The sequence below is a fragment of the Bufo gargarizans genome, chromosome 11, assembly GCF_014858855.1.
Source record: "Bufo gargarizans isolate SCDJY-AF-19 chromosome 11, ASM1485885v1, whole genome shotgun sequence".
Classification (NCBI taxonomy): domain Eukaryota; kingdom Metazoa; phylum Chordata; class Amphibia; order Anura; family Bufonidae; genus Bufo; species Bufo gargarizans.
Window position 1 is genome coordinate 3,500,899 of NC_058090.1, and position 129,043 is coordinate 3,629,941.

Genomic DNA, 129,043 nt, shown 5'->3' on the forward strand with positions numbered 1-129,043 from the left:
GAACATCTTTAACCTGCCACCTACTTGAGGCCTGGCGTCATTGGCCAGGTTTAGAAGTGGATTCAGGGTTGAATAGAAACCCCTTCCCTCTTCCTCTGGAGGATTGCCATTTTCCAGTACTGTCCTTTCTTTTCTGGTCTGTTCCTCCTTTGATTTCGAAAGGATCGACGCTGCTGATAAAATCTTGATTCCGAAGGAAATTGTCTGATGCTTTATCTAAAATGTCCTCCAGGACTGACCCGAACAGCTTATCTCCCTCACACGGAATAGAGCATAGCCGACTCTTAAAAACTGGCATCATCGGACCAAGATCTGAGCCATATAGGTCTTCTCGTAGAATTAGAGAGGGCTAAGGATCTGGCAGAGAGTCTCACCAGGTCTGCGGACGCATCTGACAAGAAATTACACGCCTCTCTTAAGATAGGTATTGAAGCCAGGCTCTCTTCCCTTGGAGTCCCTGCCTCCAAGTGTTCTTCAAGCTGTGATAACCAGACTGACAGGGATCTTGAAGTACAGGTAGCGGCTATGCTGGGCCTAAGCATGGCTGTGTTTGTTTCCCATGCGCGTTTTAACAGACCCTCGCATTTTTTATCCATGGGATCTTTTAAGAGGCCCATGTCTTCAAAAGGGAGAGAAGTCTTCTTAGATATCCGGGCTACAGGCGCATCAATCTTAGGTGTTTTTTCCTACAAAACTGAGTCCTCCTCAGTATATGGATATTTCCTCTTAAAGGAGGTGGGAATTACATTATTTTTCTCCGGATCTTTCCATTCCTTTTTAATCAACATTTTAATGTTACTATGTACGGGAAAGACCTTTCTTTTATTTTCTCCCAGCCCCTGGAACATTCTGTCCTGAATGCACTGAGGCTCCTTAGTCTCTTCTATTTTCATTGTAGCCCTAATGGTCTTTAATAGTCTTTCTGTATCTTCTGGGCTACAAAGGGGCCTCCCTGACTCATTATCCGAGGATTCAGATTCTCCCAGAGATAATACCTCTCCCTCTTCAGAGTCAGGCTCCAACTGAAGGTCCGACATCTGAGATCTTTGTGAGGTAGAGGGCTGAAGAGAACGCGGAGGCAGCCTTGTATCAATCGCTGATTGGACCTCTTCCTTAATCATGCCTCTGATTGAGTCAAGAAAAGAGGGTGCTTCCTCTGAAACTATTTTTGTCTGTGCATTTTGGACATAATGTTTTCTTTGATTTAGAGGGTAGGGTCTTTTTACATATTGCACATTTCTTCTTAGCTAATGAATCCTCAGATCTTCTGGTTCTGGTGTCCTTGCCCTGCAAGGTAATATTTAAATTTTTAGGGCTCTGACTACAGTGACTCTCCTATTTAACACCAGCACCAGCACCAGTGAGGGATATTATAAAGTGTTTCCCACCCCCTTTCTTAGCAGGGTCAGTATCAGACAGGAAGGAGGCTTACCGGGCTTTGGGCAGCAGGATCCACAGGCTTGCGGGACTCAGGAGCTTCCAGGGGAGCGGACATGTTCACCGGACAGCGCTGCTGGACCCGAACTCCCTGCTCCCGGTCTCATAATCCGCCAGTTCTCTGATGTCACCCGCTACCGAAAGTGACGACGAGAACTGGCAACAGCACTTCCGGCCTGTGCGCATGCGCGCGATCCCTCGTTCCCGCAATAAGCAGGGGAACGGAAGCCCGGGGCTGCCTTCAGAGAAGGACTTATGCCAAAAGAACCGGGGACAGAAATCTGCCAAACCCCCGACCTCTGCACGGCCCTCCCGAATGGGGCAACCCTATCCAGGCGTTCGTCCAAGAACCCCTGATTTAGCAGGAGCGGCTTCCACGCGATTCCCGAGGACAGGAAACAACAAACTGAAGCAGGTAAGGGGAGGGGGCTTTTAAAGATTGAGCTTCAACGTTATTTCCTGTCCTGGGGAGGCAGGGACACCCTCCTGGAGTGCAGTTGTGGAGGCGCCGATTTTAGAGGAAAAATTGTTAGGAAACCTTATTTCCTGTATATTTACTTGTACTGTATATAAAGTGCAAGTGCTGCCAAAAATTACAAGGAAGAGGCACTCCTATACAACCTTTATATCACATAAAGAAGGGCCTCATTCACATTGTAGTACAATTGTTCAGATAGTGGGACTCCTACACTCATATTGCCTATGCACTAAGGGAAAGGGCTTCCAAAAATTACAAGGAACCGGCAATACAATACACCCTTTATTACACATAAAGGAGGGCATCATACACACCCTTGAAAAATTATGATTGCTGGCCTGCTGGTTACCCTCAAAAACATTAGGAGCAAGGGCCTGCTGGTAAAACCCTAAAACATTAAGGACGAGGACCTGCTGCTGATCTGACCATCTAAAACATTAGGGGTGAGGGTCTGCTGCTGAGCTGACCATCTAAAACATTAGGGGTGAGGGCCTGCTGCCGAGCTGAGCATCTAAAAAATTTTGTGGGCGAGGGCCTGCTGCTGAGATGACCATCTAAAACATTAATGGCGAGGGCCTGCTGCCGAGCTGACCATCAAAAAAATTTTGTGGGCGAGGGCCTGCTGCCAAGCTGACCATCTAAAAAATGTTGTGGGCGAGAGCCTGCCGCTGAGCTGACCATCTAAAATATTTTGTGGGCGAGGGCCTGCTGCCGAGCTGACCATCTAAAAATTTACGGGTGAGTGTCTGCAGCTGAGCTGACCCTCGAAATAATTTTGTGGGTGAGGGCCTGCTGCCGAGCTGACCATCTAAAACATTATGAGCGAGAGCCTGCTGCCGAGCTGACCATCTAAAAAAAATTGTGGGCCAGGGCCTGCTGCCGAGCTGACCATCTAAAAATTTAGGGGTCAGTGTCTGCTGCTGAGCTGACCCTCTAAAACATTATGGTTGAGGGCCTGCTGGTGACCCTCAAAAACATTATGGGTGAGGGCCTGCTGGTGACTCTCAAAAACATTATGGGTGAGGGCCCGATGCTAAGCTGACCCTCTAAAACATTAGGAGCGAGGGCAGCCTAATAAGCATGTTGATATGATGGAGGAGGAGGAAGAGAAAAGGGAGATTGAACCATATACCTTTTTAGCGGTGGAAGGGGTGCATGGGAATACAGTGTATTCAATACACCATAAAAGCCACATTTACAGGGAGTGCAGAATTATTAGGCAAGTTGTATTTTTGAGGATTAATTTTATTATTGAACAACAACCATGTTCTCAATGAACCCAAAAAACTCATTCATATCAAAGCTGAATATTTTTGGAAGTAGTTTTTAGTTTGTTTTTGTTTTAGCTATTTTAGGGGGATATCTGTGTGTGCAGGTGACTATTACTGTGCATAATTATTAGGCAACTTAACAAATATATACCCATTTCAATTATTTATTTTTTACCAGTGAAACCAATATAACATCTCAACATTCACAAATATACATTTCTGACATTCAAAAACAAAACAAAAACAAATCAGTGACCAATATAGCCACCTTTCTTTGCAAGGACACTCAAAAGCCTGCCATACATGGATTCTGTCAGTGTTTTGATCTGTTCACCATCAACATTGCGTGCAGCAGCAACCACAGCCTCCCAGACACTGTTCAGAGAGGTGTACTGTTTTCCCTCCTTGTAAATCTCACATTTGATGATGGACCACAGGTTCTCAATGGGGTTCAGATCAGGTGAACAAGGAGGCCATGTCATTAGATTTTCTTCTTTTATACCCTTTCTTGCCAGCCACGCTGTGGAGTACTTGGACGCGTGTGATGGAGCATTGTCCTGCATGAAAATCATGTTTTTCTTGAAGGATGCAGACTTCTTCCTGTACCACTGCTTGAAGAAGGTGTCTTCCAGAAACTGGCAGTAGGACTGGGAGTTGAGCTTGACTCCATCCTCAACCCGAAAAGGCCCCACAAGCTCATCTTTGATGATACCAGCCCAAACCAGTACTCCACCTCCACCTTGCTGGCGTCTGAGTCGGACTGGAGCTCTCTGCCCTTTACCAATCCAGCCACGGGCCCATCCATCTGGCCCATCAAGACTCACTCTCATTTCATCAGTCCATAAAACCTTAGAAAAATCAGTCTTGAGATATTTCTTGGCCCAGTCTTGACGTTTCAGCTTGTGTGTCTTGTTCAGTGGTGCTCATCTTTCAGCCTTTCTTACCTTGGCCATGTCTCTGAGTATTGCACACCTTGTGCTTTTGGGCACTCCAGTGATGTTGCAGCTCTGAAATATGGCCAAACTGGTGGCAAGTGGCATCTTGGCAGCTGCACGCTTGACTTTTCTCAGTTCATGGGCAGTTATTTTGCGCCTTGGTTTTTTTACACGCTTCTTGCGACCCTGTTGACTATTTTGAATGAAACGCTTGATTGTTCGATGATCACGCTTCAGAAGCTTTGCAATTTTAAGAGTGCTGCATCCCTCTGCAAGTTATCTCACTATTTTTGACGTTTCTGAGCCTGTCAAGTCCTTCTTTTGACCCATTTTGCCAAAGGAAAGGAAGTTGCCTAATAATTATGCACACCTGATATAGGGTGTTGATGTCATTAGACCACACCCCTTCTCATTACAGAGATGCACATCACCTAATATGCTTAATTGGTAGTAGGCTTTCGAGCCTATACAGCTTGGAGTAAGACAACATGCATAAAGAGGATGATGTGGTCAAAATACTCATTTGCCTAATAATTCTGCACTCCCTGTATAATAAACAAGAATACAATAAAAAATAAAAGATCATTAGTATCAAATGTCCCATAATACCTGAACTATAATTATATATTAAATAATGTATCCTGTACCATGAATGGCATAATGAAAAAAAAAACAAAATAGGCAATTTGCGGTTTTTTGGTCACTTCACCTCCCCAAAAAATAGAATAAAAAGTGATCAAAAAGGAATACACACTCTCAAATGGTATACAAAAAAACCTACACATCACTGCACAAAAAAAGAGCCCTAAGGCCCCTTTCAAACAAACGATACAGATTGTGTCCAGATCTGTTCAGGAAAAAGCTGATGGTTTTGCACGAAGTACAGTCAGTTTTGTCTGCAATTGCATTCAGTGGTTCCGTTTTTTTTCACACGGATGTAATCAGTTGTGATGAGTTTTTCAGGTGCGTAAAAAACAAACAAAAAAAAACTGAAGAATAACAATCTACATCTCCTAGCAACCATCATATATTTTTCAGAATCGACTGAATGTGATGGATAGTGCAATACTTCAGAATTTGGGGCCCCAATTGTACTTTTGCCCAGGGCCACATTTTGTCTAAAACTGGCCCTGCTGACACTATCAGTACTGTCAGAGTGTGCAGAGACACAACCAACTGGTAACACCCATCTGGACCTTAACTACAAACAATGTACTTGCACACAGGAGCCTTCTGTTGTGATGTCCAACCTTGTATAGCACTAATATTCGAGAACTATAGCATATAGTGCTGTTATAAAAGGGTATGTGGCAGTGTTACTGGGTTCCTGTATGGTCAAAATTGGCACCATCTTCTCTTGGCGCTGTTGTATGGGTACTTTATGGTATTATTATGTGGTCCTGCATGGCACTGTACCAGAGTAGGATGTGGACACTATAAAGAACCATAATGTGGGTAACATATGGTGCTAGTATATGAATATTCCATCCCTAGGGGTGTCCATATTGTAGCCAGTCACCCACAAAAGCCTCATATACAGTATAAATTCTAATACCACAGAACTGAAAAGAAGCCATTGTGCTGTATAACGTCTTGTCTATGCTACTGTACATTTAAGTACGCTTAGTTAATGGCGCACATCACAACAAGGAATTCAGCAGTGAGTGATCACATATAGGCAAGTGTGCATTCAATCTTTGAAATTCTTAATGAGATTAAAGCACAATAAATAGTGGATTGGGAACTGATGTAAATTTATTCAACTTTTTTTTTTTTTTTGTTACAAAAGCAAAATTTACCGTCCAGCAATAATTTGCAGAAGTGGTAATGAATTCTAATGAATACCTTGCAGCTATTATTGCCTTGGTAATTGAGTATAATTTAGCCAGACACCGAAACAAACAAAACACCAGATCGTACAATCTATTTCATGCCCCGGCCCCGCGGCTACAGCGTGGGCCTGGATCTTTATGACATTTCTGGAAGTGAAATATCCTCTACCGTTCGAGATAAAAATTCACCAACACCTCTAGGTTAAGTGAATGTCACCATGGGTCATCGTACAAGCACGCGGGCTGTCTTATTCAGATGCCACAATGGTTTTAACCTCCAGGGAAGATGAACTCTGCTCTATGATTTAAAGAGACCATTACATTTTGAGTTATGTTATGACATATTGTTTGGGTATCTATGAGCTGAGACCCTCACCATAGCTAAATCAGTAGAGGCCTTTGTGAGGTGGCCCTTCCTTTGGTTGTTACTTTGAATTATATATGTGCCTATTCACTTGAATGGGTTGTCTCATCAGAGGAAGATTCAAATGAATGGCAACCCTAAAAACATGGATGGGCCAGATCCACCACAGCCTTTTTTGAACTTGAGTCTTACCCCAAAATTTTTTATAAAAAAAAATAAAGTTGTCTCTGTCTCACCCATTTTACCTACTTCTATGTTGGAAAAGATGGAACAGGTGCTTCATAAATATGTCACCAGACAACTATCAAGTTTTTTGCTCCAAGGAGTTTGCCTCAGGGAAGCCCATTTATGACTTCTCAGCAGCTTACATGACTAAAACCCTTTCTGAGGTGACAGTAGCCTACCTAAGTGAAACCCATTGTGATGTCACAGCAGCTTTCTAACACAAACCCATATATAATGTCACAGTAGCTTGCCTTACGCTGGGTTCAGACCTGAGCATTCGGGATGTCGCGCACTGTAATGCGCGATTGTACCGGCGTTTGCAATCGCGCATACAGAGACAAGCGAACGCCCATTGTCGCGCGTTCCCAGAAGTCTATGTACGGGAACGTGCGACAAGACGCCCCAAAGAAGCTCATGTACTTCTTGGGGCGTCGGGCGTTTTACAGCGCGATCGTACGCACTGTAAAACGCTCAGGTGAGAACCATTCCCATAGGGAATCATTGGTTCTTGCCTGTTGCGCGTTTTACGGCACGTAGGAACGCGCTGTAAAACGCTCAGGTGTGAACCCAGCCTTAGAGAAACTCACTTATGACCTCTTAGCAGCTTACCTGACTGAAACCCTCTGTGATGTCACAGCAGCTTACCTGACTGAAACCCTCCGTGATGTCACGGCAGCTTACCTGACTGAAACCCTCTGTGATGTCACGGCAGCTTACCTGACTGAAACCCTCTGTGATGTCACAGCAGCTTACCTGACTGAAACCCTCTGTGATGTCACAGCAGCTCACCTGACTGAAACCCTCTGTGATGTCACAGCAGCTCACCTGACTGAAACCCTCTGTGATGTCACAGCAGCTTACCTGACTGAAACCCTCTGTGATGTCACAGCAGCTCACCTGACTGAAACCCTCCGTGATGTCACGGCAGCTTACCTGACTGAAACCCTCTGTGATGTCACAGCAGCTCACCTGACTGAAACCCTCTGTGATGTCACAGCAGCTTACCTGACTGAAACCCTCCGTGATGTCACGGCAGCTTACCTGACTGAAACCCTCTGTGATGTCACAGCAGCTTACCTGACTGAAACCCTCTGTGATGTCACAGCAGCTCACCTGACTGAAACCCTCTGTGATGTCACAGCAGCTCACCTGACTGAAACCCTCTGTGATGTCACAGCAGCTTACCTGACTGAAACCCTCCGTGATGTCACGGCAGCTTACCTGACTGAAACCCTCTGTGATGTCACAGCAGCTTACCTGACTGAAACCCTCTGTGATGTCACAGCAGCTCACCTGACTGAAACCCTCTGTGATGTCACAGCAGCTCACCTGACTGAAACCCTCTGTGATGTCACAGCAGCTTACCTGACTGAAACCCATTGTGATGTCACAGCAGCTTACCTGACTGAAACCCTCCGTGATGTCACGGCAGCTTACCTGACTGAAACCCTCCGTGATGTCACAGCAGCTCACCTGACTGAAACCCATTGTGATGTCACAGCAGCTTACCTGACTGAAACCCTCCGTGATGTCACGGCAGCTTACCTGACTGAAACCCTCTGTGATGTCACAGCAGCTTACCTGACTGAAACCCTCTGTGATGTCACAGCAGCTTACCTGACTGAAACCCTCTGTGATGTCACAGCAGCTTACCTAACTAAAAGCCTCTGTGATGTCACGGAAACCCCCTTATGACCTCTCAGCAGCTCACCTGACTGAAACCCATTGTGATGGCACAGCAGCTTACCTGACTGAAACCCTCTGTGATGTCACAGCAGCTTACCTAACTAAAAGCCTCTGTGATGTCACGGAAACCCCCTTATGACCTCTCAGCAGCTCACCTGACTGAAACCCTCTGTGATGTCACAGCAGCTCACCTGACTGAAACCCTCTGGGATGTCACAGCAGCTTACCTGACTGAAACCCTCTGGGATGTCACAGCAGCTTACCTAACTAAAAGCCTCTGTGATGTCACGGAAACCCCCTTATGACCTCTCAGCAGCTCACCTGACTGAAACCCTCTGTGATGTCACAGCAGCTCACCTGACTGAAACCCTCTGGGATGTCACAGCAGCTTACCTGACTTAAACCCTCCGTGATGTCACAGCAGCTAACCTGACTGAAACCCTCTGTGATGTCACAGCAGCTTACCTGACTGAAACCCTCCGTGATGTCACAGCAGCTTACCTGACTGATACCCTCCGTGATGTCACAGCAGCTTACCTGACTGAAACCCATCTGTGATGTCACAGCAGCTTGTCAGACTGAAGCCCATCTGTGATGTCACAGCAGCTTACCTGACTGAACCCCATTGTGATGTCACATTAGCTTACCTGACTGAAACCCTCCGTGATTTCACAGACACTTACCTGATTGAAACCCATTGTGATGTCACAGCAGCTCACCTGACTGAAACCCTCTGGGATGTCACAGCAGCTTACCTGACTGAAACCCTCCGTGATGTCACAGCAGCTAACCTGACTGAAACCCTCTGTGATGTCACAGCAGCTTACCTGACTGAAACCCTCCGTGATGTCACAGCAGCTTACCTGACTGATACCCTCCGTGATGTCACAGCAGCTTACCTGACTGAAACCCATCTGTGATGTCACAGCAGCTTGCCTGACTGAAACCCATCTGTGATGTCACAGCAGCTTACCTGACTGAAACCCATTGTGATGTCACATTAGCTTACCTGACTGAAACCCTCCGTGATTTCACAGACACTTACCTGATTGAAACCCATTGTGATGTCACAGCAGCTAAGGGTACTTTCACATTAGCGGCAGGGGACTCCGGCAGGCTGTTCCGGCGGGTGAACAGCCTGTCAGATCCGTCCTGCCACTAGTTCAAGTGTGCCCCTGGACTGCCACTCTGTCCCCATTGACTATATTGAGGGCGGAGTTCCAGCAACGGCACGGCAGTGCGCGGCGAGAGGCAGCCGGACTAAAAATACTGCATGCAGTACTTTTAGTCCAGCTGCCTCTCGCCATGCGCGGCCATGCCGCAGCTGGAACTCCACCCCCCGCCCCTTTATAGTCAATGGGGACAGAGCAGCAGTCCGGGGGCACACATGAACTAGCGGCAGGACGGATCCGAAGGGCTGTACACCCGCCAGAACAGCCTGCCGGAGTTCCCTGACGCTAGTGTTAAACTAGCCTTACCTGACTGAAACCCTCTATGAAGTCACAGCAACGTACCTGACTGAAAACCATATGTGATGTCACAATAGCTTGCCTTGGGGAAACCAACTTATCATCAGCAGCTTACCTGATGGAAACACACCTGTGATGTCACATAGTTTATAAGGCCTAAAAAAGACATCTGTCCATCCAGTTCGGCCTGTTATACTGCAAGTTGATCCAGAGGAAGGCAAAAAAAAAAAAAAAAAAAACCTGTGAGGTAGAAGCCAATTTTCCCCACTTAAGGAGGGAAAAATTCCTCCCCGACTCCAATCAGGCAATGAGAATAAGGCCCCCTGCACACGAACGTGTGCACCCCGTGGTCGTGCTGCGGCCCGCAAAACAAGAACACAGTCCGTGGGGCAGCCGCAGCAGATCTCGGACCCATTCACTTGAATGGGTCCACGATCCAGCCGTTCCGCAAAAAGATAGAACATGTCCTATCTTTTTGCGGAACGGAAGTACGGGACAAAAACCCACGGAAGGACTCCGTAGTGCTTCCATTCCGCACCATTCTGCATCTCCGGGTTTACGGACCTATTCAAGTTAATGGGTCCGCATCCGTGATGCGGAATGCCCACGGAACGGCACCCGTGTATTGTGGATCCGCAAATGCGGCCCGCAATACGGCAATGGGGTGCACACGTTTGTGTGCAGGGGGCCTAACACGTTTGTGTGCAGGGGGCCTAACTGACTGAATCAACGACCTCTCTCTAGTAGCTATAGCCTGCAATATTATTACGCTCCAGAAATACGTTCAGGCCCCTCTTGAATTCCTTTATTGTACTCACCATCACCACCTCCTCAGGCAGAGAGTTCCATAGTCTCACTGCTCTTACCGTAAAGAATTCTCTTCTATGTTTGTGTACAAACCTTCTTTCCTCCAGACACAGATGGTGTCCCCTCGTCACAGTCCTGGGGATAAATAGATGATGGGAGAGAACTCTGTACTGACCCCTGATATATTTATACATAGTAATTAGATCTCCTCTCAGTCATCTTTTTTCTAAAGTGAATAACCCTAATTTTGATAATTGTTCAGGGTACTGTAGTTGCCCCATTACAGTTATTACTTTTTAGTTGCCCTCCTCTGGACCCTCTCCAGCTCTGCTATGTCTGCCTTGTTCACAGGAGCCCAGAACTGTACACAGTACTCCATGTGTGGTCTGACTAGTGATTTGTAAAGTGATAGGACTATGTTCTCATCACAGGCATCTAAGCCCCTTTTGATGCAACTCATTATCCTATTGGCCTTGGCAGCAGCTGCCTGACAGCTTAGTTTGCTGTTCACCTTTTCCATGTCAGCGTTACCCAGTGTTTTACCATTTAATAAGTACGGGTGATTTGCATTATTCCTTTCTATGTGCATAACCGTACATTTGTCAGTGTTAAACCTCATCTGCCACTTATCTGCCCAAGCCTCCAGTCTATCCAGATCCCTCTGTAGTAGTATACTGTCCTCTTCAGTGTTAATTACTTTACACAGTTTAGTGTCATCTGCAAAAATTGATATTTTACTGTGCAAGCCTTCTACAAGATCATTAATAAATATGTTGAAGAGAATAGGGCCCAATACTGACCCCCTGAGGTACCCCACTAGTGACAGTGACCCAATCTGAGTGTGTACATTAATAACCACCCTCTGTTTTCTATCACTCAGCCAGTTACTTACCCACATACAGACGTTTTCTCCCAGTCCGAGCATTTGCATTTTATATACTAACCTTTTATGTGGTACAGTGTCAAATGCCTTCGAGAAGTCCATATATATAAACGAGATCCATTGATTTGCCACTGTCCAGTCTAGAACTTACCTCCTCATAGAAACTGATTAAATTAGTTTGACATGACTGATCCCTCATGAAGCAATGCTGATATGGTGTTATTTGCTTGTTTTCATTGAGGTACTCCAAGATAGCATCTGTTAGAAAATCTTCAAACTGCTTTCCCACGACAGATGTTAAACTTACCGGCCTATAGTTTCCAGGCTCTGTTTTTGGACCCTTTTTGAATATTGGCACCACATTCGCTATGCGCCAATCCTGTGGAAACACTCTCTGTCACTATAGAGTCCTTAAATATCAGAAATAAGGGTCTGGCTATGACATTACTTAATTATCTTAGGATACGGGGTGTATGCCATCTGGTCCTGGCGATTTGTCTATTTTAATCTTTTTAAGACGCCACTGTACTTCTTCCCTGAAGTTTCAACTGAAGCCCTTTGTGATGTTGCAGTAGATTACTTAACCGAAATCCTCTGTGATGTCACAGCATCTCATATGACTGAAACCTATTGTGACATCACAGCAGCTTTTTTCTACAAACCCATTTGTGATTGCACAGTAGCTTGCCTTAGGGAAAGCCACTTATGGCCTCTCAGCAGCTTACCTGATTGAAACCCATTGTGATGTCACAGAAGCTTACCTGACTGAAACCCATTGTGATGTCACAGAAGCTTACCTGAAACCCATTGTGATGTCACAGAAGCTTACCTGACTGAAACCCATTGTGATGTCACAGAAGCTTACCTGACTGAAACCCATTTCTGATGTCACAGAAGCTTACCTGACTGAAACCCATTTCTGATGTCACAATAGCTTGCCTTGGGAAAACCCATGCATGATCAGCTTACCTTATGAAAAAACACACGTGTGATGTCACAGCAGCTTACCAAACTTTGTGATGTCGCAGCAGATTGCATAACTGAAACCCTCTGTGATGTCACAGAAGCTTACTCGACAGAAACCCGCAACTCTCTGTAATTTCACAGCAACCTACCTCACTGAGATCCATTTTTGATGTCACACTAGTTTGCCTTAGGGAAACCCACTTACCACCTCTCAGCAGCTTACCTGGTGGAAACACACTTGTGATGTCACAGCTCCCTACCAAATGAAACCTGGAATACCAAACTAGCTTAGCAATGGGTAGATACAAACAGCGGGCAACTGTCACGACAGAGGGTAGGGATAAGTGCAGCCCTAAACCCCACCTCTGTTCCTGCCTACTTGCACGGCCCGTCCTAACCGACGGCATACAACTTGGCGGCAGTCCCTCACTTAGATACGTGCAGGGGCCTAAGAATATAGAGAAATACCGTAACAGAGTCAGGCAAGCCAAAGTCAAAGCCAGGAGGTCACGCAGGGAGAAATGCAATAACTAGGTCAAAACACAATCCGGAGTCAGAAGCCAAGAGGTCACGTCAATTCCAGAAAGGTCACAAGGTCGAGGTCAAAAACACACGCAGAAAGGCACAATACAAAAATGCTGGTGAGGGTAACACCGATCACAGGCAACCTGTGGCCAGAAGGCTGCCTGTTTAAATATAAAAATAAAAAAAATTCCACAGCACATCCAAGTAGTAAAAAGTAGAAAAACGGCTTTATTCACCAGACACGCGACGTTTCGATCCGCTCACTGGGATCTTTGCTTGAGAAAGATCCCAGTGAGCGGATCGAAACGTCGCGTGTCTGGTGAATAAAGCCGTCTTTCTACTTTTTACTACTTGGATGTGCTGTGGAATTTTTTATTTTTATACATTGGAGGTGGATCGCCCCCACAGCCGCTGGCACTCCAACCGTACTCTACAGATAGTTGTGCTGCCCACATCCTTCTGCCTGTTTCAATAGCTATAAGTGATGAGTCACATGACGTGGCCAGCGTCACGTGACTCATGTTACACAATTTAATACCGCTGAGTGCCGACTCACCATTATCAGCGCTCAGCTCCCCTGCAGCTCGTTGTCTAGGGGATGGAGGCCGCCGGCCACGCTGAGGAGGCATGCGCGGCCGTATCCTTCCTGCCCCCTGGTTACTGTAGAGACGAGGACCACTACATGGTCGAGGTCAAAAACAGCCGAAGCGAGTCGCTGGCTCCCTGTTACAGCACCTATGAATGAACAGCATATAGGCCTCTTATTCACAGCTGTTAAATTTACAATAGTGTCATGCTTCCCATATACCACCTAATTCATGGCTTTCTAGAAAACACCAAAATGCTGTACTAATTGCAAAGCCAAAGAAAGCAATGCACTGATATCTGCATGGCAACTAGGGAAAGTGGTTGTCCCCAACTCCTCTAAACAAACACAGACTTGACTTCCAAAGCAAATACAGATCCCAGACCACCAAAATATATATAGGCTACAGACAAGAGCCCCTAAATAACTAGAGATCCCAGACCATACGTCTTAAACAAATGCAGACCCCTATACCCTAATACAGGCTCCAGACTAGGGCTGCAGTAAACGATTATTTTAGACAGACTTCAGACCAGACCCCTAAATAAATGCAGACCCCTAAATAAATACAGACCACAGAGCAGACCCCTAAATAAATACAGACCACAGAGCAGACCCCTAAATAAATACAGACCACAGAGAAGACGCCTAAATAAATATAGACTCCAGACCAGACCCTTAAATAAATACAGACCACAGAGTAGACCCCTAAATAAATATAGACTCCAGACCCCTAAATAAATATAGACCAGACCCCTAAATAAGTACAGACCACAGACCCCTAAGTAAATACAGACTCCAGACCAGACCCCTAAATAAGTACCGACCACAGACCAGACCTTTAAATAAATACAGACCACAGAGCAGACCCCTAAATAAATATAGACTCCAGACCAGACCCCCTAAATAAATATAGGCCAGACTCCTAAATAAGTACAGACCACAGACCCCTAAGTAAATACAGACTCCAGACCAGACCCCTAAATAAGTACCGACCACAGACCAGACCTTTAAATAAATACAGACCACAGAGCAGACCCCTAAATAAATATAGACTCCAGACCAGACCCCTAAATAAGTACAGACCACACCCCTAAATAAGTACAGACCACAGACCCCTAAGTAAATACAGACCACAGACCAGACCCCTAAATAAGTACCGACCACAGACCAGACCTTTAAATAAATACAGACCACAGACCAGGCCCCTAAATAAATACAGACTCCAGACCAGACCCCTAAATAAGTACCGACTACAGAGCAGACCCCATAAATAAGTACCGACTACAGAGCAGACCTCTAAATAAATAGACTCCAGACCTGACCCCTTTAATAAATACAGACTCCAGACCCCTAAATAAATACTGACCACAGAGCAGACCCCTAAATAAGTACAGACCAGACTACAGACCAGACCCCTAAATGAATCCTGAGGTACACATAGGACATGTGAAGTGCCGCTCTCCAGAGCCTGTATGGAGTTATCCTAATGTGTAGAACAACCAGGTGTAATAAACCAAGGAGGTTGTTATCTGCCACCGGGAACATCTATCTGGATTCTAGAAAGATTGTAGCAGTGTGGTCTGAGCCTATGTGATCCCACTACAACTCCCAGCATGTTGTGCCAGCCCGCTGCCGAGCCCTCTGCTAACAGGCGGACAGTTCAGCGCGAGCCGGAACTGAAAGTTTGGTCTCTAGTTTCCACGGGGGACAGAGTGCGGTGCACCCGTAGAGACAACGTGACCGAGAGGACACAGGTGAGGGGGTTCACCGGGGAGAACTGAGGTGAGACTGCAGGAACATGGAGGGGGCAGAGTGTGGAAGAGACTGCTGCCAGGCCGTGTGGAATGACAGACGGTGACAGCGGCAGCTCTGGGCCTTCCATGGCGCTGTGCCCGTCACCCAGGCCTGACTGTTCTAGTCACCTGCAGTACAGTCATAGAGCCTTGTATTGTGTGCAATGTGCACTGATAATCCGCACAAACAGTGTCAGATTCTATCTGTAAAATGTGTTAGTGAGGTTTATACACCTTGTCTTCTTCAGCTGGACATATACAATGATCCGCGCATGACGTGTACACGGCCAAGTGCGCACATATACACTGATCCGTGCATTTCCAAGCACGCACATATACACTGATCCGTACATGACGTGTACACAGCCAAGTGCGCACATATACAATGATCCGTGCATGACGTGTATACGGCCAAGCACGCACATATACAATGATCCGTACATGACGTGTATGCGGCCAAGTGCGCACATATACAATGTTCCGTACATGGCCAAGCACGTACATATACACTGATCCGTGCATGACGTGTACACGGCCAAATGCGCACATATACACTGATCCGTGCATGTCCAAGCACTCACATATACACTGATCCGTGCATGACGTGTACACGGCCAAGTGTGCACATATACACTGATCCGTGCATGACCAAGTGCGCACATATACACTGATCCGTGCATGACCAAGCGCGCACATATACACTGATCCGTGCATGACGTGTACACGGCCAAGTGTGCACATATACACTGATCCGTGCATGACCAAGTGTGCACATATACACTGATCCGTGCATGACCAAGTGTGCACATATACACTGATCCGTGCATGACCAAGCGCGCACATATACACTGATCCGTGCATGACCAAGCGCGCACATATACACTGATCCGTGCATGACCAAGCGCGCACATATACACTGATCCGTGCATGACCAAGCGCGCACATATACACTGATCCGTGCATGACCAAGCGCGCACATATACACTGATCCGTGCATGACCAAGCGCGCACATATACAATGATCCGTACATGGCCAAGCGTGCACATATACAATGATCCGTACATGGCCAAGCGCGCACATATACAATGATCCGTACATGGCCAAGTGCGCACATATACAATGATCCGTACATGGCCAAGCGCGCACATATACAATGATCCGTACATGGCCAAGTGCGCACATATACAATGATCCGTGCATGATGTGTACATGGCCAAGTGCACACATATACAATGATCCGTGCATGACGTGTACACAGCCAAGTGCGCACATATACAATGATCCGTACATGGCCAAGCATGCACATATACACTGATCCGTGCATGACCAAGTGCGCACATATACACTGATCCGTGCATGACCAAGCGCGCACATATACACTGATCCGTGCATGACCTAGCGCGCACATATACACTGATCCGTGCATGACCAAGCGCGCACATATACACTGATCCGTGCATGACCAAGCGCGCACATATACACTGATCCGTGCATGACCAAGCGCGCACATATACACTGATCCGTGCATGACCAAGCGCGCACATATACACTGATCCGTGCATGACCAAGCGCGCACATATACACTGATCCGTGCATGACCAAGCGCGCACATATACACTGATCCGTGCATGACCAAGCGCGCACATATACACTGATCCGTGCATGACCAAGCACGCACATATACACTGATCCGTACATGGCCAAGCACGCACATATACACTGATCCGTACATGGCCAAGTGCGCACATATACAATGATCCGTGCATGACGTGTACATGGCCAAGCACGCACATATACAATGATCCGTGCATGATGTGTACATGGCCAAGTGCGCACATATACAATGATCCGTGCATGACGTGTACACAGCCAAGTGCGCACATATACAATGATCCGTACATGGCCAAGCATGCACATATACACTGATCCATGCATGACGTGTACACGACCAAACACGCACATATGCAATGATCCGTGCATGACGTGTACACGACCAAGCACGCACATATACAATGATCCGTGCATGACGTGTACGCGGTCAAACACGCACATATACAATGATCCGTGCATGACGTGTATACGGCAAAGCACGCACATATGCAATGATCTGTGCATGACGTGTACACGGCAAAGCACGCACATATGCAATGATCTGTGCATGACGTGTACACGGCAAAGCACGCACATATGCAATGATCCGTGCATGACGTGTACACAGCCAAGTGCGCACATATACAATGATCCGTACATGGCCAAGCATGCACATATACACTGATCCATGCATGACGTGTACACGACCAAACACTCACATATGCAATGATCCGTGCATGACGTGTACACGGCAATGCACGCACATATGCAATGATCCGTGCATGACGTGTACACGACCAAGCACGCCCATATACAATGATCCGTGCATGACGTGTACGCGGTCAAACACGCACATATACAATGATCCGTGCATGACGTGTATACGGCAAAGCACGCACATATGCAATGATCCGTGCATGACGTGTACACGGCAAAGCACGCACATATGCAATGATCCGTGCATGACGTGTACGCGGTCAAACACGCATATATACAATGATCCGTGCATGACGTGTATACGGCAAAGCACGCACATATGCAATGATCCGTGCATGACGTGTACGCGGTCAAACACGCATATATACAATGATCCGTGCATGACGTGTACGCGGCTCTGCAGAATCCTGGACGTGGTGAGGAAGTTTTCTGTGCAGATTGTCAAATCCACAGCAGGTCAATTTTTTCTGCGGATTTTCAATTCAGATTTCAACCTTTGCAAATCCACAATTAAGGCTTGCGAATTTTGGTGCAGAAATGCGGCACAAACTTCCTTATAGACTACACTGCCGAGTGCATCTAAGAAAAACATGGCTGCTTTCTTCCAGAGATGGCACCACACGTGGGTTGTGCCTGGTATTGATGTGAAGGGAGCTGAGGTGCGATACCACACACAACCCTTTTTGACAGGTATAGTGCTGGCTTGGGAAGAAGCTGCTTTCTAAGGCTACATGCACACGACCGTTGTGTGTTTTGCGGTCTGCAAAACACGGATGGCATCCATGTGCGTTCCGCAATTTCCAGAACGGCACAGACAGCCTTTAATATAAATGCCTAGTCTTGTCCGCAAAGCGGATTGAAGTGAATGGGTCCGCATCCGAGCCGCCAAAACTGCGGCTTGGATGTAGACCTAAACAACGGCCGTGTGCATGAGGCCTAATCCTAGACCGGGGATCGGGAACCTCTGGCAAAACTACAACTCCCAGCATGCTCCATTCACTTCTGTGGGAGTCCCAAGACCAGCCTAACAAGTTTGCCTGCTTGGAGTTGCAGTTTCTCAACAGCTGAAAGTTGCTGACCCCCATCCTTTTTAACTTTTTTTGGGGCGACCACTGTATGAAGACGGAGGCTCTGCCGCTTCTTGTCCTGTTCTAGGCCTGTCTCCAGAGACACAGAATAAGATCCACTACTGACGTGAATGGGGTGAACAATGATGGCCGCCTCATGCCATCAGACTGAGCTAATCAACGAGCTGCGCTATGGATGCGGCCAAGCACACAACCGCCCCTTTAATCAATGAGCTGTGCTATGGATGAGGCCAAGCACACAACCGCCCCTTTAATCAATGAGCTGTGCTATGGATGAGGCCAAGCACACAACCGCCCCTTTAATCAATGAGCTGCGCTATGGATGCGGCCAAGCACACAACCGCCCCTTTAATCGATGTGCTTCGCTATGGGTACGGCCAAGTGCACAACCCCCCCTTTAACCAATGAGCTGCGCTATGGATACGGCCAAGCACACAACCGCTCCTTTAATCAATGAGCTGCGCTATGGATGAGGCCAAGCACACAACCGCCCCTTTAATCAATGAGCTGCGCTATGGATGCGGCCAAGCACACAACCGCCCCTTTAATCGATGTGCTTCGCTATGAGTACGGCCAAGTGCACAACCGCCCCTTTAACCAATGAGCTGCGCTATGGATGCGGCCAAGCACACGCCCCTTTAATCAATGAGCTGCGCATAGGTCCAAGTTTAATTAGTAGTATTATTAGAGTCCCATGCAGGACGCAAACTGGGTGCTGAAGGGTCGCCTCTGGATCTGTCCCGTCCAGCGTCCCAGTTCAGGTGGGAGAACATGGCCTCACAACCCCTAGAAAAGGAGTTTTCTTGGAGGATGGTCTCTTCCCCTTTGGCTTCTAGTCACACGTGTGTGGCGTTCCTGTTTGCCCTTGCCTCCATCTACTTGTGGACACATCGGCGCCCTGTTGTTGCGGGGAATCCAGAGGCAGGGGGGCTTTGCATTGATTTTGGCTGGCAGGCATCAGCGTGACACGGAGACTGGAGAGATGGCGGTCAGACAGACTTCACCGGAGACTCCATTAATGTCCCCGGGGAACCTTGGTCAGATAATCTGCTCGTATATCCTGATAGCCTGCACCCGCATCAATCTACTCCTTAATGTACACATGGCTCCACAAAGGGTTCTGTCGTCAGTTCTTTAAAAATACCAAAATGAAATGCATTAACACAATGAAATAAAGACAACATTTTCTCCGGGTCTGACCCCCGGGGCCGATCACTAGGACAGGGCGCTTGGCTCATAGAGTTGAGTGGAACAGCAGTACTCGGGTGTGTCTGCCACTCCTTCATACGGGGAACAAGGGCCCCTGTTCTAGTGATCCACAGGGGCCCCAGTGATCTGACGGTTTTCCTCTCTCCTGTGGATAGGGGATAAGTTGTCCTGGGACAACCCCTTCAAGAATTTTGAAGATGCCTTCACACGCTACAGGGTTTGTTACAGAAATGACTTTGACTAGAACTTCTGCAACAAAATGTTCCGAGTGTGAATGCAGCTTTTAAAAATTTTTAATTTTTTTTATAATAATTAATTATTACATTGCAATGAAATGTACAGGCAGCTCTCAGACTGAAATCTAAAGGTGGATTTAGATGAACCAATGATCATCCAGATTATTGGGACGATCATTCCTTCGAACTCTGAATCCCAATAATCTGGCCATCTAAGTGTGCTGCCGATGAAGGATCGGTATGCTCTTTCATTGGGTGCAGGCACCACCGATCAGCGTTTCTGGGCAGCAGATCGTGCGGTCTAAACAGCGATCTGCCGCCGAGAAACAATGATTAGCTCGTACAGTGAAGGAGATCTCTGCACGTAAATGCTTCCTTCCCAACAGCCAGCCACTCCATCGGTCTGTCGCCGTGTAGCTTTAAACTAAAGGTATGCCATATCTCAGGACAGCCTTGAAGGCCTATGTTGGGCTCAGGGTGTTTTTTTTAAGAGGTTGTCCCGAATTAGAAAAACATGGCTTCTTTCTTCTAAAAACAGCTCCATACCTGCTCTCGGGGCCATTAGAGATGAGCAGCAATACCAGACACAACCCATGGACAGATGTCCGTATTTTTCTAATTCTGGACAATTTCTCCAGTTTCTCAGAAGCTGTCTTTCCCAGCCATGGATATAGTGACACATAGGGAGCCTCTCCTTTTTTTGATGCCAGGACTATATGCAGGTGTGAACGCACATCATAAGTGACACGATGTACCTGCTTCAGGGTTGTGATTCTTCTCCCGTTAGGATACACATGGGTATCTGTGGCCTAGTGACAAGCACCACAACCAGTGACTACTGCTGTATTAGAAGAGAGCAGGGATTGACATGATAAACCTATCTTTATACTGATTATGAGATCCTGATGTATGTTGTGCTTCCTTCTATCATTTAGTGAATGTTATTGAAGTCATGGCAAGAGTCGTCCGTATCTTTAAAACTCTCCGAAACCACTGGAAGAAAAGTACAGTGGGCTTCTGTCTGCTGGCGTATGGAAGCAACTGGATGTACGGCAAATATTGGTAAGGGACGGGATGTGGCGGGCTCTCCATTGTGCAGGCTATCACACGAGAAAACAGGAGCGATAATAGCATCCTAGGAGCCGTGGCTTCCTTCTTCCAGAAACAGCGCTGTTTGGTATTGCAGCTCAGCTGGTAGGTCATCTTTTGGGCCTGTCTGCACTTGACTGTGACACTTCTGGTGGCTGGGACCTACCTTAAGCCTGTATGACACTGGCCGATAGTTGCTCAACTTGCAGTGTAATACTGCCGCCGATTGCCCGATGAATGAGCAAGCCATTTGGCAATTCAGATTTTTTTAAGCATGCTTAAAAATCAGCGCTTGCCAGCGGCAGATCGTGCTGTCACCAGCAAACCACTAGACAGTATGGAGACGATGGATGGCATAGCAATCGCTCCTCCCCATGCTGCGGAGTAAATCGCTGGATGTAATAGCAGTGGTCTCCTCCGCTAACGAGCAGGCAATTGCCAGGATGGAACGCTTTCCTTCTGATAATCACTTTCTGATCTAATATAGGCTTTAGTCTGATTTAGCAGCCTAGATATATAGACTATTGTCAGTTACTGCTGTGGCTATGTGTGAACTGGCACTAACTCCTGTCCCTCACTCTATATGGCCAGTGCTAACTGACTTATCTTGCAACTCTTGCGGATTTTGCCAGGATTTATCACTCCATCCATGACCCACTGACTCAGTTGTGACAGACACTCTGTTAAACCGGATGGGCTCTGTTCTCACACCCCCTACCTCTTCCCCAGTCATCACTTCTTCACCAGGTATTCAAGAAGATCTAAGTGCAGGTGGCTCCTAGTGGTCCAGGACTGGCTGAGATGTTCTAGACCAGGCATGCTCAACCTGCGGCCCTCCAGCTGTTGTAAAACTACAACTCCCAGCATGCCCAAACAGCCTACAGCTATCAGTCTACAGCAGGGCATTGTGGGAGTTGTAGTTTTACAACAGCTGGAGGGCCGCTGGTTGAGCATGCCTGTCCTAGACATATGAGCATTGACAGTCATCACCCCAGTCATCACTTCTTCACCAGGTATTCAAGAAGATCTAAGTGCAGGTGAGGTGGCTCCTAGTGGTCCATGACTGGCACATATGTCCTCTCCCACAACTCCAGATCTGATGTCTAAAACTTTGCTCTTAACCTAAAGTTACCCTTCTGGAAGCCAGCATTTGTTTTTTAGTTCAGGCGAGCCAGACCATGGGCTAGTGAAGGAATCAGCTTGTTTTTATCACTGTGACTGCAGAAGTGGTATGGAAACAAGCAGCTACCCCATGGCTTGTGTCTCTTTACTCCCCTTAACTTAATGTAATCAGGTCTGGACATGGTCTAGCAGTTACTTAGCTAAATGGTCTGGTCTTTTTTGTCTACTCAGCTTCTAAGGCCCATATGTAGTTCTTCCAACTGTTGCACATGAAGGTCTTACTTGTAGGCTTCCAGTGCACCCGCAAAATCTGTACCTTTTTTTTTGGTTGTTCTCCTGCTTCTCCTATCCAGCTTTCTCCGTTCCCTCTATCATTTGAGTCTCTCCGGCGGCTCTCTCCTGTCACCTCCTCCATTCCTCAGGTTAAGTTGGTCCTATTTCAGGTAACGTCTTTCCTCATGCCAGTCTTTTTCACTTTAGTAAGAGATGTGATGCCCTCGTCCTATTCCTCTCATCCTAGGGAGTGATTCCCACCCGTTGATCTGAGGTTACGAGGCAATGTTTTATTCTGCTTTTCTAGTTCTTGGACATTGGTTCATTTATGGTTCAACTGCTTGGGCATAAACTGATGAGCTCAGTGTCTGTAGTCTGGGTTTAGCCTGCATATGAGGGCCAGCTTTTATTTTTCCTAGTATCAGGAACTCTAATGGCGGTGGCCTTATAGTGGTTTTATGTGTCTCAAATAAAGACTACCAAGTACAAAAATACTAAGTTTAAGGGCCATGAAGGGTCTGGGTGTTTTTTTTAGGCCTCCATGTTTGTTATCAGTATTCCCCATGCTTTGCTAGGCTGAAAAATGAATTTACACAGCATTTCTGGCCAATGGTTAGTGAAAGCCACTGATGCCACCCAGGTTTTGGCAGCAGTTTTCACAGACCCATAGACTTCAACTTCAAAGGGTGTTTTTTTTCCGCACCCCGGACTAAAGTACTGCATGTCTATGTGGTCAGTGGAAAATGAAAGAGCTGGCATGTGTGAATACCTCATAAGAGATGTGAAGGATTGCTGTTTTAGCTTAGGGTACTTTCACACTAGCGTTTTTCTTTTCCGGCACTGAGTTCCGTCATAGGGTCTCAATACCGGAAAATAACTGATCAGTTTTATCCCCATGCATTCTGAATGGAGAGCAATCCGTACAGGATGCATCAGGATGTCATTAGTTCAGTCACTGAACAGCGTTTTGGATGTTTCGCATGCTGCAGTATTATCTCCGTCCAAAATTCCAAATCAGTTGCTGGAATGCCAGATCCGGCATTAAAAATACCGCAATGCTGGATCCGTAAAAATGTGAAAAAATATATATAACGGATCCGTTTCTCCGGATGATATCATAGGAATAGGAATAAGGAATAAGTTGAGAACATGACTTCCAGGGTTCACGTGGGGAAAGGGAAACCCGGACTGGAACCTATAATTCTAAGGTGCAGCGGCTGATTAAATCATTTCTCTACTACTTGTCTTCTGTGGTATTCAAAGCAAACCGGCAATTACAAAAATGGAGTGCTTCTTAAATGCTAATGTATATACAGTGGTGCTTGAAAGTTTATGGACCCTTCAGAACTCTGCATAAATATGACCTAAAACCACATAAGGCTACTTTCACACTTGCTTTTGGTGCGGATCCGTCATGGATCTGCACAAACGCATCCGTTCACATAATACAACCGTCTGCATCCATTAAGAAAGGATCCTTTGTATTATCTTTAACACGTTTTAAACGGATCCGTCTTGAACACTATTGAAAGTCAATGGGGGACGGATCAGTTTTCTATTGTATCAGAGAAAACGGATCCATCCCCATTGACTTACATTGTGTGTCCGTTTGGCTCAGTTTCGTCAGACAGACACCAAAACGTGCAATCAGCGTTTTGGTGTCCACCTCCAAAGCGGAATGGAGGCGGAACGGAGCCAAACTGATGCATTCTGAGCGGATCCTTATCCATTCAGGAAGCATTAAGGGCAAAACTGATCCGTTTTAGGCCGCTTGTGAGATTCCTAAACGGAAACCAAGACACCAGTATAAAAGTAGTCATAAATATTAGAATTGGTCATTTATTTATTGAGGAAAATTATCCAATATCACGTGTGTAAAGGCAAAAATATGTGAACCTTTAGAATTATCAGATAATTTGAAGGTGGAATTAGTCAGGTATTTTCAATCGATAGGATGACAATCAGGTGTGGGTGGAGGACCTATTTTATTTAAAGAACAGAGATTTATCAAACTCTGATCTTCACAACACAATTGTGGAAATGTATCATGGCACAAACAAAGGAGATTTCTGAGGGTATCAGAAGAATTGTTGTTGATGCTCATCAGGCTGGAAATGGTTACAAAACCATCTCTATAGAGTTTGGACTCCACCAATCCACAGTCAGAAATTGTATACAAATAGAGAAAATTCACGACTAGTATTAACCTCCCCAGGAGAGCTCGACCAACAAAGATCATGCCAAGAGCAAAGTGTGTAATAGCCTGCGAGGGCACAATGGAACCCATAAGCAACTGAAGGCCTTACTTGCATTAGCTAACGTTTGTGAGTAGAGTTGAGTGAAGCAAGCTTTGGATGCTTAATCCGAAGTCGCTTCGTTCACAACTTCGGATTAATGCTGTATGGAGATTCGTCTTAGAATGTATGGGCTCCGATGAGCCGAAGTAAGTTATTCACAAAGCCGCGCGTGACTTTGTTGAATAACTTTGGTAGTTAATTTTCAAAGTCACTTTAAAACTTGAAACCGAACTTGGCTTCGCTTCAGACTAGCTTGCTAAATGAGCAGGTCTAATATTTGAGACTCATTTGTTTGGTTATCTTTATCTACTTTTAGGAATTGTGCAAAAACCCGATAAAGTTTAAGGTGAAATTTATACAGAAATATAAAAAATTCCGAAGGGTACACAAACTTTCAGACGCCTCTCTACACCAAAAATGGCACCTACCTAAAGTACAACACCCTGCAAAAAATAAAGCCTCACATGAAAAATCCTGCAGAAAAAAAGAAACTATTCTATGAATGTAAAGAGGAAAAGTTAAAGGGGTTCTGCAGTCTGTTTAAACTGATGAGATATCCTCTGGATAGATCATCAGCATCTGATCGGCGGGGGTCCGACACCCGGGACCCCCACTGATCAGCTGTTTGAGAAGGCAGCGGCGCTCCAGGAGCTCCGCGGCCTTCTCACTGTTTACCGCGGGCCCAGTGACGTCACGACTAGTATTAACTGGCCTGGGCGCAGCTAAGCTCCGTTCACTTGAGCGCCGCTGCCTTCTCAAACAGCTGATCGTCGGGGATCCCGGGTGTCGGACTCCCGCCGATCAAATGCAGATGATCTATCCAGAGGATAGCTCATCAGTTTAAACAAACTGCAGAACCCCTTTAAATTGTTCTGGTCCTTATTTATTTCTTAATATAGAGATTTCAATGCACGACCAGTAACCTGCTGAATACATTCATGTCTGCTTAAAAATGTCTGTAAATGTAAAAAAAAAATCTTCATTATAGCAAGGGAAAAACTCACATCGAGTGCAGTCAGCATAGAATATATCTTTTCTCGCCCAGTTTCCTTGGGGGACACAGAAGACCTTGGGTATAGCTCATCTCCCTAGGAGGCGTGACACTAAGAAAAAACTGTTAAGCCCCTCCTCCACAGCTATACCCTCAGCCTGGAGAGAGAGGCTGCCAGTTTTAGCTTAGTGTCCAAGGAGGCAAGACACTCCCTGCTACTGCAGGGCTGTTTTCTCCTTGTTTAAATTTTGATTTTTACTTTTTTCTTTTCTTTTTGTTCCAGATCATCAGGGACAACAGAGACGCACTAGACCTCTCTGTTTCTCCCGGGGTTGAGCTGCGCCAGTGCCGGTCATCCGCACTGCTGCCTCCCCCACAGAAGACAAGGTGGATCAGGGCAGCCCAGCTCCCCTACATCCCGCCAGCGCAAGGGTCGCCCGCACGCCAAGTCCCTCTTCCAGCGTCCTGCCACTACGGTGCCAGTAGCTGAAGGGGCGACCCTGCTGGAATGGACCGAGGGTGAAGACGACTATGGTGAGAGAGTGGCTTCTCCAGCCCTACGTCCCCCACCCCGGTCTCCTGCGTGCCTGACCCCCCATACTGGGCCTCTGGACCCTTCGGTCACTGCTGGACCTAGGCTGGCCCCTGGGGTGCTGCGGGGCGACATTCTACTCCTGCTCCCTCTCCTCCCTTCTGGCCCTCATGGGACGTTTTAGCAGCAGAATGCTGAGAATAGGCATTCACTTATCAGCGTCCCTCCTGGGAACGCTGTGCTCGCATCCTCACGGGCACCCAGTCTCAGGGTCCCCCCATCCCCTCACCGATGCGCTGCTCTGGACCGGGGTTTTTTTCCTGACGGCAGTGCTGCTTGGGTTTTTTACTTCCCGGCCTGCTGGGCCGCACCTCCGGCGCTTCTTCCCGGCCTGCTGGGCCGCACCTCCGAGCTGGGCCGCACTCCGGCACTCCTTCCCGGCCCCCGACTGTTCTGGCCTGCGGGGTAGACTCCCGCGGCCGGCATCTGGCTGAGCACGATGCTCCAACGATTCCGGCCGGCCGTCGGCGACTTCCGGTCGGCCGGGCGCCGCAAATTTTGGCCCAGGCTTCGGGCCTACTGGGCCGCATTCCGGCGCTCCACCCGGGCCCCTGACTTCCGGTCCGCGGGGTGGGCTTCCGCGGCCGGTTTGTCCGGGCAGTCCGCTCCGGTTTCCTGTGCGGCCCCGGTCAGCCGGGTGCCGCAGAAAATTTAGGCCCCGGCTTCACGGCCTGCTAGGCCGCAATCTTCCGGCCTCTGTTGAGGGGGCGGGAACTTCTCCGGGCGCGAATCCTTCCCGCCTGGAGGTTCCCCGCCCCCAGGGGATCACGGCGCCACCTCCTCCTCCCTTCCAGGTTGGTTGGCTGTTAACCCTTCGGGTACCGGCGGCTCCCGATGGGCCTATATGGCTGGCGCCCCTCCCCCCTCTACTTCTATGCTGGGCACCTGTATGGTGGCACTTCTTTCTGCCTCAGTGAGGCTATTTTTTATTTAGAAATGCATAAAATGGTTAACTAATGGATATCTTGTGCGCTGCGCAGGACGCTGCAGCCTTATCTCGGTAGCGCCGCCTGTATGCGTGCTCCTTCCATGAGCGGCATTGTGTCGCACTCCCCGGCTGGTGCATGTTTCCCTTCTAAGTGGTTCTTGCCCTCTCCGGGATACAGCGCTGGCCAAGTGCATGCGCTCTCTTTTTTTTTGCTGTAGGCAGAGTTCGTCACCCTCCAGCTATGGTGCCTGCCATGTGCAGACAACCCCTTCCTAGGCGGGATACTGCACTCTCTCGGGTTGCAGGCTTGCCTGGTGCATGACCCCCCGCTTAGGTGGAATACTGCACTCTCACCGAATACGGTGTTGGCCATGTGCACGAGAACTCTGCACTCATTGGATTCGTTGCAGGCCATGTGCACAACCCCCTTCCATAGGCGGAATGCTGCACTCATTGGATTCGTTGCCGGTCTTGTGCATGTCCTCCTTCCATAGGTGGAATCTGCACTCTCACCAGATACGGTGTTAGTCTGGTGCACGACCCCCTTCCATAGGGGAACGCTGCACTTTCACTGGATTCACTGCCGGCCATGTGCGTGATTCCTTTCCATAGGCGAAACGCTGCACTCACTGGATTTGATACCGGCCATGTGCATGACCCCCTTCCGTAGGCGGAATGCTGCACTCACTGGATTCGCTGACGGTCTTGTGCATGACCCCCTTCCATAGGCGGAATGCTGCACTCACTGGATTCGCTGCCGGTCTTGTGCATGACCCCCTTCCATAGGCGGAATGCTGCACTCACTGGATTCGCTGCCGGTCTTGTGCATGACCCCCTTCCATAGGCGGAATGCTGCACTCACTGGATTGCTGCCGGTCTTGTGCATGACCCCCTTCCAGGGGGGGAATGCTGCACTCACTGGATTCGCTGCCGGTCTTGTGCATGACCCCCTTCCTTAGGCGGAATACTGCACTTCATTGGTTATGGTGCTGGGCAGCCGGCCAGGTGCATAACCCCCTTCCATAGGCGGTATGCTGCATTCTCATTGGATTCGCTGCCGGCCTTGGGCATGCCTTCGTCCCTCAAGCGCCATGCATACGCCCTCACTGACTGGGGTCGTTCTCTCGCTGGTAAGTTGCTGGCCGCGTGCATGACCCCCTTCCATGGGGGATGCTTGCAACTCACTAAATCCACTGCCGGCCATATACATGTTCCCCCTTCCGTGGGCGGTGTACGGCACTCTTACTGGATTCGCTGCCGGCCATGGGCATGTCTCCTTTCCTCAGGCAACATACACACACTCTCACTGACTGTATTTGTTCTCTCGCCAGTGTGCTGCTGGCCAGGTGCCTGACCCCCATCCATGGCGGGGTGCTCGCATTCTCCCTGGTTGCAATACTGGCCATGGGCATGGCTCCCCCTTCTGGGCAGCATACTGCACTCTCACCAGATACGTTGCTGGCCTCTAAGATGGGTGGAATGCTTGCACTCCCATTGGATACGGTGCTGGCCTTGTGCGTGACCACCCCTCATTCCATGGGTGGACTTTTTGTGCGCTCACAGGACTCACAACTGTCCTTGTATATGCTGTGCTGGACTTGTACTTGTCCCCATTCATTGGCGGAGTAGTTGTACTCTCACAAAATTCGGTGTTTGGTGGATTATTGCACACTCACTTAATGCTAGGATTACCCTGTGCATGTCCACTTTTCACTAGGTGGACGTCCTGCTGGATGCGGTGTGGCCATGTGCATGGCCCTCTGTCTTACTTCTCTGAAGTAGGTGCTGGTCTTGGGCATCACCCCCTTGTGGGGCGGGCTTTGCACGCTTGCTGCCCGCAATGTTTGCCAAGTACATTGCCCTCTCTTCTGGGCGGACTGCTTGCGTTCCGTCGCATGCCATACTAGTCCTTTGTGTATGTCCCCCCTTCCGGTTGCACTTTGCACTTTGCACTTCCGTGGATTCTGTGGGACTCTGTGGCTGGCCCTCCTTGCTGTTTGACTATTTCGCAGTGGGCGGACGCTCTTGGGCACTCTGTGCGTTGTTGGGCCGTGTATGCCTTCTCCTTCCGTAGGTGGGTTGGCTTTCTCACTGCTTATGGGGCTGCTTGTACGTATGCCTCCATTCTTCCTGCGACTTGACGTTTTTCTCTTGGGATACGGTGATTGCCGCCGGCCTGGCATTCTTCTCTGAAGAGATCTTTCTGTTCACCTGGCCTGGACGGGCTCTATTGCTCTCTACTGCAGCGAGCTGGGTGGTATCCATTCTCTGTTCAGAGGGTATATTTGGTGTTTCCGTTGTGACGGTATCCACCATATTCGTTGGCCCTTCCGCCTGGGGAGTGTTTGTGGTTCCTAGATGTGTACCCATTAGTTAACCTGTGGCATTGCTTCCCAGCGCAAGCGGTCACATGGTCGAGAGTGCTGTCTCCAGCGTCCCTCGCAGTCTACGTTGGCTCTGGCGGGATTACGGTTCCCTCGCCTGTTGCCTTTCCTCCTCTTGGATGCGTTTTGGTTTGAGTCCTTCCTGTTGGCACCCTCCGTGCTTCAGTTTGTTTTGCTACCAGGTTCTAGCCGCTCTTTTCGAGCAGGTCGCCCAACTTCTCTTGGTTGCTCGATTACCCAGGTCTCAGGGACCTCCACTTTCGATTCGTTAGGGTATTCGCCTTCTGTGAATTGGTGAGCCGGACATCTCGGAGTAGCAGAGTTCTGCTTTTGAGCGGTCCTGTGGCTTCCCTGTTGCCCGCTCCTCCTTGCGGTTGGAGGCTGTCATCCGTCTTCTCGGCTATTTTTCTCTCGACGGCTCTGTTTTGGCTTCTCCGGGGTCAGTTTTACTCCGATGTGGCTTCTGCCCCGGCCAGGCTTCAGGGGCTGTTCCTTCACTGCCCTCCCCCCTGGGGAGACCATGGTTGTTCATATGGATGGTCCCGGTGTTCCTTATGACCTCGTACTGTCTCCATGGTTCACACTGGCTGTACTAGCTGTGTGCCTATTACCGGGTTTGCCGCATTCTGTCCTCCCGCTGGGTGCAGATTACTTTTACCATTCTGGGCGATGGTCCTACTTGGACTTTACCTTCTCGGTAACCTGGCGGGCCTACTTTCTTCTGTCAAGATTACCCTTCAGGCCCCCACACCGGGACTGTAGAACACCACCTTCTTGTGGCTACAACGACAAGGACTTTAGCCTGACTTGTCCTGGAGTCTGTTGGATACTGGCCGGGTCCCTTTCGGTTCCTTCCGTTTGTCCATCTGCTCCCCCACTCCGCGTGGATTCGGGACGGCGTTGCTCGGGGGCCGACGGGACCAGTTTTCCCGACCTTTTTGCCCGTGTCACTGATTTGCGCTTACTCGCATTGGGTTTCCTCCCGTCTGCCCAGACGAGTCCAGCGAGCACACTAGTGTTAGCTCCCGGCCGTGCTTCGTCCAGGTTCTGTTGTCTGACTTAGGGTCTTCCCTGGGGTTCTTTAGGAAGCTGGTCATTCACCCAATTCTGCCTTTCTCTTCCCATGATTCGGTCTTCTCCAGTCTGGCCTGGACCTGCGACTGGGACTCTGTTACTTGAAGTGTCTGCGGTTTTTTGTTTGGACGTCTCCGACTCTTGTCGACGCTCGGTCTCTTGTTTCCAGGAGGTCCGCGCCAAGGTTAACGGCTCCTGGGTGCTTTCCTCCGCTTTAACCAAATGGCTATTGCTGTGGTTACTGCTCAAGGGCAGGGTTCTGTTTTTTTGGTGTCACCGTTCATTTCACCAGAGCGGTTGGTGCCTCCGGGGCCGGAGGCCTTGGGCTTCAGCCATGTCATTGTGCAGGGTGGCCACGGTCTTCCTTGCACTCTTTACCAGGTTCTCCTGAGTGCGTACTCTGGCTTCGGCGGCGGCTGCTGCCTTGGGCCGCCTGGTTTTTGCAGGCGGCATTTCCTTGCTGCCTTCGGGTGCTTCGCCTTGGTGCTGTGGTCCCTCCCCTCTTGGACTGCTTTTGAACGTCCCAAGGTCTTCTGTGTCCCCCAAGGAAACTGGGCGAGAAAACGAGATTTTTGTATTACTTACCAGTAAAATCTCTTTCTCGCTCTTTCCTTGGGGGACACAGCACCCACCCATTCTTTGGTTTTCTCTGCACGGTTTCCGAGTTGTTTTACCCGTTGGGTAGTTGGCTTGTTGGTTCCACTTTTGGACTTTGCCTTTTTTCACTACTTGGACACGCAACTGGCAGCCTCTCTCTCCAGGCTGAGGGTATAGCTGTGGAGGAGGGGCTTAACAGTTTTTTCTTAGTGTCACGCCTCCTAGGGAGATGAGCTATACCCAAGGTCTTCTGTGTCCCCCAAGGAAAGAGCGAGAAAGAGATTTTACTGGTAAGTAATACAAAAATCTCGTTATTACAGACATAGAGGAGGGTTCCAGGCAAAAAAAAAAAATTGTGGAAGAAGATTAAGGGGCAGAGGTGTATATGGCAGTGGACACGACCGGATATTCGGTTATTCCCTCTTGTACGTTTCATGCTTGGATGAAGTCAGAAACTGAGGATCATGAGTATTATAAAACGGTTATATTGCCTTTATACACATCACCATAGCCAGTTTGTTGGGACAACTCCACCAATGTCATCGCTTCTTATATGCCCCTTGTACCGGTCACACGTACAGTATAGAGCCACAGTCTTTGTGGAGCAGTGAAATGAAACTTATTAAACTGATGTCCTGACAATGGAAGCAATAAATCCATATCATCACTCATGTATGTCTTTGTTTCTTGCGCAGTGATAACTTGCTGAGGAGGGCCGCCTGCCAAGAAGCACAGGTACGTTCTGCAGACGCGGATACATCTCTCCACAACTTGTTCTGCTCTTTAATATATAGCACCGGTGCTTGTTGCCTTATTGTGACCTTAAGGGTACTTTTACACTAGCGTTAGAGGATCCGGATCCATCTGACAAAGGCATTGAAATACTGGATCCGTCTCTCTGGTGTCATCTGGAAAAACGGATCCGGTATTTTTTTTTTCACATTTTTAAAGGTCTGCACATGCGCAGACCGGAAAACCGGATCAGTTTTTCCGGAACACTTGGTACCGGATCCGTAAGAGTCACTGAACTGAAGACATCCTGATGCATACTGAACATTATGCTCTCCATTCAGAATGCATTAGGACAAAACTGAAGCGTTTTTTTCCGGCATTGAGCACCTAGGATGGAACTAAATACCAGAAAACTTTAACACTAGTGTGAAAGTACCCTAAAGAGGACCTCTCCTGAAATGTCAGTCTTCTTTCCCCATGTAATAATTGTGGAGAATCTATTCATATAACTCTATGTAGGTATGAGCTCTCCCTCTATTTTGCCTACTTGAAATTATTAATGAATAGAAATCCAACTGGGTGTTACCAATTGGGGGTGTCCTTGCACAGTCTACCACTGGCAGCACTGACTAGGTACTATCAGTCTGTGTAGGGTCACAGCCCCATCTGGTAACACCTAGATGGACTTTCTTGTAGAACCTCTAGCAGCAATAACAGAGGAATGGCACCGAATAGAGTTATACATATAGATGCTCCAGCATTGTTATTACATGTGGAAAGAAGTCGTTACTAAAACAGACATTCACAAGTGGTGATAGGTGCTCTATAAAGGGGACCTATCACCTCTCCTGTCTGTTTTAGTAACTACTTTTCAAATTAAGGTACTAAAACCAACATTTCACCTTATCCACCTGCATTCGCAAAAGCCTAGTCAGATATCGTAAGGTGCCCATACAATCCAAACTGGCTACTATCTCTTATGTATGGAGGGCTCCTGACAGTTGATTTAAGGGGGAATGAAGAATCAGGCATTTTAATGCATGATCCTTTTGTTCAACCGGTCCCCAATAATCCAACATACATGTGTGGCGGAGTCTGTCTAGGGGTTAATATAGCCATAAAAGTAATAATCTATTCCAAAAATAAATGATATGGTTGCTAAAGTAATTGTTACAATAATGGTGATTGTGGTTACACTTATGATGTAGCTTTCCTTCAATTTGGAGTAGCATAGTCATAATTTTTTAAGGCGTATTACAACTCGAGATATTTAAAGGGGTTGTCTCATCTAGTTAGAGGCGAGAAAGAACTAAGCCCCAACCAGCAGGTGGCCTGGAAACAAAGGAGTGGGTGGCGTTTCGCTGTTTAAGTAGCTCCCATTGCAGTGTATGAGAGCTATGGAAATGGCGTAGCACAGCAAGCTATGGGGTTTTCACCTTAGGGAAATGATTGCCAACCACCGGGTGGTTGGGGCTTGCTCCCTCCGGCAGCAGGTTTTCCAGATAAAGGTCGAAGGAGTAACTCTATCAGCCATTGCAAGAGAAGTTGATCGTTCCAAGTCTGTGATTTCTAGAATATTGCATCTTTACAACATCACAAACTCATTCAAGTCCCCCTAGAAGGCCGGTCGCCCTCAAAAGACAAATGCAAGAGAGGACAGGATAATGCGCAGAATCTCCATGGGTAATCGTTGGAATTGCTCGCCAGTTCAGCACTGAACAGGGTAAGGATCTGTCTCGTCATACAGGGTCTCGACGTTTAAGAGCATTTGGACTGAAAGCCCACTCTGCAGTGACCAAACCTCTCATTAGCAGAAAGAATCAAAAGGCTAGACTCACCTTTGCTGAGCAGCATGTTGTCTGGACAGAGGAGAAGTGGTCCAGAGTTCATTTTAGTGATAAAAGCAATTTTTATTGATTTGGGTCTGATGGGAAACATTATGTTTGTCGACAAACTGGGGAAAGACTGAACCCAAAGTGTGTAAAGAAGACAGTGAAAGATGGAGGAGGAATGTCATGGTTTGGGGAATTTCTGCAGCAGGAGTTGGACCTCTCATACAGCTACATGTAAATGAAGAACCACCTTCAACAACACCTGCTTTCTTCCTTGCGTTTATCACTCAATCAGCCAGCAATTTTCATGCAGGACAATGTCCCCTGTCACACAGCAAAACGGGTAAAGCTGTTCCTTGAAACTGAAAACATTGAAACAATGAAATGGCCGGCCCAGAGTCCTGATCTAAACCCAATAGAAAACCTCTGGAAAATCCTTTGTTGACAAGAAACCCACACCAGTCACAGAACTGTTGAAGAGACTGGAAGAAGAGTGGACCAAAATCCTACCAGAGCAGTGTGAGAAGACTAGTGATGTCCTGTGGCCGCAGATGTGCTGAAGTCATTCAAAGCAAGGGCCTGCACGCTTCTACTGATTGGTGACTGTTGTAACCTTCAGAAAATGTAGAATCTTTCTCTGTTACAGTCATTGCTGTTATCTAATTATGATCATCTGGTTTTTTGAAAAATAAAAGTTTTATGTTGATATACTTTAGTTATTTCAGAAAACACTGTTCTAATGGCAAAAAAATCCTTCAAATGATGATCAATGTAGATTACATTATTTCTGAAAAATGTTCATAAATTGTTCTCTAATTTTGATCGCCACTTGTAGATCCAGCAGGAAGGAGAAGTATAAATCCTTCCTTTCTATTTCTCACTCCATTCCAACCCTCTTCTAACTTAGTCTCAAAAAAGCCTAAACATATCCCATGTATTCTTAGGATGTGGTTTGACTCCTGAGAGCCCCCTATCATCTGAATAAAGCAGTGGAACTTTTAACCACAGGTACTGAAGCTCAGGCCCTAGCTGGATAAATCTTGAATGTCTGTGAATGCCGTGGCTCCTTTATTCTGTCAGTGATGGGACTGCCAGAGGATAGACCATCATTGTGTTAGTTCTAGAAAACCCCTTTGACCGAACACTCATCATTTTCATGTCCTTTTACATTCTGTAACTTGTTATTCTGTTCTATCCTAGGTATTTGGAAACCAGCTCATTTACCCCAATACAACAGCGAAGAAGGCAACAGTTTTCCTGAATCCAGCAGCATGCAAAGGGTGAGAAGAAACTGGCCAGAAAATATTTGGTGATAACTGATTCAAGGGACGCTGGGACCCGCACCTATATAGGGAACGGAGCCCCGCAAGGTGGTGGCTGGAGGACTCCAGTTTGGCCACCACCATGCACGCTCCCCATAGAAGTGAATGTGAGTGCACCGCGCATGAACGGCCACCGCTCCCATTCACTTCTATGGGCCCGACGGAAATAGCGGAGCCAGCTGGGCTATTTTCAGCGGCCCCATCTAAATGATTAGAGGGCGGCTGTGCATGTGCATTCCCCCCTTTAACACTTTGCGGGCTTCGTTCTCGATCTAGGTGTGGGACCCGCACCTATAAGACGATGGGGGCATATCCTAGTGATATGCCCCCATTGTCTGTGATGATACAACCCCTTTAAAATGGTTATCCCATGAAAAGTATTGCAGTGACTAGAGCCTTTTAAATTAAAGAGTAACTAAACTTTTGTATAAGCTAAAAGCTGACATGCAGGACTTGTAGCTTAGCGAAGCAGGCACAGGCAGGAGCCCGCCCGGCTCAGCTAATCCTGGCATAGCACATGGGTACAGAGTACCCATATGCTATGCCAGGAGTTAGTAAACCTCCGGGGGGCACGGGCAGGAGCAGCAATATGCGCTCCTGCTCGTACTGACTGTGCTGTGGCCTCATTCATAATTCATAAAATGTATTCTCCGTACACCGTTGAGAAGTACGGAGAACTGAGAAGTACCTTTTAAGTGCACAGCGAAATGTGCGCTTTAGGGAGGCAAAGGTGTAATAAAATTACAAAATATATTATTAAACTAGAATTTGCAAAAAAAAGTATTTATTCGATATACATGCAATAAAATTGATAGTTTTTTTAATGTGCATTTCATTGTACTCTCTGGTAGCACCCCTTGCGGTTTCCCCTGTTGCCAAAATTCTTGTCCACCTTCTGCATTAAGTGGTGGAATAAACCTGCTTAGTAGCATCCCTGCTGCATTCCTCCTCTCAGGGCATAGCATTCACTTAGTCAAATGGCCCAAACACCTTTCATTCATTTATTCATTGGTCCCTACTTCCAAACTCATAGGCATGTATAGCTATATCTATCTCTAGACTGGAGAAAAAAACTGGGCATTGCATATCATAATGCTGTTTATTAGCCGTAGCTCTCCTGTGGGACTGGAGCAGAATTAGCCTTTGCCGTCTACATGCATCAGAGAGCCTTAAGCACCCATGTCACTGCCCCCCCCATTCACAGTTTGTTCTTCCTTGGATCAGTTTGGCAGATACCAACCCCTGCATACTGGGAAAACCACATAAGACCTGCCGTTTTGAAGATGCTCTGACCAAGTCGTCTAAGCCTTCACAAGTTGGCCTTAGTCACTTGCCTGTTTTTTATGCCTACATCAACTTCACGGACTGACTGTTGACTTGGTGCCTGATATTATCCGCCCCTTGACAAGTGCCATTGTCATGAAATAATCCATGTACAGTAATTCACTCCACTTGTTGGTGGTGGCTTGATCGGTGTACACATGTGGATCATATAGGCTGCCTTTCTTAGAACAGTGCTGCATTTCCATATGGACTGTAGGTTTAGGCCTGACCTGCATATGCACCGTCTTCTTATTCCAGTGACTACATTTACAGCTCTACACTACAGGGGAGAAACTTATAGACTGCAGCATAATCGCTTCCTTGCTGCTTTTGTAAAGGGCAACCCCACAAAACCAGGTCAAGCATCACCCTGAGTTAAATCCATTGGTCCGTGTAATTAGAAGGCGCAATCACCTTTTAACTAATAGTTCACGTGACTTCTGTCCTGGAAATCATTTTCTTCGGGCAGACTGGCGTGAAGTATCCTGCATTTGACAGCGCTGCATTGATTATTAATTGATCTAAAAAGGTCAGCATTGGTTTTCTTCAGACCTTCATCTTGTGTACAAAGATGTAGAAGTTCAAAAAGAAAAACCTAAAAAGATGTACATGTTGAAGGGCATTTATGTTTCTCCAGTTGTTTGAAGAGGTACAAATGTACTTTGCATTGTTGCTTCCTTTCCTTTTTGTCAGGACATGCTGGGATTTGTAGTTTTACAACAGCTGGAGATCCACTAGTTACAGCATAATTTACAACTAAAGACACAGGTAGTACTAGTTTTACCTACATTACTTACAGGGAAAGATAAATAAGCAGTACTGTCTAAATCAACATACTTTATAGAGCGACAGAGGCAGTACTGTCTAAATTACGTAATTTATAGAGAGACAGGCAGTACTGTCTAAATCTACATAATTAATAGAGAGACAGAGGCAGTACTGACTAAATGTACATCATTTATAGGGACAGAGGCAGTACTGACTAAATATACATAATTTATAGAGAGGCAGAGGCAGTACTGTCTAAATCTACATCATTTATAGAGAGGCAGAGGCAGTACTGTCTAAATGTACATCATTTATAGGGAAAGACAGAGGCACTACTGCCTAAATCTACATCATTTATAGGGAAAGACAGAGGCACTATTGCCTAAATCTACATCATTTATAGAGAGGCACTACTGCCTAAATCTACATCATTTATAGAGAGGCACTACTGCCTAAATCTACATCATTTATAGAGAGGCACTACTGCCTAAATCTAAATCATTTATAGAGAGGCACTACTGCCTAAATCTACATCATTTATAGAGAGACACTACTGCCTAAATCTGCATCATTTATAGAGAGGCACTACTGCCTAAATCTGCATCATTTATAGAGAGGCACTACTGCCTAAATCTGCATCATTTATAGAGAGGCACTACTGCCTAAATCTGCATCATTTATAGAGAGGCGCTACTGCCTAAATCTGCATCATTTATAGAGAGGCGCTACTGCCTAAATCTGCATCATTTATAGAGAGGCGCTACTGCCTAAATCTGCATCATTTATAGAGAGGCGCTACTGCCTAAATCTGCATCATTTATAGAGAGGCGCTACTGCCTAAATCTGCATCATTTATAGAGAGGCGCTACTGCCTAAATCTGCATAATTTATAGAGAGGCGCTACTGCCTAAATCTGCATCATTTATAGAGAGGCGCTACTGCCTAAATCTGCATCATTTATAGAGAGGCGCTACTGCCTAAATCTGCATCATTTATAGAGAGGCGCTACTGCCTAAATCTGCATCATTTATAGAGAGGCACTACTGCCTAAATCTGCATCATTTATAGAGAGGCACTACTGCCTAAATCTGCATCATTTATAGAGAGGCACTACTGCCTAAATCTGCATCATTTATAGAGAGGCACTACTGCCTAAATCTGCATCATTTATAGAGAGGCACTACTGCCTAAATCTGCATCATTTATAGAGAGGCACTACTGCCTAAATCTGCATCATTTATAGAGAGGCACTACTGCCTAAATCTGCATCATTTATAGAGAGGCACTACTGCCTAAATCTGCATCATTTATAGAGAGGCACTACTGCCTAAATCTGCATCATTTATAGAGAGGCACTACTGCCTAAATCTGCATCATTTATAGAGAGGCACTACTGCCTAAATCTGCATCATTTATAGAGAGGCACTACTGCCTAAATCTGCATCATTTATAGAGAGGCACTACTGCCTAAATCTGCATCATTTATAGAGAGGCACTACTGCCTAACTCTGCATCATTTATAGAGAGGCGCTACTGCCTAAATCTGCATCATTTATAGAGAGGCACTACTGCCTAACTCTGCATCATTTATAGAGAGGCGCTACTGCCTAAATCTGCATCATTTATAGAGAGACAGAGGCAGTACTATCCAAATTCCACTCATTTATAGGGAGAGTAGGGAAGTTGTGCTAAAGGGAGAGAGATGTATATTTAGGCAGTACTGCCTAAATAGGCATCATTTATCGGAGGGGAAATGAAGGCATTACTATCTAAATCAACATAATCTATTGAGAGAGACGGAGGCAGGTACTATATGAAAATACATCATTTATAGACAGACGGAAGCCGTACTATCTATATCTACATCATTTATAGAAAGAGGAAGTCGTCTAGGGAAAGACGGAGGCGGTACTATCTGAATCATAATTATATGGGGAGGTGCCATCATCTGTTCATTCATCTTTTGCAATGAGGCAGAACTACAGTACTGTATAGTATACTATTTTGGAAGACATGGAAGCAGTACATCTGATTTTACTTCATTTATAGAGAAAACATGCAGACGGGGAGAAATATGGAGAAAGTTCTACCTGTACCTTTGTTATAAAAGGGAGGTTGTGCTATATGTGCATTTATATCTCCACTACATACAAAGACGTCTGCATCTTCATCATTTTAGGGGTATGTACTAATATAGAGGTTGTTAGTACTATCTGTGCCTATATCAGTCCTAGTTTCCCATCTCTCTCTGAAAATATCTGTGCTAAAATAATTTAAAAGATTAGACCATGCTATCTGTGCTAAGTGACAGGGTGGCGGTATTATCTGTGCTTCCAGCTTTCTGAAGCTCTCCATAGCCAGGTAACAATATACCTTAATACATAAAGGGTAAAAGAAGGGCGGTTTATCTGGAATATTCAGATTTGGTGATGGACTATACGCTGAGTTGTGTCTTACCCCAGGATTGTGTGACAGTACAACAATTGGTTTGTGTTTCCTTCCATTAGGAAAGCAAGGACTCTCTTTGAGAAGAATGTGGCCCCTATCCTGCATCTTGCTGGAATAGACGTTTATGTGGTGAAGGTTGGTGCTTTCCAAATTTAACATTGATGCTGCCTGTGATCCTTTTTCATATTTAAATATCATACACTAAGCATTTCACCATAAAAAATGAATTGTTCTGGGAAATATTTAATAAAAATTCAACAAATTCATGTTTCAGTGACCTGATAATTCAGAATATTTCATAATCTAGCAGTTTTTTGTGCCAGAATAGTTCTTCATTTTAATGCTGCATTTTTCCCATTGAAGTCAGCTGTAAGAGGCTTACCTATACTTACCTTACACTGTTCTGATATCAGCACTGCCCCCTTCAGGACTGAGGAGGAAAAAGCAGACTGATGTCACACAGTTTTGCAACCAGCAGTTTGGATTCATTGTGATACTTGATAGAAATACTTGTGGCTGTGATCAAGCATCATCCGCCTCGGGAAACAAATCTCATTACAAAAAGGAAAATGTGCCTTAAGGAGGTTGTCGCTGTAATCGTCCCCTTATGATGTGGGATGGATGCCACATTCTAATGTGTGTCCCCCTGAGGCAGTCATTACTTAGTAAGAAAGTCGCCTTACTAATTCACTAAATTACTGTTGGTCTAATGGTAAACTATTAGCCTACTTAAAAACTCATCCACCATACAAATAATCCTCCCGCGTTACACAATGTCACTACGAAGTGTGGTTGTATCAGAGATTTCTATAAAAAAAGCTGTAGCAAACTGCAGCAGTAGTATATTCTTGTACATAGGGGCAGTAATATAGTAGTTATATTCTTAACCAAATTTATTTTTATTCAAAGAGTAAGGCATATCAATCGATCACAAACCATCGTAGCATCACTGGTAAGGCATAGTCACAAATCAGCCATGGACGTGACCACAATTGCATGTCAGTGCAACACATGTTGTACAAAATGATACATCAAATGTGACAGACAATAAAAATCTAATATAACACAAATAAGAGGAAAAGAGAGGGAAAGAAGGGAAAGGAAGGGGGGGGGGGAGTTTTCCCCAACTCCGTCAGGGGAACTTCCTATATGTCTTCCAGGGCGACCAGATTTTCAGAAAGCGGGAACGCGTGCCAGATTCCCAGTGGGCCAGCTCTTCAAACCTGTAGATCTGATCCACCTTATCCCTCCACATCGAAACAGTGGGAGGTTCAGTATCCTTCCATAGCAGCGGGATAAGCAGTCTCGCCGCCGTGATGAGCATAGTAGGAAGATCAGATCTACAGGGGGAAAGCGAGTCATTAGGGCACCAAAGCAGGATCAGTTTAGGATCCAGCTTAACCTGCTTAGCACACACCTCATTTATCAGAGCTTCTATACTGGTCCAGAACACTTTAATCTTTTCACAGTGCCACCAAATGTGTGACAGAGAGCCTACGTCTTTTCTACACCTCCAGCACTCACTTGGGAAATCTGCGTTAAGCCTATGCAAAAACTCCGGGGACTTGTACCATCTCGTAAGCAGCTTATACGAGTTTTCTTGCACCTTAATACAGCGGCTAAAGCCGTGAGAGTGTGTAAGGACAAAAGCCCTTTCCGGGTCTGTAAGGTGGATGGACAATTCCCTTTCCCATGAAGAAAGGAAATGTAGCTCAGGAGGGGAGGCTGAGAGTAACTCCTTATATATGGTAGACAGCGGTTTAGGGATCCTACGGGCGTCTGATAGTCTCCTAGACAGCCAAGAGGGGGTTCCAGAGGTGGTGGGGGGTGGTAGCTTAATCATCTTAATCTCCTTCTGCAGGGCAAAACTCTGTAGGAAGGAAGCTTTTTTGACTTTAGGGTCATTCAAGACCGTGGACCAATCCAGGGACCCATCCGGGGACCGGATCTCACTTAAAGGGATCTCGGCCAAAAGAGGCCAGATACCTGAGGGCTTCTCAGCTTCCGGATGGACATAAAACTGTAAAGAGGAAAGCGGAGTACCCGGTATGGGAAACTCAAGTGTTCTATCCTTAAACTGCTTGGCCCACTCAACAAACATACCCTTCCATAGGAGTGGCAAAGAGGAACTACCCGGAGAACAAGGGGACAGCCCCCAGAGAATCCGCTTTATTCTAGTGGAGAGCAGGGAGCGCTCAAGACACACATATGGAGCACTATAAGTGCTATTGAGGAGGGATAGACCTCTAAATAGTTGAAAGGCCACATAGTAGGAACGTATGTCGGGCAGACCAAAGCCGCCAAACCTCCTCTCTCTGGTCAGCACCGAATAAGCAATTCTGGAGGGTTTACTTCCCCACAAAAAGAGGGAGAAAACTCTGCGGATGTCTACAAAAAATGAGTGCGGCAGCCAGATAGGCAACACCTGCAGAAGGTACAAAAATTTAGGAGCTATAAAGGTCTTGAGGTAGTTCCTCTTGCCACACCAAGAAATAAACGGCAGTCTAATAGAGTGCAGCTGCTTCCTAACTGAGGACAATAAGGGGGCATAATTCAGAGCAAATAAGTCCTTCGCCTGAGCCGGGTCATGCACACCCAAAAATACTATGTCTTTTGTAGCCCAGTGAAAGGGGGTAGTATCCTGAAGGGCCTCTTTAACCGATTCTGGACAAGTAACGTTTAGGGCCATGGACTTGCCATAGTTAATTTTAAAGTTTGACACATAACCAAACTCCTCAAAAAGAGACAAAAGCCTAGGGAAGGATGTTTCGGGATTGGAAGTCATAATAAGTAGGTCATCTGCAAATGCGGCTGTCAAGTGGGTCTGAGAATCAATGGTCAAGCCCCTAACAGCGGGATCCTGCCGGATCTTACACAGCAAAGTCTCCATCACTATGACAAACAGAGATGGGGAGAGAGGACACCCCTGCCTTGTCCCATTGGATATGGAAAAGGAGGGAGAAAGCGTACCATTTATTTTGAGTCTGGCAGACGGGGCTGAATACAGAGTGAAGATCGCAGATATAAACGAATCTGGGAAACCAAACCTCGACAGGGCCCGTGACATATAATGCCAACCGACCCTGTCGAAGGCCTTCTCCGCATCCGTGCTCAGCAAAGCCAGAGGCGTGGAGGAGCTTCTAGCCCAATCCATAAGATGGAGCAAACGTATCGTGTTTTCACAGCCCTGTCTGCCACGTACAAACCCCACTTGCTCGCTATCAATAAGATCCGGCAGGATCAGCTGTATTCGCTGCGCCAGTATCTTGGCCCACCACTTGACGTCCGCATTTAGCAGTGAAATCGGGCGATAACTGCCACAGTGGAGGGGGTCTTTGTTTTCTTTATGGATTATAGTTATGTGGGCCTCTAACGTTTGGGGGGGTAGAGAACCTCCAGTCAGGAGGAAATTACAAAGTGCCTGAAAGTGAGGGGTCAAAATGTCTTTGAAGGTCTTGTAATACGATATAGGGAGTCCATCCGGGCCTGGACTTTTGCCTGAAGGAATGGAGGAAAGGACCTTGCCAATCTCCTCTCTTGATACAGGGGCGACTAGTTGGGAAGCTTGCAGGGGACTAATAGAGGGCAGCTTCAGAGTGGACAGGAACTCATCTGTGGCTTGCTCAATAGAGGCCGAACCAGGACGGTCTGGAGTGGGGAGGTTATACAGATCCGCATAAAAAGCACTAAACGCTTTCGCTATATCGTGAGTCGACTTGTGCTTATTGCCTTTCGCATCTAGAATAGCAGGAATGAATGAATCCATGTGGCGTTGCTTAGCCATGGCAGACATCAGTTTATTACCTTTGTTCCCATGGGCATAAGCTTTAAACCTGGAGCGGAATATAAGTTTCGCTGATTTGGCGTTGAGCAAGTTTTTCAGTCCCGTCCTGGCCTCCACCAATTCAGCAGCCACAGCCTGAGCCTGGGTTTGCTTATGGGTCAGTTCAAGACTCGCTATGCGGGACAGCAGGTCATCTACAGCCTTGGAGCGCAACTTTTTAACATGCGAGCCCAGGGAAATTAATTCTCCTCTAACCACCGCCTTATGAGACTCCCACAAGATGGAGGGGGAGGGAGGAGGGTCGCCCACTGCATTAAGAGAGAAGAATTCAGACATAATCCGGGAGATTCTAGCTGCATTGGTAGGGTCGGAGATCAATGTGTCATTAAGACGCCATATTCTCTCACGTTTAGGAAGAGCTGTCATAGACACTCGGAGAAATACTGGGGCGTGATCAGAAAGCGTAATGTTCCCAATCCTCGTGTCTACCACCTGAGAAATATGGGGGGAGGATAAAAACAAGTAATCCAACCTATGAAAGGATTTTTTAGCGTTTGAATAAAACGTATAATCCCTACCAGAGGGATGCATAGTGCGCCACACATCAATAACCCGCAACTTCTTCAGCGCAGTCTTCAGACGTCGCAGAAGTTTGTGGGACAACTCAGACCTCTGGGAGGACGAGTCAAGGCCTGGCTCCATAGTCACATTAAAGTCACCTCCTAGTATAAGCATACCCTCACTAAAAGCCTGTAATTGCTCAAGAGTCCGAACGAGCCAGGGGATCTGACCCCTATTAGGGGCATATAAATTAGCCAGGGTAACAGGCGCGTCAGCGATGTGCCCCTTAACGAATAAGAAGCGACCATCAGTGTCCGCAAGGACAGCGGAGTGTTTGAAGGGTAGGCGCTTGTGGACGGCCACGCTGACGCCCCTGCTAGCCGAGGCAAAAGAGCTATGAAACCATTGTGGGAATGCGTTTTGGGACAATTTCGGGATCTTCCCTGATTTAAAATGAGTTTCTTGGAGGAATACAACGGAGGCCTCATCTTTCAGTAACAAAGAGAGCACCTGAGACCGCTTACATGGCTCGTTCAGACCCTTGGCATTCAGTGAGGCAACTACAACAGAGGCCATAGTGAAGACAGAGGAGGCCTGTCGGCCCAGAGCAAGAGGACATCCAGTCTAGAAAGCCACGGACGGAGTAAGAGGAAGAAAGGGAGGAAAGAGGAGGAAGGGAAAGTCAAAAGAAAAAACATAACAAATGAGACAGTAACACAACCCAAATAACAGAGAATGTCTCCCCATGGACAGGGAGCACGTGACCCCACCCAGCATCTGACACAATGGAGATCCTTTTTCATAGCGGCAAACAGCCGGGATCTGTCAGAGGGGGACTCCTGTGGGGCCACCGGGGATGGAAAGGAAGGGGGTGAGGGAGAGGACATAATCAGTAACATAACTGACAACAGTGCAGACATATAACCCCCGCATAACTAACAGTGCAATCAGTGCTCTAATACACAGCTCGTAACCTGCGTCTCATGCAGGCAAGGTAGTAAAGCATAGGGTCCGGCCCAAAACCCATGGGAACGGGGCAGTGGGCCAAGACCTAAAATAAGTCCAAATGGACAAACGATGAAACTTCAGCTCAGGCAGAGCCAGACAGAGTTCCTACGTCTTGGGACCCAGCAAAGTCACAGAACATTGAACTCAGTGGAGAGTGAACAAAAGCGCCTTCATCGCTTCCCGGAGCAAAGTCAGGTAACAGGTGCTTGCGACCGGCCTTTTCCTTGTTTCCCAGCTCTGGAAGGTGAAATTTGCTGCCACGAATCTATACCCGGAGGGGTAGGCAGGGGGTCCCCTTGATCAGCCGGCATCCACGAGGGAACTGTGATGGGTTCAATCCCAAGAGGGCCCCATATTGCTTTCAGGTCTTCCGGGGTCCGCACCGTATACTGCCTCCCATTTTTCAAAATGGCCAGACCGAAGGGATAGAGCCATCGGAATGGCGTAGCTGTGGCTTTAAGGGCCTCTAGGAGTGGCTTCACGATGCGCCTCTTGGCTAAGGTGGAGGGGGCCAGGTCCTGGAAGAAAAGGACTGGGGTCTCACCGTACATGATGCGGTCGGCCTCCCTTCCCGCCTTGAGCAGTGCAGCAGTGTCCACATAGCTTAGGATGCCGCATACTACATCCCGCGGCGGCTCACCAGGTTTTGGCTTGGGCCTTAAGGCCCTGTGGATGCGCTCAATCACAATCGGAGCTGCTCTCTCAGCTCCCAGCAGGGAGGAGAAAATTGTGCATGCGACTGAATGAAGCGCGTCAATCGCAATATTTTCGGGTAGGCCGCGGATGCGAATATTTCGCCGCCGGCTCCGGTTCTCCTGATCCTCTATGCGCATCAGCGCATCGTTTAGCAAGTCTCTGTGGGTTTGCAGGGCTGCTCTGGTCTTACCCTCATGCACCAGGATGGCTTCCTGTGCTAGCTCCAGGGACTCCACACGATTCCCAATCTGTCGCAGGTCTCCAATTATCTCCTCCAAATTCTTTTTAAGAGGTGCAAGAGCAGATTCCAGAATGTCCCTGAGATCTGCTTTGGAGAGTGAGGAGCTCTTTCTCAGTGGCCTGCAATCAGAGACCATAGTAGTTATATTCTTGTACATAGGAGGCAGTATTATAGTAGTTCTATTCTTGTACGTAGGAGGCAGTATTATAGTAGTTATATTCTTGTACGTAGGAGGCAGTATTATAGTAGTTATATTCTTGTACGTAGGAGGCAGTATTATAGTAGTTATATTCTTGTACGTAGGAGGCAGTATTATAGTAGTTATATTCTTGTACGTAGGAGGCAGTATTATAGTAGTTCTATTCTTGTACGTAGGAGGCAGTATTATAGTAGTTATATTCTTGTACGTAGGAGGCAGTATTATAGTAGTTATATTCTTGTACGTAGGAGGCAGTATTATAGTAGTTATATTCTTGTACGTAGGAGGCAGTATTATAGTAGTTATATTCTTGTACGTAGGAGGCAGTATTATAGTAGTTATATTCTTGTACGTAGGAGGCAGTATTATAGTAGTTATATTCTTGTACGTAGGAGGCAGTATTATAGTAGTTATATTCTTGTACGTAGGAGGCAGTATTATAGTAGTTATATTCTTGTACGTAGGAGGCAGTATTATAGTAGTTATATTCTTGTACGTAGGAGGCAGTATTATAGTAGTTATATTCTTGTACGTAGGAGGCAGTATTATAGTAGTTATATTCTTGTACGTAGGAGGCAGTATTATAGTAGTTATATTCTTGTACGTAGGAGGCAGTATTATAGTAGTTATATTCTTGTACGTAGGAGGCAGTATTATAGTAGTTATATTCTTGTACGTAGGAGGCAGTATTATAGTAGTTATATTCTTGTACGTAGGAGGCAGTATTATAGTAGTTATATTCTTGTACGTAGGAGGCAGTATTATAGTAGTTATATTCTTGTACGTAGGAGGCAGTATTATAGTAGTTATATTCTTGTACGTAGGAGGCAGTATTATAGTAGTTATATTCTTGTACGTAGGAGGCAGTATTATAGTAGTTATATTCTTGTACGTAGGAGGCAGTATTATAGTAGTTATATTCTTGTACGTAGGAGGCAGTATTATAGTAGTTATATTCTTGTACGTAGGAGGCAGTATTATAGTAGTTATATTCTTGTACGTAGGAGGCAGTATTATAGTAGTTATATTCTTGTACGTAGGAGGCAGTATTATAGTAGTTATATTCTTGTACGTAGGAGGCAGTATTATAGTAGTTATATTCTTGTACGTAGGAGGCAGTATTATAGTAGTTATATTCTTGTACGTAGGAGGCAGTATTATAGTAGTTATATTCTTGTACGTAGGAGGCAGTATTATAGTAGTTATATTCTTGTACGTAGGAGGCAGTATTATAGTAGTTATATTCTTGTACGTAGGAGGCAGTATTATAGTAGTTATATTCTTGTACGTAGGAGGCAGTATTATAGTAGTTATATTCTTGTACGTAGGAGGCAGTATTATAGTAGTTATATTCTTGTACGTAGGAGGCAGTATTATAGTAGTTATATTCTTGTACGTAGGAGGCAGTATTATAGTAGTTATATTCTTGTACGTAGGAGGCAGTATTATAGTAGTTATATTCTTGTACATAGGAGGCAGTATTATAGTTATATTCTTGTACATAGGGGCGGTATTATAGTAGTTATATTCTTGTACATAGGGGGAAATATTATAGTAGGTGTATTCTCGTATATGGGAGCAGTATTATATTATTATACATACATAGGAGCAGTAATATACAAGCTACAGTATTTCACAAAAGTGAGCCCACTCCTCACATTTTTGTAAATATTTTATTATATCTTTTCATGGGACAACACTGAAGATATGACACTTTGATACAATGTAAAGTAGTCAGTTTACAGCTTGTATAACAGTGTAAATTTAGTGTGCCCTCAAAATAACTCAACACACAACCATTAATGTCTAAACCACTGGCAATGTACATAGGTAGTATTATAGAAGTTTTATTTTTTTACATAGGGAACAATATTATAGTAGTTATATTCTTGTACACAAGGACAGTATTATAGTAGTTACATAACTGTACATAGGAGGCAGTATTATAGTAGGTATAGTCTTGTACATAGGGGACAGTATTATAACAGTTATAGTCTTGTACATAGGGGCAGTATTATAGTATAGTCTTATATATTGGGGCAGTATTATAGTACTTATATTTTTTGTACATAAGAGACAGTATTAAAATAGATTTTTGAACATAGGGGGACATTATTATAGTAGGTATATTCTTATGCATAGGGGACAGTATTATAATGGTTTGATTTTTGTACATAGTCAACAGTATTATAGTAGTGATATTCTTGTATATGGGGACAGTATTATAGTAGATATATTCTTGTACATAAAGGGCAGTATTATAGTATATGCTTGTATATAGGGGCAGTATTTTCGAAGTTATATTCTTGTACATAGGCAACAGTATTATAAAAGATTTTTGTACATAGGGGGCAGTATTAGAATTGTTATAGTCTTGTACAGAGGGGCAGTATTATAGTATATTCTTATATATTGGGGCAGTATTATAGTAATATTTGTATACATGGGGACAGTATTATAATAGATTTTTTCTGCATAGGGGCATTATTATAATGGTTATAGTCTTGTACATAGGGGCAGTATTATGGTGGTTATATCATTTTACATAGGGGCACTATTAGAGTCGTTATTTTCTATGAAGCAATAATATATTAATTTTATACTTGTACACTTGGGTGGTATAGTAGTGCTAGTCTTGCTCATAGGGGGCAGTATTATGATAATTATATAGGATAGGATATTCCCTTCTGATAAAGTGATACCATCAGTTTATTAAATGGAAATCACCATAATATCTTGTTATTTTTTTTGTTTTGTTTTATACAGTGTATGCAATAAGCACCCAGATTGGTATAGTATAGATATCTGAAATTGAAGCCTAACAAATCCAAGAGTCACAGCAGCACAGAGACATTTAGTGGGTCCACCTGCCTTCTATGTGTTTTGCCCAACTACATTCTCCTAATATATATGGACTTTTGTTATCAAGTTTTCCCCAGAAAACACAAAGATCTCTCCATATCTGTTTCATTTTATGCAGAATACTAAAGAGCAGATGTGCTCCGTCTCTTACTACCAGCCTGTAGTCTACTTTACCCATCCTGTAGGTTATATGTAGATTTACAGAACCCTTCTCTGTACCTCCACTCCCAAAATGTATCTTGGTTAAAGGGAATGTGTCCCAGAAATTTTATTTCCTAAACGTGATTACGTGGGCTGCCATCTTGTCTGAGCTGTTCTTAAATGGGTTGTTTCTTATGGGACTTTAATGGCCTATTTCTGGGATAGGTGCAGGTCCCACCTCTCAGACCCACACCTATCTCTAAAACGGGCCCCCATGTGCAGAGTGCTCTCCATTCATTCTTAGGGGAGTTCCAAAATAAAGCCGAGTGCGTGCGTTTTTTACTGTTTTCGGAGTCCCAAAGAAATGAACGGGACTTCTGGAAATAGCCGAGCCAGAGCTTGGCTATTTTTTTGCAGTCTCATAGAAATGAATGGAGGGCAGCCGCGCATGCATAGCTGCTCTCAGTTCACTTTGGGGGTTCCATACTGGAGATCATTGTGGGTACCAGAGCTGGGACCCACACCTCTTACATTGGTGGCATATGCCAGTGACATGCCACCAATGTCTCAGATGAGACAAACCCTTTAACATATTTAGATATATGCTTCACAGCAGCTCAATGGGCTATAGACACAATGGACAGGAGCTGACCTCATTGACCTCTGTGGAAGAGTTTCCTAGGCATGGTCTGTGACCTGTGCAGAGGTCAGGATGGAGCTGAAAAGCTTTGGTAATCACCTATTGCGAATGGTGGATCCTGTGTTATCTGTCATTCTAATCCTACAATGATAAGGAGATGTTTGCAGTAAAGTGGAACCTATTATTAGGCTTAGAGGCCAATGTGAAAACTGGATACTTTTATATAGATATTGACCTGTAAAATTAAAAATAACATCACCAAAAATTCTTGTTCAACATGAAAACATGATTTAATCGAGGGGTCATTTTCTGATGACATAATGGGAGAATTTTATCAAAACTGGCGAATCCCTGCGCTGGAGAAAGAAGCCTCTTATCAAATAAGGCGCATCTCTGAGGTCTACAGGCTGGTGTAGACTTCAGCTATAACTTCCGCCACTTTCTGGGGAAAGTTACAGTAAATGCAGCAGCAGAATGAACCCATCCCTTTTCCTATGCACTTCTGAAAAGTGCTGGAGGGGAGGGATGCAGCTGCAGGTTCTCTCTGTGTCCGTGAGACTGCATATCTTGAGTGACGAGAAGGAAGAGACATGGGGAGACATCTGATTGAGTCAGAGTGCTGATCACCGCAGTAGCAGGCATAGAGAGAGAGAATATTCCTTTTCATGAGGTATGGGATTTATTTTGGAGGGTTATTGGAAGGAATCAAAATCCTCCAGCACTGCAAGCAGATAACAGGGGCATTAGGTGAGCATTACTGCAAGCAGATAACAGGGGCATTAGGTGAGCATTACTGCAAGCAGATAACAGGGGCATTAGGTGAGTATTACTGCAAGCAGATAACAGGGGCATTAGGTGAGCATTACTGCAAGCAGATAACAGGGGCATTAGGTGAGCATTACTGCAAGCAGATAACAGGGGCATTAGGTGAGTATTACTGCAAGCAGATAACAGGGGCATTAGGTGAGTATTACTGCAAGCAGATAACAGGGGCATTAGGTGAGTATTACTGCAAGCAGATAACAGGGGCATTAGGTGAGTATTACTGCAAGCAGATAACAGGGGCATTAGGTGAGCATTACTGCAAGCAGATAACAGGGGCATTAGGTGAGCATTTCTAGCAATACCCCTATTTTAAGGAATGGCTATTTATGCAGTTTCCTAAAATTGTGTTTTGTCCTCCTAGTGATTGCACAGTTCAGTCTCTGTAGCTTTCCTGGGCAAGTCTCCTGTATGACAGTGTATCCCCATCCTAGGTATAAGCCCCCAGATCTGCCGGCTTTTGTAGGTCACAGTATCAGCTGGCTACGGAACTTTTCAAGTCAGCAAAGAAAATTGCAAGTGGAAAGAAGGGAGAGGAGGGGGAATTGGAAATGCAATCAAGTGTTGCGGATTAATTAGAGCAGTTTGGAGCAACCTCCATGCTCCAAAATTAGAAGATGCTGTCTACTCGGCTGCTGTGAATGTTAAACAGAGAGGTCGGTGGAAACAACCAGAAGGGGGGAGTTTAACCCCCTCTGCGCAGCTTTTGACTCACACCTTTACTATTGTGCAATATGTTGGAGAAGAAGGCTTATTTTGGGGAGTCACCTTAAAGGAGTTCTCTAGGATTTACATGATTTACATATTGAGGACTTCTCCTCAGAATAGGTCCTTAATATGAGATTGTCCGGGTCAGACGCCCGACCCCCCACCGATCAGATGTTTGTAGAGGAAGCCATGGCTCTCCTGTGAGTGCCGTGGCCTCCACACTGTATACCAAGAACAGCACCGTACATTGTATAGTGGTTGTGCTTAGTATTGCAGCTCATCGCCATTCACTTGAATCGGACTGAGCTGCACCTAGGCCATGTGACTAATGAATGGAAAGTCACTTGGAAGACACATGGCCTCTTCTTACAGCTGATCAGGAGTCGGACCCCCGCTGATCTCATATTGATGACCTACAGTGCCTTGCAAAAGTATTGACTTTTTTCGTGTTTTGTTACATTACAGCCTTAAAGGGAGTCTGTCACCTACCTGACCGGTTTTAAACAGGTGACATTGTTCAGTGGGGCACAAAGACATGACACAGATGTTACCCGTGGTTAGTTCTTCTGATGCTTCTCTCCGCCCCTGAGCACTTGCGACGGCTCATTAGCATATGATATAAAACGACTTTTTGGGCGATTTGAAGCATCAGAAGAACTAACCACGGGTAACATCTGTGTAATATCTTTGTGCCCCACTGAACAATGTCACCTGTGTGAAACCGGTCAGGTAGGTGACAGACTCCCTTTAAGTTCAATGTTTTGTTAATCTGAATTATATGTGATGGATCAGAACACAATAGTCTTTGGTGAAGTGAAATGAGAAAAATATATTAATAAAACTATTGTTTAGAAATAGAAAACAGAAAATTGGCATGTGCGTATGTATTCACCCCTTTTGTTAGAAAGCCCATAAAAAGCTCTGGTGCAACCAATTACCTTCAGAAGTCACATAATTAGGGTCCATTCGCACTTCCGCAAAATGGGTCCGCATCCGATATGCAATTTTGCAGAACGGGTGCGGATCCATTCATTTTAAATGGGGCCACAAAAGATGGGGGCAGCACACAGTGTGCTGTCCGCATCCGCACTTCCGTTCCATGGCCCCGCAACAAAATAAAACATGTCCTATTCTTGTCCGCAGACACAGACAAGAAAAGGCATTTTCATTATAGTGCTGGCCATGTGCGATTTGCAAACTGCGGAATGCACATGGCCAGTGTCCACCTGTGTGCAATCTAAGTGTCACATGACCTGTCATCACATATACACACCTTTTTTTAAAGACCCCAGAGGCTGCAACACCTAAGCAAGAGGCATCACTAACCAAACACTGCCATGAAGACCAAGGAACTCTCCAAACAAGTAAGGGACAATGTTGTTGAGAAGTACAAGTCAGGGTTAGGTTATAAAAAAAAAAATATCCAAATCTTTGATGATCCCCAGGAGCACCATCAAATCTATCATAACCAAATGGAAAGAGCATGGCACAACAGCAAACCTGCCACGAGACGGCCGCCAACCCAAACAGGGCAAGGAGGGCATTAATCAGAGAGGCAGCACAGAGACCTAAGGTAACTGGAGGAGTTGCAGAGTTCCACAGCAGAGACTGGAGTATCTGTACATAGGACGACAATAAGCCGTACGCTCCATAGAGTTGGGCTTTATGGCAGAGTGGCTAGAAGAATACCATTACTTTCAGCTAAAAAAAAAAAAAAAAAAAAAGGCACGTTGTGAGTTTGCGAAAAAGGCACGTGAGAGACTCCCAAAATGTATAGAGGAAGGTGCTCTGGTCTGAGACTAAAATTTTACTTTTTGACCATCAAAGAAACATGGTGGTGGCAGCATCTTGCTGTGGGGATGGGACTGGGAAACTGGTCAGAGTTGAAGGAAAGGTGGATGGTGCTTAAATAGAGGGATATTCTTCAGCAAAACCTGTACCGCTCTGTGCGTGATTTGAGGCTAGGATGGAGGTTCACCTTCCAGCAGGACAATGACCCCAAACACACTGCTAAAGCAACACTTGAGGGATTTAAGGGGAAACATGTAAGTGTGTTGGAATGGCCTAGTCACAGCCCAGATCTCAATCCAATTGAAAATCTGTGGTCATCCCACTTGAAGGAGCTGGAGCAGTTTTGCAAGGAGGAATGGGCAAAAATCCCAGTGGTAAGATGTGGCAAGCTCATAGAGACTTATCCAAAGTGACTTGGAGCTGTGATTGTCACACAAGGTGGCTCTACAAAGTATTGACTTTAGGGGGTGAATAGTTATGCACATTGACCTTTTCTGTTATTTTGTCCTATTTGTTTGCTTCACAATGATAATAATAAAAAAAAACCTCTTTAAAGCTGTGGACATGTTCTGTAAAATAAATGATGCAAATCCTCAAACAATCCATGCTAATTCCAGGTTTTGAGGCACCAAAACACGGGGTGAATACTTTTGCAAGGCACTGTACCCTGTGCTGCCTTTGGATGCTGTGAGGAGCCTGCCTGTTAAGTGGAGGATGAGCGATGGCTGCTGCTATTGCTCGTCCTCATACAATATCATTATCCTGGACCATTATCCTTCGGTCAGGTGCAGTCTTGTTGAAATTCGCTGTATACTTGAATATCTGCTGTTAGCTGGCTGGAGGTAGTAGCATTTGTATGTGTAAATGGCCTATAGCAGGGATGTCAAACTCGTGGCCCTACTGCTCTTGCAAAACTCCAATTTCCATCATGCCCAGACAGCTTACAGCTATTGTGATTATAACACTGTATGACTGCACAGGATGGAAGAGCATGATTTTCCTTTATATTGGCCAGTGGGGTTGCATCTTGTGATCCAAAATTGCAGGCTCATGCAGGAGCATGTACACACTCGTTACAGACGTGAAGCTAAACGGCGGCTGATTAGTGGCGAGTCCGGAAAGCACTTTCTAGTGGGAGGATGCATGTATTTGCTGGTTTCTATCCACACAGGGCCTCGAAAATGTCATCAGAAACTCTGAGCAGTTCAGCTTCAGGCCTTCACGTGATCAGATCTCGGCTTAGAATGAATATATTAATTCTCCTCTCTTATGGATTTTTTTCAAGGGAAGTCACTTTAAATGTATTCATATAGCTATAGTGGTGACATGTTAGAAGTATCTGAGGTACACACATAAATTTGGAGGTGTGAATAGTTAGCCCTTTTTTCCCTGGAATGGAGATTTCGGAGCTGTCCCGGACAGTTTGCACAGGTGAGATGTCACCTGCCCAGTGGTGGCCGTTCATTACCTACTCCCTCATACATTACACATGGCAGGTGCCACACGCATTAGGCATTATGCCAGTGTCTTCCTGAAATGCTGTGACAGATCGTTGTAAAGAGCAGTGATTAGTACCACGACCGCTAATTGCCATCCAGCTATTCACAGGCGGCAGGTTGTTGATTGTGATTTATATAAATAGCACTGACAGCTCGCAGAGAGGTTCTTCTGGATTTACCGATGAGAACCAGTCTACGTGCAGCGGCGTTTGTCTCATTTATGCACCCCTGATCTAAAATGAATATGTGAACGATCAGAAAAGGTGTCAGATTAAAGAGCGAGCAAGCACCAGGAAATACATTCCCATCTTCTGTCAAGGGAAGTGTTTGTGGACTTGAATAGCTCCTAATAGAGTTGTCACTCGGCTTTCCCAGACTCCTGAATGTCTTGGATCCTAGTCCTAGAAAACCGATAATTAAAAAAAAAAAAAAAATCTATTTTTCAGTCATGTACCCCTTTTTAATTTTCCAGACCGACTATGAAGGTCAGGCCAAACAGATGTTGGAGCTGATGGAAAACACGGATCTGATTATTGTTGCTGGTGGAGATGGAACCCTGCAAGAGGTAAGAATAAAACAGTCGTCCTACCTATACTTATGGTGGTGTGCATGAGCCCTTATAGTCACATACTAGCTCCATCAGCACAGTCTAACCAGATCCACCCATACTATAGTCTGAGATCACATCGTACAATGTGTAAGTGTGCATGAGCCCTTATAGTCACATACTAGCTCCATCAGCACAGTCTAACCAGATCCACCCATACTATAGTCTGAGATCACATTGTACAATGTGTAAGTGTGCATGAGCCCTTATAGTCACATACTAGATCCATCAGCACAGTCTAACCAGATCCACCCATACTATAGTCTGAGATCACATTGTACAATGTGTAAGTGTGCATGAGCCCTTATAGTCACATACTAGCTCCATCAGCACAGTCTAACCAGATCCACCCATACTATAGTCTGAGATCACATCGTACAATGTGTAAGTGTGCATGAGCCCTTATAGTCACATACTAGATCCATCAGCACAGTCTAACCAGATCCACCCATACTATAGTCTGAGATCACATGTAACAATGTGTAAGTGTGCATGAGCCCTTATAGTCACATACTAGATCCATCAGCACAGTCTAACCAGATCCACCCATACTATAGTCTGAGATCACATTGTACAATGTGTAAGTGTGCATGAGCCCTTATAGTCACATACTAGCTCCATTAGCACAGTCTAACCAGATCCACCCATACTATAGTCTGAGATCACATTGTACAATGTGTAAGTGTGCATGCCGGGAGTTTCACAGCAGCTGGAGTGCTGGTTGCTGAACCCCGGCTAGATCTTTCAACATTATACCTAGATATTAGATTTATCTATATCCTAGTTACAGACAAAATGTTTTAACAGAATGGGGGACATTTAACAAGCCTTATACACCACATTTGTGGCGTAAAAAAAAAGTCGCACATTAAGGCGCACAGCTTCTGTGCACCGTAATGTGTGACTTTTTGAGCTTTTCGGCACAGAAGTGCCAATAAAAGGGGGCGTGGCTTTGTGCCGTCCACTGCCTTTACTGTAACTTTTGCCAGTTAGCGCACAGCAGGGTAGAGATGTGCCTGATTTATTAAGAGGCAGAAATTAGGAGCATCTCATGCCAGCGCAGGGAGATCAAGATTGGCAGATGGATCCGCCAGCCTTCATATATCTCCCCCAGTGTTTGTTTGTTTTTGTTTTTTTGTTTTTTTCGTTTTTTTAAAGGTAAGGTCTGATCAGGTTTAGGTTAGATCAGTATAGTCTTGTTAAGTCTCGCATAGTCATCAGAACCTCATTGTCTTTTGTTTATGAGATTGTGCTGACTCTCAGCATACATAGTATCTGGAAAGAAAAGATCAGGTATGTTGAGTTTCAGGATGTCCAATCCTTCTTTCTCACAGGGTATAAGTCACCGCCAAAGGTGTCTGGCAATGGCTTAAGGGCCTGTTACATGTGCCGAGAATCCACCAGATAATCGCCAACGCTCGTTTGTGGGGTAATTGGGTGGTTTGTGTAGGCACCTAAATCTTTGTTTGCTGGCAGCAGATCGTGCTGTGTAAACTGCACTCTCTGCCGCAAAAGAACAAGTCTGTGTGGGGACGAGTGATGGCATTAGCGATCGCTTCTCCCCTTACTATGGAGGAGATTAGTGTATAAATGCAGCAGTCTCCTTCACTGACAAGGACAAGCAGACGCTTGCCAGGAAGGAACACTTCCTTCCCAACGATCGCATGCAAAATTGGCCAGTGTAAAAGGACCTTTACTCCGGTCTCCGGTTCAGAACACATGCATGCCTACTGGCCAGCATTAGATCCATCCATAGTCCATCCTTTGACCGGATCCATCAGCCAGCCTGTGCCTAAGTTTAAAAATACAGTGGTGGAAAAAATTGAAGGTGGTAAAGGCTAGATTTACATTATGTAAAGTAACATTAGAAGTACATTGCTTTACCTATCTGGTACCAATCTTGGCTTCATGAGAATCTGTCATCAGGAAATACACTGTTAAACCAGGCACAATGCCTTGCAGGGCTACCTCAGCTGAATGTAGTGATACCTTTCACTCAGAGATCTGTTGCTTTTTTCTGGAGAAAAAATACTTTTAACCCATATGCTATTAAGCAGTTAAGTGCACCATGGGCAGGCCCAAGACGCTCTGTGCACCCTTGCTCCTCCTATCTCTCCTTTATTGACAAGCAGGAGGAACAAGGGTGCACAGAGTGGCTTGAGTCCTCTCTCGCTGCACTTAACAGCTAAATTTGCGTCTGGATAAAAATAAGCACTTTTAATTAATGTGATAATTAGGTGTTCAGATCACCGAGGGGTGGGCCTAAATCCTTCTAGCACTGCTTCACCGTCGCCGAGTGGTTAAGGGGGAAAGGCTGAGGTAAAGTGGTGCTCCAAGGGGCTAGGCCTGCATCATGGTGCTCTGAACACCTATTTAGCATCTGATCTAAATGTGAATAGGGGCCACAAATTTTAACTACTAAGGGATTGTTTGACTCAGCATGATCAACCCTTACACACAGTATGCCTTGTTTAATAGGGTTGATCATGCTGACAGATGACATGTAAAATCTTTTACTCTGATCATACCTAGAGCAAGTCATAAGTAAGTAAGGATAAGCAAAGGAAGATGTTATGAAGTTGCTTCCGTAGAATTATACTGCAGCCTCATCATTTCTTTCATGTCATGCCCCGTGTAAGTGTAGGATTACACCTCAGTTGTACAAGAAGATGTAGTAGCCGTGATTCCTTGTGTATGCTGACAAATGGCATCCGATGAGCTGGAACTCTAAGTAACCGGGTGGCATCGTGTCTTACAGGTTATCACAGGACTCCTCCGCAGAGCAGATCAGGTAAGTTTCCCTGATGTTGATTGCCATCATCGGTGTAGTCTTCGCTTATTCAGCAGAAATCTCTGCATGTTGTCACTGGATTGAAATGCGTAGTCCTGCTCACATAACTGATGGTTTGTTACAGTGGATCAGTGTAGACAGTATTCAATGAGCTTAGCATGTAAGCAGCACACATTGTAGCAAACTACAGCTGTGACCCAGTTAGGAGGGGTGTTTATCTCCTGAATGTGTCATCCTCCATTGATCTGATTTTGTTTTCCAGGCTTCTTTCAGTAAAATCCCAATTGGGTTTATTCCACTTGGCACAACCAGCACCATAAGCCGAACCCTGTACCCCCAGTCTGAGAACAAGGTCCAGTAAGTAATACATCTGTTTTATGTTCTCTTCCAAAGTCAAATATTGTATATTTATGAATTGTTAGGATATTGTGGAGCATATATGTCACTGATAGAAAATGTTCTTTCAAAAACAGAAAAAAATGGGGATTGCATATTTTGGTGAGGGTCACAACTCCAAACCCCCTGCTTCTCTTCACACAGCTAGGTACATGAACAAATTATTGCTGCCAGCAGCCACCACAAGGGGGAACTCTTAGTATGCATATTTATTCAGCTCCCATCAAACTCAATTGTAAATCAGTAAGCTAAATTCTGGCTGAAAAACCATTCAACTTAGAAGTGTGTAGGGAATGTCATATGAAGGAATAAGTCAATTAGCATTTTAGTAGAAAATGTGATATGGGTGAGGAACTGCTGCTTCCACAGAAATATAAAGAAGCAGTGCCAAGGATAATTGTTTCCCTCAGACTGCTGTCTAAGTTTTAGGCCTCATGCACACGACCGTTGTGTGCATCCGTGGCCGTTGTGCCGTTTTCCGTTTATTTTTCGCGGACCCATTGACTTTCAATGGGTCCGTGGAAAAATCGGAAAATGCACCGTTTTGCAGCCGAGGCCGTGATCCGTGTATCCTGTCCGTCAAAAAAATATGACCTGTCCTATTTTTTTGACGGACAACGGTTCACGGACCCATTCAAGTCAATGGGTCCGTGAAAGAACACGGATGCACACAAGATTGGCATCCGTGTCCGTGATCCGTGGCCGTAGGTTGCTTTCATACAGACGGATCCGAAGATCCGTCTGCATAAAAGCTTTTTCTGATCTAAGTTTTCACTTCGTGAAAACTCATTTCCGACAGTATATTCTAACACAGAAGCGTTCCCATGGTGATGGGGACGCTTCTAGTTAGAATACACTGCAAACTTGGTACAAGACTGCCCCCTGCTGCTTGGCACCACCCGATCTCTTACAGGGGGATATGATAGCACAATTAACCTCTTCAGGTGCGGCACCTAAAGGGGTTAATTGTACTATCATATTCTCCTGTAAGAGATCAGGGCTGCCAGGCAGCAGGGGGCAGACCCCCCCCCCCCAGTTTGAATATCGTTGGTGGCACAGTGTGTGCCCATCGCCCCCCCCTTCCTCCCTCTATAGTTAAAAATCGTTGGTGGCACAGTGTGTGCCCATCGCCCCCCCCTTCCTCCCTCTATAGTTAAAAATCGTTGGTGGCACAGTGTGTGCCCATCGCCCCCCCCCCCCTTCCTCCCTCTATAGTTAAAAATCATTGGTGGCACAGTGTGTGCCCATCGCCCCCCCCCTTCCTCCTTCTATAGTTAAAAATCGTTGGTGGCACAGTGTGTGCCCATCGCCCCCCCCTTCCTCCCTCTATAGTTAAAAATCATTGGTGGCACAGTGTGTGCCCATCGCCCCCCCCTTCCTCCTTCTATAGTTAAAAATCGTTGGTGGCACAGTGTGCCACCAACGATATTCAAACTGGGGAGGGGGGGGGTCTGCCCCCTGCTGCCTGGCAGCCCTGATCTCTTACAGGAGAATATGATAGTACAATTAACCCCTTTAGGTGCCGCACCTGAAGAGGTTAATTGTGCTATCATATCCCCCTGTAAGAGATCGGGTGGTGCCAGGCAGCAGGGGGCAGTCTTGTACCAAGTTTGCAGTGTATTCTAACTAGAAGCGTCCCCATCACCATGGGAACGCCTCTGTGTTAGAATATACTGTCGGAAATGAGTTTCACGAAGTAGCTCATATCCGACAGTATATTCTAACGTAGAGGCGTTCCCATGGTGATGGGGACGCTTCAAGTTATGTTCGGGTGTCCGCCTGGCCGTGCGGAGGCAAGCGGATCCGTCCAGACTTATAATGTAAGTCAATGGGGACGGATCCGTTTGAAGATGACACACTGTGGCTCAATTTTCAAACGGATCCGTCCCCATTGACTTGCATTGTAATTCAGGACGGATCCGTTTGGCTCCGCACGGCCAGGCGGACGCCAAAACGACTTTTTTTTCATGTCCGTGGATCCTCCAAAAATCAAGGAAGACCCACGGACGAAAAAACGGTCACGGATCACGGACCCACGGACCCCGTTTTTTCGGACCGTGAAAAAAAACTGTCGTGTGCATGAGGCCTTAGTGTGAGATTTCTGATCAAATAGCCCGCCCATATAGATAATCTGGTGACAGAAGCTCATGTTTAGTAGGTATGGGGACAGAGTTTAATGATACAATTCTGGCTGCTACCACCAGGGGGAGTTTACTGCATACAGATTTAAAGGGGTTGTGCAAGTTATATTTATTGATGACCTATCCTCAGGATAGGTCATCAATATCAGATCAGCTGGGGTCCGACACCCCCGCCGATCAGCTGTTTGAAGAGAAGGTGCGTGCCGTGCCAGCGCTGCCTCCTCTTCATTGTTTACCTGCTCGCCGTTGCATCTGCAGCAGTGAGCAGGTGTAATTACACCCAAGCCGCACCATTCATTTCAATGGTACCGATCGCTCCTATACAAGTGTATAGAAGCCATCCGTACCATTGAAATGAATGGGACGGCTTGGGTGTAATTACACCTGCTCACTAGAGATGAGCGAACTTCTGTTTTAAGTTCGGCGTCTAAAGTTCGGGTTTGGATTAGCGGAGAATCCCGATCTGGAACCGGATATGGATTCCGACTTCCGTTGTGGTCCGTGGTAGCGGAATCAATAATCGGCCATTATTGATTCCGCTACCACGGACCACAACGGAAGTCGGAATCCATATCCGGTTCCAGATCGGGATTCTCCGCTAATCCAAACCTGAACTTTAGACGCCGAACTTAAAACAGAAGTTCGCTCATCTCTACTGCTCACCACTGCAGATGCAACGGCGAGCAGGTAAACAATGAAGAGGAGGCAGCGCTGGCACGGCACGCGCCTTCTCTTCAAACAGCTGGCCGGCGGTGGGTGCCGGGTGTCGGACCCCAGCTGATCTGATATCGATGACCTATCCTGAGGATAGGTCATCAATAAATAAAACTTGGACAACCCCTTTAAAGGGAGTCTGTCACCTCCATATGGCCATATACAGTGCTTACATGGCTCTGTAGCACACCTATACAGGATTGTAATGGTACCTTTTGTCTTTGTCTTTAGACTTGCACCAGCAGGAAAAACAAAGTTGAATTCATATGCAAATGAGCACTCGCAAGTGCCCAGGGGCGGCATCTTTGTGTAAGTGCCCAGGCTGCTCTGCCTTCTTTTCACTTTACTCCTCCCCAGTCTCTGCCTTTGCCCGCCCTCCAAGTCCGGACCTATCGATGAGGCAAGAGACTTGGAGGGCAGGCAAAGGCAGATGCTGGGGAGGAGTAAAGTGAAAAGAAGGCAGAGCAGCCTGGGCACCTACACACTGATGCCGCCCCTGGGCACTTGCGAGTGCTCATTTGCATATGAATTAAACTTCGTTTTTCCTGCTTGTGCAAGTCTAAAGAAAAGAACAAAGGTACCGTTACAATCCTGTATAGGTGTGCTACAGAGCCATGTAAGCACTGTATATGGCCATATGGAGGTGACAGACTCCCTTTAAGTTCAATGGGAGATATTCATGGTAAAGTGTGAGAGGCTCTAGAAATGGCAGCGATGTCCATATGGGTTGCCATCCAGCTTTTCCAAATTGTATTGTACTAAAAACAACTTCTTAGAATTGTATACAGCTTGGATGGAAAGGAGAGAATTTTTAATCCTCATGTTTCCTTAAAGTAAATATCTCTGCAACCATTTCTCGATCTTTGCCGCAGTTCCTGATCAGTTGATTACCAGTGAAGGCAATTTAATTTCTTTACATTTTATTGCTCATAAATATGTCTTAAAAGTACGCGACTGTTACACAGCAGAGACGAAGGCTACACGCCAGAATGACTTACCCTTTAGAGACTCGTCAAATAACTGTGCACTTGTAAAGTTTTAATTGTCTCTTGTCTTTCTCTCTCTCCTTGTGTGACCTACAGTATGCAGACACACTCGTGTCTTTTTCTACTATCAAAACGCACCTCTGGGTCATTTTTATGACAGAAAAGTGCATTCAGTTCAAAATATTAACCATGACATCCAAAGCTGTCCATAACTGGTCCACCCCATACATCTATGACCTAATGTCCTGATATGTCCTCAGATGTAATCTCCGATCCTAACAAGACCTCCTTTTTTGCTCTCGTCTACAGGGTTTCTCTTGTGCATCCCCATATTCTGGAACTCACTACCCCAGCACATCATACTCTTCCCCAACAGCCAAACCCTCAAAAGCAACCTAAATATTCATCTATTTATGAGGGCCTACCATAAATAATAACCCTGCTTCCACTACACTTCCTTATGAGCAACTTTTATCCTTACCTACTGTCTTCTTCTCCTTCCCTTGTAGATTGTAAGCACTCTGGGCTGGTTCCTCTCCCTTCTGTATCAGTCTGTCACAATGTTTTTAGTTATCTTTCTTTTATATGTATGTACAGCCCGACCTCTTTCAAATGGGTCCCTACAGTATTGGGTGCAGGGGGCGACATCCGCAATGCAGGGGGCTTAGCTTGGCAACAGCTGTGGCGTTGGGCTGCAGGGTAATGCCTTAACCCATCCCTATTCATGTTGTGTTTCAGTAGTCGTCATGTGGTACTGACAGAGGTCACTTTGAAGTTGGCAAGTGAGCTAATACATTTTGATCAAAAACTATACTAAAAAGCTTTTGCAGCAGTGGATCAGTGTATTGCATCCTTTTTTTTTTTTTTTTTTCTTTCAACATTTGTGGCTCATTTTGGATGTATCTCTTTAGCTGTTGATTCATCTCTCTAAGCAGGGAGAAAGTAAAGTACTGCACTATTTCAATAATAGAATGTGTCTAGTATCGGGAGCTTATAGCATTGACCAATAGTTTTTTTTAATCCTAGATCAGAACTTGAACTTGCACAGTAAGGTACCTTCTTATCCTAACAAGTATTTTATGCTAAATTTGACTTTAAGGAACAACACACATCAACACGTGCCAAAGTCCAGTCCGGTCTCCATTGAGTGACACTAGTCTAAGGAGTGTAGTTAACTAAGTGCACTAAGATGCCACCCACTGCTTATGGGTCATATTGCCAGGCAGAGTTTTCTATTAAAATTTTATAATCTTGTTCCTATATACAATACTGTGCAAAAGTTGTAGACACCAACGTTATAGGCAGGAGTGGAAAAAATGCTATAAAGTAAGAATGCTTTAAAAATAGAAGTGTTAATAGTTTATTTTATCAATTCACATAGAGCAAAGTGAATGAACAAAGAGAAATCTAAATCCGATCAATATTTGCTGTGGCCATCCTTTGCCTTCAAAACAACATCAGTTCTTCTAGGTAGACTTGCACATAGAATTTGAAGAAACTCAGCAGGGAGGTTGTTCCAAACATCTTGGAGAACTAACCACAGATCTTCTGTGGATGTAGGCTTGCTCATATCCTTCTGTCTCTTCATGTATTTCCAGACAGATTTGATTATGTTGAGATTAGGGCTCTTTGGGGGCCATAGCATCACTTCCAGGACTCCGTGTTCTTCTTTATGCTGAGGATAGTTCTTAATGAAATTGCTCTGTATGTTTGGCGCTGTTGTCCTGCTGCAGAATAAATTTGAAGCCAATCGGACACCTCCCTGATAGTATTGCTTGGTGGGTAAGTATTTGCCTATATTTCTCAGCATTGAGGGCACCATTAATTCAGACCATATCCCCAATTCCATTTGCTAAAAACTTAGCTAAGCGGGTCACATAATGCTTTCTTTCCTTCGAAATCAGAAGATGTTCAGCAGTGCCATCAGCTCAGAACTGGCAAAAACCAGTAGGACCCAGGTGGACTCATCTACTGATATGAGAAATCTGTCCAGAAGTGGTCTTCATAGAAGAATTGTGGCCAACTTTTGACATGGAAACAAGGCCAAGCAACTTAAAAACATAGAAACTCTAAAACATAGGAACTGGGGTGTAGAAAGATGGCAGCAGGTGCTCTAGACTGATGAGTCAAAATTAAAAATATTTGGCTGTAACAGAAGGGCTGGAGATCGGTGAGTGTCTGCAGGCAACAGTGAAGCATGGGGGAGGTTCCTTGTAAGTTTGGGGCTGCATTTCAGCAAATCGATTTGGTTAAAATGAATGGTGCCATCAATGCTGAAAAATACAGGCAGATAATTATCCATCATGCAATATCATCAGGGAGGAGTCTCATTGGCTCCAAATTTTGGCTTCAAACATACAGCCAATGTCATTAAGAACTGTCTTCAGTGTAAAAAAGAACAAGGGGTCCTTGAAGTGATGCTATGGCCCCGATAGAGCCCTGATCACAACATCATCAAGCCTGTCTGGGATTACCGGTACATGAAGAGACAGGATTTGAGAAAAACCTACATCGACAGAAGATCTGTGGTTAGTTTTCCAAGACATCTGTAACAACATCCCTGGCGAATTCTCTCTGTACTTAGAAGAATTGATCCTGTTTAGAAGGTAAAGGTTGGTCACACCAAATATTGATCAGATTTACATTATGCTTTTGTTCATTCACTTTGCATTTTCATAACTGATAAAATAAAACTATAAACACTATTTTTAAAGCATTCTTTTCCACGCCTACCTAAAATTTTTGCACTGTACTGTACATTTCTATTATTTTCTAGAAAGAGGCACAAACCAGTCCAGATCTCTTAACTGGGTCTTAATTCTTTGTCTATCTTTTAGGCACATCTCCAATGCTACACTATCCATCCTGAAAGGAGAAACCATGCCCCTTGATGTACTTCAAATAAAGGTAGGTAACACATGCACTTAAAGTGAATCACCAGACTCCCCTTTCCTGCTTATATTGGGCTTGTGCTGATACACAACTGGAACAAGCAGAGCTGCAGTGTAAAGCACAGACCATTGAACCAGTTAGTGCCAAAACAAAGTAAAAATAACGCTGCCCAATCAGTTGCCTCTCCATAAGTGCGGGATCAAATTGTGACATCATCACAGCAAGTTATGTCCTTTTCAGTAGTGACAATGAATGGATCCTGTGTGGCTGCACATCCCTTAGGCCTCTTTCACACGAGCGTGGCAGATTAGGCCCGGATGCATTCAGTGAAACTCGCACCATTTTGCAAGCAAGTTCAGTCAGTTTTGTCTGCGTTCAGTTGTTCCCCGCGCGAGTGCCATGCGCTTTGATGCGTTTTTCACGCGCGTGATAAAAAACTGAAGGTTGACAAACAACATCTCTTAACAACCATCAGTGAAAAACGCATCGCACCTGCACTTGCTTTTGGATGCAATGCGTTTTTCACTGAAGCCCCATTCACTTCTATGGGGCCAGGGATGTGTGAAAAATGCAGAACATAGAACATGCTGCGTTTTTCACGTTGAACTGATGCGTGAAAAAACACACATGTACACAGACCCATCGAAATGAATGGGTCAGGATTCAGTGCGGGTGCTATGCGTTCACGTCACACATTGCACCCGCGCGGAAAACTCGCTCGTGTGAAATGGGCCTTAGTCCAGCTCTGGACATTGCACATCAATAATGTACTTTGGCTTGCTCCTATTGGCACTTCCACCTACAGACACTTGAGCAGACTAGTAAAATGTATGAGCCGGCACCCGGTAACAATAAATTGGCTTAAATAAATGTGTTCATCCATCCAGCTCAACCTCTTGTTCAATCCTAATTTTAATCCAATATATATAATAGTACTTTTATTGATCTGGAGGAAGGTGAGTAAAAAACTCCAGGGAGAATAATCACGTCTCATTAGGTAAAATAAACGATATGTGACCAGTAGCACTAATAACGCCGCTCGCTGGACCTGGGGCTGTTATCAATCATTAATTCAGAGGAATCTGTTCCGGCTGTCGCCCTCCTGGTCTCTCGGCCAGTACTCCTTGGTATCTATTGCTTCTGACTTCTCTCTTTCCTCAGGGCGAGCAGGAGCAGCCAGTGTTTGCACTGAGTGGCTTGAGATGGGGCAGTTATCGAGATGCTGCTGAAAAATCCACCAAGTAAGTTTGTGTTATTATAGTCAAAGACTTACCTTTATATACAGCGCACCCACTGTGCTCATAAGGGGTGGACACACAGCTCTCCCCAGGTTCTGAATGGTAACTTTGTACATTCTGTCTCTTACTGCCATCCTTCTGCAAGTGTCATTGTATGTCTGTCCTTCTCTTCATGCACCTGGAGGCCCTGGATAGCCAGCTCTGCTTATAGTTTGTTTCCTGATTCATGAATAGAGTCCTAGAATTACTGCCGCCAGTGGTGTACTTCCAATCATTTGGTATATAGTGGTATGGCCCAGTCCTTACCCATCGAACTTACAGGTGCCATATGGTCCAGTGGTTGGTAGGTGAGCTGTAAACTTTTGTTTTCTTTATTTTACTTTTACACTGAATTTCTCAAACCTACCGAGACCACAATCAAAGAGGTGAACTCTACAGCATAGCTGATGCAGTAATGCAGTATGATAAGCACTCAATTGCCAGTTCTCTTGTAAATGTATTATCACCATATGATGGCATTGTCTCGTGGGTGACTATAATCGCTCCCTCTTTGCCTCTCACAATCTTTATTGTCTCCACCCGTTTACAGATATTGGTATTTGGGACCACTGAAAACGAGAGCTGCTCATTTGTTCAGTACACTTACGGTACGTTCTGGACTGTTTATCTAGGACACCATTCCCTTGTGCCCTATACTGTTTTGCAGCTGTAGAAGAAGTAGCCAATGGGCAGAATGCTAAGATGTGTTAACCCTTGACAATGATGGCTCAATGGGTTGTAAACTTCAAAATTATTATTTTTTGTCACAATGGCATTTATGTGCTGTTATATATCACGTGAAAAAACAATTTTAGCCTCAGTTTATAAGGAAATGAATATAACTACAACAATACTGTCCTCTTTTTACTAAAACATAAATGCTATAATATTGCCCATTTATACAAGAATATAACTACTATAATACTACTATAAATATAATTGTCTCCAATGTACAAGAATATAACTACTGTAATACTTCCACTGTGTACAATAATATAATTACTTTAATACTACTTCCTATTGAGAATACTATAACTTTTATAATACTGCCTATGTACAAAAATAAAACTACTATAATACTGCCCCTTTTGAACAGTAATATGCCTACTGTAACACCACTTTGTACAATTATAAACCTACTATAATACTGCTTCTGAAGCACAATAATACAACTGCCATAATAATGCCCATACGAGAATATAGCAATTATAAAATAGGCAAGAACACAACTACTATAATATTGCCCCCTATGAATAAGAAATTAGGTACTATAATACTGTCCTCTATGTACAAGAATGTAAATGCTATAATACTGCACATGCATACAAGAATGTCAATTTTTTTTACAGTCCATTATTTACAAGAATATAGCTACTAGTATACTACCCCCCTACATACAATGATATGAATACTATAATACAGCCCATATATACAGGAATAGAACTATTGTAATATAGCCCCTTACATGCAGGAATAGAACTACTATAATACTGCCCCCTATGTACAAGAATAGAACTACTGTATTACTCCCTGCTATGTACAAGAATTTAGCTACTACAGTGTAATACTGCACCCTTATGTACAAGGATATAACTGCTACAATACTGCCCACATATACAAGCATAAAACTACTATAATACTGCCTCCTATATACAAGGATGTACCTACCACAATACTGCCCTCTACTGACAAGAACTACTATAATACTGCTCCTCTACAGAAATACATGGATGGGATAGCTAAAATACGGGAGGTAATAGTCTCAGCAGGATGTAGGTTGCAGAGACAAGGTTCTTGTTGGTGTAGTCTGGGCCGGATTTTAGTTGAATTTGGCAGATAGGATTAGAAATGGGATCTGCCAATTCACACCCTTCCAGCACGGGTGTTCCCGTTGGACCAGGGAGGATCGCAGGTGTGAGGTCTGCGATAATCAGACTGTGACAAAGATCCTCCCAGGGTGTCAGTTAGTGGGGAATGTACAGACAGAGGCCTGGTGAGGCTCGGTCAGTGTGGTCTCAGCAGGGCAAAGCTGGGGGATGCCTTGACTCCTGGGAACAAGGGTCATGAGGCCAGAGTCGAAGGGACTACTGGGCCACAATCCCACCAGAATGTGTTGAAGGGTCACAGCCCGGAAGCTGGTGGACTGTATGGCTGGAGAAAGCCGCATTTATGTTCCATGTGTGAACAGCGCTCTGTATAGGTGAGTCAGGGATCATGTAATAGTGATCCTATGTACAAGAATATAGCTACAATAATACAGCCCCCTATATACAAGAATATAACTGCTATAATACAGCCCTAATGTACAAAAATATAACTACTATAATACCATCTCCTTTTTATAAGAATATAATAACTATAAAACTGCCTTCTATATACATAATTGTATCTACTATAATTCTGCGCCCTATATATAAAAATATACCTGCTATAATACTGCCCTCTATGTACAAGAATATAACTACTACAGTACTGCTCGCTATGTACAAGAATATAACTGCTATAATACTGCCTATTGTGTACAAGAAAATAACAACTATAATACTGCGTCCTATGTACAAGAATATAATTACTACAGTATCATACCGCCTCCTATATAAAGAATTGTAACTACTATAATACTGCCTCCTATGTACAAGAATATAACTACTATAATATCGCCTCCTATGTACAAGAATATAACTTCTATAATTACTATATTGCCACTTTGTACAAGAATATAACTACTATAGTACAGCCTCCTATATACAGGAATATAACTACAATAATACAGCCCCCTATATACAAGAATTTAACTGGTATAATACTGCGCTTATGTACAAGAATATAACTACTATAATACTGCCGTTATATTTACACAAATATAACTGCTATAATACTGCCCCTATTTGCAAGAATATAACTACTATAATACTGCCCCTATTTGCAAGAATATAACTACTATAATACTGCCTTACACGTTGTTTCTGAAGTTACTCTTTCTCTTTTAAACATTTTAGACACAATTTATGATTAGTGATGCTGCCAAAAAAGTTCTATGACTCACGGGTAAATGTTCACTCCGAGCTGCTTTTTATGTCCGTTCTACGATCTGTAAAGATTAGTCTTTTCCAGCATTACAATTACCGGGTCTGAATCACCGGCTCCAATTTAGAACCTAAGAGCACATAGCAGTATTTATAACATTGCACACTCACAGAGAGACAGGGCCTCAGCTCCTTCACAATGCGCTGACTGAGCCAGCCTCAGATCTGAAAACAGAACATGCAATTAGGGCCAACCAAGGTGTATTCTGGGATAATTTGGTGCATTTTAGCTGTTCAGGCCTGCATTCATGTGTGATGCACAGATTATCGGTAAATGGCAGTGAGACTGCTAGAATCAGACACTCATTGAACCCATCTCTGGGAAATGTCACCTGGTCGTGTCTAAGAGGGTGTATTTATGGCGGGAGCGGTCTCCAGAGTTTGACTCTTATTTTACAGCAGTGGCCCCAGAGGCACGAAGCTTCTATACTCTTCCTAGGGCCTACTGAAAGACCCCCGGAAGAAGAGGCCAAGGGGATACAAGTCCGTCCGCCTTTGTATGTCAGGATATACCGCAGGCTGGCTAAGTACTGGTCAAACCCAAAAGTTGGTAAGTTCGCCCTGTACACTTGTAGTATTATAAGATTTGGGTGTTACCATTCCCCCTGTCAATATCTTGTGTCCTTATGCAGTCTGTTGTCAGCACTAATAAGTGTCACACTGTACAGGAGAATGGTAACACTCAGGTATAAGTTTATTCATTTGCAGGAGGAATAACAGAGGGACAGAATAGCATTTTGCTTTAAACATTTCCCCTGGTGGTAGTCTGTTTAAATGAATTTTCCTAATTTTCTCCAGAGGTTCCAGTGGAGGTGGCCCCTGAGCCTTGGGAAGAAGCTCAGCTTTCTGCTGTAGAACTATCCATAAGTACACAAAACCACGAACCGGATCTCACGGTAAGACAACGCAGCACTGGGGGCTTTTGGTATATAGTCTGTGTTTCAGTTTTTTTGTGCTTTCTGTCAGTGAATGGAATTGTTTTGTTTGCATTCATTGGCGAAAACCATGTACATAACCTAAAACTTTTCACAGCTGAGAGTTTGCTGCAGTTTTATCCAGTCTAGGGAACCCTCACTCACAGGGAGCACCCACTTTCAGAGCCTGTCCACAAGGATACTGATTGCAGAGTGGGCCATAGCAGTTTTTTTTTTAACCCCTTCCCGACATATGACGTAATAGTATGTCATGGCAGCAGGTGTGTTCCCGCATTTTGACGTACTATTACGTCATGGTGATAGGGCGGGCTCCGATGCTGTGCGCCCGATCACTGCAGGGGCCCGGCAGTCCCTGGTAGCCGGGTCCTTGCTGTGTACTCCGGCATCGCTGTACAAGCCGATGCCGGTGGATTAACCCCTTCTATGCCGCGATCAGCGCTGACCACAGCATAGAAGGGATTTGCAACACCAAGCGAACAAAAAGGCGTGTGCCCCCCAAACTGGTACCAATAAAACCGTCACCTTACCCTGCAAAAAAAGAGCCCCTACCTAAGACAATCGCCCAAAAAATAAATATAGCTCTCAGAACAGGGAGACACTAAGGGTACTTTCACACTTGCGGCAGGACGGATCCGACAGGCTGTTCACCATGTCGGATCCGTCCTGCGGCTATTTCGCCGGACCGCCGCTCCGTCCCCATTGACTATAATGGGGGCGGAGCTCCGGCGCAGCACGGCGAAAGGCCGCCGGACTAAAAATTACTGCATGTCAGGCTTTTTAGTCCGGCGGCTTTCGCCGTGCTGCGCCGAAGCTCCGCCCCCATCCCCATTATAGTCAATGGGGATGGAGCGGCGGTCCGGCAGCACGACGAAATAGCCGCAGGAAGGATCCGACACGGTGAACAGCCTGTCGGATCTGTCCTGCCGCAAGTGTGAAAGTAGCCTTAAACAGAATTTTTTGGGGTTTCAAAAATGTAAATATTGTGTTAAAGTGAAATTAATAAAAAAAAGTATACATATTAGGTATCGCCTTGTCCATAACGACCTGCTCTATAAAAATATTATATGACCTAACCCCTCAGGTGAACGCTGTAAAAATTAAAAACTGTGCCAAAACCTTGCCTCATAAAGTGTAATATTGAATGATCAAAAAATCATATCTACCCAAAAATGGTACCAATAAAAACATCAACTCTTCCTTCAAAAAAATTAGCCCCTGCACAAGACAATTGGCATAAAAATAAAATATGGCATTCAGAAAATGGAGACACAAAAACATATTTTTTTGTTTTCAAAAATGCTTTATTATGTAAAACTAAAACAAATAAAGTAGACATATTTGATATCACCGTGTCCGTAACAACTTGGTCTACAATGATCTAACCTGTCAGATAAACATTGTAAAAAATTACCTTGCCTCACAAAAAACGTAATATAGAGCAATAAAAAAAATCATATGTACCCCAAAATAGTACCAATAAAACTGTCACCTTATCCCCTAGTTTCCAAAATGGGGTCACTTTTGGGAGTTTTTACTGTAGGGGTGCATCAGGGGGACTTCAAATGGGACATGGTGTCTAAAAACCAGTCCAACAAAATCTGCCTTCCAAAAACCACGTTGCGCTCCTTTCTTCAACGCCCTGCCGTGCGCCCTTACATCAGTTTACGACCACATGTGGGGTGTGTCCGTAAACCTCAGAATCAGGGTAATAAATGTTGAGTTTTGTTTGGCTGTAAACCCTCGATGTGTTAAAGAAAAAAATGGATTAAAATATGCCCAAAAAGTGAAATTTTGAAATTTCATCTCCATTTTCCTTTAATTCTTGTGAAGCACCTAAAGGCCCCTTTCACACGGGCGTTGCGGGAAAAATGTGCGGGTGCGTGAGTGCAAAACATTGTAATGCGTTTTGCACTCGCGTGAGAAAAATCGCGCATGTTTGGTACCCAAACCCGAACTTCTTCACAGAAGTTCAGGCTTGGGATCGGTGTTCTGTAGATTGTATTATTTTCCCTTATAACATGGTTATAAGGGAAAATAATAGCATTCTGAATACAGAATGCATAGTACAATAGCACTGGAGGGGTTAAAAAATAAAATAAAAAATGTAACTCGCCTTAATCCACTTGTTCGCGCAGCCCGGCATCTCTTCTGTCTTTAACTGTGAGCAATAGGACCTTTGATGTCACTGCATTCATCACATGATCCATCACCATGGTGACGAACCATGTGATGAACGCAGTGACGTCATCAAAGGTCCTATTACTCACAGTTAAAGACAGAAGGAGATGCCGGGCTGCGCGAACAAGTGGATTAAGGCGAGTTAAATATATATATATATATATATTTTTTTTTAACCCCTCCAGTGCTATTGTACTATGCATTCTGTATTCAGAATGCTATTATTTTCCCTTATAACCATGTTATAAGGGGAAATAATAATGATTGGGTCTCCATCCCGATCGTCTCCTAGCAACCGTGCGTGAAAATCGCACCGCATCCGCACTTGCTTGCGATTTTCACGCAACCCCATTCATTTCTATGGGGCCATGAAAAACCTACAATATAGAGCATGCTGCGATTTTCACGCAACGCACAAGTGATGCGTGAAAATCACCGCTCATGTGAACAGCCCCATAGAAATGAATGGGTCGGTATTCAGTGCGGGTGCAATGCGTCCAACTTAACCCTTTGAGGACCATAAGATTATCGTCATCAGTATAAAAATATATATATTTTTTCCATTTAAGAATGTATTTGAACAATAAATAAAACCATTTCCACACTTGTCATTTTGGGGGAGTTATGACACGGGACAAATGTGACTATTTTTAGGTTACTTTTAATGGAAGACCAAAAGAAGCTAAATTTTTTTGTTACGGCAACTGAAGTTCAGTTGCTGTAACTAAGCCATTTCATGAAATAACTGGCAAAAAGCTAGATCCATTTGTTGATAAGAACTAACTTTTTTTTTTGTTTGAGTCAAAATATATTTTAAGTTCTTAATCCGACGATACAGGCAAATAAAAACATTGGACAAATACGTCCCTTGGTCCTCAAAGGGTTAACAAAGTTTGTAAAATCAGTTTGGAGTAACTTGAGGGGTGTAGTTTCTACAATGGGGTCATTTATGGGGGGTATCCACTATGTAAGTCCTACAAAGTGACTTCAGCCCTGAACTGGTCCTTAAAAAGTGGGTTTTGCAAATTTTCGGAATTTTTTTTTAGAATTGCTTCTAAACTTCTAAGCCTTCTAACGTCCCCAAAAAATAAAATGAGATTTACAAAATGAAGCAAACATAAAGTAAACATATGGGGAATGTTAAGTAATAAATATTTTATGAGGTATCACTTTCTGTTTTAAAAGCAGAGAAATTTAAATATTGAAAATAGCTAATTTTTTCAAATATTTGGTCGATTTGGGATTTTTTCGTAAATAAAGGTGAAATATATTGACTCAAATTTACCACTGTCATGAAGTACGATGTGTCACGAGAAAACTGTCTCAGAATGGCTTGGATAAATGATAGCGTTCCAAAGCTATTACCACATAAAGTGACATAAAGCCGGGGTAGAAGGGGTTAATCTTTCTAATATTTGTGCATTTGTCACCACTCTGCTTCACAGCGCCAAATGGACTCCATGAGCATCTGCATTGAACCGGACACAATCAGTAAATCCGAATTCATTAGTCTGGGGTGAGTTGCATTTTATTTTTATTCTGCAACATCAAAAGCTTCAGGGTCCTGAGCTCAAATCTCCCAGCACCCCTTGCCCCATCACCACAGCACAGAGGATTCCTGAGGTTTGTCTGCTGTTCTTGTTTACATGCGCTGACAGGCAGGCAATTATCGGGAAGGGACAATTCCTTCCCTATAACTGCCTGCTCATCTGTCGTTTACATGCAGTGATTACTGCAATAACTACTGCCATCATTCTGTGTGTCTGGGCAGCAGATTGCTCTTCACACAGCACGACCTGCTGCCCAGAAACCATGATTGAGGTGCCTGCATTAAAGATGAATTCGCCCGATGAGTGTTTCTCATTCATCAGATGATCTGCGGCGCCTTTACACAGATCAATTATTTGGAATGAGTGTTCATTCTAATGTTTGTTCTGCCCGACAACTGTGCAGTGTATATCCTTTAATCTCCATTTCTTCTACTGAATCTATTGTAATATATTTTAGAGTGGAGAAGACTCACAATCCCCAGCTGTGCCCCAAAGATGCCCAGATCTTGTACGTCAGTCACTGCAATATCCAGCTCCCAGAGGTAAGCTCTGGGGGAAGATTATGAAATTGGTGTGGCCAAAGTTATCATGGGCTGACCAGAGCTGCAGAGGTAGCAGTTGTTCTTGGGCCCTGGTGATTGAGAAGGTCCATACTAAAGACAGTACATGGCAGCTGGGGGCGGCCTGGTTGCACATTTTACGTTGGGGTACAGGAGCCTTAAAGGGAGCATCGGAAAATAACCTATTATTTAAATCACGTTTTATGGTAAACATTTATTTTTTTTTTAGAGTTTTTGCTGATTCTTTAAAATTTTCTATGTCACACAAAAAAATCCTAAAATCGTGAGGTTTGTACAGGTAACTTTTCACTAACAATCTCATTATCATCACAAGCAGAATTACAATGTCAGATCACATCTGTTATAGATAACACAGGATATTCCATTCACAATACTTGGTATTACAGCTTGTCTACTCCCTCCTCACCTGTCCATGGTGGCTATGGCCGTGTAGCTGCTCCCAAAGAACAGGAAATCTTGACATGTTAGGTTTAGTGGCCAGTTTGAAAACTGCAAGCTTTTAGGATAAAGATTATGCAGTCCTATGTAAATAAACACAAATTGATCATTGCCAAGGAAAATATGTCTTTAGCACTCTGTTAAGGGTCCATCCACACGTCTGTGTGTGTTTTGCGGATCCGCAAAACACGAACACTGGAAATGTGCGTTACGCATTTTGCGCATCGCACATCCCCGGCACTAATAGAATATGCCTATTCTTGTCCGCAATTGCAGACAAGAATATGGCATATTCTATTTTTTTCGGGAACGGAAATGCGGGCCCAGAAGTGCGGGTCTGCATTTTTGGATTCGGGCCGCACATCGAAATAGAAGTGAATGCGGAACAGAATTGCGGACGTGTGAATGGACGCTAATACAGGCACTTGCTGTCAGGGCTCATCACTACAGCTCCGCTCCTCTCTATCTTCCCAGTACATTTCTGGAAAGTGCAGGGAAGATGGAGAGGAGCAATGCGGACAGCAGATAACATCGTACAGGACTCTTAGTACAAATCATATTAAATGCCTTTTGCAACCAGGGCCGTACATGTAAAGAACTGGGGCAATGTTTAACCATGGCGCCCGCTCGCTCGTGCAGTGGGGTCTATGGCCGGCGGGTCTCTGCTTACAAACAGCAGAGACCCGCGGCTAATGACCACTACTGGCAAAAATGCCGATTGCTGTCATTACAGCCTTTTAGATGCCGTGATCAAGTGTAACTGGGGGTGCCTGTAATTCAGTTTAATAGGCTGGGTCTCTTCAGAGCTGCAATTCTTATGTTGGCCAGCAGGTGGGAGGCCAGCATAAGAAATCGACAATTCACATATTACTATGCTGTATTTTCAGTATGGTAATAACAACAAAAAAATAAAATATGTGAACATGGTAGACTCCTAGACTGGCTACAAAAACATTTTTAAAAAAAAGTAATATGGTGAATGGCGTAACGGGTAAAAAGTATCAAAGTGGCCGATTTTGATATTTTTCCATTGCTTTTCTTACACAAAAAAATTTCATAAAATGTGATGAAAAAGTCACACACACTCAAAAAATTGTATTAATAAAAAACTACAGATCGTCCCACAAAAAATGTGCCCCTTCACAGCTCAGTAGGCCTAACTATATAAAAGTTATGGGGGTCAGAATATGGTGATGTAAAACAGTTTGTTTTTTTCAAAGTTTAATTTATTTTTACAGTATATAGACATATAAGTCCTGTACATATGTGGTATGGTTGTAGTTATACTGACCCAGAGATTGAAGGGCACGGGTCAGTTTTGCCACAAAGGGAACGCCGTAGGGACAAAACCTGTAAATCGATGGAGGAATTGCGGGTTTTTTCCAATTCCACCCCATTTGGAATTTTTCCCGCTTCCCACTACATTGTATGCCATATTAAATGGTGGCATTAGAAAGTACAACTTGTCCCGCAGAAAACAAGCCCTTATATGGATATGTGACCGGAAAAAAGTTATGGCTCCAGGAACACAGGGAAGAAAAATGAAAGCAAAAAAAAACTCTGGTATCCAAAGGGTTAAAATAGGTTAGTTATAGGGAGGCAGTGGCTGGAGCAGAGAGAGCAGAGGCAGGCTGAGAATCCTCTGCATCTTACAGTAAGCTGTATGCAGCAACATTCAGTTCTAAAGGGGACACTTTAGAGGCAGTTTTGTGATGAATTTACACATTTCCCCAATAAAGAATACTACAACTGTTATTAACATGACACTATTCACATCAGCTGCAAAAAGAAATTCTTGTCCTGATAGCTTGCTTCAGTGTATCAGTGCAGGTAAAGTGAATCAACCCGAATGTAAGACTGTTTGGCTCACAGAGGGTTATCTAATCCACAGCTATAATAAGTATTAGGTCTGTACAGGTTTTCACCATCTGAATGTGTAGGGGGAAAAAATCCCTTTTACTGACTGCAAGCAGAGATTTTGAAAACATAAAGGAACCGATACACAAAGTTCCAGAACTTTTCATTATTTGATGACTAAAGGGGTTTTCCCATCTACCCATTTCTTCTGTCTTTGACTCTTCCCTTCTTGTCTGCTTTAGTGGTGGTGCCGAGCCTCAGTAGTCATATGCTCAGGTACATTCCACAACCACTAGACAAGTTGCCACATGGAGCAGGAGACACAACCTACAGCTGAGGACGAGCCCCTAGCTATATCTGTTGGAACAGCCCTGGCATCCTGTGTATCCTTCTCCCAGCTGCATGTAGTGTTTCCTGCAGCATTTCTGGAACTTGTAGAGGACCTTTCACTAGTTTAAAACCTAAAAACTAACTATATCAGTGGGCAGTCCCAGGCTATGAGCTGTGCGCTGCGATTGGCCAGCGCTGCAGCAAGGGACAACCCGAATACAAAAACTCCGCCCAGTACAACAGAGGGAGCTGCAGACACCGGAGCCTATACCGGGTGAACGGAGCGGCGCCCAGACATACTAGTAAGTGCAGGGGGACCCCTGGGCGCCGCTCTGCCCACTGATATAGTTAGTTTTTAAACTAGTGAAAGGTCCTATTTATATTTAAGGACTATGACTATTCTTATAGATATAACTAGGGCTCCTCACCAGCATCAGTCTCCTCCAGAGCTGCGCGTCTCCCACCCCTTGACATTATATGATAATAGTTCCATGTCATCCTTGCATACAGCTCAGTATTGTACATACGCTGCTCAACTGCTGGTGGGTTGCTAGGTCTTGGTTCAGTGGACAAACTATCAATAAAATTAATACTACACTTTTTCTAAATAGGAAGAAGTTGCTGGTTTGTGTGCGATTGCACACAGTAGGGTATTTGTTTGGCGCACAAAAGGACGACCTCAGACAGTGGACTTTGGTGAAATAGCTGTTTTTATTGTTCAGTAGACAACGCGTTTCGGAGTTTATAACTCCTTTATCAAGGGTATAAAAGAAAAAAATGCCGGAGGCAAGAGATGTATCCCCACCTGGTTAGATGGGTGTGGACATGCATTAAACAGTGGATTATTTAGAGAGTTTGTGCGCGTGCCTTTATGCGTTAAAATGTGCATAGTTATATACAAAAAAATAATTTATATATAAAATAATGATGATAAAGGCAATAATAAGATCTGTAGTTTGCAGAGAAATAAAAATGCAAATGTCAGTGACAGCAGCAGCAGTTGATTAAAAGCGAAGGAAGTCAGTAAGTATTCGGTGGTCCGCATATGAGGTCACTATTGGGCCCAGGTGTGTATTATTTCTGCTGGCATAAATGATTGTGTGCTCAAGTATGTTTCAGGAGGACTGTGGTTGTCGGATGAGTGAATGTATATGGCGTGTGAAGGCTGGTGTCCCTAGTGCGGTATGTGTGTGTGTTATGACGGTATTAGGTTGAATGTGGTTGTGGGGGGGGGGGGGGGGTTGGGGGTTTACCTTAATCGGGCGTCAGCAGAGAGACAGGCCAGATGGCTGTGGGAATAAAAACACAACAAATGAGAATGCGGACACCAAAGATGTAAGTGTTGTCTGAACATCTCAAATCGGACCACCAAATTCTCCAGTAATGTAACAGGAGAAAATTTTGAAATAAAGCACTTCCTAAACTGTTCATCATCATACATCATTTATTTATTGGAATGCAGCTGTGGATTACAATACGTTGGCCGGACCACCCTCACTCTGAGAGAGAGGATGAACAAACACCGTTGGAACATCACGAACGGCTTCCTCAAACATGGAGTATCCCGACATTTCCTGCAGGCACACAACAAGGATGCAGGAGACCTCTCCCTACTACCCATTGAAGAAATCCCAGCCACCCATGGTAACCGCTACCAGAAATTGAGGAGAAAAGAAATGTACTGGATATTCAAACTACAAACCATAGAACCATACGGCCTAAACGAATCGCTAGAAACCAACTGCTTCTAAAACCCAGATTGCCTAAACGAACTGTTAGAAACCAACTGCATCCAAACAAACCCGGATCCCTGCCCTTCAAATCACACCACGCACTCTGCCACACACCACCCCATACTGTTTCACACACACCACTGCCCCCCCTCCACACCCATCCACTCCCCTCCCCCATCTCCAATCATCCTACCCCACCATGTCAAACCCCCGGCGTGCCCACCACCTCCAGCACCCACAGCACTCACGCTCCCAATTCTCCGTTCCCACCCACCTTACCACCATCCATCCCAATAATTCCCCCCCCCCCTTCTCTCCACCACCACATCCCCTCTGCCCACCTGCCAACTACCGCGCCACTCTAGGTCATATACATGCCCCAAACCAGCCACCCTAGTACACTCCCCACCCTATTTCAAATGAATCAAACCAGCCACAACACACCAGCCCCTTAATCACATCACATCCCATCAAAACACCCCATCACAGCCACCCCATCAAAACACCCCATCAACACATAACATTACAGAGCACCAGCCCCCCCATTTCCCCTCTCCCCCCTCCCCCCCGTGCTGCCAACATAACACATTAAACTGTCCACTACTCATCACATTACATATTCCCTCACTGCCCAGCGCCAGCCGAGCAGCACTCAAGGACGTCACAACCCCGCCCCCAGCACATCAGCTGATCGGCATAACAACCATGGACACCGCCCTCCCCCGCCCCCTTAGCACATCAGCTGATCGGCGCAGCAATACCAGTAGCCTTCCCGCCTGACGTCACCACCACGCCCCCGTCTGACGTCACAACCCCGCCCCCGCCACCCGAACTCAAAAAGCGCGCGCTCAGACACATGGAGAGCGGCGTTCCCAGCACAACCAGACGCTCCAGGTAAGAGGCAGACAGCAACAGCGCTTGTGATGTCCACATCCCCCATTGCACCCCAAATAACTCGGTCAGCCTATCTAACCACCATGTGGGGCCACATTCCACCAGCGCAGCTCACAACCCCCACCATTATACAGGATATCCATCCTCCTCCCTCCAGCACCATCAAAACACCACCACACACTGCACCCACCCTCCTAATCACCACCGGCCACCCGCCCCCTTCATTATATTACCCCCACCTTCTTTATTACCCCCACAGCCATATTCCAAACACAACACACTACATCACATTGCACTGCACCATGTCCCGTCCCCCCCCAACCTGTCATATTTCCTCGCACCCCCCCCCCCCCCCCCCTCAGTTCCATCACCACACACACAGACATCATCATGCCCCTTTGCCCAGTGTCCGTCTTCTCATTTGTTGTGTTTTTATTCCCACAGCCATCTGGCCTGTCCCCCAACCCCAACCCCCCCCCCCCCCCCCCCCCCACATTCAACCTAATACCGTCATAACACACACACATACCGCACTAGGGACACCAGCCTTCACACGCCATATACATTCACTCATCCGACAACCACAGTCCTCCTGAAACATACTTGAGCACACAATCATTTATGCCAGCAGAAATAATACACACCTGGGCCCAATAGTGACCTCATATGCGGACCACCGAATACTTACTGACTTCCTTCGCTTTTAATCAACTGCTGCTGCTGTCACTGACATTTGCATTTTTATTTTCTCTGCAAACTACAGATCTTATTATTGCCTTTATCATCATTATTTTATATATAAATTATTTTTTTGTATATAACTATGCACATTTTAACGCTTAAAGGCACGCGCACAAACTCTCTAAATAATCCACTGTTTAATGCATGTCCACACCCATCTAACCAGGTGGGGATACATCTCTTGCCTCCGGCATTTTTTTCTTTTATACCCTTGTTTTAGACTTGATAAAGGAGTTATAAACTCCGAAACGCGTTGTCTACTGAACAATAAAAACAGCTATTTCACCAAAGTCCACTGTCTGAGGTCGTCCTTTTGTGCGCCAAACAAATACCCTACTGTGTGCAATCGCACACAAACCAGCAACTTCTTCCTTCACAGTCCCTAGGAGTCCCTGGCAACTCCACCTAAGGGACCGAACGGGTATTGGCAGCACCGACCTTTCCAAAATAACCAACGCCCCCTTATTTCTCCACGTGTACCTACCTTCACGGACGTTGAGCTCCAACCAGCACAACACCAAAAGGTGAGCACACTTCGACCATTACGCAGAACAACACAACCGCTACCCACCACCCTATGAGCGCCTCTCCCCTTTCTTTTCTCTCTCGCCAAACCCCTTTTTCTAAATAGGAAGGCTTTTTTTTTTTTTTTTTTTTACTGCTTTTGGGTCAAGTGCTAGGCCGGGGTACTACAGTACATGTTCTTCCAATTTGTGCTCCTGGGAACCCAGATAAGTTCACAGTGACGGTAACCTTGGAAAATCAATAATTAAAGGGGTTGTCCTGCCATATATATTGATGATCCATCATCAGGATAGGTTATCAATATAGGACCGGTGGGGGTCCTGCACCTTCCGCCAATCGGCTGTGTGAAGAGGAGGCGGCAGCTTCCTGTTCCTTAGGCCGCTTTCACACAGGCGTCGCTTGTGAGGGCCGGATAGGATGCGGGTGTGTTGCGAAAAAATGATCTATTTTTCCACGCAAGTGCAAAGGGTTTTAATGCGTTTTGCACGCGCGTGAGAAAAATCGGCATGTTTGGTACCCAGACCCAAACCCAGACTTCTTCACAGAAGTTTGGGTTTGGGATCGGTGGTGTTTAGATTTTATTATTTTCCCTTATAACATGGTTATAAGGGAAAAGAATAGCAATCTTAATACAGAATGCAAAGTAAATTAGGGATGGAGGGGTTAAAGAAAATTAATAAATTAAACTCTCCTCATCCACTTGTTCGCGCAGCTCGGCTTCTCTTCTGTTTTCTTCTTTGAGGACCTGGGAGAAAAGGACCTTTGGTGACATCACTGCGCTCATCACATGGTCCATTACCATGGTGATGGGCAATGTGATGAGCGCAGGCGCAAACAAGTGAATGAGGCGAGTTTAATTTATTTTATTTTTTTAACCCCTCCATCCCTAATTTACTTTGCATTCTGTATTCAGAATGCTATTATTTTCCCTTTATAACCATGTTATAAGGTCAAATAATAAAGATCGGGTCCCCATCCCGATCATCGCCTAGCAACCATGCGTGAAAATTGCACCGCATCTGCACTTGCTTGCGATTTTCATACAGCCCCATTCACTTCTATGGGGTTTGCGTTGCGTGAAAAACGCACAATATAGAACATGCTGCGATTTTCACACAAGTGATGCGTGAAAAATCACAGCTCATGTGCACAGCCCCATAGAAATAAATGGGTCCGGATTCAGTGCGGGTGTAATGCGTTCACCTCACGCATTGCACCCGCGTGGAAAACTCGCCTGTGTGAAAGGGGCTTTACACTGCGCGTCATCTCAGACGTGCAGGGTAATGACAAGTACTCGTTCCTTTACTTGAATGGAGCGAGTATTTGTAATTACACTAGGCAGCTGCTCCACAGGAGAGGAAGCAACAGTCGCATGGAGCGCCACTTCCTTGTCAAACAGCTGATCGGCAGGGGTGTCGGACCCCTGTCAATCAAATATTGATGACCTATCAATACGATAGATCATTAATATATATGGCTGGACAACACCTTTAACAAAGAATTGGATCTAAGCATCATATTTCCTGAATTGTGTGGAATAAAAAAATCTAAGGTATTTTCATATATTCAGAATTTTACAAAAGATACGTGTTAAAATATAGTCGATGAGATGGGAGGCATACTCCTTTAAAGAGTATCTGTCACCATGATCAACCTTATTAAACCAGGCATGCTACGGTACTTGGTAGGGTTTTTCCTTGTGACTAAAATGAACTCTTTCTCCCTTACTAATGCAGAAAAATTCTTATCCTTAGTTATATGCAGATGAGGTGCTGGCCTAGTCCCTCGGAGCACGTTCCCAATGAGATTGACAGGGCAAGGCATCCTATCTACTCTGATGCCTGGCCCTGAAATCTTGCAAATGCTTTGGCGGCAGTAACATTGGCGCATGTGCAGATAAAATCTCAGAGCGGGGACAACTGTTCTGCGATGTTTATTGTGCCACCACATGCATGAGATTTCAGGTGAGGATGTCTGGCCTTTTCAATCTCGCTTGGAGAGGCAAAGGTGAAGTATTGTTCAGACAGTCCGTCAGTGATCTGAGCACCTCATGTACATGTAGCTAAAGATACGTTCTGTGCTCAGTAATAACAATGGCAGAGAAAATTGGCTCATTTTAGTCATCTGACTGCCGAGAGAGGGGGACCTGCAATATGAAAAATCATAGTCCAGACAGTAAATATTGTATGACACATGATACGGTCCTGATCAAAAGTTTAAGACCACTTGAAAAATGGCAAAAAAAATCATATTTAGCATGGCTGGATCTTAACAAGGTTCCAAGTAGAGCTTCAACATGCAACAAGAAGAAATGGGAGTGAGACAAAACATTTTTTGAGCATTCAATTTAATGAAAACAACTAATAAACTGAAACAGGCGGTTTTTCAGCTGATCAAAAGTTTAGGACCACACCTCCAAAACAAACAAAAAAAAATGTAAACCCCCCCCCCCCCCAAAAACAGAAATCCAAGTTCCAAACATGAACTCATTAATGAGTAGCTCCACCGTTATTGTTTTACTTCCAAAATTCGTTTTGGCATGCTTGATGCAAGCGTTTCCATGAGGTGAGTGGGAACATTTCTCCAAGTAGTGAAGACGGCCGCACGAAGGCCATCTACTGTCTGGAACTGTTGTCCTTTTTTGTAAACTTCCCTTGCCTTCCATCCCCAAAGGTTCTCAATTGAATTTCAATCAGGGGAACACGCAGTTTGGGCCAAAAGAGTGACGTTATTCTCCTGGAAGAAGTCCCTTGTCCTGCGGGCATTGTGTACTGTAGCGTTGTCCTGTTGAAAAACCCAGTCGTTACCACACAGACGAGGGCCCTCAGTCATGAGGAATGCGCTCTGCAACAACTGGACATAGCCAGCGGCCGTTTGACGCCTCTGCACTTCCTGAAGCTCCATTGTTCCACTGAAGGAAAAAGCACCCCAGACCATTATGGCGCCCCCTCCACTGTGGCTCGTAGAAAACATCTCAGGTGGGATCTGCTTGTCATGCCAGTAACGTTGGAAACCATCAGGACCATTGAGGTTACATTTTTTCTCATCAGAGAATAAAACTTTCTTCCACCTTTGAATGTCCCATGTTTGATGCTCTCTTGCAAAGTCCAAACGAGCAGTTCTTTAGCGTTCAAGGAGACGAGGTCTTTGAAGACGTTTTTAGTTTTTGAAGCCCTTCAGTCTCAGATGCCGTCTGATGGTTATGGGGCTGCAGTCAGCACCAGTAAGGTCTTTAATTTAGGTCAAGGATCGTCCAGTGTCTTGACAGACAGCCAATTAGATCCTCCGACTCAGTGCTGATGACATTTTTCTGGGACTTCCACTTGACTTTTTTGTTCCATGACCCTCAGGATCATTTAAGAAATTCCAAATGACTGTCTTACTGCGTCCCACCTCAGCAGCGATGGCGCGCTGTGAGAGACCCTGCTTATGCAGTTCAACAACCCGACCACATTCAAAAAGGGAGAGTTTTTTTTGCCTTTGCCATCACGTTTGACTACCTGACAGAAAATGACAATGAATCCACATCTTTGCACAGATTTGGTCTTTTAAAGGCATGTGGTCCTAAAATTTGGATCAGCTGAAAAACAGCCTGTTTCAGTTTATTCGTTGTTTTCATTAAATTGAATGCTCAAAAAAAATTTGTCTCACTCCCATTTCTTCTTGTTGCAAGTTGAAGCTCTACTTGGAACCTTGTTAAGATCCAACAATGTAAAAATAAGATTTTTTGGCATTTTTCAAGTGGTCTTAAACTTTTGATCAGGACTGTATCGCTTCACAGAGCTTGCATATGGATTGACATCAGTTTTTGCCTTTTCTTTTTGCTCAGGGCACTGCGGGACATTTCAGCATAGATTCCGAAGAATATGATGCCATGTCTGTAGAGGTGACACTTCTTCCACGGAAGTTGCGCTTCTTCTGTCACCCATCCCAAAAAGAAAGGTTTACCCAGGGTTCACCAGCAAGTACATAACCGTACAGGACACTGAATCTGTGAACTGTTACCATCCGTCCAGTATTGGAGCACGAAGTGTACTGTGTAGCGTTCATCGATACAGCAAAAAGATGTGCAGATTTCTGATCTTTTCTGTTGGAAAAGGAACCATCAGTGTGTAGACATATATAGAGAGATGGCAGGATTTGAACACTAAAGTCAGCATCTTCCTAGCCTCAAATGGCTAAAAACGGGGAATAATAGATGATGACCTCTGCAACAGAAAGCTCCATGACTGAATATAAAGTTTGACACCCATTCTTCCCCTTTACCTACAACCAGGGAGGCTGTGACTGAGCGTTGCTGCCCCTATATTATACTATGTTCTAGTGATCATTCTGAAAATTAAATTGTATTATTTATTTTAAAGTGCAATTAATTTTAAGGCAGTATGTATACACTTACACACCCCAGCCATAACATCAAAGGGCTTGCCCCGCCTGGGACATTAATAGTACACCACTAGTGTATACTATAAATGTCATTAAGGTGTAGGTCCCACCTCTAAGACCTGTTAACGTCTCAAAAACAGGCACTGAAGTGAGCGAAGAGCCAGTGGCGGCCTTCTCTTCCTCTCTCCTACAGTATGAGTCCTCTCAGCTATATTCAGAAGTCTCATGGTAATGAATGGCAGATGGGTTCCAGAGGTTGGACCCACACCTTAATGACATTTGTGGCATATCCTAGTGACATGCCATAAATGTCCCAGATGGAACAACACCTTTAAATCTATCTGTCTGTTTCGACGTAGGTACCCTGTATGTCACCAAAACAGTTATGACCCAGTGGCATGGACTCCATAAGACCACTGAAGGTAGCCTGCAGTATCTGGCGGTGGAGCCTCCATGCATCGGGCTCATTTTTTCCAGCACAATCCATGGATGCTTGGTGGGATTGAGATCTGGAGATTTTTATAGTCAACGCCTTGCACTCGGTCATGTTCCTCAAACAATTCTTGATCAATTTTTGAATTGTGGCAGAGCGCATTATCCTGCTGAAAGAGGCCTCGGCAATTAGGGAATACCATTACCGTAAAGGAGTGCACTGGGTCTACAACAATGTTTTGGTAGGGAATATCCTCATGAACACCAGAACTGAAGGTTTCCCTGTAGATCATTACGTAGTATCTCACTGCCGAATTTCCTTTCTGCCCATATTGAATCTTGCTGCCATCTTATACCTGGCATTCCATGTGATATAAAAGAAAAGGTGGTATATCAGACCAGGCTGCCTTCCCCCATTGCTCCATGGTCCTGTTCTAATGCTCACATGCCCACTGTAGGTACGGCTAGCAGTGGACATATGACAGGAGAATTCCTGTAACATGGCATACTGTATACAACTGGTCCTGATCTATACATGGGCATTCAGTCTGTGATGCTGTAGGCACACTTACCATTAAAGTGAAGGCGTGAGCGTGCGTTCTGTCTCAACATAGTATTTAGTGACTGCGTTCAATGCTGATATTTATGGGTTGATCAGTGTTTCTCTAGCTTTTGTGGAACTATACCTCCTAAGGTGTAGTTCCACATAAGCTGGCGAGTCACAGATTACAGATCATTGATATAATGGTATGCGGGTCTAACTCACTCCTCTGGCAGGAGCCGTGCTGCAGGTGGCCAGGTTTTCGCTGTGCTTTTCTCCTGTGCCCCCCTTTATTCTCAGGCTTGGTGGGGTTCAGCAATATGTCAATTCAGAAGATGGAAGTTAAAGCAGCCTGAGCCTTGACATCCCATAAATATGGTTAAAGGGGCACCAGTGCTCAGTCCATGGAGTAACTGGTAACAAGATGGCAAGTGTTGGACTCAGTGTGGGTTTATTGGTTACACTATATTACTGCCTGCATTGCCAAGTGGCTGCTGGTTGGATCCTGTATCCGATCTGCACAGGGACATGCCTCCTCCATCATTTCTAATCACAGGTTGGAAAAAGGAACTTCCGAAATCTAACCAGCAGATGGTGCTGTTCTTTTAAAATCTTCAGTTTATATGTTAATACAGTAATAGGAATCTCTGCAGAATGAGCGATGGTGGCTCAGGATTACTATACAAACATATAGTTAGGGTCCATTCATGGGTCCGCATCCGTTCCGCAATTTTGCGAAACAGGTGCAGACCCATTTATTTTCAATGGGGCTGGAATGTGCTGTCCGTATCTGCACTTCCGCATCTTGTCCGCAATTGCTGGCGATGTGCGGTCTGCAAATTGTGGAATGCACATTGCCAGTGTCTGTGTTTTGCAGATGCGCAATTACAGACGTGTGAATGGACCTTTTTTTTTTTCTCCCATTAGTTTCTTTAGACTAGTTTCACAATCAGAGATATAATATAGGTGGTCCTGAGATAAATAAAAATGGGATTAAAGGGATTGGCCAACGTAGAACAACCCCACCCTGAATGTTGGGGATCCCCACTGTGTACAGCCTCCTTTTCTCCCACATTATGAGTCGTCTATGAACTTAGCAGTTATCTAATGAATCTAGCTGGTTACCATAAACCATGTGATAAGCCCTTCCTCCATGAGGATGTGAGTACTGTAGATGCACCAATAATTGTCCAGACCAGGCATGCTCAACCTGCGGCCCTCCAGCTGTTGCAAAACTACAACTCCCATCATTCCCTGACAGCCTACAGCTATCATCCTACAGAAGGGCATGGTGCGAGTTGTAGTTTTACAACAGCTGGAGGGCCTCAGGTTGAGCATCCCTGGTCCAGGCTATTAGAAACGACTGTTCCCAATCATCTGGCCATCTAAATGTGCAGTCAATCTGATTATTCATGGCTTCTGGGCAGCAGACCGTGTGGTCTAAACAGCGATCTGCTGCTCAGATTCCATGATTTTGTATGAGAATCCTCTCCCAATGAAGGAGATCGCTCGATGTAAATGCAGCCGTCTCCTTTACTGAACGCTTCCTTCCCGACAATCGGCCTGTCTAAATCCACCTTAAGAAAATGAATTCTTCTATCACTGGTTGACCCGAGAGATCGGGAATAATTTCTAATGATTCTTAAGTGTGTATCACTTTAATCGCAGTATAATGAGAATTCTGCAACTTTCGTATATATTCTTGGTGTAGAGAAAAACTGGTTTAGTTGCCCATAAAAACCAATCAGATTCCACATTTCACTTTCCAGAGCTTCTTTAGAAAATGAAAGTTGGAATCTGATTGGTTGCTCTAGGCAACTTAGCCAGTTTTCCTTTACACTTGTATTGATAAATTTCCCTTTTAGTGTTTTAATTCTTTATAGCTTAAAAAAACAGTAACTAATTACTGATACACTGTTCTTCCAAGCACAGGGAGTTAGGGGGCAGTGCATGACTGTCTAGGCAGAAATTATGGTCACCAACGAGACATGAAGGAGAGAGCGCCATGTATCAGCCGCTGTTGTCACCAGACGAGCCTTTGCTGGTGGTGGTGTTACAGTGTAGGCAGTCAATACAGAACTGCCCTAAACTTTGAGAATGGTACAGTGACAGTCCCATACTACTTGAATAAAATCATTACTCTAGTCTTTTTGCCTCTGCATGAACAACACAGGCCTAATTTCATCTTCATGGACGACAATGCGCCAGCTTATCGAGGTCGTATCATTAGGGAACGGCTGCTGGAGACTGGGGGACCTCAAATGGAGTGGCCTGCACTTTCTCCAGACCTGAATCCCATTGAAAACCTATGGGATCAGCTGAGTCATCGTGTAGAGGTTCATAACTCTGTACCCCAGAGCCTTCAAGAAGAGTGGGATGCTATCCCTCAGCAGACAATAAGTTGACGTGTGAACAGCAAGACCACATGACAAGTTATTCATATACTGACATTTTTGTGGGGTATATACCCACCGCTTTTGTTTCAATAAATTGAGATGAGGAAATCACCATTGCCTTCTTCTACTTAAATGCCCTACTTTCATGATATACACTAATATCACTGTAGTGTGAACTTTTTATGTTTTCCATAAATGTCACCTGAAAACCAAAAATCCTTAACTTTTTGTGAGTAGTGTATACTTCAACTTCGTATACCTGGCCATGTATATAAACACTACATTTCCTGCAATGCAACACAGTAGTGTATAGTATGGCAGTAACCAGCTTTTTTTTACAAAGCAAGAAAAAAAAAAATATGGAGGAAACAAGTTCAATTACAAATTGTGACAGAAGGTGATATTTTGTAATATATGACAAAGTAAAGAGACTTCCACAAGTGCTCCACACCATCTCAGACAGTTCTGGTGCAGAACCTGCAGTGGTCTGGTAGAGAAATGAGACAATTGAGCAGGAACAACATCAACATTCAGCTGAAATGATCACATCCGAGGCAGGAAATAAAGGAAATCTATCATTACCATTCTTTACCCATACGACCAATCAACTTTAAACATGTCCAGGAGGATATGCACATTCTACCACCATAGGGGGCAGTTTCATAGTAGTTCTATTCCGATACATACAGGGCAATGTTAGGATGGGCCACAAAAAAAAAAAAACACAGACATATCTCCATTGTGTGGGTTGTTCAGGATAAGGCTTATTGGCCTCATTAACCAAAACAGTCTGACTATAAAACGGTCTTTGTTGGCCAGAGCTCAGCTTTCTATAGTAGTTAGAGAAATTAAAAAGGCTTATTGTATACTTCCCGTATTGTAGTTTTATTATTGTACTTAGGAGCAGTATTATAGTAGTTATATTGTGGTACATGAGGCAGTATTATAGCAGTTATATTATTGCACATAGGTGACAGTATTATAGTAGTTATATTCTTGCATATAGGGGACAGTATTATAGTAGTCATATTATTGTACATAGAGGGCAGTATTATAGCAGTTATATTATTGCACATAGGTGACAGTATTATAGTAGTTATATTCTTGCATATAGGGGACAGTATTATAGTAGTCATATTATTGTACATAGAGGGCAGTATTAAAGTGGTTATATTCATGAACATGGGGCAGTATTACAGTAGTTATACTCTTGCACATAGGAGGCAATATTACAGTAGTTATATTCTTGTGGGTAGGGGGAATAATTACAGCAGTTGTAGTCATGTACCTACAGGACTGTATAACATAGTTAGATTACATTAATGTAGATAGGAGGCAGTATTATAGTAATTATTTTCTTTTACATAGGGGCAGTATTATAGTAGTTATATTCTTGCACGTAGAAGGCAGTGTTATAGTAGTTTTTTATTCTTATGTATAGCAGCAGTATTATAATCATTACTGTGCACAGTATTATAGTATGTTCTTGTAATACAGAGAGCAGTATAATAGTACACATATTCTTGTACATAGGGGCAGTATTGTATTTATTTATTTTTTTAACATTGTTCATAGGAGCAGAATTATAGTGGTTATATTCTTGTCCGTTTATTCATACATTTCCAAGAGGAATAACAGAAGGACAGCACAACATGGTGTTCTAAGAAAAGATGCTCTGTTACTTTATGTGGAACACAGATATTTACTATAACAGATATCAGGAGAGGGGGACAAATCCTTTTTAAGTTCATTTATGCAGGTAAATTAGAGATTTTGTTTCAATATCAAACCACCTCACCCCCAGTCTACAGGTGCATGGTAAAGTCAACTAATGATAGATTCCCTTTAATAACATTATATTAATTCATTAAATTAGCATTCAAAAACATTTTCCTTCATCTTTACAAATCCTTCAAGCAACATATATAAAATGCAGTCTTTATTCCAGTGGTTCCCGGCTGGGCACAGTGTCCGTAGACTGTAAGTAGTGTTCATTAAGAGACTTGGTCCTTGTGGTTTCAGACAGAACTGAGCACGAATCTCCAGACTGGAGGTCACTGACCCATACATCCCCGCTATTATGCACAGTATATCATAAACCGTCCTTTTGATTCACTAAAAATATACACGGCTTTGAACACAGTTTCAATATATACATATTGTAAGCAGAAAAGGGACATAATAGCAACTTATACAGAAGTGTGCAACTTACATACAAAAGGAATTAAAATAGTATGTACAGTAAACGTTATGTAAACTTTAGAAATCAGTGTTTTGCTCTAATGCAACTAAAATAAGGAATGAAGCAAATAGCTTTGATTTAAAAGTCCCTATCGTTTGGTGTATGCAGCTTTTATGCAGATCTACACTGCCTGGAAAAGAAAAAAAAAAGAAAAAAAAGTCGCCACCTGGATTTAACTAAGCAAATAGTTATGAGCCTCCTATTGGATAATTACCGCATGGGCGACAAGATATTTAACCCAACTGGTCGTGGAAAAGATGTTAGTCTGTTTGAGAAGGGTCAAATCATTGGCATGCATCAAGCAGAGAAAACATCTAAGGAGATTGCAGAAACTACTAAAATTGGAACTGTCCAACCCATTATTAAAAACTGGAAGGATAGTGGGGACCCATCGTATTCGAGGAAGAAATGTACCCAGAAAAAAAAATCCTGAATGATCGTGAATCACTTAAACATTTGGTGAAATCAAATCGAAGAAAAACAACAGTAGAACTCAGGGCTATGTTTAAGGCTAGGTCTACACGAGGACATTTGTCGCGCAACAGATAGGGCACAACTACACTGCAACATTTGTAGCACCAATGTCGCGCAACAATTTTTATAATGGCACTCTATGGTGTTGCACTGCAACATGCTGCGACGCAACAGTCGCAGGAAATCCATCTCGAATGGATTTTCTGCAACTGTTGCATTGCAGTATGTTGCAGTGTCATTATAAAAATTGTTGCGCGACATTAGTGCAACAAAATGCCGTAGTGTAGACCTAGCCTAATAGTGAAAGTAAGAGCATTTCCACATGCACAATGCGAAGGGAACTCAAGGGATTGGGACTGAACAGCTGTGTAGCCATAAGAAAACTACTAATTAGTGAGGAAAACTAGAAAAAAAAAGGCTTCAATTTGCTAGGGAGCATAAAGATTGGACTCTGGAGCAATGGAAGAAGGTTATGTGGTCTGATAAGTCCAGACTTACCCTGTTCCAAAATGATGGGCGCATCAGGGTAAGAAGAGAGGCAGATGAAGTGATGCACCCATCATGCCTAGTGCCTACTGTACAAGCCTGTGGGGGCAGTGCTATGATCTGGGGCTGCTGCAGTTGGTCAGGTCTAGGTTCAGCAACAGTATGTGCTCCAAGAATGAGGTCAGCTGACTACCTGAACATACTGAATGACCAGGTTATTCCATCCATGGATTTGTTCTTCCCTGATGGCACAGGCATATTCCAAGATGACAATGCCAGGATTCATCGGGCTCAAATTGTGAAAGAGTGGTTCAGGGAGCATGAGACATCATTTTCACACATGGATTGGCCACCACAGAGTCCAGACCTTAACCCCATTGAGAATCATTTATTTTATTTTTTTGGGTGGCGACTTTTTTTTTTGGACAGGCAGTGTATGTGTTCCATAATCACAGGCCACATACAAACCCTGTATAGTGTTATATCCTCTTCTGCAGAAAAAAATACTGCAGTAATGGCGGACAGCTGGATCAGCTTAAACAAGGTGCATCGGTAGTATGTAATCATGGAAACACATAGGCCTACGTACGTGCTTTAGACCTAAAACCAAAGATTTTAAGACTATTGGAGCAAAAATCATTGCTAAGGCGGACATAGCCTTTAAGTCATTATAACTGCATGGGATGTAGCCAAGAGGCTATTACAGGTAAATCGGTGGGCACCGTTACAAATGTCAACCAGCTTTCCTAGACTCCTGAATGGTAATATTGCCTAGTTTGGACCAATAAATAATATTGATTCAAGATTTGGCATACATGAACTCCGGAAAAGGAAGGGTTTAGTATGAAACCACTATGGAGCCTAGGCCACAGTGATGTGTCCATAGAAGGGGTATAGCTAGAGGCGGGATGGTGGGAATGGATGCCTGATGGGGTGCCAACAAACGCATACAGGGCTAGGGCAGGGAACTGAATCCTTTCCCCAAGTAAAGGAACGCCTAGCTGTGAATGGTCCACAGAAATTATGAAGGCATCATCTAATGGCTACCAAGGGACATTATGCCACCATGCTCTACAGTGGATGCAACGTCACTGCAGACGTCACACAGGACTGATGGATGGCCAAGGAGGAGGACAGAAGGAAAATTTTGTCCACCTTCTAATACCACATCACTTTTGGGTCCAATATTCTGTGCTGAATCATTTCTTAATATATCTTGGTCATAGCTGTTTTTTTATGTAGAACTCCAAATCCACAGTCTGTCTTGACTGCAGCCACCTCTACAAGGACTGTTTTAGTATTTAGTTCAAGGTATAACCCATATGTAATACACTCTGGTGCTCCCTCTAGTGACAGATGCAGGCAGAATATGATGAGGGATCAGCAACCTCAGACACTGCAACTGTTCTGAGACTACAACTCCCAGAATCCTCTATTCACTTTTATGGGAGTTACAAGAACAGTCATGTAAGTGTGCATGCTGGGAGTTGTTTGACAGCAGCTGGAGCGCTAAAGGTTGCCGATCCCTGATTTAAGGGGTTATCCTACAAAATACATGCAATAAAAATATTGTTGGGTTTAGTATGTAAATTACATTTTCCTCTCCGGTAGCCCCCTGACGTTTCTCCTGTGGCCAACATTCTGGTCCACCTCCTGCATTCAGTGGTGGACTAACGTGGGCCATAGTATCCCTGCTCTCTTTCTTCTCTCAGTGTTGTAGTGATCTCATAGTGAAGTGGCTCAGACACATTTAATAAATTCCTCCCTCCCTAAATTCATTGAAATATATAGCTATATCTATCTCTAGACAGTGGAGAAGGAAATTGCATTGCTCATCATAGTTCAATTCTTTACAGGAATTGGTGGGGCTGTGTGCAAGGGACTATTTTCTATGCGGGGTAGTAAAACAGGAGAACACAGCTCTGGCAACTGGAGCGGGGGGAGTGCAGACTTAGCAAGAGCTGGCGGCAATGCACTCCCTAGAGATGCAAGTGCTTGATGTTACATAGGGCAAGCTGCTGCCCACCCACAGAGAGTGGAGAGACCAGAGCTGCAGAGAGGTGAGTAAAAACAAATTTTTACATTGATGTAGTTAAAATATTGGTGTGCATTACTCCAGATATTTCTTTTTTATTTTTTTTATTTGTGGGATAACCCTTTTAACTGTTTACAAAGGATTTTTGTAACGGTGACCACTATAAAGATATATTAAAAATTAATCAGCACAGAATTTATTTAGATTTTAAAATATATATGGTGTTCAAGGGTGGACCTTCAGTTTAATGTGTTTGTCCAGGATTCAAAAAAACATAAATTTTTCAAGCGACAGTACCACACTTGTCCATGGGTTGTGTCTGCTCTTACAGCTCAGCTCTACTGAAACAGAGGGAGCTGAGCTGCAATATCGCATACACAACCTGTGGACCGCTGTGGTGCCATTTCTAAAAGCAGCCCTGTCTTACTCCTTGTCTACAGGTGTAGCAGAACTAAAATGAAGTGTTAACGAGTTTAGTCAACAATGGGCAAAAAACATTAAGTGATCTTTTCAACCCCATTATAGTCGGGCATTCCGGTAATCTTCAGCAGTGTCGAGCCCAGAGAGCTGCGGCAGGCTGTTCCCTGCTGTAACAGCCTGCTGCAGCCGTCTGCGTCCGGCACTGCCGGATGTTACCGGAATAACCGCCGGTCCAATGACTATAATAGGGTCCAGTGGAGATTCAGCCGCTACCCAGCAAATATGCCAGGATTCAGCCAAACAAAAACAGTCAATGAATGATCCAGAGAGCTCTCCAGGCTGTTCTCTGCCAGAACAGCCTGCTGGAACTATGAATGGGAGTGGGAAAGAAGCCTTAGCTCTGCTACACCCATACTTCACAATTCCTGCATCAAAAGATAAGCTGAAGAGTTGCTGATACCAAGCGTAACTTGATATTAAGCTTCTGGTTGGCTGCCTTTGGTTATACAACCATTTTGATATAATTAATGCCTTCATCACAAACAATGTTGTCTTATCCATCAGGTCGCTTTAGCATTTTCACTGTCAGGGGGGGTAAAAAGCCGATCAGCAAGTGATAGAAATCTGAAACATTTGCCGATTATGTTTGGAGTGCTGCTTCCCTGTAATCATTGCGTACCAGTTTTAAAGGGGATGTAAAAGACTGAAAAAAAACATTATTTTTTTCTTTTGCGGAAGAGTGCCCACACCTGTCAATCGGCTGTATCCGTTATTGCAGCTGATCCTTATGTCCAAATGTCCATGCGCTTTATCTGTTATTACAGCTCAACCCCATTCACTTGAATGGGGGTGAGATGCAGTATCGGATACACCAGATGGAAAGACAGCAGTGCCTTTTCTAAAAGAAAAAACATTTTTTTTTCTACTCCTGTACAACCCCCTTTTAAAACTGGCGTTAAAGCAATCCAGCAGGCTGTTCCGGCAGCATGCCAGAGTTCTCCATATCTGGCATATCCAGATAGTCCTGCATGGCCACCAGTCCTCTGCCGGAACAGCTTGCTGGACTGCTTTATTGCTACTGTTAAAGTAGCCTTAAAGGGCTTGTCCAATAAAGACAACTTATCCACAGGATAGGGGACATGTGTCTGATCGGCAGGGGTTGATATGGGACTGCCAGAGATAGCACTCTGTACAAGGGTTTGGCTTTCTCCGGCAGCCCCACAGAGCAACAACATGCATGTGTGGCCACTAGTGTTGAGCGAACTTGTGTTTTAAGTTCGGCGTACAAGTTTCGGGTTATCAAAGAATCCCGTTATGGATTCCGTTACCACGGACCATAACGGAATTCTATGACGGCATCCACCATGGAAGCCTATAAGAGGTATTCCGTATTGCATTCAGTCATAGTAGAAGTCTATGTATGCATGCCGTCATAGAATTCCGTTATGGTCCGTGGTAGCGGAAACCATAACGGGATTCTTCGATAACCCGAACTTTGTACGCCAAATTTAAAACACAAGTTTACTCAACACTAGTGGGCACTGTTCCATTCAAGCAGGCATGAACAGGCCTCTTGATCGGCAGGGCCCCAGCAGTCAGATCATGTGGATAGGAAATAGTTGTCTTAATGGGACAATCTCTTTAAAAATCTGCCTCACAGAAAGCGTTATCAAAGTGTTTATGTGCAAACTATTAACCGTTACATTTGGTTATACTTTTGTTAGCTTCAACTTCTCTCGTCATAAAATTAGTTACAAATATTTAAAAGGCATCTGCACTCATGACCATCAGTTAATATATAGTATCAATCTACATAAAAAGTTGGGTCACTACAATTACTTATCCTGTACTGATTCTGAGTTACAGCCTCTATTACACTCCAGAGCTGTAATCGCTATTCTGCTGGTGGAATCAATGTGTACATACATAGCATTATAAACCTGTACTGATCCTGAGTTACATCCTGTATTATACTCCAGAGCCGCACTCGCTGTGTGCATACATTACATTACTTATCCTGTACTAATCCTAAATTACAGCCTGTATTATACCACAGAGCTGCATTCTCTATTCTGCTGGTGGAGCCACTGGATACATACATTATCTATTCTGCGTTGATCCTGAGCTACATCCTGTATTATACTCCAGAGCTCTACTCACAATTCTTCTGGTGCAATCACTGTGTACATACATTACTTATCCTGTACTGTTCCCGAGTTACATACAACTCGTATTATACTACAAAGCTATATTAGCAAATCTGAAGGCTTCAGAGCTGAAATCTCTCTGGATCCCTTGCTTGTTTAGGGTTAACACAGAGCTTGTTCTGGTGCTCCCAATTTTGGGAATATCATCTTTACCATAGGCAATGAACAGATACTTGACGTAGGAAAAACTAAGTGATCCCCAGCTAAACTGTTAGGGATGTATTTGACAACAAGCTTACTTTCTGTTTCCATTAACATCCAACAGAACTGTGAGCGTGGCTCTGGAGTGCGATACCAGAAATCATAAAGGATCAGTACAGGATAATTAATGCACACAGTGACTTCACCAGCAGAATAGTGAGTGCAGCTCTGAAGTACAATACAGGATGTAACTCAGGATCAGTACAAGATAAGTAATGTAATGTATGTACACCCTGACTTCATCAGCGGTATAATACAGGATGTAATGTATGTACAGTGACTACAGAAGCAGAATAGTGAGTGCAGCTCTGGAGTATAATACAAGATTTAACTCAGACTCAGTACAGGATAAATTTACACAATAACTTTTTATGTACATTGTGTTCGACGGTGAACATACAATTCAATGATGATCAGACATCTAAATATGAGGAAGCCATTTTGTACAACTTCATGAATTTAGACAACAAAATGGCTGCTTCCTTTCTGTGCTGAAAACTAGTAATCTTACTCTTTCTGCAGGGTGATTTATCCATCTGCACCCAGACTTCTGCATTGTTATTATTGCATATCTTACTTGTGACCGCCAGTTCCGATATTGGGGGGTAGGTCACAGATCTGCGTCCACCTCTACAGTCAGTCTGCAATAGTCAGAATGTGTACACAAGACAAGCTGAACAGCCTGGAGTCCTACAAAGTGTCAGGGACAACACGGGTTGTCGATGACCAGCATCAGATCAAAACCGTACACTTCCAGAAGGTCCACGAGGAAGCTCCGGTCGCCCTGTGGGTCTAGGCCCATGCTACGGGCGTGATCAGCTGTGAGAGTCTTATCCTGGCTCGATGCCACCTCAAGAAGGATCTGGAATATCCTGTTATTCTGCTCCATGAAGAAGCTGCAGGACAAGGAGAGAAGGCAATAAGAGAAAATCTACAAATAACAGGATAGCACAGCGCTTATTTCACAAAATTAACCCTAGGGTGTATGGTGTATAGCGGTGATAATTGTAATACAGCTTTACTTACAGAATGAAGAGATCCTCCTCACAGGATGAACAGTCCCTGTCTACCTCCTGTGTGTACATCAGCAGTTGTCTGTAAAGAAAGAGAGTAATGAGAACTGACCAATCAAGTAGCCCTAGAAGGACTTAGAGGGTCTTTATACTTTTAAAATCATTTTAATTTCTCTAAATTGCACCACTCCCCATTTCTTGATATATTCTGCATGTAAACGGACTGCAGGATGAGACTACACAAGCTGTGCGAGTAGTCTCTAACCATATAGGCACATAGATCTGCATACAAGCAGTGTAGACAAACCGTAGCAGATCATTAGTGAAGGCTATATGGAAACTAGGAGAGAAAGTAAAAATGGGGAATAATGCAAAACGTAATGGTTAGTTTTCCAAGACCCTAGCAAGCAGCCGATTCTGATAAGGTAAGGGCATGTTCACATCAGCATTGAAGGCTCCGTCACAGTTTCCACCAAAAAGAGCGGACAAAAAAGTCCTGCATGCATGACTTTTTCCACTAAAAAAGTAGGAACCTGAATGGATCCCATTATATTGTCTCTGTGTTATCTGCGGGATCTAGCACTTCCATTATTTGCTTGTTTTAGCGCTAGTGTGAACGTGCCCTAAGCTGCAGTTGGCTTCTCATTTCCCTTGCAGTGGCCACTACAGGCAAAGTGTTGTATTACATGCAGCCATTCAAATAAATGGCCATCCATGTAATATCTTGACAGACTGGGTCTGTGGTTGTGACTGATGCCACTTGTTAGTCGCTCTCTTTGCTGGTTTATCGAGGGGGGTGTCGAGTGTTCATATAGAAAGAGGCTATCAAGATAGGACAACCCTTTTAATGTGAATCAGCAAAGAGGTTAAAGGGAACCTGTCACTTGGATTTTGTGTATAGAGCTGAGGACATGGGTTACTAGATGGCTGCTAGCACATCCGCAATATCCAGTCCCCATAGCTCTGTGTGCTTTTATTGTGAATAAAAACGATTTGATACATATGCAAATTAACCCGAGATGAGTCATAGCTTGAAAATATGACTCTTCTCTGGTCACACAAGTAAGATATGACTTATGCAAATTAACATAAGAGGCGGGAAATAAAAAATGCATAATACTTATTAAATTCGTCTGCAAATGAAATAAAAAAAGTGTAATTTATATGTTTAGGGTAACACAATGAAGATTTAGAAACGCTCAGTGAGGGTAGCATAGTAGAGGTGACAGGTTCCCTTTAAGAAACGACACCAATGACAATGAAAACATCAGACAAGTAGAGCCAGATCTGGTTTTATGGTGGCTTGTTATACAGGTTCACAATCACCGTACTATCTGACAAGTCACACAGGAGACACAAGAGGGGCTATTGGGTTTCTCCCTTCCAGGCGGACATAATTCTTCTAGGATAACATTTCTGTGAATTTTCCCTTTAAAAGGCAACCAGCATCCCATCTAGATTCTAAAAACATAGAAATGGGGCAATCACCTCTGATCATTAAGCCGGCGGTATTTCTCTTTGTCCGCACTGTTGATCCTCAGAAGGGGCTGGAGATGTTCCAGGTGAGTCTTCACATTTTGGTTATCTACATAAACATCATAGAGATCCTGCTTCTGCTCAAAGATCTTCTCTGTTGTACCTGGGTACGAGAAATGAATATGGGGTTAGCCATAATGCACACAGACACACATTTCAGGTCATTAATTCATGACTGAAGGTGTGTCAGCCCAGTCTCTATTTCCTGAGATATGATTAAAGGGGTTATCCAGGAAAAGATATTTATAGACTTATCCTCAGGATAGGTCATCGGTATCAGATCTGTGGGGGGGGCGACACCTGGGACCCCCACTGTTCAGCTGTTAGAAGAGGCCTTGAGTGCAGCCTCTTCCTAGGCTGAGTGACATCACTGTACATCGGTCACATGGCCTAGTTGCAGCTCAGCCCCATTCAAGTCAATGGGGGTGAGCTGCAATACCAAGCACAGCCCCTATAAAATGTGTGGCGCTGTCCAGAGCTTTGGCGAGTGCTGCGGCTCCCTGAAACAGCTACTCGGTGGGGGTGCAGGGACTCAGACCCCTGCTGATGTGATAATGATGACCTATCCTGAGCATAGTAGCCATTACACAGCAGGACAACCACCACATTGCAACCACCCGTGTTCATATGTCCTACAAGTAATTATAGGAACAACAAAGATAGGTCTTCTGCATGGGATCCCACTCTATTAACCACACAGTTGCAGCAAAGGGCCCAAAGGGCTCACTGCATGGTTCATTTAAAGGGGTTGTCCGGGTTCACAATTTCCCCCAGGCAGCCCCCTGTTATGAGCATTGGAGCATTCCATGCTCCGATGCTCTCCTTTGCCCTGCGCTGTATCATGCAGGGAAAGGGAATTTTATGGAGTTATGGTGATGTACCAGGCTCTCCATAAAGACTGCTAGGCGGAGGCTTCCGCCTAGCGGTGAGCATGGTGACATCACCGGCACCAATGTGTGGGCTTTAGCACTGCCTTAGCCGGTAAAACAGCTAGGGCAGCGGTAAAGCCTGCCCATCAGAGCCGGCGACGTCACCAGGAACACTGCTGGGCGGAAACTTTGGTTCAGTAAAAGGTTTTTAACAGTAGAAATTTATTTCTGAAGTTATTACCCGAAGTCTTGCGAGACTTCGCGAAGTAATAACTTCGGCTCATCTGAGCCAATACATTCTAATACTGTAAGGAGCACTCACTCTGTACTGTATGCTAATGAAGTTTTATGCAAATCGAATTCGGATGATTAATCCGAAGTCGATTTGCTCATCCCTAATTATGTATGTATGTCCAGGTGAACCCGGTCAACCCTTTTAATTGGGAGCCATGCAATACCACATTTCTCCTGCAGTGGCCGCCACTGAAGAAATGTGCAGTGGTGAGAACAGTCGATCATCAGACAATCAGCTGATCTCCACTAAGCCATCATTTATAGAACTAATTGTTATGGGACCAAGAAGAAAAAAATAAAACTTCACTTAGGTGTCAATTATATTTAAATATTTGATATGGCAACAAGAATTATGGTCACAGATGTCTAGTACTCACAGGCCACATAGGAAACCTCATCATCAAGGGTTTCAATATCAGCAACATTTACATAGAAGAAAGGCTTCGACTCAGGAGCGGTAACGCCAACACCAGGCAAAGTAACATTGGCAAGGCAGCAACAGCAGTAGACTGAGGGAAAAAAAAAAGAACAATGACTATAATAAAAGCAGCAATAGTGCAAAAATTGTATGAGAAGACATGGGATTTTCATGTTCCAGGCTCCCCACTCCGCTGAATTCTATTAAATCCAACTAGCATGAGAAGTTAGCTACTCCCTGCGACACGGTTGTCACGGCTGACCTACACTGACCCAGCAGCCCTTGGTTTTAACGTCAAGAAGAAAAAAAAAAGAACTAAAAGAAGAGTGTCTGTTAGACATATCTCTAATGGATAAAATCCTACTACAGGTATAGCATGAATCAAGCATGGCTATGTACTATGAGAGCGAGAGTCACTAGGACTGACTGATAAAGAAAGAAGCCCCAATGGGAGCTCACACGGAGTAGCTGTCCAACAACTACTTCCTGTCCTGGAAACTGAAGGAGCACAAAAAGCGAAAAGAGGTTACAAGAAAAAGACTGCACCGCTAAGTATGGAGCACAGACAAGTTTCCATTTCTGGCTAAAGAATTTATTTAACGGTACGTCAACACAGGGTGTAACTGCTGTGGTAAAATCTCATTCACGGTGTAGCTCCACGCAGCAGATTTTCCACCCTCAATTCCACAGCATACATTCCATATGTGAACATACCCCAAGGCGGTTGTAAATGATTAGAAAGGTATCTTTTTTTCCCCCATCGCTAGGATATGCCATCAATGTCAGATAGGCTCAAGTCCACTTCTGGCACCCACTCCCATCTCCAGAACAGGCCCCCAAAGTGAAGGACAGCGCACCACACAGGCACAGCCACTCTCCATTCACTGCTATGGGAGTTCCAAAAATAGCCAATGCGCACTCTATTCACCACTATGCGACTTACGAAAATAGTAGAGCGTGTGTTTGCCGTTTTCAGAACTCTCATAGAAGTGAATGGAGAGCATGCTGCGCACGCGCAGTGTGCTCTTCTTTGCTTCGGAAGCCCCGTTCAGGAGATAAGAGCGAATCTCAGAAGTGGGATCCGCACCCATCAGACACTGATGCCTTATCCTAGTGATATGCCATCAATGTCTAAGATGGGAATATCCATAAAGGGAACCAAAATGGACCATAAACCGCCATCATTACTTTTCAGCTGTTGACATCAGGTTTCTAATGATGTTCTTGTCTAAGGTGGCCAAGGCGCATGATCGCTGTAAAACAACTTTTATTCCACTGCAGGTGGTATGCCAAGGAGGTTCTTGAAGTCAAGCTCTCTTCGCTCCTTTCCCTCCATTTAGCATTTGATTGGTGGCCTTTTAGATGCCATTCCATCCTCAGATCTAGTGCATGCGCCACATCATCTTGTTTTCGGCGCCTATGCATTGATACCCGTAGTGTACTTGGCTCCTGGTCCTGTGACTGACGCTGATGCGCTGCAATGTTCCCCGACGCCCTCGCGAGTCTGCGTCTCCACATTGACCCTCTGAAACCAAGTACATTACAGCAGGACCAAAGTGCAGGAGCCAGAAACGATATGATACAGCACATGCGCGAGATCTCAGGATGGAATCATGCCTGAAAGAAACCCAAAGGCCATCAATCAAAGGCTAAGGAATGCGGAAAGCTTGACTTCAAGCGTGATAGTCGATGATCTCTTGACTTCAAGAACCTCATTTGCATATGCCCTGGGGGGAATAAAAGTTGTTTTACTACAATCATCTTGAACATCTTAGACAAGAGCATCTTTAACTGATGTCAACAGCTGTAAGGTAATTCTGGTGGTTTATGGTCTATTTTGGTTCTGACAGGTTCCCTTTAATGCTATACAAGTACCTACACTAAGAAAATAATAAACCATAAATATCAGACATACTATTATAGAAGAAAAAATTACCTCTGTAGCAGACAACGCCTACAGGAGGTGGTGAAAATATCAGGATACGTTTCCGTAGTAGAGCAAACTTCCAGAGGACAAAGATCTGCTCCCCGAAAAACTTTATGAACTGAGACATACAGCCGGCAGGGTGGGTGATCTACAGAAATGGCAAGCGTTCTTCATGGTAATACATAAAATGCATAACAGCTTGGCAGTTTAGCAAGAAGTAGAATCAGACTACACAAGGTTTGTTTGTAGTCTGTAACCGTGGAGACACATAGGTACATTGCAGCAAATAACAAAAATGGTTGCAGAAGTAGATGTAGCCTTCAATTCAAGGGGGGGGGGGGGGGGAGGTCAAAACTTGGTAGTCTTCAGTGAGACAGAAGCCTAGGTTCTGTAATGACATAACTTAATTTTTTATTTTTTGCTCAATGTAGCTGTATGAGGCTTTTTTTTGTGGAATTGGTTATTTTGGTAGGCCGTTGTTTTCATGCATATAAATGAGCTTTTGTGCATTTTATTCTGTATCGTGTGCGTTCAATGAACCCTGGATGTCTGCCCAATCTCATCACAGGGATCAGAGTTCTTGGAGCCGACTGCGACATTCAAAGGATTAAAAGGCGGATATCAGAGCTCAATTGTTTGAGTTGGGCTGTGTATTACATCAACTGCCCCACTCTTAAACACACGGGTACAGTGCCAATACACCCATCATAATGCAGCAACTGCCTGCCACTCATGACAAGCATATTAGTTACCACGGAGTTATCATGGGAAAAAAAATAGAAAGGGCAAAGGCAGCTCATTGATTTGTAGGATACGAGGTCACAGGTAAACATCTTACACCCCATCCCCCCACACTTTATCTTCTATGGCATAAACATCATAGTTATAAGGAAGCTTGCCAAGTCTCTTCATTCATTCAACTGTTTCATGGAGGAGGTTATGTTCCTTGAAATTAAATAGTTGCTTTCAAACACCAGAAAAATGTATCCCCCCCTCTACACATTCCTTTAAATGTGCCTCCAGCTATGATCATAAATTTCACTGATAAGTTAAAATAATATATCTTTACTCGGGGGTCATAGCTGCAAATCCAACACTTCACCCATTTATAGGATACGATTCTATATGCCTGCAGCCAACACTAGGGGGAGCTCATGAAACTATGAAAGATTTCAATTACGGATGAGGGAATCAATTCATCTCATTAGCAAGAGTCCTTCAACGGTGAGGGGCTGTCCCCACAGGTGAAGAAGCGCCCACCCTAAAGACATGTCGCCCACCCCTATCAAACTTGTGCCGGTGCTCCTAGTGATTCCGCTTCCCTAGCAGCCACCATTTGCACATGTGCCATCACTGCTCCAAGGGCAGAAGCAGAGCCTCTGCACTTGTGTCGCCACTCAAAGCAGCGGCACAGGCACAAGACTGACAGGGCTGGGCAAGATGTCTGGCCCTGACAATCAATAGGCAGGTGGGCGCTTCTTCACTTGTGGGGGACAGCCCCTCACAGGTAAAGGACTCTTCCTAATGAGACAAATCGATTCACTCATCCCTATGAGTTTTTTTTTTTTTATTAGTTCTATGTGCAATGTACAAATCCATATGCAGTAAGCTCCCTCTAGTGGTGGCTGCAGGCAGACAGAATTTCAGCATTTAACTGTATGTTTACGTAGGGCATTCGTTGCCCTGTATCGAAAACAATATCTTTGTAGTGGTTATCGCTATTGGGGAATAATTCAGCTCAGATCTCCAAACCTGAAGGTACAATCACTTTTTACAAACTCCAGTGAGGTATAGGAGTACGCATAATGTTAACACTGTAATTAGGAAGGGGATTCTGACCTTCATCTCCGGGTACAAGTGCTTGTGTATAGATGACAGCCAGTGTACACTAGGTTGGCAGGACTGGGGGGTGATGCCAGCAGGTAAGACCCCTTTCTTGTCTTCATAAAAGGCCTCCAGAGGTGTGTAGTGGCCAGGGAGTTCCAGCTGATGCCTGCAATATAGGATACGGAGATCAGTGACAGACAGGCGGCAGCTTCAGGATCCATCAGAATATGTTGGAATAAGTCTTCTACTGGACAAAAACTTCACTCACTGACAGCAAGTAGAGGTCTTCAAAATACTGAGGAACTGATAAACAGCATTTACTGGAGAACCCTTTAAACTGTAACCAGTAAATGGCCGCAAATGCTATAAATGGAGCCATCCAGATATTTTTATCACATGCCTTGATCAATATTACGTGCAGGGTACAGAGTTTGAAGTTTGACCTTCTGAAGTCCAGGAACAGTCTCAGAGCGGAGATAGTACATACTGGACTACAGTACAAAAGGGCGGAAAAAAAATGTAATCCCGCATCTCATAAGTGCCGGAAGATTAAAGGGAGTCTGTCGCAGGGAATTCACAGTTAAACCAGGGCTAGCTCAGCTAAATGTAATGCTATGTTTCACTTAGACATCTGTTGCCTCATTCTGGAGAAAAAGTACTCTTAATCCATATGCAAATGAGCAGTTAAGTGCACTGAGGGTCGGGCACAAGCTCCTCCTGCTTTCTCCACCAGCCCTTCCCTCTACTTCTTGACTAACTGGGGCAGACAAGATGACCATGCAGAAACTCGGCCCTGCCAATTAATAAAGGGGAGGGGCTTACAGAGGAAGCAGGAGGAGCTAGAGTGCGCAGAGTGGCTTGGGCCCGCCCTTGGTGCACCTAACTGCTAATCTGCATATGGATTTTACATATTCTGGATTAATGGATGAAGAGGATAAAAAAATAAACATTTCCTTGTAAGGCTGGAGACCCTCATGGAAGAAATTCCTAACTTGGCTCCGATTGGCTGTCATGCCCAAGGTTGTGCCAAATGAGGCCCATCTGTCTTTTTTCCCTAGAAATGCCTCCTTTTGTGAAAAATGACCACAAATTCCCCTCATTTTTAGGTCTGGCTTGTGGGACAGTTGGTAACTATGGGAAAGGAGTCTTCAAAGGACACTGGTGAGTAGTGTCATAACAGCAGTGGTTAAAATTAGCAATTACACCTAAGTGGCTCCTAGGGGCCCAATCTGGTAAAATACAGGATTCCTTAGCTTACCGGACTTGGTTCTCCAGAAAGTGCATGTAGCGATACAGCAGTGTGTAAGACGGTGACAGGATCCCCACAGACTTCATCCGTGCTCCTCTCTCCAGCTCGCTCTCCACTGGCATGTTGGCAAAACAAGCCAGGCCGAAGAAGCCGCCTTTACGAAAGTAACTAGAAGTAAACCAAAGAAACCTTACTACGAAAACAGCTTTACATCATCGCCCTATCTTTACCCTATCACAGCACAGCTTTCATTTTACAATAGCACTATAAGCAAAGAAAGAAGTGCTGTGATTGGTTGTCATGAGCAACAATACAAGAAACTAGTGCAGACCAACAGTGGGGCAGTTTCTCATAGCAACCAATCAGTGTTCATTTTCTAACCAACGGAACATGAAAGCTAGAATCTGATTGGTTCCAACCCGAGGCCCACGGCATTACAAGCAAATGCATACCTCCCAACATTGTATTCCCATGACATTGTAAGCTCCGCCCAGGAACGCCCACTCAAGAGCACATTTGCATAGGCCCCATTCCCTGTGAGGTCATTTGTGCAAGAGCTTAAAAAAGGGAAATAGATAACTCCGCCCATTTTCTTAAACCATCATTTTTGATCCTCACAATCACATACTGTAATTTTGTGGAAATCAGATGTATGGACATATGATTTCCTACATATGTTTTGCTTAGATTTTCTTTTTTTTTATTAATCCACAGTTAGTGTAAAAAAAAAAAAAAAAAAATTATATATTTAAAAATATTTGTTTTATACAACAAATTAGAAGAGTGGTGGCACAGGGCATATCAAAGGACAGCACATTTATATTATATGTTTGCATTTTTGGATATAAATACTTTATGGTGTTACACAGTACATATACATCACAAAGAAAAGGGAACGGACTTGAAAGGGGTTATCTCACGATTTATATATATGAAAAAAAAAAAAGATCATATAGTACATGACAATCTCGCTAGCAAACCAGCCTTGTATCTCATAGGTAGGTATCCAGAGCAACCCCTATTCACTGCTCCAATTTTTCAGCTAAATTTATTTCAAGTTGGCAGCTCAGGGAGCATGTCCTTTCTGCTGCAGCTCAGTGGGCATGTTCATTCATTCTCAGGCAGCGTGTCCTTTCTGCTGCAGCTCAGTGGGCATGTTCATTCATTCTCAGGGAGCGTGTCCTTTCTGCTGCAGCTCTGTGGGCATGTTCATTCATTCTCAGGCAGCGTGTCCTTTCTGCTGCAGCTCAGTGGGCATGTCCATTCATTCTCAGGCAGCATGTCCTTTCTGCTGCAGCTCAGTGGGCATGTCCATTCATTCTCAGGCAGCATGTCCTTTCTGCTGCAGCTCAGTGGGCATGTCCATTCATTCTCAGGCAGCATGTCCTTTCTGCTGCAGCTCAGTGGGCATGTCCATTCATTCTCAGGCAGCATGTCCTTTCTGCTGCAGCTCAGTGGGCATGTCCATTCATTCTCAGGCAGCATGTCCTTTCTGCTGCAGCTCAGTGGGCATGTTCATTCATTCTCAGGCAGCATGTCCTTTCTGCTGCAGCTCAGTGGGCATGTTCATTTATTCTCAGGAAGCATGTGGTTTTTGCTGCAGCTCTGTGGGCATGTTCATTCATTCTCAGGGAGCATGTGCTTTTTGCTGCAGCTCTGTGGGCATGTTCATTCATTCTCAGGGAGCATGTCCTTTCTGCTGCAGCTCTGTGGGCATGTTCATTCATTCTCAGGGAGCATGTCCTTTCTGCTGCAGCTCAGTGGGCATGTTCATTCATTCATTCTCAGGGAGCATGTCCTTTCTGCTGCAGCTCTGTGGGCATGTTCATTCATTTTCAGGGAGCACGTCCTTTCTGCTGCAGCTCTGTGGGCATGTTCATTCATTCTCAGGGAGCATGTCATTTCTGGTGCAGCTCTGTGGGCATGTTCATTCATTTTCAGGGAGCATGTCCTTTCTGGTGCAGCTCAGTGGGCATGTTCATTCATTCTCAGGGAGCATGTCCTTTCTGCTGCAGCTCTGCGGGCATGTTCATTCATTCTCAGGGAGCGTGTCCTTTCTGCTGCAGCTCTCTTTGCAGCTTACTGATGACACATTCTATATATTTTTCTATTTTACTATTCTATATACATATTCATATACTTATCGGGGCTTCTCTACTCAGCTGTTTCTCAGTTGTCATGCTGAAACACACAAGTTTCAGAAGCTGGGTGACAAGTAGCAATCATTACAATGCCCAAAGGAGACATCACCCAACTTCCCATGATATATATTTCTCTGCACAGTTATACATCTATACCCCTCCCTTTATACTGCCTTTCTGCCTGACCAAGTGTCAGTATCCACTGCAAAGTTGGCACACAGGAACCAGGAGGTTCAGGATGAAGAAAATGTGATGCTTCCTAGTGAAACTACGTTTGGTATATGACATCCTGGAGGATTCTTCCTTTCCATTACCATGTGGAGATATATCATTTTCATCCCCATCCTGCTACTTACATGAAATCTGACTGGACCCTGTGTGAACCGCTGGCCATGGATTTAAACTCCACTCCTTCCAGGTCTATGTCTTGAGGCAGACACCACTCCACGATGTTCCCTGAAGACAAATGGCATGGTCAGTTCATGTATGATGTGCACAAAAACCTATTCTTATGAGACATGAAAACGTAGCAGCCAAGACATCTCCGTGCAGAAACTGAACAAGTAGGGATGCGGGGAGATCGGACCCCCACTGATCAGATACTGATGATAGGTAGGTCATCAGTAAAAAAATTCTCAGAGAACCCCCTTTAAATCTCAAATGTTTGGTTGGCTTCAGAGGCAAGGGCAGAATGTGACATTAGAATGATGCCAGTTTTATAAAAAATGTGGCCCCAGGCAACAAGCAAAGTAATGTCTCTGGCTCCCCATTTATAGTTAGCGCTAAGATACAGGTGGCCCACAGTACAATAATAACTCAGCAGCCAAACAATACTATCATAGAGAGCCACATAACACCACGATACATTTCTCACACAATACCGCCATTCAATCTTCAAATAAAACTGCAATTTAGTGTCCAAATAATATCACCATACAGTGCCCAAAATAGTAAACTAGGTAATGGAAACGTCCCAGTCTTTGAAGGAAAATAAGGGTCATGGGCAAATACCCAGTTTGCCACCCCAGCCCTGCATAGGTAATCTGAATAGCAAACAAGATTAAAGGGTCCCTGTCACATTGAACATGCCGGCAGCCGGTTATAGAGCAGGAGGAGCTGAGCAGATGATATATGGCTTTAAAGGAAAAGATTCACTTAATCTTGTAATTCATGCATTTAAATTCCTGCTCGTAGGAGGCGGTCCTATCAGTGATTGACAGCTCTCTCTGTATACACAGTCATAGACGGCATTCTGTCAATCACTGATAGGACGCCTCCTGGACTTCAATGACCAGACTGAGCAGGAATTTAAATGCATAAATGACAAGATTGGGCCTCCTGCACACGACTGTAGGTGTCCCGTTGCTATATTGCGGACCGTATATGCGGATCCGCAATACACGGGCACCATTCCGTGTGCATTCCGTGGGGTTCCATTCCGCAAAAAGGTAGAACTCGATCTTTTTGCAGGACGGACGAATGCCGACCCATTCAAGTTGAATGGGTCTGGATCCGTCCCGGCGGCCGCAAGTAGGTTGCCCGTGCATTGGGGAACGCAAATAGCGGTCCCCAATGCATGGGACGAAACGAATACGTTTGTGTGCAGGAGGCCTTAGCTGAATCTTTCCATAAAAGTATAAAATCGACACGGCTCAGCTCTCTCTGCTTACATTCCATTCTCACGGTGACAGGTTCCCTTTAAAAGAACACTCCACGCAAAACAGATATAGTTTATCAAAACTGGTGTAAAGTAGAACTGGCTTAGTCGCCCATGGCAACCAGATTCCACCTCTCATTTTTCAGAGCTCCTTTGGAAAATGAGAGGTGGAATCTGATTGGTTGCTATGGGCAACTAAGCCATTTTATTTTGTGCAGGTCAAAAACACAGAACAGGAGCAAATCCTTCCATTATGGTTTATCTCTTTGGAGGCTCCATTCCTGGAAATTGGATCACAATCACTGAAGGAAATAACTGACCAAATACTGAGGTGTGAATGAGGCCTAAGGGCCCACACTAGGTATAAGGCTTATTTAATACTGTGCTATCATTTACCACGTGGCATGCGGTAAAAAGACGGTAATGGAGAATATCAGTTTTACTCAGCGTCACTTTATATTAAAAGTTTCTGCAACTTAGGGTGAGTTCACATCACCGTTATGGATTCCGTTTTTGTTTTCCGTTATAACATGGTTATAACAGAAAATAACGGAATCCATAAGACGGAAGTCAAAACAGAAGCTTTTAAGATGCATTCCGTTTTGATCCTTCATAATTGAAGTCTATGGGCAGCATAACGGATGCGTCCTGGTTTCCATTAGGCCTCATGCACATGACCGTTGTTTTGGTCCGCATCCGAGCCGCAGTTTTTTCGGCTTGGATGCGGACCAATTCACTTCAATGGGGCCGCAAAAGATGCGGACAGCAATCCGTGTGCTGTCCGCATCCGTTGCTCCGTTCCGTGGTCGGCAAAAAAAATATAACATGTCCTATTCTTGTCCGTTTTGCGGACAAGAATAGGCAGTTATATCAATGGCTGTCCGTGCCGTTCCGCAAATTGCTGAACGCACACGGATGCCATCTGTGTTTTGCTGATCCGCAATTTGCGGACCGCAAAACACACAATGGTCATTTGCATGAGGCCTTAGGCAGGAGTCCAGTCCTGCAGAGCAGAAACCAGACGGATCCGTTATGCTGCCCATAGACTTGTATTATAAAGGATAAAAACAGAACGCATCTTAAAGGCTTCTGTTTTGACTTCCGCCTTATGGATTCCGTTATAACGGAAAACAATAACGGGATCCATAACGGTGATGTGAACCCGCCCTTACAGAAACTTCCTGCCCAGATAGAAACCAATGCTTTAACTATAAAAATCACTAAAAGGAATTTACTGAAGTTTCTTGGAAAGCCTGGGGGACAACTGGCCACTACTACAACTCTTGTCACCCAGCTTTCTAGAGTTCAGAATGGTTCATCTATACAGCGACACATGCCTGGATACCACTGCTCTGTTTATAGGGGCATTCCAGGAAAGGCAGTCCTATTGATTAAGGAGTTTTCCAGGACTTAAAGGGCATCTGTCAGCAGATTTGTACCTATGACACTGGATGACCTGTGGCACGTGTGCTTGGCAGCTGAAGGCATCTGTGTTGGCCCCATTTTCATATGTGCCTTTTTCAACGTTTTAATTTTGTCCAACTTTGGGGGGGTATGATCCCCTCTACAATGCATTATACAGGTGTATTGTAATGCATTGACTGTCAGTGTGTTACACCGACAGCCTGCTTGCCCTGGGTCTCACAGGTTTCAGTAGAAGGCAAGCCCCAATGCCCATTTTGCTGTGGGGCCCAGTCAGTTCTAGTTATGCCCCTGTACGGAGCTGTGCTAGGTATGATATGAATAGGCCACAGCATTTGTACTACAGTGCAGCCCCTTCTAAAAGCTAATTGGCGGGGGTGACATGAGTTGGACCCCCAGCAATCTGATATTGATGACCTATCCTGAGCACTGGTCAGGGTTTCCAACTTCCATATCTTTTTAAATTACCCTCCACCCACAGAGCAGGGCCTGTTATATAGGAACCCCCTTGATGTTTGGCGCTGGCTCCACCACTGTCTTTACTGCGCTTCCGTGGGGGCACGTGCTTGGGGACATATGACGCTGTGGCCAGTCATTGCCACAGAGCCAGAACCTATCGTCAGGCAGGTAAGCATACTTTCTTTGACAGGTGCCGTCTGATCTAGGGGGCATTTAAAAAACACATGGAAAACCCCTTTCAAGGGAACCGGTCATCAACTTTATGCTGACCGTACTGAGGGCAGTATAAAGTAATGACAGAAATGCTGATCTCAGCGGTGTGTTGCTCATGAGCTAATAGTAAGTGGTTGCTGAGAACCAGCATGATAATCATTGCAGCCCGGGCCTTGAAAGAGTCAAATCTACCTGAGAAGAGTCCTGGTTATTATAATCTCCTGCTCTCCTGCCCATCTGCTGATTGGCAGTTCTCTCCTAGAGAGAAAGGGAGAAAACTAGGTAGAAGACTGTCAGTCATCAGCAGGTGGGCAGGAGATTATGAATAACCAGGACTCTTCTCAGGTAGATGTGACTCTTTTCAAGGCCCAGTCTGCAATGATTGTGATGTTGGTTCTCGGCAACCACTTACTTTTAGCTGATGAGTGACAGATCGCTGACATCAGCATTTCTGTCACTACTTTATGCTGCCCTTAGTGAGGTCAGCAACAAGTTGATGACAGGTTCCCTTTAACATTAGTTCTATCTTCAGCTGTCACAACATACTAGAAGTAGTTGTTTCAAAACTCGTGCCACCGGATAGCCGTTCACTACTGGAAAATGAATTTACTGGAAAGTAAGAGGAAAGTTTAGAGAAAGAGGAAGAACAAGCGACCAGAACGTGAACTTTACTAGAACACAACTTCTACAAACCTCAATGCTAACTAACATTCAGCAGCAGGAAAGGAGGCCGTGTGGTAATAGTAAACTTCTCAGCGGCCTAGAGGACACGCATTGTACCTGCTAAAAGGACAGGGGCCGATAGTGTGTCCCTGCACAAACCGCACTGCATAACCACGGGAATCTGAGGTAAAACGTCTGCGGTTCTGCCGTACAGTACAACTGAAGGGACTTCAACATTTGACAAGGTGATTGACAACTGGAAGTTATCAATCTTTTCATACATTTCCAGGAGGAGCAACAGAGGGACGACGACACAATGCACAGAAAATGCTTTTCTATGAGGAATACCACCTCTTTATTTATACTACACAAGTTTACCATTCTGGAGTCTGGGAAAGCTGGGTGACAACCAGAGAGATGTAATGGCTAAAAGGTTCATCCCCGAACTTTATAATTAGAATAGCTATAAACCGACCTGTGAGGGCCACATAAATAACGATACAATTCCTACAATAAACCTATGTATGCCCAGATCATTTGAAGCCCAAACAATCATAAGTATCAAAAAAAAAAAAATCTTTATTTCATGTTATAATTAATAAAAGATTAAAAATCTACATAGAGGTCCACATTACAAGATGGGTTACATAAAAGAGGGACCACTAGAAAAGGCTAGCGATGAAGCACTATATATATCTCAGTAGACCAACATGTATATCGCGATATTGGGCGTGTAGGACTGGTGGTCATGTGTCGGGACAAAACAAACGGCGGGATAGTGTGATGCGCATTATGACTATGGCGTCCGCCATATCAGGCTACGATCGGCACTTAAACTAACTACTCAGGTGATTCATGGACTTCTTTGATTTATGACGGTAAATAGATGCAACCATCTCACTGCCCCTCACAAAGCCATTGGGCGAGTGAGGGGCACTGGTATGGCAGGGATGTATATGGTAGAACATTGTTTTTAGGCATTTTTGTCCATATTATTGTTTGATCACATCGAGTGTGTTGCGGAATACTAATGGTACCAACACGCACTATGGCGTCGGTCTACTCAGATATATAGTGCTTCATCGCTAGCCTTTTCTAGTGGTCCCTCTTTTATGTAACCCATCTTGTAATGTGGATCTCTATGTAGATTTTTAGTCTTGTATTAATTATAACATGATGACATTTTTTGATACTTCTAATTGTTTGGACTTCAAATGATCTGGGCATACATATGTTTATTGTAGGAATTGAACTTTATAATTATTTGCATTAATAGGTTTAAAGTCTGATATTTTTTTGGGTACAAATTTATTAATGACTTTTTTTTCCATTCTCCTCTGGAGGTGTAACCCTCCCCCGCTGCTTCATAAGAAACAGGTGCCAGATAAGATCACACAGAGTCACAAGACAGACAATAGGGACACGTGTCTCGCACACCCAGGCAGATAGGAAGGGGTATACCCATCCTCCACAGCAGCACACAGGTGTCGATTATGGAATTAAAGGGGTAGTCCAGAAAATAAATAATTATTTTAAACCATACAGATTATCAGCAGTAATTGCTATTCTCTGGACAACCCCTTTAACTACTGACAGCTATTCATTAGGATGGACTCACATGTTGCAGACAGAATTTTGTGCCTGGCAATGTAATGTAATTCCGCAGCAAAGAACAGTACAATGCAAATGAATGAGGTTTTAACAAACCCCCAGTCACACAACGTAAAAAAAATCCACTACAGATTCTCAAATACACAATGCGTGAAACCCATCACAAAAATCAAAAACAATGGGGGAGATTTATCAAACTGGTGTAAAGTAGAAGTGGCTTAGTTGCCCATAGCAACCAATCAGATTCCACCTTTCATTTTCCAATGGAGCTGTGAAAAATGAAAGGTAGAATCTGATTGGTTGCTATGGGCAACTAAGCCAGTTCTACTTTACACCAGTTTGATAAACGTCCCCCAATACCTGCACGTAACACACGCAGATTTCATTGTGAATTTTGGTACTGATTCATAAGGTGTCTCCACACATCAGGGCCGCTGTGCTGCGTTTTGGATGCAGCAAAATAAAAAAAAAAAACGCATTTGGTTTTTGCTGCAACATACCTGCGGTTATGGAGAATTTTCTGCCAGCAAAGGGAAAACACACAGCAGACTTAAAGGAGTCTGATGCGGTTTCCACCTATCTTGTATACGCAACCGGCAAAGTCCCGGAGGGGGGGCATGCACAGCCGCCCTCCATTCATTTCTACAGGGCCACCAAAAATAGCTAAGCGCTGGCTTGGCTATTTCCGTCAACCCCATAGAAATGAATGGGAGCAGTGGCTAATAACTATTAGATCGTGGGGGTCCTACCGCTGAGACTTCCACCGATCCAGAGATCATGTACCCTGTAGAGCCCACTAAAATAGACGGAGCAGCCGGTAAGAAATGCTTGCCGTCACTCAATTTATTTCTATGGGCGTTCCATAGATAGACTATTAGGCTAGGTCTACACGACGACATTTGTCGCGAGACAATTTTTAAATTGATAGTCTATAGTGTCGCACTGCGACAGTCGCAAAAAAGCCATTTGAGATGGATTTTTCTGCGACTGTGGCGTCGCAGTCACATTGCCACACCATAGACTATCATTATAAAAATTGTCACGCGACAAATGTTGCACATGTCATCGTGTAGACCCAGCCTTACAGTGCTTGGCTATCTCCTGCACTCTCATAGAAATGAATGGAGCAGAGGTGCTCATTTCCAACCAGCTGCTCCATCTATTTCAGGAGGGCTACACAGGGTACAGGATCTCATGATCAGTGGGAGTTCCAGCGGAAGGACCCCACGATCTAATAGTTATTCCCAATATTTCTGTGCATAATATACGCACCATACATATACAGACACCACACATGCCCTTCAATCATGTAAAATCTCAAGACAGTCGTCCAAAAATGACAAAAATTAACAATCCTTTGCAGGGCAAATAATCTGTCCTGGTGAATATGACCACAATCAGAACAACGCTCAATGAAAAAACTCAAAATAACCGCTCCGAAAAACAAAATTAATATTGGCACGGCCATCCCATCATTATAATACATTGTCATAATTTACACACATAGTCATCACTTTATACATTGTGCATGTAATCCCTATAATATACAGTCATTATAATGTACAGGTAGTATATAGTGATCAGTACAATACACAGTATTCATTATATACAGAGATCATTAGACTATACAGTCATCACTATAATACAGTCATAATTTACACCATCCATTACACATAGTCATATATACAGTCATTGTACATATATTCCCTATAATATAGTCATTATAATGTACAGGTAGTATAGTTATCACTATAATACACAATCACCTACACCATCCATTACACATACAGGCATCACTATATACAATCATTGTACATATATTCCCTATAATATACAGTCATTATAATGTACAGGTAGTATAATCATCGTTATAATACATAGTATTCAGTCTATACACATATAGTCATCACTATAATGTACATTTTATAACAATTATCATAATAGTCTTTAATCTGATACAGTCATCATTATAATGTACAGTTAGTATATATTGATCACTAGCATTCATTATATACAATATACAGTATTCACATACACAGTCATCATCGAGGTCGGTCCCCAGGCTCCACTTACCGCTCCTGGAATCGAATGTGACCACGAACACCGCCACTATGTGATCATCCTCCAGCTGGGGCAGGGGGCACAGCTCCCCCGGTGGGGTACGGCTCCAGCTCGCCCCATAGCCCCGGGGCCATTTGCCGTCGTGGTCTCCCTCCGGGATAGGACTAACAGCCGGCGCCTCGGCCCAGTCCAGAAGCGGAGCCCGGTCAGTTCGCCCGGCCATTCCGCAGAGAGCTGTCAGCAGCCCCGGGCGACGGAAGTGACGAGGAGGAGCCAACTACTTGTGAAACCGCTCTATCTTCCCCGTGTGTAGGGAGCGATAGACTACTTTCACTACTGACGTCATTTCCGGCGGCGACCTGAACAGCTGTTGTGCCCAGAGCTGCCTGTCATGGACAGACACAAAGGGGTTTGTCTAATTTCTGACAACTGGGGCATTGTGTCTGACTACCCCCCATGTAGTGGCTTCACCCCAGCGCTATGTACACCCAGCAACATGGGGGAAGGATGGGAGGCGGGGGGTTCTCCTCCTCCCAGACATGGTGTCTGTGATAAATTATTGATGAAGCTATTACTGTGTAAAATCCATCAGTGCCTCACTGGAAACCTGGCAAACACTGGCAGAAACACGTACAGCCTGGCCGCAGACGTCTACTGGGCCACAGGTCAATTCTATACAGCACAGAGAGGTCTTTTATTTCTCAATAAGTTAAATGTAATCAGCACAAGTTTCTAATATACTTTATTTCCATTGATCACCAATTTCAACATCTCTGCTTGCTGTCAATGACGTTCTTGTTTACATCCAGAAGCGAAAACCCTATGCTGACCCAATACTTCTCAAAGCCGAAGGTTTGTTGCAATTATAATCCAGGATTGTCTCTAGACCAGGCATGTCCAAACTGCAGCCCTCCAGCTGTTGCAAAACTACAACTCCCAGCATGCCCTAATAGCTGTAAGCTATCCAGGCATGCTGGGAGTTGTAGTTTTGCAACAGCTGGAGGGCTGCAGTTTGAACATGCCTGCTCTAGATGGTGTTTAGACAGCAGGAACCATGATTGATGTGCCTACAAGAACGACAGGATGAACGAGTGAAACGGCGGCACATATAGATAGGCAGATTATCAGGAACGGTCCCCAAGGTCCCAACTCTAGTGTCAGGACTACAGTTGAGCGGACACCTGGATGTTCGTGTTCGGCCAAACTTCACAAAAAAGTTTGAGTTCGGGACCCGAACTTGACCTCATTGGAGTCAATGGGGTCCCGAACTTTGGAGCACTAAAATAGCTGTAAAAAAGTAATGGAAAGGGCTAGAGGGCTGCAAATGGCAGTAAAATGTGGTTAAGAGCATGTACAGCCAGCCAGTAGCGCAGGGGCAACACGTGAGGTGCAGGGTGGACCGATGAGGGGCCAAATAATAACACACAGTTCATCAGTTTAGGCTACTTTCACACTAGCGTTCATGGGTCTGTTCGTGAGCTCCGTTTGAAGGAGCTCACGAGCGGACCCAAACGCCTCCGTCCAGCCCTGATGCAGTCTGAATGGACGCGGATCCGCTCAGACTGCATCAGTCTGGCGGCGTTCAGCCTCCGCTCCGCTCGCCTCCGCACGGACAGGCGGACAGCTGAACGCTGCTTGCAGCGTTCGGGAGTCCGCCTGGCCGTGTGGAGGCGAGCGGATCCGTTCAGACTTACAATGTAAGTCAATGGGAACGGATCCGCTTGAAGATGTCACCATATGGCTCAATCTTCAAGCGGATCCGTCCCCCATTGACTTTACATTGAAAGTCTGAACGGATCCGCGCAGGCTACTTGCGCACTTGCGAAATTTTTTAAAGTTATTAATGCAGACGGATCCGTACTGAACGGAGCCTCCGTCTGCATTAATATGATCGGATCCGTTCAGAACGGATCCGATCAAGCGCAAGTGTGAAAGTAGCCTAACTCATGGTTAGCAGAAAGCCTCCCTGGGCTGGAAGCACAGTGTTGAGGTGGACAGCATGAAATCCTCCGGGGCACGCTCTGTGGAAGCATCAGCCAAGATGGTGGTTGAGGTGCCCTTGATGTTAGGGGTGCTTAGGGTGCTTGTTGCGGCTGAGTCCCTTGATGGTTTTTGTTGTGACGCCAGTACCGTTTATGGTGGTACAACCAATAGTAGTAATAATGAGGTAGACAGTGGTAAGATGCAACTCACAACTTTTACTGATGTTGGTTCCAGTTGCAGTAGGTACATAAAACAAAATGCAGTCTTTTGTTAGCGGTAGAGTTATCCTGTGAATCCACTGTTTATAGGCTTTCTTAGGCTTCGGTTTGAGCTGTGGTTATGGAGTACCTTATTCCAGTTGATATGCTCAGTCCTATACCTTGTCCTTTCCCTCCAAGCTGAATATAGGGACAGGTAGCTAATCTGTTTCCCTGAATTATGGTGTGGCGGCCAGAAGCCCTAAAGTCCTCCACCATGCGCAAAGGTGTCTGTGGCCCCAAATAACGGCTATTATCACCGATGAATCTTTATGGTGCTTGTGCCTGTTCCAGGGAGGCAAACTGGTCAGGGATGCAAGTATATAGTCCGGCCACAGAAGGAAAACGCTCTTCTGCGCCTCACACCTTAGTACTACCACATAGCGAAGTTGGCTACACTCACTAATCTGTGGTGTGAAGTCTTCACTCTGCATTCTCTCCCACTACTCCACTAATCTCATCTCCTCTGATCTTCTCTGTTCTGCCTAACCTCCACCCACTAACTAGGCCTGACCTAGGTATTTATACGACCTAAGTGCTATCCCCATCTAGTGGTGGGATGTACAAATTACACCTATTCTGCCTAATAACAGGGATTTTGCAAATAAGTTAGTACAAAATTACATAGCATAGCATAATACGATTTTTAGGGAAAAAAGTGCCCACACACATGTAGTGGGACGCTGCATACCCCCATGGTAAAATATAAGTCGCCCTCGACATTGGTAATGTCTGAAGCTGTGGATATCTAGGCCGTGTCCTGAAATACACCAAATACACACCACCAAATATGCACATGTGAATATAAACATTGCAATGTATTATCATGACTCTTCAATAACCTCCTGTGAAGCTTTTCCACATGTCGGCCATACTAACCCTGCCTTCTGAGGTGCTGGCGCTGAAACAGCTGCGTTGGCGACCTCTTCCTCCTCCCCTGCCTTCACCTTGTGCTTCCACTTATCCCCCAGCGTCAGTCGGGAATGCTCTCAGGAGCGCGTCTACCAGCATGCGCCTGTAGTCGCGCATCTTCCGATCACGCTCCAGTGAGGAAATTAAGGTCGGCACATTGTCTTTGTAACAGGGATCCAGCAGGGTGGCCACCCAGTAGTCAGCACAAGTTAAAATGTGGGCAACTCTGCAGTCGTTGCGCAGGCACTGCAGCATGTAGTCGCTCATGTGTGCCAGGCTGCCCAGGTAAGGACAAGCTGTCCTCTGTGGGAGGCGTATCGTCTGCGTCCTCCGTATCCCCCCAGCCACGCACCAGTGATGGGCCCGAGCTGCGTTGGATGCCACCCCGCTGTGAACATGCTTCATCCTCCTCCTCCCCCTCATCCTCGTCCAGTAGTGGGCCCTGGCTGGCCAAGTTTCTTCTTGGCCTCTGCTGTTGCAAAAATCCTCTTTCTAAGCCACTTCTAAAAGACTGGCCTGAAAGTGTTAGAGATGTCCCCTCTTCCTCCTCCTCATCCTGGGCCACATCCTCCTCCATCATCGCCCTAAGTGTTTTCTCAAGGAGACATAGAAGTGGTATTGTAACGCTTATAACGGCGTCATCGCCACTGGCCATGTTGGTGGAGTACTCGAAACAGCGCAACAGGGCACACAGGTCTCGCATGGAGGCCCAGTCATTGGTGGTGAAGTGGTGCTGTTCAGCAGTGCGACTCACCCGTGCGTGCTGCAGCTGCAACTCCACTATGGCCATCTGCTGCTCACACAGTCTCTCCAGCATGTGCAAGGTGGAGTTCCACCTGGTGGGCACGTCGCATATGAGGCGTTGAGCGGGAAGGCCGAAGTTAAGCTGGCGCGCACAGACGGCCCGCACTTTATGCAGCAGCTCTGACATGTCGGGGGAGTTGTGAATGAATTTCTGCACCACCAAATTCAGCACATGCGCCAGGCAAGGGATGTGCGTCAAACAGGCTAGTCCCAGAGCTGCAACGAGATTTCGCCCATTATCGCAGACCCCCAGGCCGGGCTTGAGGCCCACTGGCAGCAACCACGCGTCGGTCTGTTGTTCTATACCCTGCCACAACTCCTGCGCGGTGTGGGGCCTGTCCCCCAAACACATCAGTTTCAGAATGGCCTGCTGACGTTTACCCCTGGCTGTGCTGAAGTTGGTGGTGAAGGTCTGTCACTGACCTGATGAGGAGGTGGTAGAAGAGGAGGAGGAAGCCGAGTAGGAAGAGTAGGCAACAGGAGGCAAAGAATGATGCCCTGCCATCCTTGGCGGCAGAAGGACGTGCGCCAAACAGCTCTCCGCCTGGGGCCCAGCCGCCACTACATTTACCCAGTGTGCAGTTGGATATAGTGTCCCTGGCCGTGCTTACTGGTCCACATATCTGTGGTTAGGTAGACCTTGCCACAGATGGCGTTGCACAGTGCACACTTGATTTTATCCGATACTTGGCACGGCTCTCCTGGAGAAGTAGTGGCGGCTGGGAACGGCATACTCTGGGACAGCAAGCGACATGAGCTGTTTTAAGCTGTCAGTCTCCACCAGCCTGAATGACAGCATTTCAAAGGCCAGCAGTTTAGAAATGCTGCCATTCAGGGCCAGGGATCGAGGGTGGCTAGGTGGGAATTTACGCTTTCTCTCCAAGGTTTGTGAGATGGAGAGCTGAACGCTGCCGCGTGACATGGTTGAGATGCTTGGTGACGGAGGTGGTGGTGTTGGTGGTACATCCTCTGTTTGCTGGGTGCCAACGTTCCTCCAGAGGCGGAGGAAGAGGCCGAGGCAGCAGCAGAAGAGGGAGCAGGAGGGGCCTGAGCCCTTTCTTGGTTTTGAAGGTGCTTACTCCACTGCAGCCCGTGTCTCGCATGTAGATGCCTGGTCATGCAGGTTGTGCTAAGGTTCAGAATGTTAATGCCTCGCTTCAGGCTCTGATGGCACAGCGTGCAAACCACTTGGGTCTTGTCGTCAGCACATTGTGTGAAGAAGTGCCATGCCAGGGAACTCCTTGAAGCTGCCTTTGGTGTGCTCGGTCCCTGGTGACAGTGGCCAGTAGCAGGCGAACTGTTTTGGCGACGGCTGCTCTGCTTTTGCACCCTGCTCCCGCTTTTGCTACACTGTTGGCTCGGTCTCACCATTGCCTCTTCCTCCGAACTCTGAAAGTCAGTGGCACGACCTTCATTCCATTTGGGGTCTAGGACCTCATCGTCCCCTGCATTGTCTTCCACCCAGTCTTCCTCCCTGACCTCCTTTTCGGTCTGCACACTGCAGAAAGACGCAGCAGTTGGCACCTGTGTTTCGTCATCATCAGAGACGTGCTGAGGTGGTATTCCCATGTCCTCATCAGGAAACATAAGTGGTTGTGCGTCAGTGCATTCTATGTCTTACACCCCTGGGGAAGGGCTAGGTGGATGCCCTTGGGAAACCCTGCCAGCAGAGTCTCCAAACAGCATAAGAGACTGCTGCATGACTTGAAGCTCAGACAGATTCCCCGATATGCACGGGGGTGATGTGACAGACTGATGGGCATGGGTTTCAGGCGCCACCTGTGCGCTTTCTGCAGAAGACTGGGTGGGAGAAAATGTGAATGTGCTGGATCCACTGTCGGCCACCCAATTGACTAGCTCCTGTACTTGCTCAGGCCTTACCATCCTTAGAACGGCATTAGGCCCGACCAAATATCGCTGTAGATTCTGGCGGCTACTGGGACCTGAGGTAGTAGGTTCAGTAGGACGTGTAGCTGTGGCAGAACGGCCACGTCCTTTCCCTGCACCAGAGGCTCCACCAACACCACCACCACGACCATGACCGCGTCCCTTATTAGATGCATGCCTCATAGTTAGCGTTGTTAAGTTGTTAAGTATATTAAAAATAATTAACCGTAAATATAAACCCTGATGTAGGGTATTGCACTCTATTATTTTTTTTTTTACTCTGTATGACAGCGGTATTTGTGGCCTAAATGTGACACTCACTTATGCACGTCTTATCCCAGATGTGCAGTATATCAGAGGGTTTTTTCACCCCAGTAACCAAAAAGCTGTATTTCTGGCCTAAATGTGACAGTCACTTATGCATGTCTAATCCTAGATGTGCAGTATATCAGAGGCTTTTTTCATCCCAGTAACCAAAAAGCCGGATTTCTGGCCTAAATGTGACAGTCACTTATGCACGTGTAATCCCAGATGTGCAGTGTATTAGAGGGTTTTTTCACCCCAGTATGCCAAAGCCGAATTTATGGCCTAAATGTAACAATGACTTATGCACGTGTAATCACAGATGTGCAGTATATTAGAGGGTTTTTTCACCCCAGTATGCCAAAGCCGTATTTATGGCCTAAATGTGACAGTGACTTATGCATGTGTAATCACAGATGTGCAGTATATTAGAGGGTTTTTTCACCCTAACCAAAAAGCTGTATTTCTGTCCTAAATGTGACAGTCACTTATGCATGTGTAATCACAGATGTGCAGTATATTAGAGGGTTTTTTCACCCCAGTAACCAAAAAGCCGTATTTATGGCCTAAATGTGACAATGACTTATGCACGTGTAATCACAGATGTGCAGTATATTAGAGGTTTTTTCACCCCAGTAACCAAAAAGCCGTATTTATGGCCTAAATGTGACAATGACTTATGCACGTCTTATCCCAGATGTGCAGTATATCAGAGGGTTTTTTCACCCCAGTAACCAAAAAGCTGTATTTCTGGCCTAAATGTGACAGTCACTTATGCATGTCTAATCCTAGATGTGCAGTATATCAGAGGCTTTTTTCATCCCAGTAACCAAAAAGCCGGATTTCTGGCCTAAATGTGACAGTCACTTATGCACGTGTAATCCCAGATGTGCAGTGTATTAGAGGGTTTTTTCACCCCAGTATGCCAAAGCCGAATTTATGGCCTAAATGTAACAATGACTTATGCACGTGTAATCACAGATGTGCAGTATATTAGAGGGTTTTTTCACCCCAGTATGCCAAAGCCGTATTTATGGCCTAAATGTGACAGTGACTTATGCATGTGTAATCACAGATGTGCAGTATATTAGAGGGTTTTTTCACCCTAACCAAAAAGCTGTATTTCTGTCCTAAATGTGACAGTCACTTATGCATGTGTAATCACAGATGTGCAGTATATTAGAGGGTTTTTTCACCCCAGTATGCCAAAGCCGTATTTATGGCCTAAATGTGACAGTGACTTATGCATGTGTAATCACAGATGTGCAGTATATTAGAGGGTTTTTTCACCCTAACCAAAAAGCTGTATTTCTGTCCTAAATGTGACAGTCACTTATGCATGTGTAATCACAGATGTGCAGTATATTAGAGGGTTTTTTCACCCCAGTATGCCAAAGCCGTATTTATGGCCTAAATGTGACAGTGACTTATGCATGTGTAATCACAGATGTGCAGTATATTAGAGGGTTTTTTCACCCTAACCAAAAAGCTGTATTTCTGTCCTAAATGTGACAGTCACTTATGCATGTGTAATCACAGATGTGCAGTATATTAGAGGGTTTTTTCACCCTAACCAAAAAGCTGTATTTCTGTCCTAAATGTAACAATGACTTATGCACGTGTAATCACAGATGTGCAGTATATTACAGGGTTTTTTCACCCCAGTATGCCAAAGCCGTATTTATGGCCTAAATGTGACAGTGACTTATGCATGTGTAATCACAGATGTGCAGTATATTAGAGGGTTTTTTCACCCTAACCAAAAAGCTGTATTTCTGTCCTAAATGTGACAGTCACTTATGCATGTGTAATCACAGATGTGCAGTATATTAGAGGGTTTTTTCACCCTAACCAAAAAGCCGTATTTATGGCCTAAATGTGACAATGACTTATGCACGTGTAATCACAGATGTGCAGTATATTAGAGGTTTTTTCACCCCAGTAACCAAAAAGCCGTATTTATGGCCTAAATGTGACAATGACTTATGCACGTCTTATCCCAGATGTGCAGTATATCAGAGGGTTTTTTCACCCCAGTAACCAAAAAGCTGTATTTCTGGCCTAAATGTGACAGTCACTTATGCATGTCTAATCCTAGATGTGCAGTATATCAGAGGCTTTTTTCATCCCAGTAACCAAAAAGCCGGATTTCTGGCCTAAATGTGACAGTCACTTATGCACGTGTAATCCCAGATGTGCAGTGTATTAGAGGGTTTTTTCACCCCAGTATGCCAAAGCCGAATTTATGGCCTAAATGTAACAATGACTTATGCACGTGTAATCACAGATGTGCAGTATATTAGAGGGTTTTTTCACCCCAGTATGCCAAAGCCGTATTTATGGCCTAAATGTGACAGTGACTTATGCATGTGTAATCACAGATGTGCAGTATATTAGAGGGTTTTTTCACCCTAACCAAAAAGCTGTATTTCTGTCCTAAATGTGACAGTCACTTATGCATGTGTAATCACAGATGTGCAGTATATTAGAGGGTTTTTTCACCCCAGTATGCCATGCCGTATTTATGGCCTAAATGTGACAATGACTTATGCACGTGTAATCACAGATGTGCAGTATATTAGAGGGTTTTTTCACCCCAGTATACCAAAGCCGTATTTATGGCCTTAATGTGACAGTGACTTATGCATGTGTAATCACAGATGTGCAGTATATTAGAGGGTTTTTTCACCCTAACTAAAAAGCTGTATTTCTGTCCTAAATGTGACAGTGACTTATGCACGTGTAATCCCAGATGTGCAGTATATTAGAGGGTTTTTTCACCCTAACCATAAAGCTGTATTTCTGTCCTAAATGTGACAGTGACTTATGCACGTGTAATCACAGATGTGCAGTATATCAGAGGCTTTTTTCACCCCAGTAACCAAAAAGCTGTATTTATGGCCTAAATGTGACAGTCACTTATGCCTGTCTAATACCAGATGTGCAGTATATTAGAGGGTTTTTTCATCCTAACCAAAAAGCTGTATTTCTGTCCTAAATGTGACAGTGACTTATGCACGTGTAATCACAGATGTGCAGTATATTAGAGGGTTTTTTCACCCCAATATGCCAAAGCTGTATTTATGGCCTAAATGTGACAGTGACTTATGCACGTGTAATCACAGATGAACAGTGTATTAGAGTGTTTTTTCACCCTAACCAAAAAGCTGCATTTCTGTCCTAAATGTGACAGTGACTTATGCATGTGTAATCCCAGATGTGCAGTGTATTAGAGGGTTTTTTCACCCTAACCAAAAAGCTGTATTTCTGTCCTAAATGTGACAGTGACTTATGCACGTGTAATCACAGATGTGCAGTATATTAGAGAGTTTTTTCACCCCAGTAACCAAAAAGCCGTATTTATGGCCTAAATGTGACAATGACTTATGCACGTGTAATCACAGATGTGCAGTATATTAGAGGTTTTTTCACCCCAGTAACCAAAAAGCCGTATTTATGGCCTAAATGTGACAATGACTTATGCACGTGTAATCACAGATGTGCAGTGTATTAGAGGGTTTTTTCACCCTATCCAAAAAGCTGTATTTCTGTCCTAAATGTGACAGTGACTTATGCACGTGTAATCACAGATGTGCAGTATATTAGAGGGTTTTTTCACCCCAGTAACCAAAAAGCCGTATTTATGGCCTAAATGTGACAATGACTTATGCACGTGTAATCACAGATGTGCAGTATATTAGAAAGTTTTTTCACCCCAGTATACCAAAGCCGTATTTATGGCCTAAATGTGACAGTGACTTATGCATGTGTAATCCCAGATGTGCAGTGTATTAGAGGGTTTTTTCACCCTAACCAAAAAGCTGTATTTCTGTCCTAAATGTGACAGTGACTTATACACGTGTAATCACAGATGTGCAGTATATTAGAGAGTTTTTTCACCCCAGTATACCAAAGCCGTATTTATGGCCTTAATGTGACAGTGACTTATGCACGTGTAATCACAGATGTGCAGTATATTAGAGTTTTTTTTCACCCTAACCAAAAAGCTGTATTTCTGTCCTAAATGTGACAGTGACTTATGCACGTGTAATCCCAGATGTGCAGTATATTAGAGGGTTTTTTCACCCTAACCATAAAGCTGTATTTCTGTCCTAAATGTGACAGTGACTTATGCACGTGTAATCCCAGATGTGCAGTATATTAGAGGGTTTTTTCACCCTAACCATAAATCTGTATTTCTGTCCTAAATGTGACAGTGACTTATGCACGTGTAATCACAGATGTGCAGTATATTAGAGAGTTTTTTCACCCCAGTAACCAAAAAGCCGTATTTATGGCCTAAATGTGACAATGACTTATGCAAGTGTAATCACAGATGTGCAGTATATTAGAGCGTTTTTTCACCCCAATATGCCAAAGCCGTATTTATGGCCTAAATGTGACAGTGACTTATGCATGTGTAATCCCAGATGTGCAGTATATTAGAGGGTTTTTTCACCCCAGTATGCCAAAAAGCTGTATTTCTGTCCTAAATGTGACAGTGACTTATGCACGTGTAATCACAGATGTGCAGTGTATTAGAGGGTTTTTTCACCCTAACCAAAAAGCTGTATTTCTGTCCTAAATGTGACAGTGACTTATGCACGTGTAATCCCAGATGTGCAGTATATTAGAGGCTTTTTTCACCCCAGTATGCCAAAAAGCTGTATTTCTGTCCTAAATGTGACAGTGACTATTGCACGTGTAATCACAGATGTGCAGTATATTAGAGGGTTTTTTCACCCTAACCAAAAAGCTGTATTTCTGTCCTAAATGTGACAGTGACTTATGCACGTGTAATCCCAGATGTGCAGTGTATTAGAGGGTTTTTTCACCCTAACCAAAAAGCTGTTTTTCTGTCCTAAATGTGACAGTCACTTATGCTTGTCTAATCCCAGATGTGCAGTATATCAGAGGCTTTTTTCACCCCAGTATGCCAAAGCTGTATTTCTGGATTGCAGATAGCCTATGCTGGTGCACTTTTGTTGCATAAAATGGCTGCCGATCATGTATTGTTATTGACCAACTGAAGAATAAAAAGTTTGTTTTCAGCAGTAGTTGGCTCAGGGCAGGCTTAAAAAAATTTGCACTGCACCCACAAAACACTTTTTCTGTAGATCGCTGAGTACATAAACCAGTTCTTGATCAGATTTCTCCCTGATCTCTCCCTCACAGCAGCTGCAGCCTCTCCCTACACTAATCCGAGTAGAGTGACGGGCGGCACTACGTGAATCCAGCTTAAATAGAGGCTGGGTCACATGCTGCAGTTGGCCAATCACAGCCATGCCAATAGTAGGCATGGCTGTGATGGCCTTTTGGGGCAAGTAGTATGATGCTTGTTGATTGGCTGCTTTGCAGCCTTTTCAAAAAGCGCCAAAAAACTGAACTTTTACATAAATGTTCGGGTTCGGGTGCCGAAAAACCTAAAGTTCGGTACAAACCCGAACTTTACAGTTCGGTTCGCTCAACTCTACTGGCCAGCTCTTTATTCCAGTGATCAGGTTATGGTTATCTGACCCTAGTTATATATATACAGCAATGGGGTATCTGTAAACACCCCTTAAAATACTGGGTCGCTCCATGTGCTTGATCCACCCATCTGATTACTTTTTTGATGAATCTGGATGGGTATTATTGACCCACATTCTCTGGCGGTGATCCAATGCCCCCTCTTTCTTCTATCTTAAATATGGTATCCTGTTTCCTGTCCTAAAGGAACAATAATAGTAAGCACTGAGATTAAACACACCTGATTGTACAGGTAATCTGTGTAACAGACAGCATTGCTGTATTCCATCGGTGGGATTGAATATCTGCAGCGTCTAGAACCTTGGGCCGATCATGTGACTAGGTCACGTGGCACTCAGGCAGCGACGTCTTGTCCCACGTGACCGATCACATGATCGGCCGGCATCACATGTGACGTCCGCTACGTCACGACCGGCAGGCGGGAACAGACGAAGCTCCGCGGAATACACAGGTGCCTGTCATTGAATACCAATAAGCCCTCCCTCCCTGGAATTGGCGGCTTATTTAAACCCTGTAAACGCCCCCACTTTTGTCACTCTGTCCATACTTACGGGAGGTTGGATGCAGGTATGTCTCGTTGTCTGTTATGAACAGTACCCTGGTGCTCAGTTCCTGGCAGGATTATATATTAATGATCAAATATTTTTTTTTATATCATAGATCACTGGATTGGCGTCCCGCTTCCGCCATTAGTGGAGTAACCTTACTCAC

The 129,043-nt window shown here is 44.7% G+C and overlaps 2 protein-coding genes across 4 annotated transcripts; one reads left to right on the forward strand and one right to left on the reverse strand.

Annotated features, from left to right (window-relative positions):
• The first annotated feature begins 15,111 nt into the window (after positions 1 to 15,111).
• AGK (acylglycerol kinase) lies at positions 15,112 to 87,263 on the forward strand. 3 transcript variants are annotated; one of them, XM_044271927.1, is made up of 16 exons: positions 15,112 to 15,221; positions 21,037 to 21,163; positions 32,144 to 32,183; positions 35,213 to 35,292; positions 39,933 to 40,008; positions 55,298 to 55,390; positions 58,191 to 58,223; positions 58,486 to 58,580; positions 65,298 to 65,367; positions 66,514 to 66,593; positions 67,180 to 67,237; positions 70,118 to 70,265; positions 70,514 to 70,611; positions 74,274 to 74,344; positions 74,836 to 74,920; positions 85,307 to 87,263. In XM_044271927.1, exons 2-16 carry the CDS (start codon positions 21,054 to 21,056, stop codon positions 85,448 to 85,450), a joined length of 1,281 nt encoding a protein of 426 aa, XP_044127862.1. In that variant the 5' UTR covers positions 15,112 to 15,221; positions 21,037 to 21,053; the 3' UTR covers positions 85,451 to 87,263. The 3 variants fall into 3 exon arrangements, with proteins under 3 accessions (XP_044127862.1, XP_044127860.1, XP_044127861.1); XM_044271925.1 differs by having other exon boundaries at positions 70,115 to 70,265; positions 85,307 to 87,259; XM_044271926.1 differs by lacking the exon at positions 15,112 to 15,221 and adding an exon at positions 15,229 to 15,249 and having other exon boundaries at positions 70,115 to 70,265; positions 85,307 to 87,260.
• Positions 87,264 to 97,525: 10,262 nt separating this feature from the next.
• DENND11 (DENN domain containing 11) lies at positions 97,526 to 116,907 on the reverse strand. Its single transcript, XM_044272404.1, has 9 exons — positions 116,670 to 116,907; positions 108,928 to 109,027; positions 106,440 to 106,598; positions 105,194 to 105,347; positions 103,364 to 103,502; positions 101,387 to 101,518; positions 99,799 to 99,949; positions 98,324 to 98,392; positions 97,526 to 98,193 (listed from the first exon to the last, which is right to left on the reverse strand). The coding sequence occupies exons 1-9, from the start codon at positions 116,878 to 116,880 to the stop codon at positions 97,998 to 98,000; spliced, it is 1,311 nt and encodes a 436-aa protein (XP_044128339.1). The 5' UTR covers positions 116,881 to 116,907; the 3' UTR covers positions 97,526 to 97,997.
• Positions 116,908 to 129,043: the final 12,136 nt, after the last annotated feature.

Coding starts and splice junctions, on each gene's coding strand:
- DENND11 (XM_044272404.1), bottom strand. CDS start 116,880: ATGGCCGGGCGAACTGACCGGGCTCCGCTTCTGGACTGGGCCGAGGCG. Junction 106,599..108,927: donor AGGGTCCAGTCAGATTTCAT/GTAAGTAGCAGG, acceptor GTTTACTTCTAG/TTACTTTCGTAAAGGCGGCT. Junction 99,950..101,386: donor TGAGGTTTCCTATGTGGCCT/GTGAGTACTAGA, acceptor TCTCGTACCCAG/GTACAACAGAGAAGATCTTT.
- AGK (XM_044271925.1), top strand. CDS start 21,054: ATGGCAAGAGTCGTCCGTATCTTTAAAACTCTCCGAAACCACTGGAAG. Junction 21,164..32,143: donor TGGATGTACGGCAAATATTG/GTAAGGGACGGG, acceptor TTTCTTGCGCAG/TGATAACTTGCTGAGGAGGG. Junction 74,345..74,835: donor TCCGAATTCATTAGTCTGGG/GTGAGTTGCATT, acceptor AATATATTTTAG/AGTGGAGAAGACTCACAATC.